Genomic DNA, 144,179 nt, shown 5'->3' on the forward strand with positions numbered 1-144,179 from the left:
GAAAAAAGTTAATGGTGATTGAGGGATATGGCTACTCATAGTATGCTAAGATTTTTTACTGTAGTGTAAATGATGTAGTTTCTGATTTTTAGAGTTTTTAAAACTAAGGATCAAATACTTGTAGCTGATCAGTATAAAAGTGAGAAATAGCAGGATTATTACAGTATTGATTGTTTCCTTTGTTTATTTAAATATACACAAAAGCTGTGTAGATAATTTGAAAGCATTCTCATTATAATTGTGCAACAACAAGTGGACCCTTTGAATAGTTTTTGCAGTAATTCCCTGTTGAATGGATTTAATTTATTGAATTCTATAACATAAAGTATGTAATGAGTTTACAGTAAAATCTGAATCTCTGATATTGTTATCAGTTAGTACTCAGTAAATTTAAAGTACAATCCTTGAAACATAATAAAACCATTTAACTAAATCTAATGAGTTCCTACAGTTTTAGATTTCATAATTTCCTGTTTTACTAATTCTTTTGATGTTCAGTAACCATTAATATCTTCCATTGTTGCCATAAATTTAAACTTTGCAAGTGTATAATTCTTTTCTTTTTACACCTTGTTAGCCAACATGGTATTTTATTTGCAGTCACTGTTTTCTTTTGTGTATAAAGAAAATGCCTATTTTGTATATTTAATAATTTAGTTAAAACATTTTCCACATGGTAGAAGTATCTCAAATTAATTTTGTTGCCCAGTTCATAGTAGATAATTCTTGGTTCATCCTTTCAGAATCTAATTATTTGAAATTTGGAACCCAAATCTTATTCCTCATCTCCTTATGCAGCAAAACATCATTCTAATTGAGCAATTATCACTTTGCACTCAAATGTTCCCCAGTCTATCCTGTCAACCATTCATTTATTAAAAGTTAACAGTAAATTTAAAATAGCATTATTCCTGGTAGGTTTCCTAACCAATTGTTGATGAAAAGTATGTTGAACAGTTTCATAAAATTGTCTAATAATGAGTTAATGTTAACATTACCCAGTCTATAATTATGATGTTAAGAGTAAAATACAAAAATTAATGTTTTCTGGCAGAACAAAAGGTAAAATCTTTACTATTAGTTAATGCTGGCTGGTGTGGTTCACATCATTAAAAGTTAATGAAATGTGCCTGAAAAGTAATTACTTTTACTATAAATTTATTACCATTTGTATTCATTTTCTCTGTGTTAAAGTTAAACTGTTAATGAAATTTTAAAATTCTCACTGATATTTCTTTGGTCACAGAAACTAACCCTAAGTGGTAGAATTGGATGTCAAAAGTTCATTTCAGAAAATAGTAGTTGTGGAAAACCAAAAAATGTCATTATTTATATGTACCACCAGGTGAATGCATTAACAGGGAATAAAGAACTACTACTTTGTAACAGCCAATGATAATATGTAGCCACAATGTAGCACATACTGATTCTCAGAATGACCATTTTTGATATGTACACCATTGTGCAACAGTGTTAGAACAAGATAATATTTTGTCACTCTTTTCATTTTGTGGGGCTAATTCTTCCATACCATTAAAGAATGTAAATTTCAACACTATGATTCCTGTTCACAATTGAATTCTTTGGAATTCCCATATGTTTGTACCAAGGTCATGTCATAAGGGTTTGACTTGAATGAACATCCTGATGAAACTTAGGGTTTGAAATAACTGTCATAGCACCCTATGCATTGTCATAACTATATAGAAAGAAGCTGGTATGTAGTACCAGTACATGTTATGAGAGATCAATTTAATAGCACATACTGTTTCTATCAATACAAATTTGTTTAACACTAAATATTAAGTTTTGTTATGCCACTGCCCAAAAGGTTTAGGTAAATGTCAGCAGAGCAGAGAGTTCACATAAAAGCTTTATATGATGCTAGTTGGACTCTGACAAGTTGCTGAAGACTTAAAATATTTCACAAACACTGCACAACCTAAATGGTGAGACCAAGACATTTAAATTTGAATATAGGAAAGGAAGAGGCAGAACGTGTAAACCCGTTGATTCTGATGTTGAGTATTTTCATTTATGTAGTGTTCAGGACAGAAGTTTCTGTTGTACTGAATGTGAAGACTAATAAATTTTGATGTTTCACCTATGGATTACATTCTAATGTTCTTTTAAAGTAGCCTGGAATCTAATTTTTGACATTGTCTTAACACTTGCACAATACTGTAAATGGTCAGACTTGAACCAAGACAGAGAACTATGGAAATACAATATGGATTTATGAGACGAAATTCATTAGAAAAACATTTCAAAGAAGTTTTGAAATGAAATTTCATGCTGTGTTATTCAATAGTAGGAGCTAATAAAAATATCTTTTAACCCAAGAAAGGTACCTGGTTCATACTTAATTCACTACACATTTTTCCTCTATTCTTGTATGCAAACCCTGAAGCACTGGAGAACTTTAGTACTGATGTGCATTTTAGAGTGTAGGAATACTAAAAATATGTATTATAATGAGAAAAGGTATCAAAGGAAGAAAGATCAATACAATGCAGAAGATATCAGATTTTATCTGTTCAAAGCCTTCATGCAAAATGAAGTTGAACTAGAAATGCAAAGCCAAACCAATTTTGAGATCTGTTTTAACAAGAATAAAAGTTAAATTACATTAAAACAAACAAAAAAATTGTTACAAAAGCTTTCATAATATGACCTTCATAAAAGACAAAAGAATTTGGACAATAATACTGGAAGAGGATATGCAAATATTACTTAGGTAAATAAGCTTATTAATTTTTTGTACATATCCACATATTCTATTTGGGTGATATATAATGCTTATTAATTAATAAATGTTACATGTGAATAAGTGGTATTCTCAAATCTTCTAAGTGCACACTTCTTAATAAACAGTAATTTGGGTTATGCTACTTATATATTCATCTCTCAATCTATATCAGTAAAATAGTTTTCAATGATGGAAGAAGTTGCTTATTTCCATCTCTATAACGTTTGATAATTTAGTTATTTTGTCCAAATTTATTTCAACTTTCCTTGAAACTGGAGCTTATAAATATAATATTAAAATTAGAAATAGAAATACAAATGCGTGGTTGGGTTATACATACAATATATCACTGAACTACACGACAACTGAACAAGGCCTTATTCCTTGTCAAGTGCTTGAAAGTTAATGGATTTGAATGAACCCAATGTAAACAGTGTAATTACCTGAATTGTTTATACTTGGTTGCATTTGCTACTCTATTCATTTGAAGTTTTAAATTACTTTAAAATATACTTAAAACTATTACTGAAGACAATCTATGTTTCCCTTAAAATTTCAGTTATAAAAACAATATTACTCATTAGTAACAGTGAAAAACTAATAATTCGGGTTTTTTTTTCATCATTTTCTTATGAATTCAGCCTAGAATAGAAGAATGATTATTTCAGAGGTACAAGATGCTGCAATACTAATTCAGTCATCCTTGAAAAGTCAAAATTACCAAGGAAATTAGCAATGGATAATAAATTATCAATCATTTGTTGTGGCCATAAATAATTAAAACGAATATTGGTTTTCTTAAAAAGAATAGAAATTAAAATTTTCTGTGCATTACTGCAGATAATTGATATTGGCTGTTACATGAGTTTGGCATAAAATGATGTCAATCCATTTTCTTTTTCTGCAATTAAATTCTATTCACAAAAAGTTAAGAAAGCCCACTTAATATATGTTAAACTAGCTCCAAGAATTCATTACCTTTTCAGAAGCTTTGATAACACACAGATAAATATATGTACAAGAATATATACATTCAAATCATCTAATTCTCACTGGTATGCTCATGTGAACTGATCTTAGGCTCACATCTGTGTTGTTTTAAACAAAATATTTTGATTTTCATGGTGCTACAAGTTATTTAGTGTAATTTCGTTACTTCAGAGTTCAGGACTTATTTTTACAAAAACAAAATGCTGTGTTTTAGTTTTGCTAACAATAACAGTTTTGATTTTGGTCATTATCCATTTTGAATCAAACTGGCTTATAGAAGTTACTAAGACGGTTCTTTAAGTGTTTATCAAAAAATTAGTTTGACTGCTTCACAATAATAGAAAAGTGAGTAAGGAAATATTTGTATAGTCGAAAAATGTATAATAAAGTAGAGAATATTGAATAAAGACATGTTTTGAATAATTTTCTGATATATGTTTTTCAACTATCAAATACTAGATTAGTTTTTAGTACCCAAAATGTGATGTAAATTATTTTATTTGTTGTGATGCATTAAAGCGCATCTGTGGAAATTTTGGGCTAGACAAAAATTATTAAAAAGAGGAAGTCATTCTTTTATAAATAAAAACAAGCATTGTTTTATATTAAACAGTTGAGTGTTTGTGTGTTTTTCTTATAGCAAAGCGGCATCAGGCTATCTGCTGAGTCCATTGAGGAAAATCGAACCCCTGATTTTAACATTGTAAATCCGAAGACTTTCAGCTGCCCCAGCGGAGGACATTAAGTGTTTTTTTTTTTATATAATAGTAAAACATACACCGTTCTAATGAAGTGTTTTGGCAGCTCGTGTTAGATGAAACTGTTGTCATGTTAAATCACATCTTATTCTGCAATTAATAAAGAAAAAGTTGACTTAAGTTTGTTTTATTTTCAGTTTAGGACAATGCTAAAAGATAAAATATGTAAAAAAACTACATGTTCAACAGGAACAATTACCCATATTTCAAGTGAACCAGGGTAACTTAAAGTTTTTAAAGTGTCTAAATACTAGAGAAACATTAATTTCAACTGATATTCATAATAAAATGTAAATGTGTCATAACAACTTTCTAAAATGACTATATGGAAATGTATCGTAGAACGGCTGGTGTGAGTATTAACACTTTTATTGATAAGCAGAGAACAACGTTTCGACCTTCCTAGGTCAGCTTCAGCCATTCTGAGATATATTTTTATTTCAAGTGGGTTTTTCTTCATCAAGAATTACCATATGAAAACATCAAACCAGAGAGTTGGCAGCATCGCAAAAATGACTGGTTCAGTACGCAAGAAATATCTAAGTCTTTTCCACAGAGTGCTTCCTGATGTACGATGCAGTGTATGAACAGAGCGCTTGGGAGTTGAAGATCTTCCAACTGTTTACTCCAGCCATGTTTTTTCCTGCACCAACTGTTACATCTCTAAGCTGATTCCACTGAAGGTTATATGGTCTTGTCAAAATTAATTCCACGAATGAACACGAGACGTTGTGACATACTCGAGAGATCAGTAGCCTCATCCAGTGCCAGAGAATACCATAGGAAGTTTCTAGCTTTTTGCGTATCTGTAATGCGATGTTCTCTCCAAGTTCTTCTGCTCTCCGTACAACTGAAGTTGCTGAAAGGCTGATACTTTCAAATAAATTGGCTTTTTCAGGACACAACTCATTTGCTGCTTCCATCATACACTCTTTGATGAGGTTGCCGTCAGTAAAAGGTTTTCCTCATTATGCCATCCTATGCACTATTTTGTAACTTGTACGAGTGACAGATTCATTTTCAACAAGCTTTCTCGTGAAGAAATTCTTTTGAGATTCAAAAACACCTTTCATGGATTCAAATTTCTCAGAACGCAACTTTCCTGAAAATTTCAAATATGTTGATAGATTTTTGTTTCATAGTGACGCCGAAGATTGTACTCTTTCAAAACGGCACACAAGTAGCTTTCTGGTTTTTTTTCCACAAAGAAGTACTTTTCTCCCAATTTTTCATTGAAAGCACGACACTCAGAGTCCACTTTTCTTCTTTTAAAAGCAGCCATAACGATGGGTGAAAAAAAAAAACAGGATATGAAAATGAAAGTCACAGAACGCTGTGAGAAAAGTATTGTACTTGGACAAGATCGCATAAACAAATTCTATTGAAACGTACGATTGCCACGACACTTATCTAAGAACGAGTTGCGAAAAGCGCATAACCCGACTACTAAGAGAAATGAGCTTGCTGAAGCGGTAACCCTAGGCCGCTGAATTTACAAGACGAGTCGACAGGACGAGGGTTAACTCTGCACTTGTTTTCGAAATCCTAATGCTTTCTGTTTGTTTTGAATTTCGCGCAAAGCTACTCGAGGGTTATCTGCTATAGCCGTCCCTAATTTAGCAGTGTAAGACTAGAGGGAAGACAGCTAGTCATCACCACCCACCGCCAACTCTTGGGCTACTCTTTTACCAACGAATAGTGGGATTGACCGTAACATTATAACGCCCCCACGGCTAAAAGGGCGAGGATGTTTAGTGCGACTGGGATTTGAACCCGCGACCCTCGGATTACGAGTCGAACTCCTTAACACGCTTGGCCATGTCAAGCCTCCTAATGCTTTCGTAGATACGTACCTCGATATGAATAAACGGGCAGCAAGGGCGAAAGAAGAATTTTCCTATTGGTTAAAATTTACATTTTAAACATTGGTTAAAATTGGTTAAATTTACATTTGTAAATTATTTAAATTATTTTTTTTCAGTTTACGTAATGACAGATTTTGGTCTTCATTAACTGCATAGGAGACTAACAGTCACCACATTAAATTAAATTCTGTGGAGGAGACTAACAGTCACCACAGAAAACTAAATGCTAAGTTACATAATCTAGTGTGGAGAAAGAACCGTGTTATTATAGTACAAAATCGGCAGTTTTGGATCGTTAATTATCTTCTTAGGACCGAGCTTTTTGAAAGAGATGGTGTCCATTTGTCCTTAAAAGGACATTTTGTTGTTTGTAAAAATATGTTGAGGAATATATATTCCAGTTACAGCTGTTATTTTATTCCCTGTATTTTGTTTGCGTAATTATTTTGATATGAGATTTAAATAACTGCCTTCAGATTGAAGTATAAGAGGTATATTAATTGTTATGATAAATATTTTAAAAAATGCTAGATGAAGTTCGTTTTGTTTTAAATATTCTCTAAGTACATGTTAAACAAATTAAACTTACAATTGTGTATTGTGTAAAAAACTGCCTTACTTCAAAATAAATAACTCACAAAGTTCACTAAATATGATTTAAATCATTTTTTATAAAAAATATTTGTTTCAGTGTTTCTTATTTACATTAGATTCATATATTTAATGAAATCTAGTGCCAGAAAAGAGTAAAGCATCGCTGATCAGTACAAGCAGGCAATTGAACAGGCAAAATTCTTTGACTATACTTTTACTAACGAATAGTGGGATGGAGCGACACATTTTAACGCCCCTGCGTCTAAAAGGAAGAGCATATTTGGTGTGACGGAGATTCAAACCTATGACTCTCAAAAGACTAGTCGAACGCCCTAACCACCCGACCACTGACGAAAGCTATAAAAAGTGGGTTAAAGAAACCTACACTTGCTGATCGCCATTTGATGAACTCACATACATTAAGAATACATCATATTGTTTCAGTAGTTCGAATGCAAACTGATTAATGCGTCGAGCTAAAACTCGTTAAATATCTTTCGAAACACTTGGCGTCAAATGTTTTGGTTTAAGGTTCGTCTTTATTTGTTTAATATGTTATAAAGCTACTGTTTTTAAGGTATTTATAAACATGTGCAACAAGTAATTTAAAAAAAATACAGCTATCGTAAGAGTGAGTGTGTAAACACAAGTACCTGAACAGAATATAACTTCAGCGTATATTTTATCTTGCAGAGGGTGAATGTTCATCAACCGAAGCAGAACTGTCAGTTGTTCGAAGAACTGGAGTTTCTTTGATTCAGTGACTATCAAAGAAGTGTATTTAAAACCAATGGTAAATGTAGTGCCATTCAATCACCGAGACTGAAATGATCACAACGTTAGATTTCAGTATTGTGAATATTATTGCTACAGATTACTTATTCCTTTATACAGGCTTATTGTCGTATATGATTACAAAAGTTATTCTAATTGTCTGAATATTTTGATGCATGTGTATAAACATACAGTCCTTGAACTGTTTCACATTCCCAAGCCATTTTATATGTATAATTAGAAACTCGTATGATTATCCCTTCTTACTACTGTTGCACGGTAGTTCATTCTAAACAAACAATAAGAAGTGAGAGTGGATGAACTACAGATGAAATATTGTGGTGATTGACATGTTGTTGTTTTTGGTGGAATAATTACTAGATATACTTGGTAAGTGTCTTTCAATATCAATTGTATCAAAGGTGTTTGTTTCAAGCAACTGTCTCACAAACGATCCACTGATGTCAATACTTGATATAGTTTAATTTAACTCCTGTGACCATGCAACAAAAATATTACTGATACTTCCAATATACAAATAATTTATATCATAAGCTAAGAACATCTATAAGAGCGTAGTTATGCTTACATACATGTACTGGTATCAAAAGTTGCACCGTAAATATATATAAAAAACAACAAAACGTTCAGATAATCCTTTTTTTTTTTTACACAAAGATATGAGGGGTACAGGCTCGAATCCCTGTCACACAAAACATGCTCGCTCTTTCAGCCACAGAAGCATTATGAAATAAATAAAAAGGAAGACTGTAGCTACGTTCAATATCAATACGATAATGATAGAACGCAGAAAACAACAACTGGTGATACGAGTAATAGATCATGTTATGAAAACAAAAGATGGCCAGTGTTACAGCTTTTCCGTCATGCTAATAAACTATGTGAAGGTAAGAGTAACTTAACATTAGTTCATTATACATGTGATGAACATGTGCAGATGTTTCTCTTACCTGGAAACCAAAGTCTGGGTCACACAATTCTTCGCATAAAAAAACGAATAGTAACTCATGTGACAAAACGATGTTTCTCATATTCCACCCGTTTATTCAAGTGTTGATTAACCTAAGAATTTAAAACAAGTCCAAAATTACCCATTTAACAAAAATCACCCAAAACACGCTTGTCTATGGATGATTTGCATAACTTGTATGAAATACCTTATCAACTAAATACATTTATTTGATATCCAAGAAACAGTTTTCAATCCCTTCGCTTTAATAACAGGAGAACCTCCACGAATCGGTACTTAGTCCCATTCTCTACGTTCTCCAGTGGCACAGTCTGCGGACTTACACACTAAAAACCGGTTTTCGATACCCGTGGTGGGCAGAGCACAGATAGCCCATTGTGTAGCTTTGTGCTTAATTCTAAACAAACTAACAAACAAATCCCATTCTTTACAATATGTTCCTTAACGCTATACTTTCCCCATCCCTAAACTGCATTTTAACACCCCCATATATCGGCAACATATTGCACCTCAAGCAACCCACATCCAGCTATTTCTAGAGTCCAGACAACACTTGACACTGTATCAGAGAGATGCAACAAACTACGTGTTGCCCTAAATCTTATTGAGACTCAAGTGATTGCATTCCGAAGAAAAGTTAACAAACTCAGGAAAAAATCAGTAACCTGAAATTAAAGTTAAAGAACACAAACATCGACTTTACGAACATCATTAAATTTTTAGGCTTAGTATTTATGTCGAATTTATGATGGACGAAACACCTTAATAATACAATTAGAAAGAGCAGTGCAATAATTAATATTCTGAAACATATTAGGAGACTCAAGAAAAGATGTGCAGCTAGAGCTATTCCAACAATCTACAGAGCATACACTAGACGTCTGTTCGAGTATGGCAATGCGGCAACATGTAACATGACAACTAAACAATATTCAGTACTATAGAACAACATGTGACATGACGACTAAACAATATTCAGTACTATAGAACAACATGTAGCATGACAACTAAACAATATTCAGTACTATAGAACATGTAGCATGACGACTAAACAATATTCGGTACCATAGAACAACATGTAGCATAACAACTAAACAGTATTCACTACCATATAACAACATGTAGCTTGACGACTAAACAATATTCAGTACTATAGAACAACATGTGACATGACGACTAAACAATATTCAAGGCTACATGGCCTCCAAAACGAGGTTATCAAAATCGCACTTCGACTACCAAATTACACTTCCTCAAGTTACATTGATTCATTAACTGAAATGCTTCCGTTACAGGATCAGTTTCTCAAACTCGCATCAAGATATTATAAAGGCACCAAAGGCACAAACTCAGGACATCACATACTGACATATATTTGTATAGAACTGATGTGTTTATCAATACTGATTATGTATAAATATCAACAGTTTAGGATAACGCAGCTGTACAGTTACATTTATATGTTAATAGCAGAAGAAACAGACTAATCATGTTACATGAAAAAGCTCTACAGCTAACCCTTTTTAATGAAATTAATGTGCTATAATTTACTTAGAACACAACATTTTTGTCACATTTTCAACCTACACAGACTATTCACACTTTTGGTTTTTCTTTAACCTTTTTTTTTCAGGTTTCATAGATAGAAGTTTTTCGAATATCAAGATAAGCTACGAATGACACTAGATTATCTAATAGCATGTATTGTACCGTGATCAAATTATTTAACTTTTCATTAAATATAAATATATTAATTTCTCTAAAAGCGAATCTCAAAAAAAAGAAGTGAAGTATATGTGGTCATTTTAAATCTCATAAAGAAGAGTGTAAATCGGTGTAATGGATAATTATTATGCACGAAAAATGCATATCTTTTATTTTATAATTTTAACAATGTGTTTCCCAAGTAGGAAGTTATTTAGCAATCCATATAGCTAACTTGTCTAAAAGCTGGAACTCTAATAAAACTGACTTTGTATAATATAAGAAAACTCTTTGGAACTTACATTATTATTACACAAAATGTTTTAATTTATAATGTAACTAAGTTTCCTCAACAAGAAGCTATATTCCAGCCAATATAACTGAACTTTTAATAAAGACGCCCTTCAAAAAACCAAAGGGCAAAGTATAAGGGGTCAATTTGGATTGTACTGAATGTATTGCATTTTAACGAAGCGTTGAATAATGTTAAGTAACAGTTAGAATATTTTGAAAATTGGTGTTTGTCCCTATTATTATTTATATTATTCTGAGAGTGATGTTAATCATTTATTTAATAATTAGTGAAATATTTTAAGGAAAGTAATATAACTGTATTTTTGTTTTCGTTTTAACAGTTATTTGTATGAAACATTATTTTGTGCATGTGTTATAATTTTTCTTAGTTTCCCACTGCCAAAGGCAATATGGCTTTAACATGTGCAGTTGCAACCTCCATTATTGTAGCTGTAAGGATTTTGTCCTTCTCGTACCATGAGGCACCTCATGTTTCCTGTTGCTATACAGTAGCAATTTAGTGATGGGGTCAACCAGTGCACTGCGTTTACATAGTTCCAGTTTAGGTTCTGGCAGGACCTCTTGCTTTCAGTACATCCTGTACTTGTTTGTTATATATCAGGAGCCATGTTAATTTAACACTATAAGGTAGTGGTTCATTGCATGACATTAGTTGTGATAAGTTGACAATGATAAGTTTTGAGCATGTTATTAGTCAAAAGTATTGTCGTTATTTTGGCTTCTAGCCCAGCATGGGCAGGTTGTTAAGGCACTTGACTCTTAATCTGAGTGTCGCGGGTTCGAATTCCCGTCACACCAAACATGCTCGCCCTTTCAGCCGTGGGAACGTAATAATGGTGGTCAATCGCACTATTCGTTGGTAAAAGAGTGGCCCAAGAGTTGGCTGTAAGTGGTGGTGACTAGCTGCCTTCCCTCTAGTCTTACACTGCTAAATTAGGGACGGCTAGCGCAGGTAACCCTCGTGTAGCTTTGCGCGAAATTAGAAAACAAACAAACAAACTTTGGTTACTACCTAATAAAATAGTAGTGTCATTACACTAAACAGAACTGAACTACAAGCATTAAACTAAAAAAAATCCATTATACATTGAGAGGCTTTGTAATAATATTCAAGTAAGATACTTTTATTTTTTTTCATAATATTCAGAGTAAGAGCAACATACATCTTACACAATGAAATAAAAGGGAATACAAGTCACTAAAATAACTAATGAACAGCCTAACAATTAATGTGAAATAATCTAACGGTTACTTCTTGTAATAACTGTAATGTTATAACGATTATTTTGAGAACCCAATATCTCTGTTACATTTCAAGAAAACAGCTCTTTCACAGATTGCATCAACCATTTCTCCACTTTTTGCTCTCATAATTTTCTAACAATGACATTTGAAGGAATAACTATTTAACAAAATGAAGAGTAAGTAAGGCTGCACTTGAAAATGCGTCATTGTGAATAGAATTTATAGATTTATCTAGAAAAGAACCAATTACTTGAGCACTCTTGTCTCTTTCTTTACAGGTGTCTGACATAATCGTTTTCATCTTCTGAACCCGCGTTTCTGTGGTATATCTTGATTTAATGATTCTGTAACATATTCTGCTGTGTTATTTTATTTTTGCAATCATTTTTATCCAAGTCGTTTCTTCCATGTTTGTGGAAGCCTTGAGAGCTTGAATCTGTGATGAAAATACACCAAAAGAATTATATCAAAATAATTGATCATATTGTCAAACCTAGTTTCTATGCTTTAATTTAATACTGCAACTATGAATTTACAAATTTGCAACCATTTGTTGTTCAGATCATTCAATTTGACTAGAAAAACTCTCAAAGTAATAATCAGTAGTCTCATTTTTTTTTTTGGCTCTCACATTTCACGATTTCAAATGCTCTGACAATAAGTTTAATGACTTGAATGTACTTTGACACGGAAAGTATCAGCTGTATTCAGCCCGTAAAATATCCAGTTGATCAAAAACTTGGTCTCGTGCTTTTTAACTTCATTCACTTCCAGATATTAACTTATATACGTGACATTGAGCATTAAAGATTGGATTCCAATGAGTTGGACTAGGAACTTTCAAGTGTCCTCTTATTTCTTTCTCATTTGTGTCGTCAGCTATAGCGCTTCTTTCTTGTTTATTCTATAGGGTTCGCGGCCCGGCATGGCCAAGCGTGTTAAGGCGTGCGACTCGTAATCCCCGTCACACCAGACGTGCTCGTCCTCTCATCCGTGGGGGTGTTATAATGTGAGGTCAATCCCGCTATTCGTTGGTAAAAGAGTAGCGCAAGAGTTGGCGGTGGGTGATGATGACTAGCTGCCTTCTCTCTAGTCTTACACTGCTAAATTAGGGACGGCTAGCACAGATAGCTCTCGAGTAGCTTTGTGCGAAATTCAAAAAAACAAACAAACATCTATAGGGTTCGAGTTTATGATATTGCTGATCGAGATACTTTTTAATAATATTATTATTTAAAATTTTATTATATCATTAGTGGCAACGAGATTCAGTGTATGATAAGCTCATTTTGAGTAGGCCTGTAAACATGCGTATACATCAATTGTAGCAACGATATTCAACGTATGATAAACACATTTTGAGTAGGCCTGTAAACATGCATATACATCAATAGTAGCAACGACACTCAAAGTATAAGCACATTTTTAGTGGGCCTGAAAACCTAATCAACAACCAGAAAAGAAATCTCCACAGCATCTTCATTTGAGTATTCACTATCATATGTTTATCTATGGCTGTATTACCACCGCTACCAGTCGCATCATCATCAGTAAATGGGTTGGATACATAATTGGAGAACAGTCTGTAAAATAACTTATTACTGTTATTCAAGCTCACAACACAAATGCAAAGAAAGACAACAAACAATTTTGACGTTTAACAACGCAGCTGATAATCCAACCGCAAAAAGGAATGCTGCGATCTGAAATTCCATCAAATGAACCAGAACGATCAACCAATAAATGCACTTATATGGATGCACTTGTTGATAATAGATGATCAATTTAATATTTGGCTAATACCTGACAATTTGATTAAGATTAAGGAAATACTTCCAGACATTAAAGGGATGATTATATGAATGTTGGCTGTAATTTATATCTGTTATATAGGTAATATGTCCTCCCTCCTCCCATTATTTCATTTTTCCTTCATTTATTAATTCATCCCCACACCATGTTTGTATGATACAAACCCACACCATGTTTGTATGATACAAATTGTTCTCTTTCTTTTCCTTGGCCCGGTTTGGTCAAGCGTGTTAAGGCGTGCGACTCGTAATCTGAGGGTCGCGGGTTTGCATCCCCATCTCGCCAAACATGCTCGCTCTCTCAGCCGTGGGGCGTTATAAAGTTGCGGTCAATCCCACTATTCGTTGGTAAAATAGTAGCCCAAGAGTTGGCGGTGAGTGGTGATGACTAGCTGCCTTCCCTCTTACACTACTAAATTAGGGACGGCTAGCACAGATAGCCCTCGAGTAGCTTTGTGTGAAATTCAAAAAACAAACAAACAAATTCTTTTCCTCTCTCGTTATACATTCTTAAAGTGATATTTTAAAGCTTCTCTCTAATTGAACAACGCATGCATGACATCACAAAAATGGGAGTAATTTCGTGTGTGGAAAAAACAGTTGCGGCTTACCTGGTGATTGGCTGTTTACTGGAATTGTACGTAGACATTAATTTAAATATATAGGCAAATTCACGTAACTTTAAAATATGTCACTAACATGAGAACCTCAACGAAGTTATTGCCGTTACCTGTTTTAGTTTGACAGTTTTGTTTTGAATGCAGTATTCAGTACGTACTGCTTTCAGTGCCTTTCCAATGGGTTCGTCCCCCGCTGGCATAGCGGTAAGTCTACAAATTTACAACACTAAAATCAGGGGTTCGATTCTCCTCGGTAGACTCAGCAGATAGTTCGATGTGGCTTTGCTATAAGAAAACACACATACACACACTTCAATGTATTCATACGCATGATATCCTTTTACACGACAGCAAGTTATAACTGCATGCATACTTTCGAGCATATCTTCATTTATCCTGTGCAAAGTGACCCCGAAATAGAATAATAGTTTGTCAGTTTCCAAACGTATTTTTAGTAACAAATAATTATAGTAAATATGATGACAATATAATAAAATATCAACGTTCCTAAGTCAGGTGGGAAAAACAAACCTTCAGTGTTGTATAGTTTAAAAAATGCGGGGAGATTAGAAAAAAAAATCTATCTGTTCAGCAACTCCACCAATCAGAATTTGTAGCGACAGTTTTGACTACCGCTCGCTGGGACCTGGAAAGACTAATATTTTACTCACAGGTGTCGCTCATTTTCCTCCTTAATATTCTTCGAGAAATGATTTTTCTTGATTTCTATAATGATGTGATTAAATTTCTGAAGAATGTGTACACGACAAGTGAAGAAAATGACAAAATGTCTAAATGACAACACTTTGAAACATCAAAGTTCAATATTTGCCCAATCACTTTTAGTTTAGACGTCAAAGAGCTTTGACCAAACGTTATAACTTTTGTTCCTTCTATTCTTAGTCAACTGCGAGTTTTTTAGACATTTTATTATCACCTTCATTCAGTTTCACTGTTCGTTATTTTTTCGCCACAACTGGCTTTACTGCAAACTCAAATTCCTTAAAACAAATAAATTTTTCATGGACTTGACGTTTTTATAAGCTGATCGCAGAATTATCGTTCGCACTAAACGTTTTCTCTGAAAGCAAGTATTCAGATGATAAGCTGTCACGACTATCTTTTCTAATAAGCTTAAAGTAACTGTCGAAATATGGCCACAGATTATGTGAAGTTTTGCTCAACTTGCTGTCAGTTTGTTATGACATAGTGTTACACATAACCTCTCACAGCTTACAGACAAAAGACATCCTTGCTTAGTGTAACGGTCATTGCTACAAGACTACAAATTTACAACTGATCTAAAACATGCTTCAACAGCATTAAAAATGTGTTGCAGCAGAAATACATGTGTATTACTTCCTTCTATTGTTGATCCAATATTACTGATGTTTAAAAAGTATGTTATTTACGGCTACTTTTATTAGTTCATTACTTATTGTTTTGACCAGAGAGTTTTAACAACTATTTATTTAGTTATTTTTCACTTTATGTATATTAGCAAACTTTAAAAAAAGGAAAGAATAACCAGCTGTTTTATAAAAAGTTAACGTTACCGATAAAGTTACTTAAGTGAGAAACAGTATCCTCTAAATGTTACTTAGAAAAAGTAACGTTGTTGCTCATAACATGGGCGCCCCAGAAATATTTTCAGTCGTAGGGGTAGGAAAGACATATATGCAATGAATAAATATTTACAGCGTAAGACAACCGAGTTAGAAAACATGTATAATGTGTGCTTAAACGCAAATATGCAGATTAAGAATTGTAATAAAAATTACTAAAATATTTAGTTTAACTACGATTTTAAGTTTGCACCATCATATGTTAATTTTTTTTGTGTAAAATGTAAGGGGGAAGTAATAAACATGAGTGACAACGACATTACTGCCCATCAGTGATAGTGATTGAGTAGTTTTTTTTTTTTTAAAGCTAAAGCCTCCCGCTAGTACAACGGTAACTCTCCGCATTTACAACGCTAAAATCAGGGGTTCGATTCCCCTCCGTGGGCTCAGCAGATATCCCGATGTGGCTTTGCTATAAGAAAAACACACACATCGTAAAGCTAAAGCACTAATAACTTGATGTCGATAGGGGTATCAGAAGCTGTATTCTATTGCGCTTGTATGCGATTCCTGTGGGTGATCGTGGTTTTAGCAGAAGTAAGAATGATATTAAGACTTGCTTGGTTATTTTTGCAAGGTCTTATTGAATGGTACAATATTACGTTTTAATTACTGAAAAGTCAATTATCATAAAGATACTTGAGAAGAGTTGTTGGTTTATTAAAATAAGACACTAGCTTCTAAAAAGTTATTATATTAAAGGAACACATGAAACTATTTATAGTACGACATACGCTGCTTCTACGTTAAGAATGACGACTTTTCAATTATTAGGCTTGTCAAAAGTCTACGTACAGTTATACATGAGATTCATCTTTAGTAGTCAATTTCAGGTTTACACCCACATCATCTTGTGAAAACTTTGAAGTTATGAAAAATTACCAAATATTCCATAATTTATGAATAGGCAAGAACATTTCAAAGATTTGTTTACAACCTTACGAGGTAAGCAATCTATTGATCCAACAACACTCAACTTGGCCTTAACTTTTTTTACATTAGAAGAATTTTATACAGAAACTTCTATCTATCATTGGCGTTGGCCCTAGCTGAACCTTAAACAAGGTAGATGTGATGACCAGCTACAATATCCTAGGGTATGTTCTACTGTACTAGATTTGGTGATAACAGGAACTTGATATTTCTTCTATATGTGTCGCTAGTTTCTTTTTTCGATAGAGCCAACGTAGCCTTGCTGACAGCAGGGAAAATAAAATTATAGTCAAACTAGTTTTGATGTGTTCATGTGTCACTTTCACTTTCATACCGTCTTCTAATGGGAAACTGGTTTTTCGTTAATTATAATTCATTATTATCAAACAAAGACAAAAACAAGTTAACAACACAAAAAAAGCAAAGATGTAGAAAAGAATGGAAAAGTGGAAATGAAGAGAAATGATGATAAAAGACAACAAGATCTGTCTATACACTTCCTTTTGGAAGGCTAAACCTCTGGCAACTAAACGGAGTTACAACAAAAAGTTATAAATTTAATTTTTATGTAAACCATGCTTTTAGAGAGGTCAGCCTTAGATAAGGAAAATTAATAATAAAGAAAGTGATACACAGTAAAAGTTCAATACAGAGCCAGACAACATCTTTTAATGATCTATAGTTGTTACATATTATAATATGTCTCGGAGGAATCTCCGATTTATTATGTTACGTACATTACAATTATAATTTCAAATAATCGGAAATTTTAGTTTTATTTTAAACTTTAATTACATATTAGCATGGCACCTGCTAGTACAGCGGTATGTCTACGGATTTACAACGCTAAAATCAGGAGTCCGATTCCTCTTCGTGGGCTCAGCAGATAGCCCGATGTGGCTTTGCTATAAGAAAACACACACGCATATTAATATGTTCACGACGAGCAAATTAATTTTGAATTGATATTGTTACACCTCGCTTGAACTTTCAAGCCTCACACATTTTATAAAGTGACTTTTTCACAGATGAAGATATTTAATATTCTCGTAGAAATAATAACGTCCGAAATTATTCATTGAAGTTGAACGCTTTGTAATGCTTGAAATCTGACTGTAGCTGACCAAGAATAATACCTGTCTTTCGGCGAGTTGGTTTTATATACCAATCACGCGAGATTCTTGAGCTTTCAATAATATTCCAAAACATACTAGCGTTTTTGTAAAAGAAATATTATTGATTCTTGCTCTCGAGAATATTTTACAAATTTAGAGAACGGGCGGGACTTCCGCAATAAACGTTCAACAAATGCATAAGAAAAACTACCCTGAAACAAACGTAAGTATTAAACTAAACTTATAACGGTAAAATCCATAACAGGATCAAACATATGAATAAGTACAATAAATATAAACAAAGGTTAAGAACAAAACAAAAAAGAAAGGTTTTACCAGATCTGTGAACCCCCAAATTTCAATTGCATATAATGAAAGAATATCCCTAACTGTAGTAGGTGTGGAAAATTAAGACATGAATAATCAGGCAGTTACAATAATGAAAATGATAGTGTTCGATGACAAAAACTGTGTTTTTACGTCAAAATGTTTTTACTTTGGCTTAATGAATGTATACAGAACATTTGAAGTATAAGGCAAATAAAAGAAGCATGTCCAAGGATGAAGGGTCCTACTAATAGATGTAAAGTTACAGAGAATGAATGTTTGTAAATCCTGTCTCACTGTGCCTTTTGTTGTTATTTAGGTTGATATGAAATGTGGTTTTTGCTTTACAATCAAATAACCTTACGTAGTCTCTATTTCTTTTGCTCGAGTTTAAATTATTCATGCCTTGAATTCATATTCTCCAGATATTCTTTAATTGTAGGCTTAACAGTTGATCTGCTGGCTCAGTTTTATTTCTGAATACTAAAATTTTTTAAAAGTTCATTCTGAATATTAGAACAAGTGGAATACTTTAAAACGTGATCACATCAATCAAAATAACTTACTTAAAGCTATATATTCCATTTATTTGTTTTATACGTCGTTTTAGATGAACAAATGTATCAGTATTGAGTAATGACTAATAGACGCCTATTTGTTTTGGTGTTAAATAATTCAAAAATGCCTAAATTCCTTATGGTACTTAACAGTTAACAGGAAGCAGGATTGGTACTAGCTTACAAAATACTAGAAGTTTTTAATAACTCAGAATTATGGTTGATTTATTGGCTATTCATTTTTATCCTAGTTTTTAAAAGAAGGAAATACTTTCTAACATTAATTTTACTTTTATCCATTCTGACTGAATAGCTTACATTACGTTTCACAGTAATTTAAATTGTTGAGCTTGAAAGTTGAATCACACAAACTCCAGTTCTGACCTTTTTTACATCTAGAAATGTAGCAATCCAAATAAATATTCTGGAAGCTACCACACTATTCCTGTAGGCATAGACGTAGCACAGAAATGTCCTAAGATGTTCTCAGGTACTAATCTCTCCTTCCCAGTGGCTCAGCGGTAAGTCGTAGGGATTATAAGGGCAAAAAATCGGGTTTTATCTATTTTCAATGGGCAGAGCAAAGATTTATCACACTATTGGTGTGAACGTGCTTCGTATGCATCATGAGAAAATCTCGTATACTGGAAAGGTGAAGTGAAGAAAAAGTGTCTTTGGCCACTATTATTTCATCATACTATATAGCCGCACAATAGCAAATACAATAACATAAATAAACATAGTATTCCGAAGATTGTTTAATTCCGAATTTTAAGTTCGAGGGATATCCAGTTAAACCTACACTTTGATCAGCGTGTGTTACTGAGTTATACTAGTTTCGGGGACTCTACTCCTTATCATTAACTCTGAACACAAATTAACCAAAGAGAGATAAGCTGGTCTTATATCAAGTGAAAGGTATTAAACATAGTGTTGGTGAACGTGCTTTGTATTCATCATGAGGAAAACTTATACACTGAATAGGTGAAGCGAAAAAAAATTGTCGTTAGCCACTGTTCAATGTATAGCGGCTCAATAGCAGATGTAATTAATAAACTTAATATTCCAAAAATTGTTTAATTTTTGAGACTTTTCACTATGTTGAGCCAATTGGTTGGGGACCCGGCATGGCCAGTTGGTTAAAGCACTCGACTCGTAATCCGAGGGTCACGGTTTCGAATCCCTGTCACACCACACTTGTTTGCCTTTTAAGCCGTGGAGGCGTTATAATATGACAATAAATCCCACTATTCGCTGATAAAATAGTAGCCCAAGAATTGGCGGTGGATGGTGATGGCTAGCTGCCTTTCCTCTAGTTTTTTGACATCTAGGCTCAAGGAGTGGGATTTGTTAGATGTAAATGTGCAAGTCGCTTGTCATATGAAGCGTCACCGACATTTTTCAAGCTTCTTCACCCGTCAAGATGGATTCTGCTTCTGCCACAATGTATCCGGTCTGTGTGAGGCAATTGGAATTGCCTGTAACCAAAACGAGTAGCGCCTTTTCATTGTTAGCTCATCCAGAAGCCTCAAAGCTGTGCTGCTCCATAACGGGAATAAGTATCCGTCTCCTCTTCTGGCTCATTCGGTGCACCTCAAAGAGGAATATAACAGCGTCAAGACCTCGCTAGAAACCTTGAAGTATGATGAGTGCGGCTCAGAGGTTATCGAATACTTCATAATGGTGGCATTTCTGATGGTTCTTCAAGGAGGCTTTACCAAGTTTCTCTATTATCTTTGCCTTTGGGACAGCAGGAACACCGCAGCGCACTACAACAGGAAGCAACGGACCGAGTTCTCTGTGGGGAGGCACATATAAAATATGAGCCACTGGTGGACCTCCAGAAGGTGTTGTTCACACCATTGCACATAAAATTGGTTCTTATGAAACAATTTGTCACAGCTCTTGATAAGGAGTCTGCAGCCTTCAAGCACCTTCGAGACTTCTTCCCTAAGATGTTTGAAGCAAACGTCAAAGCTGGTGTCTTCGTTGGATTACAAATAAAAAATATCTTGGAGTGCACAAGATTCCCCAAGAAGCTCAGTAGGAAGGAAATAAGCTTGTGGCAGTTTTGTCGCAGTGGTTCGGGGCTTCTTGGGCAATCACAAGGCCGAAACTTAAGTGGAACTGGTTGAGGCTCTGGTGAAGAACTACGGCAAAATGAGCTGCAGGATGTCCTTGAAAGTCCATATCCTTGACGCTCGTCTTGATAAATTCAAGGAGAACATGAGAGCATAGTCAGAGGATCAAGGCGAGCGTTTCCATCAAAACATACTGGACTTTGGAAGCCGCTACCAAGAAACGTATAACGAAATTATGATGGGAAACTATATTTGGGGCTGATACGTGAAAATGATTTATATTACAGTCGCAATCTCGGAAAACTAGTAACTTCTAAACATTTTTGTTCATTTTTGTATAACTTTAGTATAAGTACATGTAAATCTTGATTCATTTGCTGTTTTATGCCTAAGTGAACACACAGACATATCTGATTTTATCAGAGATGGCATCAAGAAGCTGCAAGCATTCTTCAGGCGTATTCTGCTATGTATCAAGACAAGAGCGAAAAAGTACTCCGTAAGAGCATCTGCTAAGTGTGTGAAACCTACAAGGCATATTTTGGCATTCCTGTCGGGGTTCAAGACAAACTATAAGCACCTCGTTTTACCTGCGAGAATTGCAAACAAAATTCTAGAAGGTAAGACGGACAATTTTTGCTTGCTTGAATAGCAAAATTTTATATTATACAAATTTTAGACCTTTTAAAATTTAAACATATTTTAATTTCTAAGAGTATAGAAAAATATCACATATAAAATATTTTGGACGAACCTCTTACACATTAGTTGTGGATGAAATAAATATATTTCTTCATAATAATTTTATTTTGCTCTTTTGCAGGATGGTACAGAGGGGAAAAGAGAGCCATGAATTTGGCGTGAACCCACTGAAGCAATTGCTAGTTCTGCATGGTGGACCCTTCCAAACGTCGAGCTGGTAAGAATGCATCTGCTATCATGTATCCGGACCTTCCATCATCCATCGCCCCAGTTCCACACTGCCCTGAGCTTCCTGTACCAACTCCGTCAGAGAGAAAGCAGCCATCCTCAGAAGAGAGTAGCAAATCAGAAGAGGAGGTACACGTTGAAGATCCAGATTACAAATTCAGAGGTGCAGCTGGTGAGAGAAATCCATACTATCCCAACCAATGACTTGATCAGATATCTTGGCCTAACAAAGTTGAATGCCGAGATTATACTTGGGGGCAGATACGTGAAAGATATTTCAATTACAGTCGCAAATCTCGAAAAACTACTCACTTCTAAACATTTTTGTTCATTTTTGTATAACTTTAGTACAAATACGTGTAAATCTTGATTCATATGTTATTTTATTCAGACCTTATATAAATGAAAATGTGCAAATTTGCCCGTTTTTACATAGAAAATAGTTAATTTCTAAATTTCATTATCCAGGTCATAAAAGCAAAGTTTGAAGGGAATAATGACCATTTTCTGTACAACATAAGCAATTAAGAAATAACACCTACTATTCAGGAACAAAATTTATGTTACATAATGTAATTATTTTACGTTGGGTTATGATGAAACATGAGTTTACTATATCAAATAGAGGTTTTTTAGAAACTAATATTCCTGGTGTGTAATTATGTCTGATACTTAAATTTGAGGTTTTACTTATATATACTAAATATACAGGGTGTTCGGAAAGTCACTGTACACTTATATATTTATTAACAGACATGTTTCAATATGGAATACAGGAGGTAAATATGAATGACAAATATAAACAATATTGAAAGTGACCCCCGTTGGCATCAATACAGACTTGGATCCTTCTTATTTCGTTTCTAAACACCGCTATCAGTTGCTGGCTTGAAATAGACTGAATGAATTCTGTTATCGCTGCTTTCAAAACTGCACAGTGACTTTCCGAACACCCTGTAGTATATTAGTCTATGATACAAGAAAGTCACATAACTCTTTATCTGCGTCTGATAATTTTTATACAGTTAATAAAGTGTAAATTAAATATAATTCACGTTACGGTAACAGTTTGAAATTCCACGGGAGAAAGTATAACCTTTGAAACAGTCAAAGAATAATTACTTGATTTATAACTAAATATTCTTTTACGTTTATGATTGCCATCTATTTTTCGGTATTGTACTATTTTGCTCTGTGATAAAATAAGTATATACAACACGTATTTGACACAACCTTACCTTTAACTGTTACGCATCAGCAACCACGTGAGAACACAGCAGTGTCAAAGCTGTCATTAAACAGTTTAAGGTAGTGACAACTTTTCCTTTATAACAGTTTATGATGTGTTGAGACAATTAAGTCATCATCCTTTGTTTATAAGATAAATGTTAGGGTCTTTGACAGAAGTTCGAGATCGTATGGATCTTTGAGTTAGTTTCAGTGTTTCGTGAGATTTTAATGAAATAATGTATGAATAAACAGTAAATCATTCATTTATTATTTTTAGTCGTAGCAAACATGAATTACCAGGCTTGTTACATAATTAAAACTAGTCGTGTGACTCGTATATTTTTAATGTTAACAAACACAGATGTGAAGTTTGTACCATAATACGTGGGATGCCAAAACAGTGATTGATGTTTCCCAAGTTATTTCAGACAGTTAGTATGTTCTGTGGTTGATTGTTATGATATTGATAGTCAATATAATAAATCCCGGTGGAAATGTTTACGCAAACAAAACATTTGTCCTGTTTTTGAAATATGCCAAATTAAATCTCCTGAGAATATACAGCTAATGTTTAGTATCACTATGTAATGAACTTTTACAGATCAAGACATGTTTTATTATTGATAATTATATTTCAAAAATATATATCTAAATTGGCCAGGATTGCCAGGTTGTTAGGGCGCTCGACTCCAAATCTGAAAGTCGTGGGTTCGACTCTCCGTCGCACCAAACATGCTCGCCCTTTCAGGCGTGGGGGTTTTGAATTGTGATGGTCATTCCCGCTATTCGTTGGTAAAAGAGTAGCCCAAGAGTTTACGGTGGGTGGTGATAACTAGCTGCCTTACACTACTAAATTATGGACGGCTAGCACAGATAGCCTTCGTGTAGCTTTGCGCAAAATAAAAAAAAAATACAGTTTAATTCAATATAAATAAATAGATAACGACAGCGTATTATATTTGACTCTTATATATTTTTTCTTAAATATTAAATATATTGTGAATACGTACATAACGACAATGTGTTATAATTAACTTTTCTTTTAATAACAGATTTTTTCCTGTAAATAATAAGTATATTGTGAATGCCACACGTTTATGTAAAATAGAAATTTCAGCTTATTCTAAGCAGACTGAATTACTGATAGTTTTTCAAACACAGTATGTAATAATCACATACTGAGTAATAAAGTAATCATTTAAAGACTATGATAAAAATTATGTTTTCTGACGTTTAAACTTCAATAACACTAATTAAAGTATGATATACATATTTAGAATTTATTATTAAATATATTATGTACAGATAGACAAATATAGCAATTACAGTCTAATTTAATACATTTAGCGATCTGCACAAGTGAATATTAATATTACATAGAGTTTATTATTAATTTTATATAATAACTACAGTAACAGACTACAGAATTGAGAAAATAAATAAATAATTAAAGGGATTATTATGTCAAGAATTCTTAGTTATATTCATGTTGAAAAAGTTCGACATGGATAGATGGTTAGGACGTTCGATTCGTAATCTATCGCGGATTCGAATCCCAGTCACACCAAACACCCTCGCCATTTCAGCTGTGGGAGCGTTGTAATGTGACTGTCAATCCCACTATTCGTTGGTAACCGAGTAGTCCAAGAGTTGGCGTTGAGTGATGATGATTAACTGCCTTTCCTCTTGTCTTAAACTGCTAAATTAGGGAATACTAGCGCAGATAGCTTTCGTGTAGCTTCGTGCAAAACTAAAAAAAAAACAAAAACGTACCTCCCTGGAAAAATATAAACTATGTATATATATAAAGCCATAGGTCACTGGGTCAATCTTAACCAAACTTCGTACGACGATACCTTAGAATCACGAGGTTTTTAATGGGTGGTTCACAATCTATCCACCTCCCGTCATAGCTGCAACTGAAAACTCATTTCCCTTCACGTAATTAACGTTAATTATCTTCATAGATGGCGCCACATCCTAAGTCACACCGAAAAATATCATTTTATATGACAAAACATACGCAGAGAGTAGGGAAGAGCACACGAACGTCTATATCAGAGGAATCTAATGAAAAAGATGACCATTACTATTACAGTAATGCACAAATTCAGCTGAAGTTATTGCTACAATAGCTACCATAAGTATGATATGTAAAAATCGTTTTTTCTGTAATACCCATTTCTAACTTTGATCCGTGACCCTTCAACTTCTGCAGGCAATGACCGTCAGTTAGTTAATCACGTGAAACACTGTGGAAGGACATTAAGAGCTGAACGTTAAAAGAAAGTATCGAACAGAAATCACTCCTACCGCAACTACTTTGACCGTTACTTCATTCTACAAAGTCATACTGACCATCTCACAGTGTATACCATGTTTTAAGTATATACATATCGAATTCTTAAATCTTATATAAACCCATTTGTCAAGTAATAATAAATACTGGAATAATATGTGTAAGATGAGTGTTTTGTATTATTTACCACAGAATTCACCGCCACATTGTTTAAGTTTATATTTTTAAAAGAATGTTACGTTACACGACAAAACTCAACAATATATTTTTTATAGCTCACAATTTAAGGGGTTCGAGCCTCACCTGGGGAATAAACATTTTGGGCCTGGCATGGCCAAGCGCGTAAGGCGTGCGACTCGTAATCCGAGGGTCGCGAGTTCGCGCCCGCGTCGCGCTAAACATGCTTGCCCTCCCAGCCGTGGGGGCGTATAATGTTACGGTCAATCCCACTATTCGTTGGTAAAAGAGTAGCCCAAGAGTTGGCGGTGGGTGGTGATGACTAGCTGCCTTCCCTCTAGTCTTACACTTCTAAATTAGGGACGGCTAGCACAGATAGCCCTCGAGTAGCTTTGTGCGAAATTCCAAAACAAACAAATCACAATTTAAGGGATTTTTACAATTGTTCGTATATATTAATGACTATAGAATGAGATAAGGTCTTAAAACTGAAGATAAAAATAATTCAACTATTGTAGAAGTAATATACATTAAAAACGGTTTTATAATAAATTAGAAAACGTTGACAAACATATATATATATTTCATTTTCGTGGATGTTACTTGATTATAAGTTTAAGATATAACCTTCATAAATATACGTTTAAATGCTGCTCGTACATTAAAATATCCTATTTTAATATTCAAACTACATATTTTTGTGTTATATTAGATTTCGGTCCTCTCCGTAGGTCATGGTAAACTTAAAAGATTTTAGCGCTAAAGTCCGAAATTCTATCACACAATGGTGGACAAAGTTTAAATAGCCCACTGTGTAGAGTTGTCCTGAAAAACCAAAATTTTTTATCAAATTATACGGATTGTCTTATATTATTGGCCCGATATGGCCAAGCATGTTAAGGCATTCGACTCGTAATTCGAAGGTCGCGGATTCGAATCCCCGTCGCATCAAACATGCCCACCCTCCCAGCCGTGGGGGCATTATAATGTTACGGTCATTCCCACTATTCGTTGATAAAAGAGTAGCCCAAGAGTTGGCGGTGGGTGGTGATGACTAACTGCCTTCCTTCTAGTCTTACACTGCTAAATTAGGGACGGCTAGCGCAGATGGCTCTCGAGTAGCTTTGCTCGAAATTCAAAAAAACAAAACAAACTTATATGATTTCCGAAAGTTCCAAATTACAAAATATCTTAACATTTCTACTCATATTGGTAATTGGTCTAATTCTTATAATATACTTTAAAAAGTGCCACTCTAACACTAATAAAATCGATGGGTTATCCACGTATAAATATTTCTTAAGTAACATAGAAATAAAGACGATGTGAATCTGTTCGAGAAAACAAAACGGAAAAACAATGACTATGGAATTATATTGTAAAATGTAACCATGATATTAAGAATTTGAAAAGCTTTTCAGATCAGCATTAATATTGAGATTTTTCAATGTATAATAATGTTTAAACATAATTTGTTAACTTTATGTAGATTATTTTATTTGAAAGATGTCTATCCAAGCCTGGAAAGTGAGCCACTAATATGTATATATATTTATATAAACATAACGTAAAAAACAATAGTTTAAAATCTTTTACTGTAGTTTTGCTTTATATATAAAGTACCAAGACGGAATTCAAATAGATTTAGTTGTTTTGGGAAATTTGGGCATGAAATGTTGAATTCATTAAAAACTATAAAACAATCTTTCTCAGTACTCTATGTGAATGACATCTTAGAAACAACAGCAGCTAGAGTGAAAGAAATGAACATAACGCCATTATTGACGAACATGATGTGAAAACAACATAAATAACAAATTTTGAAAATTTCCATGTTTATACAAATATGTTTGGTTTCCTTGTTTGTAATTAAACAGAAAGCTAGACAATGGGCCACGTGTGTCCTGCTTACCACGGGTATCGAAACCAGGTTTCTAGCGTTATAAGTCAGTAAATGAGCCTCTGTTCTACCGGAGAGAGGAAGGGTAACATAAAAACATTGTATTTTGAATACGACACTTCTTTCTTTACTGGTTTCTCATCTTCTTTTTCTTAAACTATTTTGTAGAGATTAGCCTTTTTATAGTAGATTATGTTATCTAGTTTATTAATATCTATAAACGTAACTTTGTTTTGTAACTTCATTTCGTTTATGAATTCTGATGTTATGTGGTGGTTAATAATTTTCGAGATATGCTATAATCACCTTAACGTAAGATTCCGTTATCTAGTATCCAAAAAGTTAAACAAATAGTAGTCTCTAGTGAAACATACATTTAAGGTAGTGCAAACACCCCTTTCACGATTTGATATTGTTTAACTTTATTATATTTTAATTGTATTTTTAAATATGTAAACTTTTATTAAAATTAATGGATATCCATGTATTAATAATCTCATTCTTGTCTTACGTCATCTTCTGTAGACCTTCTGAACCTTAGACGTATCATTGTCCTGCTAGTTAATTATTTATTAACAGAGATGACTTTTTGGTATTAGATTACCCTACGGATAATTCCAAATATCTGCATCTTCGTCTGTGGCTGCGCATCCATAACGCATGTGTGTGTTTTATAATTCGCCGCGGAAGAGAACAAATAATATTTTGCTATTAGGTTTCTTTACAGGAGTACCATATAACGCAGCTTTTATTCAAAATACACATGCTTATCGTTATAAAAACCATATTAAAGTTAATGTAGATGTTAGAAAAATAGATCTGAATAACTTAGAAAACTACATAAAAACGTTTTGGCTGCTTTAAGAACTTAATGTTAATGAATAATCTTGTATAAAGAGAAAGACGGATTGTAAAGGTTTTAAAATTTTTGAAGTCTCGTAAAAGTGATAAAATACAGTTGGTATTTTATTTTACAGTTACTCTACAATAACACCCAATTTTTTTCACTGAATCTTACATTGAAATATTCTAAATCGTACACATTGATGTACTATGGGTTTAGTTTGTTTAGATTTTCGCACAGAGCTACTTAAAAACTATCTGTGTTAACGTCCCTAATTCAGCAATAAGATCATAGAAAAAGAAACTAGTCAACATTGTTTTTAACGATTATTTGGAATGAAAGAGAAAAACTTTCTATTTCCATTTTTTTAACCAAGTATATTTTGAAAAAAACAAAACACAAGAGTATTTCTATTTTATCTACACGGGTATTTTGTGATTCACAGAGTTTATCTTTACCATAATTTATGTTAATTTTCTTTTCAATCTACTTTACGTTCAACTGAGTGTGATGGAAAGTATTCTTTGTAAGAGAAGACAGCCAATATTGCCAGTATATAACTTGAAATAAGTAATAAGGCATCCTACAACTTAGAGTCCCAGTTTCATCTAATAGATTATTATAGTTCCTTCTAAACGTTTAAGTTCTGGTAGATATTTGCATTAACCTTCAAAATATTATCCCAGTTTATCTTACTTAGAAATCTTTAAAGAATGGCGTTACCTTGTTATCACAATATCTCCTAAGCTTGCCAAAGCAAAATCCTGTTTTAAGCTGTCTGGTGTAAAATTAGGACAATGAAACGTGTGGGTCTCGATAAAATGAAAGAGAAAAGGTTAAAGATAATAATGCGGGTTATTGAGTTTCGTTGTTATTCTATAGCCTGAAAACATTAAAGAAATTGTTTGATAAAGTAAGATAATATTGGGAAGTCGTAATGAGCAGATTCTATGTATTGTCCAACAATCCTCATGATATCAGAGGTCAAAGTGTTAATTATGTTAGAAAATTAGTTTACGTATCTTTCTCTTTGAGATTTTACATACTTGTGCAATTAATAAATATTAAATGTCAGTTGCATAACAAGTCCAATTTTCTGTTTAAAACATATATATATATATATAACAATGGACTTTTGAAACTTCGCTTTCGAACAAAAGTTTCCTATTCTGTTTGACTGTTTAATCTAAAGAAAAAAAACACTTTAAAGAGATCATAAGACTCGTTTCAGTGAAAGGTTTACTCTCATTTGTTTCCTACTAATAAACCGTGCGTACGCTATGCTTGAGGTCAGATTATAAATTAGTTCTTTCTGTAATGTTATTGGATGGGGTTTTATAATCAGCCTTTAACCAAGTTCTGTTTTCGAATAATAAGAAAAAATATAATGGAAAAAGTTCAGAAGAAATTTCCATTTTATTATTATTTTCATTTTTGCAATAAAATGCATTTAGACATTCAGAAAATAATACATGATTGAAATTAAAAGTTTAATATTTATTTCTGATAAAAGCTGATAAATGTTTCGTATTCATAATCTTCATTTATAGTTTTTAGGGAATATGTGTTCCAAATCTCTGACTTAAGTATAATAAACATGGTATATACTACACATATGCCAGTAAGGGTTAAAATATAATTCAACTCTATCACATAAAAAACGAAACTACATAAAAATAGTTTCTGTGAAAGTTATTTGGACATCTTTTATCGAGAGTCGACATTTTGGATTGGGCTCTCTTACATAATCTTAATTCTTTTGCTTAAAGTTCATTTATTGATTCTAGTTGCGAATTTTATACACAATATTTCAAGATAGCTACTAAGTGCCCGGCATCGCCAAATGGTGAGGGCTCTCGATTCGAAATCTGCTTAACGCAGGTTTGAATCCCTGTCGTACCAAACGATCCCCCATTCAGCAATGGGCCATTATTACATTACTGTCAAACCCACTATCCGCTGGTAAAAGAGAAGCCCACGAGTTGGCGGTGGTTGGTGATGACTAGCTGCCTTCCCCTCTAGTGTTACGCAGGTAGCTCTCGTGTAGCTTTGTGTGAAATCATATTAAAGATGCATTAACGGCTGGACCATCAGAAACATTTCACACTTAAATAACAAAAACAGTATGAATTGTGTAAAAACGTACTTTTGATTATACAGAGTACTGTAATAAATACATGCTCGCCCTTTCAGCCGTGAGGGCGTTATAAATGACAGTCAATCCCACTATTCGTTGGTAAAAGAGTAGCCTAAGAGTTGGCAGTAGGTGGTGGTGACTAGCTGCCTTCCCTCTAGTCTTATACTGCTAAATTAGGGACGGCTAACGCAAATATCCCTCGTGTAGCTTTGCGCGAAATTCAAAACAAACCAAACCAGTAATAAATTTCGACATATAATGTTTCGTTGCTGCCATCTATAGTCCTTTTATTGAACCACTGCTTTGAAGCGCTTGAGAGCTATTGCTATAGATGCTTGTGTTATCCATTACATCAACTCTAATATCGTCCAACTAAAATTTTTTACTAGATTTCTTACAATCTTAATTTTAATAGAGAAATAGGGGTTATCTGCATCCAGCTCGATGTTTCAGAGTCATCAAAGAGTGCTAGTAACAAACTGTGTAAAATTTTTCGTCTCCTAAAAATATCTTAGCAGTTTCTTGAAACTTTAGTATTGAAATAAAGCACTTAATCAAAATGCTCGTTTGAAAGGTAAACATCTGGAATTGATATCAAAATACTGGGGTAGAACATCTAATTTATATCCTACAGTCCTATTTTATTTATCGCAATATTTGCAGATTCAGCACATAAAATTATTCACAAACAAATAGCTACAAATAAATGTTATAAAAATTGGTTTTTACATATAAGAGAATCAGAGACAGAGCTATTTTAAACACCGTAGATCTCTGCAAGCAGTATTGATAAGAACTGGACCTGCATAAATAAAACTTAAGATACATGCCATTATGAAACTGTAGAAACCGTTTTGTATAAATTGTAAACTATGTATATATCTCATAAACAAGTAAGAAGTGTTTATTATTATAATTTCACATTGTCTGCTCTTACATTTTCATATATACATGTATGTTATATGCTCTAGTTATCAGTCTAAGAGTTAAACTACGTCAGTAAAGAATCATCTTTCCTTTCGTTTAAGAGGCCCAGCATGGCCAGATGGTTAAGGCACTCGACTCGTAATCTGAGGGTCGTGGTTTCAAATCCCCGTCACACCAAAGATGCTCGCTTTTTCAGCCGTGGGGGCGTTATAATATGACAATCAATAACATTATTCGTTGGTAAAGGAATAGTCCAAGAGTTGGCGGTGGATGGTAATCATTACTTGCCTTTCCTCTAGTCTTACGCTGCTAAATTATGGACAGCTAGCACAGGTAGCCCTAGCGCAAAATTCAAACCAAACCATTCGTTTAGGATCTGTTTTAAATAATATATATCATGAATATATTACATTGAAAGAAATGAAAAAAAAATTCAAAAAGAGTTCACATTTTGACAAGAGCTAAAAAACATTAGCAATAGGTAACGATATACTTTTATTGTCATTATTATTAGTCGTGTAGTTATAACAACGATCAGTGTTTATGGCAAAATGCTAGTGGGATCTTATTTTAAGTTTGGTTCGTAAGATCGAAATGTTACAGAAATGCTCACTTCTTTATAACAGGAAATAGGTCACAGGTACTTGGAATCTGTGTATATATATATATATAAGTATATAAAACATTGAAATTATTTTAAACAATTAGGTACACTACTAAATTTAAAAAAAATGAAAAGTTCACCGAGAAACGTAATACATCTATGCTAGTACTTCAGACAATAATAATAAAAAAATAAACATTCACAACTTAAATTGAAGTTTACTATATGGAACTACGTAAATCAAACTTAAGCGTACGATTACGAAATAATATAAACTGTGTTGTATAAATTGTAAACTATGTAAAATATCTCGTAAACAAATGTATTTATTCATTACGCTACTTTGGTACACTACTAAAGTAGTTAGTAAAAAGGCCACTGAGAAACATAATACAGAGATGCTAATATTCCAGACAAAAATAATAAAGAAATAAGCATTTCAAAACTAAATTGAAGTTAACTAAATTTGATCATTTAAAACTTTCCCATATATTAATTTAATAAAAGGAAATACAAATAATTTAATTAACATGAGTAACTTTACTACTTAATAAGGAGTTAGAAAATATAATCACCTGGCAAATATGATGCTGCTAATGATATATACATGTAGAAATTATATATTGTGATATATGTGTATAAAAACTGACTACTAATGAGGAACAAAATACGAACATCGTTTTTGTTATCTTTACATGTTTACATCTCTTACTCTCTTACAATGAATGCCATTAATTTACCTTTCCCTCTTGTTGATTTACTTTTTTAACTGTTTGTAAGAAAACAGAGTTAAAATCATAAAATCTGTCTGTGTATATTTGATTGTATGACCTAGGGGTATGAACAGTTTAGACTTTTAAGTCTAAATTAAATAAAGTCTGCAACATATATTGTAGAAATTTATAGATTTCGACTAAATAAATCAACTAACTAATCCAATTGGTTTTATTATATGCTCTAGATAAATATTTTAGGTTAAATTTTAAAAATTAGCATTAATACTGTTGGGAACATAAATATACTTTTGTTGAATAGAATTCCTCGCTTCTTTTCGATTCAATACGACTTCGTTACCGACAAACAACAATTTCTCAGTTACTAAAGAATTTTTTCCATCGATTTTAAGAAGCTGAAAGACACTTATTAAGCTTGAAAAATACTTTTAGGGATGTACGTTTTTTTTTTTTACTTAGTACGATGCTTGTTTCTTGAAAATCAAAGGCTTTCAATAAAGACAAACTTCTAAAGACCTTCACTGTTTTCTAAAATTTTTATTTTTTGTATTGGATAGTAATAAGAGGTGATTTATCTGGAGTAAAAGAAGATGGCCGAATATTTTGATGGATTTGTTACAATGTCTTGACATATACGACAAAGAATGGAACAATAAAGATTTTTGATATAAAGGGTTTTGATTTTTCTCGTTGTTCAGACATCAAATGTTGCAGGTACGAAGCTGTTAATAGTTACACACTTTGTGTTATTCCTTTAGTAACATTCTATGGCAGCAAAATATATTTTTGGGCTTATTATAATGAATTAACAAAATTCAATCTTTGAATATTTACGTTCATATCAAATATAATAATGTAAAAGAATTGCATTGAAAATATGAATGCAGAAGTAATCTGAAATTTGTGTGAAAATCGAATAATCTTGAACAGTATCAAGGGTTCAGTCAGGAGTATCTGTACTTGATGTCTTCACAAAAGTGCTTAAGTAAATAAAACAATAACAACAGTTAATCCATTATAACGTTATTACTATAGATGTATAACTTATTTAGGAACAGTTTCTTAAGCCTTGCATAATCAGCCATTTTTTACAGTTCAAAGTATTTCGATAAACGTATTTTTGTTTCAGTCATAGAACTTAAAATTACTAATATATATGTTGTAAAAATAAATTGGTTCGTGAAAGGATGCACGTTGTGTTCACACATTTTGTAATGACCTTCGTTATTTTTAGGGGTAAGGAAGAGAGGATTATTGTAAAATAATCATTGTTCTTGAGATGTAGGATGGTAGATTTAATTGAAAACAACTGTTTCAGTTTGGGGTATTATTCTCTACACAACGTAAAATTGTAAATAGCATAAAACGTTTCTAATTCACTTGTATCAGTGAAACGCTCTTCTTGTTTGTTTGTTTTAATGACGTAACCCCTAACTCAAAGTTTGCGTAAGAAATGTCGCAATGTAAGTTAATTAAATAAACAGATTAGTATTAAGTTAAATTCTCTTGTAACCTGTAAATCTTGTTAAAGTAATGTGTGCTATAACTAATTTGTATTCAGATAATTAAAACAAAATGAGGATGATATTTCTAAAAAAACAAAAAACATTAAAAGCACGAAACATTGTTAGAGAAGTGGGAATATAAACTCACTCTGTTTATATTACACAGACAACTGTAACTTCAATACAAATAAGTTGTTTGCAGTGTTTGCTATTAGACAAATATACTGAGACTGCTCAACTACACAACAAAATTTATAATACAAATTTAAAGTTTTCAGTATATGTATGCTTGTAAATAATGTAATGTATATATAATGTAGCATTTGCAGAATGGAGCTCTTTTTTGTCTCCTTTGCAAACAGAGATGGAATATGTTATATCAAAAGAACTGGGTACCTTATTATGATGTTACAGTCCCTGTTGCCTCCTTCGGTAATGCTGTAACTGAAAGCCACAGGTTTTCACCTGATACAGGAAGCTTTACTTTGCTTACCATGATATACTCGATGAAAACACATGTTAACTATGTGTGTATATGACTTTAGAAAGAGCTGTAAGATATCATTCCAAGATCAACAAGTTTTCAATGGAACCACAGTACATATGAAACGCTGAAGAATATTATAATGGACGTTTGGTAAACGGCTTTCTATCACGATTTTATATTGGCCGTGTTGTTTACGCGACCTGATTATCCGTTTATTTAGGAAGTAACTATTGATCAATTATGTTTTCGAGTTTGTAAGGTTCTAGTAACTTCTTTGGGATATCAAAGTTTGATTTAGTTTTTAGAAAAGAGGAACTCTGTGTCGTTTTTCATACTTTCATAGAAATGCGCCAACAGCCTTGGACGTCTTGATACGAGTGATTGATTGGATACATATATTTTACGTTGTTACTGAGATAAGTTAATATTTTTTTATATAACATGTTATCCATGTGTATGCCGATATTTTTATTATAATTACTGCAACTTTGTAATACTGGTTTGGGCTATCGGTTAAGTTAGAGAAGTTCTGTTTATAGTAATGTTTTTTCTATCTGTTATCAGCATATATACATTTTTAAATAGCATTTTTTTGTCATAACACAATACTCATCCAACATTTCTCCTGTAAGAAAATATTTGTGATTTGTAGAAAATAAATCCACTTGACTAATGTTGGTACTTGTTTGGTTAAAAGTATTTTTGTTATTCATAGCTGTGGTGTAAGTGCTCTAATCTGCAAGCTTATTGAGTTGCTTTTTTTTTTTTAGTATTTGTATCTTAAATTTTTATTTGAAATATTTGTTGTATTTTAACCTGTATTCATCTTTGTATTATTCTCTCTCAAATCGCGAAACTTTAATTATTTATCATTGTTGGGTGAGTTAGCTTGTTTGTAGTTGAACATAAAGCTATGCAATGAGTTATGCGTATTGTGCCCATCCAGGATATCGAAACTGTGTTTAGCTCATAAACCCTCACTCTACTTCTGTTTCACTGGGGATTATTAGGTTAGTATAACTATTTTAAAACATTTAACATAAGGGTTTTGTACTTTTTTCTGCTATTAGAAGTCTATAAAGTTCCTTAAATAGTACTACACGTCTTGAAGAGACTTTCCGTGACCTGGTTCTTGGGGCTCTCAACTCGCAATTAATCACTGTATATGCTCGCTTCTTCAGCCCTGAGAGCGTTGTAATGTGAAAATCAACCATAGTCTTCGCCGGTAAATAATTACCCGAAAGTTGGCAGTGAGTGTTATAGACTTGCTGTATTCCCTCAAGTTTACCACTTTCAAAACCAGGAACGGTTAGTGCGAGTAACTTTTAAGTATCTTTTCTTTACATGAAATTCAACTAAAACAGAAAAAAAATTTATTGTATTATATATATGACATTTTGCTGTGGTTTTACTTGATAAGTTGAAAAGGAACAAGTGTTCATCCATATTATCTGAGAAAAATCACACACACACATATATATAATTCTCTAACAACTGAAAAATTAATATTATACTGAGTTTCATAATCAATAATTCTATACTTTTAAGTTTGTTTTGGATTTGTTTTGGAATTTCGCACAAAGCTACTCGAGGGCTAGCTGTCCCTAATTTAGCAGTGTAAGACTAGAGGGAAAGCAGCTAGTCATCACCACCCACCGCCAACTCTTGGGCTACTTTTTTACCAACGAATAGTGGGATTTACCGTCACATTATAACGCCCTCACGGCTGAAAGGGCGAGCATGCTTGGCGCGAATACTTTTAAGTACAAGTTCATTGAAAAATAATTTAATTTATTTTAATAAAAGCATCATAAACCATCTTTTAGAAACTAGTGGTTAGATACTTTTAAACAATTATAAACTGGTTAAAATAAAGATTAATGTGAGGAATGTATTTTTATTTCCCAACAGAAATCAAATTATAATATATTTCAAAAAGTGATTCGTGTCTTCTGACCTGGAAGAAAACCACTTATTGAAAGATGCTCAAATATTATCTAATTAACTTATTATTACCTCGATGCTTCATAAATGTTATTTATATTTTGCACTATATATAAAGAATGTTTTTTGTATGTTAATACAATGGTACGTTGCCTCAGATACTAATCGTGGCGCCATAGGTGACAATTTGGAATCTATACATTAAGTTTACGGAAAATTCCAATTTCTACTCATTTGATGGTACAACAGTGCAAGAGTAGACTTATGACTAGATATTATTTAACCAGTTCTGTCTAAAGGTGTAGAATAAAAGAAAACCATATTCTCACTGAAACGGAAAAACTCGCACAGCAAAGAGTTTAAGAAAGAAACAGGATCCGAAATCGTTACTCATTACAATTCAGAAAATACCCACACTTGCAAAGTGAATGCTAGAGAACCATCCGATGTTAAAAAGCAATTGCAGTGAAGCTGGGAATACCTCGCGCTACTTTAACAAAATAGCAAATAAGGACTTCAAATTAATGAAAGCTTGTAAAGAAATGGTTATAAATTTCTTGTCACACCAGAAAATCAACGGTCATCTGCATGAGGGTGATGAACAAAGAAATTAGAATTATAAGGAAAAGAGCACATTCATGTCACATCTCCCGATACAGTACTAATGAACTTTTGTGCTCTTGATCTACTAACCGGGGTTTTGAAAGTCGATATTCATGCAAAGTGAATGATCCGTGAAACGCTCTTCAAAACATGTCGTCCAAGAAGGCCCTCGCTATCTTTCGCAGAAGCTTATTATAATACAAGTTGAGATGTCGAAGAATAGTGCCCATGTCTTGATAAAAAAATGAGCATGGTCGAAGATGGAGGAAGTACGTCCAAGGGTACCACAGGGCCTTAAACATTGTTCTTATAAAATGCTCTCTTTTACTGTAGAAATAGGGATCCCCATGAGTGTTTTTGAATAACTTTCGCGAATGTGTTATGTCGACTTGTTTGTGTTTCGTGAAATAATCGAAAACTTGTGTGTATTTGACTTAATGTAAAAAAAGCAAACAAATATTGAGTTTCAGTGATGTATAGAAAACCCACTTGTAGAGAAATATATATGCAAAAACGGCTCGTTTGGGTTGAAAAAATATTTTACATAGAAGAGCGAACAACGTTTCGACCTTCTTCGGTGAACCTGATGGTCGAAACGTTGTTCGCTCTTCTATGTAAAATATTTTCTCAACCCAAACTAGCCGTTTTTGCATAAATATTGAGCTTCATGGCTATTCGGATATTTTAACTATCTCGCTTCTGATTTGCTTTAAGAGTTTTTGAAGTAATAACAATAATTATTTATAGGCTAAACATTTTTGAAAAATCATTTTAATCCTGAACAGTCATTTAATAAATTTACTTTTGTTACTGTAATTTTAAAGGTTAGAAACATTATTGTTAAGTACATTTGTGTTAACTTTTGTTTCTGTAACTTTAAAGATTACAAACATAACTGTTAAATATACTTGCGTCTAAAAAGAGAGAAGACTCTAAATGAAAAAACAACAACAAACTTCAGCATTGTTTTTTAACTTACTTTATTCAAAAAGGCTAATGCAAACATGTTAAACTAGGCTAACGTGGTAGTTGGGAAGTTGAGACTCCAAGCGTTATTACTGAATGTCTGTAAAATAGACTGTTGAATTTTACACAACAAAGAAAAAGAAAAATATATATATCCTTGGAAGTAGGCTGTCTTCGGTCAATGAATAAAATTTGTCTTCTGCATTTCATGAAACCCTGGAAAAAATAAATACATTTGTCTTTAACTTTTATATATATACATATAAATAAACTTGTAAAGACAAACTTTTCTTGCTATATGTGTAATTGTCTCTCTGAAGTAATCGTAACAATCATACTTAAATATTAAAATAATTTCTTAATTAAGGCCAATTTTTGATAAATAAATAAACGTAAAAACAACTGAAGGGGTAAAATTAATTGGCACAAAACTGAGAATCAGCATGCTCAAAGTTAGATCCACATTTTATTTGAAAAAGTGCGTTATATGTGAATCATATCTTCGACATACAGGATAAATAAGATTGTTATATGATCTAGAGCAAAATGCGCTCATCATTTAGACAGTAAATAAAAATCGTACATTTCTATTTTTTTACTTAACAAATATTTCATTCATTAACTAACACCTACGTTAAGTTTTGTATAGAATCCAAATTGTGCAAATGGGACTTTAAATTACCTGAAAACTGATCCTATAAATTAGAAGTTGCATTTTGTGAGAAATTGACCTACCCATGTTTCAAAACTTAAGATTTGACAAAATATATTTGATTTGAAAACAAAACTCAGTTGCTCATAGGCCCAGCATGGCCACGTGGTTAAGACGTTCGACTCATAAGTAGAGGGTCACGAGTTTGAATCCTTGTCTAACCAAACATGCTTGCCCTTACAGCGTGGGGGCGTTCTAATTTACGATCAATCCCATTATTCGTTGGTAAAAGAGTAGCCCAAGAGTTGGCGGTTGGTGATGATGACTAGCCGCCTTCCCTATAATCTTACACTGCTAAATTAGGGACGACTAGCGCAAATAGCTCTCGTGTAGCTTTGGGCTAAATATAAAAACAAACAAAACAATTACTCTTTGAATTTCTTGACCATACATAATATTTTGCTTTGTTTATACACCAGAAAAGTAAACGTTACTAAATGTAGGGTATGTGTGTATATACTAAACATTTCTCGAATGACACATGATGTGCAATGGTTTCTAGTGATCCATTTCATTTGGTTTTGTGAATTGCGTTTCATCTGAAATCATATTTGCATCCTCATGGCGTTCGTTTATAAATCAACTCTGAAAACTTTGTGTCATACTTTAACTTGATACGTACTGTTATAACAAAGATCTTCCAGTGAAGTATGGTATGTTAGGACTTCAATGTGAGCACAGTAAAACATAGAACGTACATCCAGGAGAAAGTCCTCGATGGTGCTGAAATTAACAATGTAATATATGTAAAGTAAGAGAAAGCCGAGGGAGAAATCTAACGATTCGTGATCCAAACGTTGATACAATATTTAAAACAATACAGTTCTTGTCAGTAAAATTAGCATAATAATAATAAAGTATAAAAAACTTACAATAAAGTACTCAGAAGAAGAAAGAGAGAGAGAAGGAATTAAAAAATTAGAAGTCATTGTTCTGTCTCTATCAGGAAATTACAGTTCCTTAAGTGGATTCACTAATTTTAATTTTGAACATACACTTAATCTGTTGCTGGCTACCACGAACTTGGATTTCTGTAAGGGTTTCTCGTCTAGAGCCTCAAACGTAAAAACTAAGTTGATATTTGGAAGGTAGGAACTAGAAGAAACGTTTTAAAGTAGATTTTGTATAATTTAGGTGAATAACTTGATTATAATGAGCAACACTTTTATTAAAATTAAATCGCCTTCACTTTTTAAAGTTATCGTGCTTCAAAAACCTAATACTCACGTGCTGAATGTGAAAAACAACATGAAATAGCAACGTTTTTATCCAAAACAAGAATCAAGGAAGTCGATTATATTCAACTAAAACTGTTTCAAGCATTCAACTTTACAGATAAGAGAAGAGCTGTCAGTATAATTGCGTCTACCTATAATTACTAACAATCTTGGTTAAATGAGACATTTTAATTGGGCTTCTTTTGACACCATTCATCTATACAGCGAATATTTAGCAGACGATTGTTAAATATCTAGATTCACAACTGTCTTGATTTCTGTGGCAACAAGAAGTTCCTGGAATGTCTTCCCTAAGTCGAATTGTGAAATTTCAACTAAAGAACGCGAATGATATGTTATTTAGCTATATTAAGTAATGTTATGGAATAAAGATAATATATTGGACCCTAAATTCTAAAATCAAGTATATCTTTGTATATGTTGTAATAAACTGAAAACTGAAAAAAAAACATTACTCTTTGAACTATTTTTACAAGAAACTTAATATTGTGCTCAGCGGTTGAATCACTCGAATGCTACAGAGAATAAAAATGAAATTATGCACATAATTAATATGTAAATACTTGCTCATCACTTAACATTACCAACATAATAATTATTTGCTTTTAAGAAGTAGTAATCGTGAAAGTTTGCAAGAAATTGTGATAATACATAGAAAACACTGTACTTAATAGAAAATATTTTATCAGAGAAATACGTATTGGGAGAATGAAATGTGATAAACTACATGAAAACCTTAGTATATATATTTATATATACACACACATATGTGTGTATAGCTGTTCGTATATGAAATTGTTTACGAATCTAAAAACACTTCACGCCATTCCGTCACCAAACTAGGATTTAAAAAAAAATGCTGAAATTTAACAGGCATGCGATAAAGCGGCTTAAAATAACATTTTCAAACTAGATAATATAAGCACAGATAAAGGCTTGAATAGTAAAGTATTCACATGAACGATAAACCGTTTAAAAGAGTCTTATGGTTATCGTTTTCTTAGGAGAGGGACATTTCGATTAACGAAAATCTTGGGAAAGAAATCCTTTTCAGGCATAATATATTAAGAGCACACAACAAAACAAAGCTTTTGGTACAATAAAAGATTAATTTCTTTATTAATTGTTTTATTCGGCTAGTTCCAGAAAGTTAAGCACTTTTACACATGTACCATTAATGTATGTTTTGATGCTTTATATATTAACAAAGAAAATGCGTAAAAATAGTAGCAGTAGACACAGGTCGTCACCATGTAATTGTTGTCACTGTTTTCTGTAATACGAGCGACAGACGTCTACAAATGAGGTGCTTTAAATTAACTCTATTAAACATATTTCCAAAATAAGTTCATTAGTACAATTTTTTAAAAATTAAAAATATATAAAATAGATTTAATCCTTAAAACAAACTATTAACCATTAACAAGCTGAACAATGATTTGAAACAATTTTAGTTGTAGTAAAATGTGCAAAGGACAAAGAAGAAATAAATTTAAAAAATAATGAATGAACGTCAACACGCATAACATGCAGTAACCTAAATGATGTGCTCAACTGTAGTTGAATATTTATAGAATTGTGATGGTAATTATGATTGGGAAAATATGAACATGTAAAGAAATCTACAAACAAACACAGAAAGGAACTTAATATAAAGTACTTCCTTTAGTAAAAGTGGATATGTGTGCATAAAACGAGACATGAGCTATTGAACGAGTCTTTTTAGAATAAATATTTATCCTAAGTCTTTCCTTACTTACATTTCACCTGCTCTCCTTACCATGTTTTTATAAAGAAACTTAAACATTACCGGTGGAGTTTAATATAGGCTAAGCTAATATTGTAGTAACAAGCCCTGATGATGATAAATGTCGGCTGTAACAACTAATAACGTCGGTTTTCTTGTTCATTCGGTAAACCTACTGTAACTTGTAATCTTATTTAGTAGATAGAATCTTCAGTGTACTATTTCATTCAAGTCAGACTTCGAGAAGGCTGATGGAATGTAAATATCGCTTGAAACTTTTAAAGATTAACCAGACAGAATTGTTGTTAGTCTTACATACTAATAATATGTCACGGTCGAATTTCTACACTACTTAGAATGAGATAAACACGGAATACTTTAAACTCGCGTTTACGTATCCAAAGTTAACTGAAATTTGTTAGGAAAGAGAGGAATTGAAAAGTAGTTACATTCTGTAATTTTTCTAACTATTGTCCTATAAGGGTGATGGATATTTTGTATTTGGTGAGTTAATGTGAGCTTAGAAAAATATAAACTGAGTAAGAGGCTCTACATCTGTGAGTTACATACACATTAAATGTCACAGTGTGTCACACAAGGTAGACGTATTTTTAAGCTAAAATAAATAATTGACATAAATAATCGTGCACAAAAAATTTCTCATTGCACAAAACAAATTTAGAAATCTAATTTTTAAAACACTCTTTGCGAATCGATTCTTTAATTTTCTCTTTGGTTGGTCTCCTGAAATCATGTATCTTGGTTCATGACAGATTATATTAAGTACTACAATAAAAGCCTCTAAATATCTAATATTATCTTTAATATTTTCATTAATCTATTTTTTTCATTTTTATCAATAGTACTTTTTTAAAACGTAATGTTTATTGGTGTAATTTGAGGTTTTACAAGTAAGGATTTAGTTTTATTGTCTTTATCAAAAATATTTAAGAAGAACAGCTGAAAGGCTTTGCCCTAAATGCTTGTCTGTGTTTATAAATACAGATCATAAGCGACTTTAAAAGAGACATGGATAAAGAACGGCTGAAATAAGTTGTATGTTCTCACCTTTGTTAACAACAGAAAGGCCTAAAGAGAAACAAAACATCCAGAAAAAATAGACTATTAGACAACAATATAATATAATTAACTTTATTAAACATTTATAGTTTCTTTAAGAATGAAAAACGGCATTAGTTATGCTTTGTAAAATACAATGTTGTTGATGTCAAATTTATGCAATTCAACTTAATCTAGTCTTTAACTTTAAGCATAAATAATATTAAATAACATTAAATAATATAGGTCACAAAAACAAGTATTTCAATGACAAAACGTATAACATTTATGATCAGAAGAATATGGATTTTATTGAAATGACTTGTGTATATATATATGAGAAAGTAGGATTCTCTGGACATAACAAAATCGCACCAGATGAGTGACTGTGTTAATAAGTAAGTATCCTTAATTATACCACGAAGCGATAACTGAAGTTTATATGTGTTTCACTCAACGTTTCGTTTCTACAATTTCTCCAGGAGAGACTTTCTATTTACAGTGCTAGACTCATGTTGTCTTAAAGACTATACAATTAATTGTAAACTTTTTTATACTAAAAGGTAACTTCAGTAAAGAAAAAGTAATCGAAGAATGACACAGAGGTCTAATTCCGCTACGGTAGACTAGTTTCACCACTTTGGCTCAACAATACTGCTTGGGTGATCAAACCAAAGAAATCCACTTGGTCTCTTAAAGCAACTTCTAGAATATGCAATGAACTTTACATTAAAAAAACATCTCATTTATTAAAGACAGATTTGTTTAACATATAAGAGCCTTAAATTGACTCAAAAAAGGATTCAGTGCCATAGGAAACCGCTACGTAGAAAAACACAGTAAACTGACATTTAATTGCCTGTTACACATATACATTCTCGGTACAACTAATAGTTTTCTCGACATTAAATACCAAAAAGCCTTACTGATTTTAAAAGTTAAGCCTATAAAATAATCGCAACAAAGGATGGGCAATAAAATCATAGACATATATATTATATGGTCATTAAAATTATAGACATATACATTATATTTATTTCCTTCTATTTAACTTTTCATTTTTGAATCTTGATTTCCGTGTATTTTTTTTTTCACGTTAGTATTGAAATTAATTTCATTATAATTTAACGCTTTACATTTCCATTAAAGTAGTTTACATTAACGTGATTTTCCAGAATTGTTAGTCGCGGAACTTGAATTAAAATTAATATTACTGCCATTAGGAAATAAAATATCAGCATTTGAAATTATTTACAACAAAAGTTGAAATGATTTTATTAAAATAACTAATAATTTAATGTCTTTCCAAAATATTTTTATAACATAATACTTTTATAACCCTCACTTTAAGGGTTTGTCTCATCAGTTCTTACCACTTTTAATGTACAACTGAAAAAGGTAAAACTTTCATATATGGTATTTTGCCTTAGTGTATTTATTACAACGTGTTAGTTTTGTACTGATATTTTTCTGGGGTTGTTTGTTTTAGGACAAAGTCACAATTTGTTACTTGCTGTGGCCACAGCGAGGAATCTAAACCCAGATTTTTGGATGGTGCAGAAAATGAGGAATTGAGTGCATATGCCTTAAAATTTATTTCGAAATATATTGTCTTAGAACAGTAATCATAAGTCTACGTACAGTAATTTTATACACAACGTTATCTAAATATTTAAAAAATAATAAAGGCCTAGAATACTTAAAAACTTAATTTGATAGGCATATAAATAAAATAATTCCTGACTTATTTTATATCGTTCATTACCGGTGGAATCTATATATGTTCGGCGCGGCATGGCCAAGTGGTTAAGGCACTCGACTCGTAACATAAGGGTCACATGAGAATCTCCGTCACACCAAACATGTTCGCCCTTTCAGCTGTGAAGCGTTATAAAGTTAACGTCAATCCCACTATTCGTTGGTATAAGAGTAGCCCAAGAGCTGGTGGTAGGTGGTGATGACTAGCTGTCGTCCCTGTGGTCTTACACTGCTAACTTAAGGAGAGCTAGCGCAGATAACCCTCATGTAGCATTATGTGAAATTCCAAAAAACGAAACAAACAAAAAAAACTTTAGCAAGAGTATAAAATTTAAGTGGTACATCAACCAAGTTAAGTACTTAAAGAGCTAGAAATGCTCCCACTTGATAATTTGTACATGTTAATAATGTGTAAGCTAGTAACGTAATCATCTGCTAGTCTTTTATATAAGACTGCCACGTTAAGTGTTTCTATCAATTGACCTATAAAACAATCCCTTTTCAAAATGTTGCAATAAAAGTTGATTTAAGAATAAGAAATTCATGTTTTGTATGTATATTTTATTAGCTTCTTCCCAATAACATGGTAATCTCGAATCATAATTTCACAGCTGAGTAGAGACCAAACGGAATTTTTTCCACTGTCAGTTTTTGTTGAGATCGTTATTTTCTACTGTGTCGTACAAGATGCTGGAAAGACCTTTCTACTTTGACAGCTTGTCTTAAAAGACGCATGGCTAACTCTAATATAAAATGATATAGTACAAAGGATAGTGAGGAAGCGACATGCGAGAAAATTAAATTTCTAAAGCGGATTCAGAACTTATGAATTTATATAAGTAAGATATAGCTGAGACCTGACAGGAAAGCTCGTAATTTTATACAAATTATTGATTTCTTTTGTTAATCTAGTAAATTGTGAACAAAGTAGTCCTTTAGGTATTTTAATAGTGAACTGTTTTCTATGAACATGTTGTTTTGAAAATAATTTCAGAAACTGAAAAAGTCTGACCGAAAACTATTAACATGGTTAAGCCAAAGATAAAGATTCTTTTCTAGTCATTTTATTTCAGTTTTCTATTTTAACATTCTCTAGATCTAGTTCGTTTGGTTTTTAATTTCGCGCAAAGCTACACGAGGGCTATCTGCGCTAGACGTAACTAATTTAGCAGTGTCAAACTAGAGGGAAGGCAGCTAGTCATCATCACCCACAACCAACTCTTGGGCTACTCTTTTACCAACGAATAGTGGAATTGAACGTAACATTATAATGCCCCCACGGCTGGGAGGGTGAGCATGTTTGATGCGACGGAGATTCGAATCCGCGCCCTTCGAATTACGAGTCGAATGCCTTAACACGCTTGGCCATGTCGGACCCCCTGGACCTACTACACGTTCTTTACTATATTGAAAATTTTAACTTCAGAGTAGATAAAATGCAGCACATTATAACCAAGAGCTCTTATATGTTCGCACATATTTCTCTGCAATAGTTATGATTCGTCTCGAGTGGCCATTCTTTAATATGGTTTACATAAAATTATTATAGCAACTAAAAGAAAGGAAATGTTCATTATAAAAATAAATGAAATCTAAGCGTTAAAAATATAATGAAACCTAAAAACAAATGAGAGATATACTAATTAAAAGATGCTTTAACTTTTAGTACACAATTATTATGAAAATTTTGAAATGGTAGTTTATCACAAAATGACACGAATTTTATAGGCGCTAGTGATTTGATTTTGTTTTAATATAAAGCTGTAGAAGTGACTATCTTCTCTGTATCTGTCTCGAAGTTCGAACTCCAAATTCTAGTAAAATATATTCACATGTAAACAAATTTGAAACTACATTACGTTTTTAACTTTGGAATGAGCGAGTTCAGTAAATTTCACGTTCTTTGTCGCAATGTTATTTCTCAATTTAATAGGCTCTTAAAAAGTAAAATTAGTAGAAATTACATTACGATTTGTTTATTGATAAGCTTGGTTTTTTTTAAAAACAAAACATTATGAAAATTATTCACTGATAAAACAGATAAATATACTAAAAGAACACCAGTACCTGTGTAAAAGGAAATTTCTTTCGATACTTTGTAATTTGTTTCTGGAATATAAACCTCACACTCCAGGAGTATCATTTTTGCCTTGGGTAAATCTTCTTCACCAAACCTTCTAGCCAGCAATACTGAGTAACTTCCATTTGTGAGCTTTACCTGCTTACTAATCTCCTGTAACACAGTATGTTTCTGAAGACCGGGTAGAATTATGCTGAGAGAGATCTCTGGGCGAGGGTATAAACCAGTTGCTTCACAAAATATATCTGACCTTGTACTTGCTACTTTGTTGTGTGATATGGAGAAATTCTTTGCTGGAGCTAGATAAGAATGAACCCTTGTTTATTCATCTGTTCTTATAAATCCTGAGCAAAGCAAAATACTGTGTGCTTATCCATTGCCTCACCTTTTAGAAAGAAATACAGTTTCAAGATGTATTGTTGTAAACAAGTCCCATGATTTGTTATATTATTACCTTCGTCTATAGGTAGAATGACAGTATTAAGATTGTTGTAATTTTTAATATGGTTAGAAACTGTGATATTGACGTTATGCTTCCTATTTCTCGAGACCTAGTTTTTCGTTCAAATTCCTTTTTCTAACTCTTTTTCAATTCAAACGTTCCTAGTAAATTTCACAAAAACTGGTATAGGACTTGATTATTAACATTTAATGAAATTTAGTAGAAACCAAAGACTGCTTTTCTCATAGCGTATTACCTCTTTTGTGTTTTCTGTGCCATAAACTACATACACACAAATACGCACACGCACGCATACATACATACATACATACATATATAAACATATGTAGGTTTAACAAACTGCGCAAAAGAAATGCATATATATATATATGTTCCGAAATACATATATTAACTTTATTAACACTCTCTATTGAGAGAATAAAGTGATTACAGACAACAGAATCACTTATGTTTCAACTTTGATAATAGTTCGAAGTGTAAATTCCGAGGTTATTTCTTAGGCAGTTAGACGATTGATGGATTAAGTTTCGCCACATTTTACTAAGTAAATAACAATTAAAACAAAAAATTATAACAATTAGCAAATAATTTAGCAACGGTTAAAAACATTTCAGATTGGCTTAGGAACATAAAATCTTTCTACAATTTTTCATTTTGTACAAATAAAATGTGTTTCTAATTTGGAATCACCGTTTTCTCTTGCTTTGGATCGTATACATTTACATGTTTATCCCCGACCTACAACCCTAGGTCACTTTAAATGACCTAATAGGAAAGTTCAACACTGGATAGTTAAAACAGGATCATTATTAATCTAAAAACGTATTCATGTTTTCACTCAAATGTTATTGATAATAGAACACTAACAGGAAGAAAATTATGAGATAGGATAATATTTATAGTCTTTAGAAATGGAAAAAATTCTGGTCACAAAATACAAAAATAAAGTAAAATTAATTTTCCCTTTTCTGGCACTTTAGATATAAATACTATCGTATTCTTATTACTAGAACTTACCGTAAACCAGCATTTCTTTATGACGTAGGTCCTGGCTAGCAAGTGACGTCACCACGCATGTATATTTCCCACTTATTTCTAAAGTAGGTCTGATAATATAGAGAGCACGATACCGGGAATAGCGATCACTTGGCTCAACAGTATATTCCATGTTAAGTCTACCATATAGAATTCCGGAAACATGACGTTTATCCAATCCAGGAATCCACTGATAGACTGGCTCTAACTGATCTTTGAAGAACCATTTCACGACCAGGCGAACATCGCTGACAGTATAGCTGTACTCGCAGTCAAGAATCACGTGATCTGTCCCATTTCGAACCCAACGCGGTACTAAAAGCCGCTCTATCTTTACAGAAATGGTAACTGAAAAAAAGTAGAAATGCTCTATGATTACAGCATATGGAAATGGATAGAAATTATGTTCCAAATCTACAGAGAGTTATCACTAACTTACCAAGAAAAATATTTTTAAGCCTGATAAAAATAAAACTGCTAAGCATATATCCCACAAATTGCATAATATTGTAAAACTATTTATAACTGTATTTTTTCTAATTTTGCTTCAGTAATGTTTTCTACATTTTGACAATAATTTGTCGATTGATGAACATGATCTGCAGAAACTTAGCATACGCTTACCAGTGACACAGCGGAATGTTTGTGGACTCAACCGCTAGGAACAGGATTTCGATATCTGTGTTGGGCAGAGCACAGACAGCCTATTGTATAGCTTTGTGCTTAATTACAAACAATAAGTCAATCAACTTAACATATGTTTTTAGATATAAATTAGAGCAAAATATAACCATGATCTATCCAGAAAATGCTTTCACACTATAGGTTAGAGTAATGTTTAACGATATATTCAGCGCATGCTTTCAAATTGTAATCTGGGTATAAGTATACTAACCATTTCAGCACATACTTTTAAGTTGTAACCTAGGAAGAAGTAAAACTGCTTATTCGAAATATGTTATCAGATTACTGCATTTTACAGTCATCTAATATTCGTCTATAATTCTTGTAAGATTCCTGCAAGAAAACATTTATACTAGAATTATGATTTTTTTTTACACTTTGCATAGAATAATAATAAAATAGGTCGTCAAGACTGTTTTACTCTATCAGATGATAATAAAATTATAGTTGCTGGTAGACCTAGGGTTTCCCGCTTGTATAGCAGTAAGTCTACGGATTTACAACGATAAAATCTGCGCTTCGTTTCCTCTCGATGGACTTATCAGATAGTCCGATGTGGCTCTGTTATAAGAAAATCCAAACGCTAAAACTAGGTTGTCCACTAGGCCTTATGAAGAAAGATAATGACGAACAAAAATAAGAAATCTCAGTTTTGGCTATTCGCTCGTTTTCAGCTTTGGGACAATTTGGATTACTGAAGATCTACACATACATCAGACATAAAACAACTATGTGAGTTAGCTCTTTATATCTAGCTTCTGATGACCTGTAGAGTAACAAAATTCCGGATGACTTTTACATCACACTAATGCGGGTCTATGTCATCCCACATAGAGTGTGTTCGTACACTCTCCGATAAACTAAGGTGAAGTATAAATAATATATTAGTTTTTCCAATATTAAATGTAGTTTTTGAACTGCGAAGTTTGGAAAAGTATAAACCAGTGTTGTAAAACATGCTTTAATCAAAGTAAGCACTATTTGCCTCAACACACTTTTGTCAACGTGTAACGATGTTGTTTATGCCCCTGCTGTAGAAATCAGAGTTTCTATGGTCAACGAACTCCCTGCAAGCTTATTCTGCAGCTGCCTGGTTTTAAAAGCATTTATTGTTCAAATATTTGTCAAAGTACGTGAGAAAATGAAAATCTGTAGGAGAAAGATCTGGGAATTAAGGTGGATGAGGCAGAACCTTGGTTCCCAATTCGTTTAATTTTTGGAGCGTCATCCTAGACAGGTCTCATAATGCCGATTTTGTTGATTTTCAGTCAGCTTATGCAGAACCCACTTATCCAACATTTTAATCTTTCCAATCGTATTCAGGTAGCTGTTAATTCTTAATATGCTTGTGCTTAGCTATTATGCAAGCTCACGCACTGTTGTGTGAGGGTCTGTCTCAACTACTTCCCTTAATGTGTTTTCATCTAAGGATGGCTTCCTTCCACGACCTTCGCGGTATTCAAGACTTTCATCTCCATGTCGAAATCTTTGTAACTAACGCTGAACTATACGTTCTGTAACAGATCCATGGCCGAATATCTGGTTGATGTTCAGTGTAGGTTGGGTAACTTTTCATTCAAGTTTGAAATTGTAGATGAGATTAAGACGAAATTCCTTCTTGTTCATGCTGCCTTTGGGGTTGCGAAACTTACTCTGCGTAGTGTTGAAACAGCAGACAATTAAGACACCTTGAGCGCGACAAACATTGGATTAAACCAACCAACGATAAGTTACTTAATATGCAGCTTCCAAATATCATCTTTCAGACTATAAACTACGGTGAATTATAATAATTTATTGAGAACATGCTTTGAGATTATAAGCTACGGTAAAGTATAATGCACTCTTCAGCCTGTTTTTTTAACTTATAAACTAGGTTGATGTATATTGACCTGTTTAGCACACGTTTTCAGATTATAAGCTTGAGTGAGATATAACGACTTATTCAACGCGTGCTTTCAGATTATAAACTAAAGTGAAACATAAAGACCTATCCAGAATATACTTCCAGATTATAAACTAGGTTGAAGAATAACTATTTATTCAGTACGAAGTAAACTTTCAGGTCATAAACTAGAGTGAGACATAATTATCTTTTAAGAACATTTTTTACGAATACAAGTTATCAGCAGATTTTTTCAAATAATAAACATGCTTTGAGATTAAACGCCAAGGTGTATCATAGCGACACATTCGGCACAGGTCACAATTTGTTTTTAATTTTGCGCAAAGCGACACGACGACTACCTGCGCTAGCCGTCTCTAATTAGCAGTGTACGCTAGCCGTCTCTAATTAGCAGTGTAAGACTAGATGGAAGGCAACTAGTCATCACCACCCACCGCCAACTCTTGGGGTACTTTTTACCAACGAATAGTGGGATTGACCGTTACGTTGTAACGCACCCATGGCTGAAAGGGCGGGCATATTTGATGCGACGGAAATTCGCACCCGCTACCCTCAGATTACGATTCGAGTGTCTTAACCACCTGGTCATGCAAGGCTCGTCAAAAATAACATCATAACTTTTCAGTGGACTTTTAGTCATTGTTAACTTGCTGATATCTTTGGTATCATTTAAAGAGATTACTCTAAGTGAATGTGGAACCATCTGAAACCTTGTGATCGTCAAGCTGTGTATTAATAATTAACATCCTATTTTTATTAGTTGATTTTAATCGTTATAATATTTTTCTAGAACATAAGTTTAAATGAGTGACAAGAACAGTTTTTATATTACTTGTGTACTTTAACTTATCGTGTATATTCTTACAGTTAAGTTCGGGCTAACATCACATGTATGTATGTATAACACCTAAGCGCATACAACCTGAGCACTCACGGCTCTAATCACACAAGGTTTTTCATTGCACTGCTAATGTTACATAGTATTAGACACTGAGACAATTAAATATCATGAAATGCATTGCAGTATGCAACTTGTGAAATTGTTGTTTATCAAAAGTGTGTTTGCGTGTGGATCGTTTCTATGTCAAATGTTTGACTACTACTAAAGAAAAATATTCGTATTTATAAGATACATAAAAGCGCGCAGTGTATGTCAGCATTAAATATATATTTTCACAAATCTATTAGTAGGTAATGGATAGTAAATTGTGAAGAACTGTTCTATTAGAGCTATGTCTAGAACATAAAGTCACAGAACAATAAATAAGAAATAATTTTAATATAATCTGATATTATATAGAAATAGGTATTGCACGTGCCAAAACTCAGTTTAAAAATACTTAACTTATATTGATACTATTAGTTCTTAACGAAGGTTACAAAGATCAAAAAGTACTACCAGCTCTTAAGTAAATGTAATAACATGGGTAGTTAAGAGGTTTGTACTCTATACAAATCATGGTGCCTCAGTAGGGGAGGAGGTCGCCTGAAGGATACTTCCAGAGGTTTCATACACTTGAGTGTTACGGAAATTTGGTGTAATATGTATCTGTATATACACCTGATTGTTACATAACTATTACATAATATCCCGTCACCTGAGTGCTACGGAACTATTACATAATATACGAGAGATCCGTAATTTGAGTACTGTTCACAAGAGAGGGATATCATAGTTCGATACCAGAGAGTTTGTTACTAGAGAGGGATGGTGTTGCCAAGAGTGTTCTATGTTGCTCCACAAAATGAAACCAGAAAACACGTTGCTAAGCCACCCTGACAGGTAAAATGATGTCAGAGGCAATGAGTTTCACAAAGTGTATCAACTTGTCTCAACATGGCTGGATTTAATATAATCGGTTTAAATCACTAATTCATTAGTTCTATATTTCATTACATTTCCTAACTAGTTATGTGTAAACCGTTCATAAAAATATACTTATTTAAATATCCTTTAATGATTTATAATTTACTGTTTCGCTAGTTTGACTTTATGTTCTTTAAAAAACTTGAAAAAAATATTTTGTTCCAACTTGTTATTTTATAGCTTTATCTTATACGTGTTTTACAAGGTTGACCGTTAACGTGTTACTATACTTCCACATTTAATTGCGTCATGAATGTCTAGATTTAGTACATTAAACTCATTACGTTAACGACAATTTTATTGTATACATGATATTAGGAAACCTGCTGTTTCATTTTTACAGTTCAATGAAACAAGTACTATAAGATACGCATTATCCATTATTTGAATTACAGCAATTCATCTTGCAATAACTGAAAAATATTAAATGAATAGCATATCATTTATCCTTCCATTTCCTATTACCATTTCATAAACCATTGAAAATGCCAAATGTAAAGACTTTATTAAGCAATATCACACGCATACATTCTTTGCCCCGATGTCAAGCTAGCTAATCTTTGTCTGGTAGGAAATACAAAGGGTGTCATACAGTCACATTCGTAAGTTCGACAGAGAAAAAGAAATTATAGAAAGGAGAGAAAGGTCGTTGACAAAGGTCAGTTCTGACTGGATCAAGTATATTTCATATAAAATAAAAGTCAATCATAATATTTTTTCCGCTGTCTATGTCTGTATATTTACTATTGAAAACAAATGGTCCAGACTCTATGTATTCATATATATTACTTAAATAAATTTAATGTTCACCATACTTTGACTAAAATTTTTGTATGTTACTGAAACTAAAAGTTAGTAAACATAGTTTTTTGCTTTACATAGTGATACCAATCCCAAATTTTGTGTATTCACGATGTTCTGTTTCTTAATATTTGATGGGACATTTGAGTTAGTGTACAATTATTGCATATTTTCAGAAGGTCAAACAGTTTCAGTTGACTTAAAATAGTTTTCAAAATAAAGGATCTGTTTAATTCTCATTCATAATAATTACATAAACATATTGTCATGTAAAGAGTATGAATAGATAATTTTGTCTTGCTGATTGTTAAGTTCGGTGACACTACAAGGTCCGTTTTTCACTGTTAATGTTTGGGGGTATAAATTTGTTTTGCTTACAAAAATTAGTTCATAATGATAGACAGAGAAAATGATGGATTTATAAAATGTGAATTAAAGATATGTAATTACTTGTCTCTTATCATAAGAAACTTGAAAGGTAAGGAAATAGAATTTCTGGTTTGTCCGTTATTTTTGTAGAAATAAATACAGTAGTGACATGCGACCAATGAATAAAAGCTAAAACGATAGTCATTTAGAACAAAGATATATGGCAGGCATAATTACATTAGGCTGTTAATCAGTGTAAACATATTAATTTATAAGAAACAACAACTTAAATAATTTGTCAAGAATTTTTTATTGTTATCATAGTTATTTTACAGATTTTGTTTGTTCTTTAAATTTTTAAAAGTAGCATATAAGCACATTATATCTGATAGATCTTGGATAAAGTCGTCTTTCTCTTCGGCAAACCACAAATACCCCATTGCGCAGGTTTGTACTATGCTACAAACAAATGCATTCTTTACAGTATCCCAGAAAGTGTCATTGATAGAACCTTACAAGTTTAATTGTATTACTTTTTGATTAAACATAGTTTGAGAAAAAATATCAGCTCTTGTCAATGGTGATATAGAATATAATTATACGCGTTTATCGTGATCTAACATGTTACAAAACTCATGAGTTTGACTAAGATAGTAGATTTCACAGTGTTTTCTTCAGTACTTGTAAAATATTTGTTTAACGTATATATTAATAAGATTTCATTTAATCAAATTCAATTCAGTTACTTACTATTCATTCAGTTATTTATCATTATGAATTACAGAATATAAGTAAGTTCAAAAATTAGAAATCTGTCTATATAAATTCAACCATTCTAAATTTGATAAAATAAAGAGAATCTTATCAAATATCACATCAATACCGACATAATCAAATTGATTTACCAACAAAATAAAGGGATTAATATTAACACATGCAACACAAACTACACGATTCTGTCCTACGAGAAAAAAATATTGTTCAGTTTTTCTCTGTATAGCTGCACCAAAGTTTGAGATCCACTGTTTAAATTTCTCCCATTCTGTTGATTAGATATAGTCTTCATTTTTCAACGTCCTTGAACTGTTGAATATGAATATTCAAGGTATTTTTGTAAGTTGATAGAATAATAATGTAACTGTCGTTCCCAAAATATTAAGCGTAAAATGGTTCAGGTATCTCCTTCACGTTTTATAGAAGAACCTACTTGTGTTATTTTTGTTTTATTTCTTCTTCTTCACTGTTAAATCTCATTTTGTTCACCATTTCATTAATTTTAGCAACATTTCCTTCTTGTACAAGACACTAAGATATAAAATAATATGCAGTAATGTGTGAAAGTGCTAGGACAACAGAAGATTTTATTATTTTATATCTAAAAACGGTGATATGGGTAGAGAAAGTACTAATAGATGAGCAAACAACGTTTCGACCTTCTTCGGTCATCGTTGTGAACCTGAAAATGACCGAAGAAGGTCGAAACGTTGTTCGCTCCTCTATTAGTGCCTTTTCTATCCACATCAGCCGTTTATAAATACATAATTTTCTCTACAAGTGGGTTTTCTCGTCATCACGGATTTTTTTTTTCCATTTTATGGAGCTAATTCTTCAATACCATTATATAATGTAAATTTTAACATTATAGTAATGCTTCAATGATCCATTTTGACAACTGAATGAGCCAGGATGAAAGTACTTATCATTCTTTAGACATTCCATATACTTGTAACAAAGGCATGACATAAGAGTTTTGTTTTAATGAACATACTGATCAAACTTTGGGTATGAAGTAACTGTCGTAGTACCCATGCAACGTCTTAGCTATATACGAAGAAGCTAGCAAGGAGCCAGCATATGGTACCATCAGATACTGATTCATCAAGGAATAATAGTTGTTTGCATATTTTTGGTAAAGCATTTTACTATCAAGTAGGTAATGACCCCAAACATTCATCCAACCTATACAGAAATTACTTAGCTAAGATGGAAAGCTTCTGGAGTCATTAAGATTATGCAATGGGTCCAAGAGAGCCCCTATTTCAACCCAACTGAGTAGATCAGGAAGTTAATAGATATATGACAAAATCAAAGTTACTTCAAAAGAAACTTTATGCGAACATATTAGAGAAATTTGGAGTGAAATCCTAAAGGACATTTTGATTAAATATGGTGCAACCATGCCTGAAAGATTGTCTTTGGTTATTAAAGCAAAATAGGGACACAGAAACTATTAACTGTTTGCTGAACACAAGAACTTCCACTGAGTTTATGTTTTACTAAATATGAAGATTAATAAAATTTTGATTTGTGATTTACCTTCCACTGTTCTTTGAAAGTAGTTTGATATCTAATTTTTTACTTTATTCAAACACTGTTGCAGAGTACTGTATGATTGTTAAAGGGCAGTAGCATTATTTATTAGTATGATGAATATGACTCAAAATTAACATTACTATGTCAAAGAAACATAGAAATTATATTTATAAGGAAAGAAATATATGTAGCGACATATCATATACTTACGTCTGAAGGCTGGTTGTTATTTCTTCCTTCCATGTTGTAGAACTGCATCAGTCTAATTGTTAGTGGTGAAAGGAAGAAGGTATTTGTATTTGAAAATATTACCCAGATTATTTGTGAGTGAACTGTAGACTGTAAAATATTACCCAGATTGCACGTGACTGGACTGTAGACTGTAAAATATTACACAAATTGTATGTGGCTGAACTGTAGCCTGCAAAATATTACCCAGACTGTATGTGACTGAACTGTAGATTGTAAAATATCACCCAGATTGCATGCGACGGAACTGCAGATTGTTTGATGTAAACAGATATTAACAGCTAGGATATGTCTTAACTTGTAATTGAACTTATCAACACTGATCAAAAACAGTTAACTCTATCACCACTTGAGTACATGTAAATATAATTCAATGTATCATGTTACGAAATCGTAAATCTCATACATTTCACGCGATTATCTATTAACTTTTAAATTCGTTGTTGCTCAAGTTAAAGTGTGGTGAATATTAAATGTATGTAAGAAAGATATGGTTATATATAGTCTGAATCATTCATATTCAATACTAAGTATAATTAAATACATAATTTACCGATAGTGTATTATAATTGTCTTGTTCATCTTTTGTTTTCATAAAATTTTTCTATCATATTAACCACTCTCTTCGTTTTAGTAAAAGAGTGACATGTTGTGAATTGTGAGCCAATAAGGACGAAGTGTCCTGTGGTAATTATTTACTTTCAAAGTTGATGATGTCAATTAGAAAGAACATGCATTTAGCTTTATATTTCCTACTTGACACAATGGTTTTGAACACGTATGTCATGCAAGTCACATCCCTAATGTAGAAGAAAGTGGCATAATAAAACTCTAGTTAATGTATGATTGCCTAGAGTTCGAACCCGTTATTTTCAATATTAGGTATAACGTAAGTATATAGATATTGACAATCTATTATAACTGACTTTTATTTTATGTGGGATATGCTTGGGTAAATGAGAACTGGCTTTTGTTATGTATGCCAACTACCTTTCTCTTTTTTTTTTTTCTCTATCTATCTTTTCCATGTAATCACGTGAATCCCTCTGTATTTCTTAACAGACAAAGGCTAGCTTGCTTGACGTTAGGTTCCAGAATGCATGCATGTGATGTTTCCTAATAATGTCTTAATATTTGGCAGTTTCAATGCTTTATGAAATTTTAATGTAAAATGGATGGAAAAACAGTACTTCATTCAGTTAATACTTTTAGTTGCAGTAAAATGAATTATTCAAATTTAACTAATGAATAATATGTATGTTATATTAGTTGTTTCGTTGACTTGTGAAAGTGAAAGAGGAGACTTATTAAAATCCTTTTGACACTAAGAGTGTTGTCAAAATAATTGGTTTAACATAACTAAATCTAGACATTGTAGAAGAAACTGTATGTGGAACTATTGTACCACGTTGTCATTCACTCTTGTAAAACTTGTGTAAAATAAAACTTTAAATAGCATGAACTAGAATAAAATATTTCATCAAGTTATATTGATAGCACAAAGCCAAACTAGTGAAACAATAAATTTTAAATAATTACATGATAATTAAATAAATGTTTTTTTTCTAAAAGATTTACGTATAACTGATCAGGAAATATAACTAAATATAAAACTAATGAATTAGTAGTTTAAACTTATTATATTAAATCTAGTCATGTTAAGACTTGTTGATATACTTTGTGGAAGTCATCGTCTCTGGTCATATTCGCCTGTCTTGGCGACCTCGCAACGCGCTCTGTGGTTCCACTCCATGTAGAAACACAGTTTTACCTTAACAACATCATCCGTCTATAGTAACAAGCCCTCTGGCATCTAAGTATGATATCATCCTCGTCTGAGTAGCACTCAAACCAGAGGTTTCTCGTATACTACATAACAGTTGCGTAACACTCAGATGTATATATAACGTAGTAGTTATGTTACATTCAGGCGGCATCCTTTGATCTCCTCTTTCTTAGCGACTCCTCACTGATGCAGAATCCTTTGGATGTAATACAAACAGCTTATCTACTCACTTGTCTTGATTTAAGCTTTTATAAATAATAACTTCTGATGAAAGCAAGCTCTCATTCTATAGTACATAATGTTTTACTTTATATATATATATACTGAATTAAAAATAGTATATGCCTTCTCACTTGTATCTTATGAAATTTATAACATATTAAGTAATCTTCAAGTTCATCACTTATACTAATGAAATTATATATGTCTCAAAGTAAACAATATTCTTAATTCAATAAAGTTGGATTTTCTGAGAGGTAATTTTCAAAATGTGGTTGTTATCTCTTTTTTTGAAATTACATTTATTAGAAAGTAATTTCAAATTGTAGTGACCTGTACCAGTAAAATATTTAAAGGCTTTTTATCAAAGCGGATTTAATATATGTATTTATGGTACTACAACTCTTATTTCAAGTAATAATAATTGCATTACTAAATGGTTTATTGACAAGTTTCATAATTAAATTGTGCAATCAAAATTAGAGAAAAATATAAAGAAAAACAGGAAAAAAAATTAAGTTTTTTAGACTTATTGAAATACTTAACTAGACGTTTTCTGTTTGATACCTAATATACGTTATATATATATACATGGTCAGTTTGAATTTTCCCAAAATTTAGTTTTATTTACGACAAAGTTTTATTTACATATTCAAATAAATGCAGATTATATATAAATTATTCAACTAACTTTGCACAACTTCAGTCAGACATTAGAATGTTACACTTGTAAGTAATTAAAAAGTAACAAGTCATTATATATTTTTAAAATCTCTATTACAGGCATTGAAAGCATCACTTTATATAGAAAACACATTTTTATTTAAATTTTTACGGCTTATTCTGATTTGTAGTTTGAATTACCATAGGTTATCGCTTATATAAGTATATATATTTCTCAAAAAGCGCAAATTCATGTGATATACGTACTCTCCATTTCAAATGTAGTGATATAATTATTTTTAATAAAGTTCGTTATAATATTGCTACTGAAGGTTAAATGTTATTAAATACAGTGATTTACGTAAAATACAAAGCTCATATTTAAAGATCTCAATAGTAAATAACATTTACTGATCAAAGTATCGTTATACTGGTTGAAAAAGTATAGGTAATTATATTAATAAACTTAGTTGTCTTTCTTGGCTATCCTTTTAAATTTTACTTAGAATGAATATTTTTCTTAATAACATTAGACTTAAACTATATCGTTTTAATGAACGAAAGATTAGCCTGTTTTACAGTTTAATCCGCTTAAAACTGGTTTTTGTATTTCACCTTTTAACTACTGTATAAGTTGTGAGACAAGCGAATACAAGTTAAATCTGACAGAAGATGTATCCCCACCACTATGCTGGTTTTACTTCCGCAAACATTTTTAAAATACAAGATACGTTTTAAAATATTTCACGTTGTATTGTCTACCTCTGTATTATTTGTTTTATCGTTGTTGTTACGGGTGTTTTTTCTTATTCATCATAAGTCTTATTTTGGCACACTTCTCTTTATTAATAATGAAATGTTTACGTATATCTTCAAAGTAAATTTCTCAAAAAAAAAAATACTAAAAAGGTTAAAGAGCGTGTTAACATTTATTTGTTATTCATGAGACACTGGCAGGTGCTTGTTAAATAGCACACGTATTTATTTGCATTTATTTTAAATACTGTTTCTAAAACTTATTACTGCAGATTTCTAATGTAACCAAACGAAAGTAAATTAACATTTTTTTAAAGTTTGAGCATAATGAACAATCTTAGATATTTAAGGAAATTCAGGTAAGTTTATCCTTTAAATCTCCATTAATTGTTGAAATTGAAGACCTTGGTCTGTTACGTGGGATCTTTTTTTTATTTACCAACTGTTTAATTTAGTTAAATATATTCAAATATACTACGCTATACTATTATGCAGGGTAAAGTGGAAATAGCAAGTAGAAAAGTAACATACGGCGTCATTTATCTTTATACTTAATGAAGTGACAGAGAATTATACTACAATGTTTAATATGCTACCAATCATATTATTTGTAGTTTTTGTTTAGTTCTATCTATTGGAAACTTTAAACGATACGAGCGATATCATGGTCTTCACAAATACGTATTTAGTTATGCAGGTACACTTTGCCTCGTTGCTGAAATGAAGATACATTGGTGTCTTATAAAGAAAATTGTGTATTTGTTTTTCGAAATTTGCGAAAAGCTACACGAAGGCTATCTGCGCTAGCCGTCCCTAATTTAGCAGTGTAAGACCAGAGGGAAGACAGTTAGTCATCACCACCCACCACTAACTTTTGGGCCACTCTTTAACCAACGAATAGTGGGATTACCCGTAACATTATAACGCCCCCATGGCTGAAAGAGCAAGCATGTTTGGTGGAACGGGGATTCGAACCCGCGCCTCTCGGATTACGAGTCGAATGCTTTACCCACCTGGCCATGGCGGGTCCCATAAAGAAGATAAAACACTTATTACTTTTCTTGGTTGCTGGTTTTATTAATACAATAAACTCATTTTGTAATGAAAGAAACAATAACTTGTTAACCAAAAACCATTAAATATTTGGCGAATCCTTGACTATTTTTCTAAGTTCCCGTCATTCAGTACGGGCTCAATTAAGTTTTCGTGTATATCACATTTTCGTGGTATATATACATAACTAATGGTATAAACGGAACACTTTGTTTGTTTTGTATATTCACGGGAAGCTCTGCAAGGGTTTTTTCACTAACTGGCCCTCATTGTAAAACAGCAGATGCAACCAACTTCAGGGTAACTTTTGTTGCATAACTGAATTTGACTGTCACTTCTATAATGCATCACAGCCCCGACATATGTATAGCGACCTTGTGGCTACGGAACGCAAACGAGATCTTCAATACGGCATGTTAATTACTAAGCCACGCCCAACCCTTGCCAGAACAGACACTGCTTAGGTATATGATTTAATTGGTGGTGTATGGAACATTGATATTTCTTAAAATTGGTTCTCGAGATTTTCAAAGTCGAACAACAGTGTGTTTTACTCTTATTTTAACGATCAACACATACACAAAAAATAGACGAAAAATTTCATGGCAAAACACTAAATTTAATTTAACGTTTTAGACTGTTAATGTTGCTTTGAGAAAACATCATGAATTGCATACCGCTAAAATAACATTTCCACGCGAAAATTAGTCTCTTTGTGATATATAATAGACAAACGGGATATGGCTAACAACACTTATCACAATACAACTGTTTTTTGAAGTAACAACTATCATAAATTAATTATTCTATGACAGAGAGTGTGTGTGTTTTTCGTATAGCAAAGCCACAAAGGGCTATCTACTCAGCCCACCGAGGGGAATCGACCCCTGATTTTAGCGTTGTAAATCCGGAGACATACCGCTGTACTAGCGGGGAGCATGACAGAGAGAAAAATCATGTTATGTACCACAGATCAAACATCGCAAATGTTAGCCTTTGATATTTTCAATTATATAAATTACGAGCCCATATATTTGCTTGGCATGGAATATGGAAAATGTTAAGTTTCACAATGGAAAATTTATGTCCGATTCCTCACTGAAAACCAAGTAGAAACAAAATTTTCAGTGGTAAAATGTTACTCTATTGTAAAAAAGAAAATCATAAAATTAGTATTACAAAGTTAACTAAAGGAAAGGTATAATGATGAAAGCTTATAATCTATTCAAACTTTAAAGTTTCGATAGACAAAGTGTGGAAGCCAGTAATGTGGGAATTTTATTTTCCATGTAAAGTCGAGAAGGCTGAGTCTGCTACGTGATCACTAGCCGGATCAAGTAATATGTCTGTTTTCATCCATATCTTGTTTAGTTCCTTTTTTGAAGTTCAGTAGTCAGCCCTATTTAATTTTCTTACTTAACCATAAATTGTTTTTCTAATACTTGTTATAAGTAGCATGCGTTCTAAATTATTTCGTGTCGCACAAAGCACATACTGTAAACCATCGATTTTATTTTACATAAGACACTTTTTATACTTAATTTTTTCTTGCTTAAGAAACATTATAAATTATAACCCGAGTATCCATGATGATAATTTATTGTGTCAAGCATAATAAAACTCGTAGTTTATTGAGTTATTTTTAACATAATGATAACTTTATGATGCATATTGCCAGTTAAAATAACATTCCCATAAATCTTTATAAGTATTAAAGTTAGAATATTATATCAGAATATTATATAGAGCTTTTTGTGTGGTGTGTAAGAAACTTCACCGTGAAATCATGCACAGAATTGAAAAGTGTTCTTAATGCTTTACTCAGCACAGATGCATTATCTTTGTTCTTAGCGTAGGATTTCTGTAGTGTGAAAAATTAGAAGTAAGGTAAGCCGAAAACACAAACAACTAACACAAGAACAGTTAAAAATCCTATACCCTTGCTTAGGGTTATGTATGTTTCGAAATGTTGTCTCATTTAGTTGAGTTTCAATGTCTAATCTTAGTAAGTTCTCGTTTATTTTTGTACACACTTTTCTTGAGTTCCTGCATAAGGAAACGCCTCTATGTCATGCAGTTTCGTTTGCTCAAATTTTTCTCCTTATTTGGATCATGACTGCTTTCTTGCAGTCTGCTAATGTTTCCTGATCTTTCATGTTAAATTGAAGATTCTGTGTAGCCATGCAATCTTAACTCATTATAGGCTGTTGTCATTTCTCACAGCTATATTTCAAGAGTTTGTTTTCACTGCCTCTCTCACTTCTTCAAGTGCCCCCAGTGGCACACAGCGATATGTCTACGGACTTTCAATGCAAGAAACCGGATTTCGATACACGTGGTGGGCAGACCAGAGACAGCTCCTTGCGTAGCTTTTTCCTTAATAAAAAACAACAACATATTCTTGAAGCAGAATTTCAGGTTTTTTGTCACAATCATTCTTGGTGTTACAACTTTACATTTCTTATGCCACTTCTTCGAGGGAGGCCAAAAGTTTTCTGAAGTACCTTCCTAATATTTTCTCTGAGGCAGTGACTTGACTTCCATTATTCATTACAAATCTCATCTCTTCCTCCCATTACTTTAACTTATTTTCAAAATATTCTTATTGTTATTTAAATGATCGTCCTTAATCATTTTCTCATAATTTCCATAAAATTGTACTTCGCTTCCTTTTATAATTCTTTTATGGGTCTTCTGATTTTCATATACTAAATATAGTCTTCATTTATATTACTTTCAATCCAATTGTCATACTACTTCTCTTTGAGTGCCTCTTTTATTTTATCATTCTATCAGAGTTTTATTTTCTTCCCATTGCCTCTACCTTCTTTATGGCATATGTTTCTTTTGCATATCTTTGAACTGTTGTTTACAAGTGGTCCCATTCATTTTCCATCGCTTTTTTTTTGTCAGTAAGATCGCCGCATTTTTCTTTTATTCTGGTTTTCAACTGTTGTGGATTTTATTTTATCTTTCAGTCAGTTTAATTTTATGACACTTTTTCTGTTTGGTTCTCACTTGATTTTTATTATTGGTGTTTTGCTAGTTATTCAGAATAGCACCATTTTATGGTGTGTATTTGGAATTGTGTCTGGTACTACCCTTGAGTATGTTATAATTCTTATACAGACTCTTCTCGCCAATATTAAAAAAAATTGGCTTTTGCAGCTCATATCATTCTATTTATAGCAAGGGTACACTTGTGAGTCTCTCTGTTTGAAAAATATATAATTGTAACTAATGAGCTATGCAAGTTAAATAGTTCGATCAATCTGCTTCCATTCTCATTTTTTCTGCCTTATTGATCTCCAAAAAAAGAATAAAGTAGTCTTTGATTCTACCTATTTAATTTTCAGTTTTATGTTAAAATCACTCATTCTTTACGTATAGACTGTCTTCTGCTTTTTTTCTTTCGAAATTCCACCTTGCAGGCTATAGAATAATTTAACACTTTCTTCTTTAGTATTGTTGTTACATGGTGCTTAGGTATACTGACAACTTGTTATTCTATTAATTTCTTTTATTTTCATCTTGGATATTTTCTCAGAGATGTATTCATTTTATGGGTTGTTTTGGCCATTTCCGGGTCAGTTACGAACGTAACTCCATGTCTGGTTTCTTCTTCTACATTTAATTCAGAATAATTGAACATGTAGTTTAAGTGTGGTTTCCTAGTGCTGTTGTCTTTTAACCTTGTGTCTGCTGGCGTAAGTATTTTTATTTTTGGTACCTTCATCATCATTTCAACTATACTTTTGCCCGAAAAGGTTGTTATATGTTCATTAAATGTGATTTTTGGTCATTGTTATCATTTTAAAACTAAATTTACTTAGTCTATTGCCCTTAAACTTTCAATTTTCATTTCTCTGCTACTCTACATTACCTGAGTTTATTTTGAGTCGGAATAATCCCTTGAACATAAGAGTGTTCTGAGACTTGTCCCAAACGCAGTGCCTGGGATGAGGTATGAAGGCCAGAGATTTTGATGTTACTTTTGTACCCTACCCGTTGGCGACGCGTTTTCAACTCTGTAAATATTTTAGACATTATGCCAGGTCCTACTAACGTAAGTTTAGGAAATCATGTGGTTGCCAACTACAACGCTGGGTTGAAATAAGGCAATATTGCAAGACGACTTGGTGTATCCAGGCAGACTGTCAACAGAGTTCTAAGAAGAAGAGCTGCAACCTGAAATGTAAGTCCCAGCAGACCTACAGGCCGTTCACGTACCCTTACAACACGCGATGATCGCCGGATCCTCACCATTGCTCGCAAAACCGTACGATATCCTTCAGGTCGATTGCTTCTGAGTTACGTGCGCAAAAACTGATCCGGATTTCACGCCAGACGGTTAATCGACGGTTGGTGCAAGTTGGATACAAAGAAAGACGGATGGTCAAGAAATCTAAACTGACAGCTATAAATCGCAACAACAGGCTGCAGTGGACTCAGCGATACAGTAATCAGACGATCGCACAGTGGAATGTAGTTTTTGCTGACGAATCCAGGTTTCTACTCTACCCTACTGACTGACTGATACGAGTGCGCAAGCTTCCTAGAGAACAGTTGAATGATGAAAATGTTCAACCCAACGTCGCAGGAGACGGAGGTTCAGTGCACGTCTGAGGTGTATTCTGTTTTGCAGCTGTCAGTCAGTTGGTCATTCTGGATCAAAACGTCACTGGTGCTGTGTACCAGGATATCCTGGATCGCCACTTATTGCTATTTGCCCAGGGTATTTTCCAGGATAATTTCCAGCTGCAGCAGGACAATACACCAGCCCATAATGCTCGCAGTGTGCAAGATTTCTTGCAACAACGTGGTGTGTTGGTCCTTGAGCAACCACCTGTAAGCCCAGACACTATTCCGATAGAGCATATCTGGGATGAACTTGGCCGTGCAGTCAGGAATAAGAACGGTTTTCCTACAATCCTATAGCAGTTACGCCAAGCACTGACTGAAGAGTGGAACTGAATTCCAAATCAAAGACTCGTAACGTTAGTTGAGAGTATGCCGCGCCACCTAGTGGACATTATAGCAGCACCTAGGGGCCACACACGTTATTGAGTTAAATATTCTAATGTGAATGTAATTGTTGCACGTTTACTGAAAATTTTAGATTGCCACTTGACACTAAATATTTTCACAGACTGACGGTCTCATTTGTTTTGACTCAGAAGTGGAGAAAAAGTCAATTTTTGGCGGTACAGATCTTATGCTCCACAGAAATTTTAATAAAAAGACATAATCATGAAATATTACACGAATTTTCATGTTATAAACATACTTGCCAATAGTTACCAAAGGAAATACATTGCAAACAATAAAAATAACAAATACGGGACAAACAAACTGAAAATATCACATGTAACAATCTTTTTGAGCAAGAGTGTATATCCAAAGGTTTGTTTCCCATGCCATATATATTGACTGTTGCAATGCTTGGTTTTATTTTCCTGTACCTTAGTTCTTCGTATTCACCTGGTCATTTTCCATTTAAATTTATTTTGTTGTGTACTCTTTTGCTTTCTTTGAGCAAGATTTAATTCACCACTAGTTTGCTAGGCTTCACTAAAGTCATATTAGCTAGGCATTTTTTGTGGTGACCCGGGTCGTTTTTCAAAGATACTGTAGCAGATTTGGGGGTTAAACCCACAACATACTCCACTCGAATCCAGCAATCCCCTATTTTGACCTTCTACCATCTCTCATAACTTCACTAAAATAAATGTACTTGCTTCATAGTGAAAAACTACCACTCTTAACACACGTTCAAAGCAGAACACACATCCCTGTTTGGTTTCCATAATGCATCTGATGTGTAGGCAAACTAATGTTTTCTAACAAGTATTTCAACAATCTCATTACACAAATATTAACGTGTATATATAACCAGTAAGCTGGCCAGTATGCCTTTGCCTTGGGTAGTACTAATACGCTTGTCATTCTTCAGGTTCTTCAGGTACGCAATATTAGAATAAGAGGTATTGCTGAAAGCGTTATCTTGGTGAATTTATTGCCTGTTGGCATCATTTTGCTTTTCATTATATTGCACACTGTTGTTTTAAACACCTATACAACTTACGTTAACGTTTATAATTGTAAGCTATAGACGTTTCACTATCTTATGACTTGTTTTTGATACACTAACATGAAAACAATACTTTTAAGGAATATTTAAATATGATATCAAGATACAGAGTTTTTCTTTATGATTTAAAGATGTAACTTTATTTGTATAGATTATATATCGGACTTATGTTCTACATATATATTAAAAACATAATTTGCATTTCGGTCAAGGTGCCGTCATTAACAAACAAGTCATTCTACATCACAACTAACCAAACTCCTGTTGAAGTTTAGATATAAAAATAAATTGAAAAATAATTATTTAATGATATTTATATGAAAAAAGCATAAATTGTTTCCCATATAATTTCAATGAGGCCAGCATTGCCAGGTGGTTAGGGCGCTCGACTCGTAATCTGAAGACCGCGGGTTCGATTCCCCACCGCACCAAAAATGCTCGCCCTCTCAGCTGTGGAGGCGTTATAATGTGACAATCAATCCCACTATTCGTTGGTAAAAGAGTAGCCCAAGAGTTGGCGGAGGGTAGTGATGATTCGCTTCCTTCTACTCTGAAAATGCTAAATTAGGGACGGCTAGCGCGGGTAGCCCTCATATAGCTTTGCGCGAAATTTAAAAACAAGCCTACTTACAATAATGTGTACAAAACGACACTTTAAATTCAGTAATTTTTCTCATTTAGATGATTTTACGGCTAGATCAAAGAATTGTGCCTAAGGAAAATGCTTACGTATCATTTATTTTTAAACCTGCAAATATTGAATGCGGTCATTAAAGAAGACATAAAATGCAAAAAAAATATTAAGGATACCTAAATTTCTTTTTCTTTGTATTTTTACGTATAGGCAACACGATTATCCTGTATTTGTACAATTTCAAACTTTGAGTGACAAAGTATATCTTTTCAGTAGTCGGAAAGGACTTACACTGTCCATCGTGGCCATTTTTATATAATGAGTTAATAAATTTGTTTATGCCTAGTTAAATATCAAGCTGAACAATGGACCGACCTCTAGCGTTTTAATTCCTCTTACTTAACATTGAGCCTTTTAGGGTAGGTTAATTAAAAAATTTTTTGCAGGCTCACGTTGTTAAAGTTTACCATGATTCTTAGAATATAGTCTCTTATTCACTGCTTAGGTAAATAATAAAAAAACAGTATTATTACTCTGTTATCACATAGCTATACACCCTTGAAAAAATGTAAGCGATATATGTTCGACCTACTTTCGATACCTGTGGTACAAAATTATTTAGAAAAATGGTCTATAACATCTTTATCGGAACAAAGCAACTGAGATATGTATGGTATGTGTGAATATATATATTGAGATATGTATGGTATGTGTGAATATATATATTGAGATATGTGAATATATATATATATTGAGATATGTATGGTATGTGTGAATATATATATTGAGATATGTATGGTATGTGTGAATATATATATTGAGATATGTATGGTATGTGTGAATATATATATTGAGATATGTATGGTATGTGTGAATATATATATTGAGATATGTATGGTATGTGTGAATATATATATTGAGATATGTATGGTATGTGTGAATATATATATTCATTACTTTCCTGAGAAACTGTATACTCATTATTCACACCATCCCTCACGAAAAGTGAATTACACAACTTCGAGCTGTACATAAACCAAGAGATTACATGGTATTTTCCCGAACATTTTGTCGCAAAAGAACCCGAGGCTGATAAATTAGAGGGTGGTATTGGATGTCACTTTTCATCTCTATACAGGCTTAATTGACTAAAGCTTCCCTCAAGTTAGTCATTATAAGAACAATACGTCCAGGCTGACAAATGGACAATACTTATTATCTTCCTTTTCCTGTGCTTGTATGTGTGTTTGTGCTGATATAATCTCATGTACTTCAAACGAGGTGCCGTATGCGATAAAATATTTATCATTTCTTAAAATTACTAGAAAATCAAGTTTTGGAAGGTAACTAAATAACCCTCTAGTTGCTATCGGTATATAATAAATTAGCACCATTGGCTACCGTTACAATGCAGAAAGAGATGGTGTATTATAATATTTTTAAAACTTATATTCTTTTTTGTAACATGCAGTATCAGAGAATACGTTTCCATAGTTACAGGTTTATAAGAAAATATTTTAAACACTTTAAATTCACTTTGTTTGGAATTTCGCGCAAAGCTACACGAGGGTTATCTGCGCTAGCTGTTCCTAAATTAGGAGTGTAAGATTAGACGGAAGACAGCTAGTCATCACCACCTACTGCCAACTCTTGGGCAAATCTTTTACCAACGAATAATGGGATTTACCCTCACATTCTAACGCTCCCACGGCTGATAGGGCAAGCATGTTTGGTGTGACAGAGATTCGAACCCGTGACCCTCACATTACGAGTCGAGTGTCTTAATCACCTGGCCATCCCGAGTCTTTTTTTGCTAAAGAACGTTTCTATTGTTCTATAAAATTTTCCTTAACCTTTTTTAACTTTCTTTTCTTTCAATGTTTTACATTCCACTGCTTTTACTCTAAAGGTTTTCATTTCTCTTCATGTTATTTTCCTACCGCCGAAATCGTGTTCAATCGGTTAGTACGAAGCTAGTTCACCAATGCGTCCCATCGTCAACAACATACTTTCATATACACTTCACAAGATTGAAGCAAAGTTTTTTTTATCAGCTTTAATAAAACTTAGAAAATTATGAATTGTTATTTGTGATTCTGTTTACCTTTCATAAACAATTCATCTCCCAATAGATCAGTAATAGGTTTGCGAACTTACAGCGCTAAAACTCGCGGTTCTATGCCAAGAGGAGACAGATTATAAGTAGCCCATTGTGTAGCTTTGCATTGAGACAACAAGAGTACAAAACATTTATAAACATTTCAACGTTTCGTTATAGCTTTTACAGTTTCCAATGCCAGTCTTAGTACGAGTTTAATATTCTTCTACATCATTTTCAATTTTCCAGACTTATCGTGGTTTGTATTCTCTTCTGTTTTTAAAAAAGAAGAATTTTACATGCTTCGCGCCCTCAATTGCTGAGCGTAACGTGCCCAACTGGCTAATATACCGTAATGTGATTCTGTAATTTAGAAGTCCGCTTCCTTGGGTGCGTTATAAGAGTAGCAATCATATTCAGTATTATGTTTGACAAGAGTAGCCTAACTGTTGGCGATATGTTTTGTTGACTAGCTGTCTTTCCTTCAGTCTATCACTTCAAAATTAAAGACGTTTAGCACATTCAGGTTTATTGTAGCTTTGTGCGAAATTGAAGAATGTTCTTTTTTTATTAATGATAGCATACTTTCATTACGGAATGTTTAATTATATCTCTATAGGGATTTTTAATTCTCAAAACTAACCCCATTTTTATCAAAAAGTAGTTTTGTCCTTTTGTTTCTCAGTTACCTGTAAAATAGTATTAACAAGCAGTAAGGTTTTTCTCTAAATTTCATCTCCACCAGAAAACAAGTTATAAGATTTTCCCGTGATATACCAGCAATCACTTGCTTATTGCCATGTGGTTAGGGCACTCGACTCGTAATCTGAAGGTAGCGGGTTCGAATCTCCGTCACACCAAACATGCTCGCCCTTTCAGCCATGAGGGCGTTATAATGTGACGGTCAATCCAACTATTCACTGGTAGAAGAGTAGCACAAGAGCTGACGGTGGATGGTGATGATTAGCTGCTTTCCCTCTAGTCTAAAGTATAGATGGCTAGCACAGATAACTCTCGTGTATCCTTGCGCGAAATTCAGAACTAACAAACAAACTGCTTGTTATATATATCTATAACAACTGAACCAGTAATGGTTTTAACAACTTTACTCACGTTGTAACGTTTCATCATTATTATCTTTCTGTTAATATAATAGAAATTTTGAATTAAAATACATTAACAATTCTTTAACTTCAGGATATGATAACGGTAACTTTTGTGACCAATTTGTTTTTAATTAAATAATAAATAAATCTAAAACGACAAAAATCAGTTATATGATATTTATTTAAGTTTTTATAAAAGGAAGTCATGAAAAATTGTTTGCAATCAAACTTAGTAATAACAATAATAGTTTTAATTTAAAAAGTTGGCAATAATAGATTCACATTTCCATCTTTTACGTGACTCTCCAAGAGAAAATTACAGGCCCAGCATAGCCAGGTGGTTAAGGCATTCGGCTCGTAATGTGAGGTTCGTGGGTTCGCAAACCAAAAATTCTCGCCCTTTTAATCGTGAGGATATTGTAATGTGAGGGTCAATCCTACTATTCGCTGGCAAAAGTTAGCGGTGGGTGGTGATGACTAACTGCCTTGTCTTTAGTCATACACTGCTAACTTAGGGACGACTAGCCCAGATAATACTCGTGTAGATTGGCGCGAAATTCAAACAAAACTCCATTCTAATTATAGGGGGATCAGAAAGCTGTCTTAGATGTGTAATATTAGGATCATTTACACAGAGCGTGTAATCCTTTAAGTGACATTAAACAACTTTAGTACTTTTAGACCCTAACACATTAAAATAATTTGTTTGTGTCTTATTGTAATCTTATATTAGTTATATAAAATTTGTATGAGAAAATTCAGTTGTTGTTAAATTACTTGAGTTCATTAAATCATACATATTTTACATAGCCATTATAAAGTTACATCTCGTGATAATTTAAGTCGAAATCAATCTGGTAAATATACGTTTGAAGGTTTAAGGGAATTAAGTAAGGTTATTTGTATTGTACTATGTCGCCTCTTTTAAAAATGTAGCAATTACTCTAGCTTGAGTAATTATCTCGTCGTCCAATGTGCATTGGCATATTCATTTAGAAGGTTAATTATGCTATATAAGAATAAATTTTATGTGGTATTACAGTGGCGCTCGCTACAAATGCGAGCTCTGCACCGTAGGCAATATGTTTAACAGCTGTTTACTTTGTTCACATTGGTTTCCTACCATTTAATAGTGCATTATCATCATAGATAAACTTAGGGTTGTACAGGCGTTTCAAAGTAAGAGTAATTGTTTAGCGAAATAAGAAAGAGTGATAAAGCACTGATTCTACCAATTTCTAAAACAACTATTAACAACATAGTGAATACCATCTACTGGGAAGAGTCAACACTTGTTGCATAAACCAATTAAACCGCATCCCCCCACACGCATGGTTGTTGTTACCATATTTAAAAATCCCAGACTAGTTATTGTGCAACTTCTTTCTAGAAAATGATTTATAACATATTGTACCACACATCACAATCAGTTATGCGTAAAATAATTCAGAAAGGTCTCGTCCTAGTATAAAAACATACACCATGAGCTCCTCAGTTGTTATTTAGAAACATTTGTGAGAAAAAAACAAATATGAGAGATTTAAGATTTTTGCAATGCATGATTGACCGTCACATACATTACGAAATAACTACACTAAATCCTCAACAGTGTTTTTACAAATCTTTAAATTTGAAAATGGTGCCGTGTTATTCCATTTCCACATATGCTATGAAACCATTTGTCTGTATATCCTTCCACATCTAGGAATTTGGTTTACTAAACGTGGTCAGGCAGGTCGATGTCCGCGTACGATGTACAACGTTCGTTAAAATATGTGGCCTGAGATGAACATGATGTTCTTGGCAAGAGCTTGTTGCTGTAGAAATTACGTGACCACAGTCATCTGTCTGTGGAGAACAGAGGAAACAGTTCCAAGGGAAGGTCAGAAATTAGGATATCATTGTGTCACTAACCCTCTCTGTTAGTAGTTTTATTGCGTATAAAGCTACTAAACCGGGTAACCGGTATCTTTCAAGTGAATATGAGTTAATGTTTGCCTGACTTTTATTTGAATGTTACAATAACAATCCAAAATTTAAAAAAAAACAATAAATATTTAAAAAAAACTGAAAATCAAAACAAAAAATAAAGAAGTTACCATAGCAAACATTAATAAAACATTGCAGTTCATTTGACGATTCTATTCCATTACTTGAGATCTAAGGACAATAAATGATTTTATCCAGTTCACTAAGAGCGCTCTTCATTGGTGTACAAACCTGCAGCTCACTTTCCTTATTGACAACTTAACACACACACACACAGGTGTATATTTTTAAAGCAAATGCTATCTTATTTATACTAGCTTGAAACAAATTAAGATGCATAAATTAATATATTAAAGGTCTACTATAATGATTCTACCATCTCAAGTGAACCTCATAAACGCCACGGCTTTTTTCCACAGTAGGAATAATATGTATCAACACATATTTGGAAGTAAAAGGCTTGTAAATATTTAACACAAGATCAGTTTCCATCAAAAATAACTTAGTTGTTTTATAACATGCACTTATACATATCAAATAAACTTTGTTAAAAATAAATCTAATATTGTTTGAAATTTATAATCATAATTAAATGTAAAATGTATTACATCAGGATAAAAATATCAAAAGATTACTCTGGAAAAAGAGATATTTCAGTGCTTTGCATCATTCTAACGCACTATGAAGAAATTAGACATAGTGCTGATTATTTCTATGATTCCAAACGCCACACTTAACAGCTTAAAACCCAAGTTTTTCTTCAATAAACATCTTCGTAACATTGAATTTACAAATTTGTGCATACTATCTACCTACTCATAGAATGTTTTATTTTTACATGATACTTGGTCGTCTAACATGCTGGATTGCACATCAGAAGATTTATTATTCGAGTATGTGATATGCTGCTAGACATGTTCCCTACCTTCATCTGTGGGACCGTTACAAAAGAGAGTCCAACCTGTAGTTAAGAGTAAACCTGTGGTCACCTCGTGCTGCTAACTAGGTTTTCTCTTTCTTGTCAGCAACACCAGATTAAGTACATCTTTACAAGAGACTTAAATTTCTCAATGTCTTCATTTATCATTTAACTTGTTTGTTTTGTCAATTTCGCGCAAAGCTACTCGAGGGCTATCTACGCTAGCCGTCCCTAATTTAGCACTGTAAGACTAGAGGAAAGGCAGCTAGTCATCATCACCCACCGCCAACTCTTGGATTACTCTTTCACCAAAGAATAGTAGGATTGACCGTCACATTATAATGCCCTTAAGGCTGAAAGGGCGAGCATGTTTGGTGTGACGGGGATTCGAACCTGTGATTCTCAGATTACGAGTCGAACGTCTTAACCCATGTGGCCATGCCAGCCCGTCCATTTAACTTCATGAGGATCATCCATATAGAAAAATAATAATTTGAGAAAAATAATAATAAAGGGCGTCCGCTCGTAATCTAAAAGTCGCGGGTTCGAATCCCCGTCGTACCAAACATGCTCGCCCTTTCAGCTGTGGGACGTTATAATATGACGGTCAGTCCCAATATTCGTTGTTAGAAGAGTAGCCCAAGAGATGGTGGTGAGTGGTGATGACTGGCTTCATTCTCTCTAGCCTTACACTGCTAAACTAGGATTGGCTAGCGCAGATAATTCTCGTGTAGCTTTGCGTAAACCTCAAAAATAAACAAGCAAAATTAAACATTTTTTCGATGGGCTAAACGAGTATGATGTAAAGTTTGCTAACCATATGAAATAAAAGGGCCTTTCAAAAATCCTTTGTGATTTTAAATTGATTACAACAACTTGAAAAGAATATACTTTGGGATTGTCTGCAACATTTTATACATTACAGCCGGACCAAACTCCTTGTCAAAGAATACAAGGATAACATCCCAGAAGAAATTTAAATATAGCATTTCTACTACCTATGTTTCTCTATTTGAATTTAATGTTTCATTAGATTTTTCTTTTACATTAGAAAATTGTGAGATAGGACCTCATTTTTCCTTGATACTCTATTGGTAAAAGTGATTATCTTGATTATCATACGCAGATAAAAGAGTGAAAATTACCAAACAGAGTAGTTTAGCTTGAAAAGATTATATATATATACACTGTAATCAACAAAGAGCAGCTTTAAGCTAGAAGTAGGTAGTGATTAGGCTTAGAATCACGAAAAAAAAATGTAGAGAAGAGTATAATGCTGGAACAAAGTGTAAAAGCAGTTTTAGTGGTAAGCTAAGCTGTGTTTATTGTAGTGCTAGAAGAATAACAATTAAAGTAGATGATCTTAAAGTTCAAATCAAAAGAGAGGATTTTGGTGTGAAGGGAATAGCTGACTGAAACCTTGTTGAATGCGTACAATTTAATGATGTGAATTTATTTGAAAAAATAAGGTTACAGGTTAATTATTAGGTAATGAAGTACCAAAAAGAAGGGAGTATATGGCTTTATATAAAAAATGGGAGTTACATCCTGTTCAGCTTGAAGATATCAAACCAAATAGCAACGATATTCAATCTATTTTACTTTCTTTTAATGGGAGAAATTAATTAGAAACCCTTTAGTGAGATAAATATTGCATCTGCTAATTAGGTCATAATATTAGGCATATAGATTAGGAAATGTTACATTCAAATCATGAGGTAGTTAAGTTTTAAAATTTGCACAAGTGTCTTTTCTCTCCCGTCACCAATGTGTAAAGGAATCTGCTATGAATAATACTATTTTAGATTCAATGTTAACTTTTAATGTGCATAGAATGAAGATTGATGCAAATGAATATTGCTTAGTAAGGGTTTGATGTTTTACTTTGTGTGGAAATAAGGAATAATGAGATTTTGATTCCAAATTTAAAAAGAAAAACGTAAATTGTGAAAGGGATGTTACAATAAATATTTATAGTGAATTGGGCAAATGAATTAGTTTGGGATGTTGATCAAATGTGGAAAACGCATAAGATAATATTTCAAACATGCAAGATGTGCAGGTTCCTTACAGAAAAAATGATGACCACAAATAAAATACTAGGTTCGTGATAATCCGTGATGACAAGAAAACCTACTTGTAGAGAAAATTATATATATAAAAACGGCTGGTATGGGTTGAGAAAATATTTTATGTAGAGGAGCGAACAACGTTTCGACCCCCTTCGGTCATCGTCAGGTTCACAAAGAAAGAAAGAGGTTACTGACCGATAGCCGACCGGTTGTGTAATTGAGTGTAGGAATGTAGATGGCGAGCTTAAATGTTTGATTATATTTATTAATATAGGTATAAAGGTGTTCCTTTGTTTTGGCTTATTTTGGGCTTGAGTTGATGTATAAGCAAGGTTTCTTTAATTTTGTGTTTATTTATGTTTGTTTCTTTATTTAGCATTTGAGTGTTTTCTATGGTTATGTTGTGTTTATTTGATTTGCAGTGTTCGAAAACGTGTGAAGGTGACATTTTATGTTCTTCGAATCTGGTTTACATTTTTCTACTTGTTTCTTCAATATAGAAGTCGTGGCATTTATCACATTGTATTTTATAAACATTGTTTGTGTTATGTTTGTTAGTGTAGTTTTTATAGAGTATAGACCTTAGTTTTTCGTCTGGTTTTTGAATAAAAACACTAGGTTAACTCATAAAGGGTATGAAGGATAAATTTAAAGAAAAACATTGTAAAAGTAAGAAGTTGAAGTTGACTGTTATGTTGAGAGTAGAGCCTATGAGGATGAATAATACACGAAAGCTAATTTTAGATGATTATGAGATGGATAGACTATTAAACTCTACTTTTTCTCCAATATATAAAAACGAAAATTTAAAAAATGTTTCTCATCCTGAACAGTTACTAGGTGGAAACAAAACTGAACAATATGATCATATTAATTCTAAGTTTGTTAAGAAAAAAAAAGAAGAGGTTAAAATAATGATAAAGTTCATGCGTCACATGATATTTCCTCAGATAATTTGAAGGAGGCTAAGGATTGAATATATAAGTCAGCTACTATCATCTTTTGCAAGTTCTTGAGTGGTGTATGAGTACCATAAGATTGTGATTTGGTTAATATTACTCCTCTTTTCAAGTAAGCAATAAAACTTTCCTAGTAATTATATGCCTGTTAGTTTTACATCAGTGGTGGGAAAGCTTTTTGAAAGTTAGATAAAATATGATTTGTAAAGTCATTTAACAAATGAAATTTTTTTTTGGATAATAAGCATGGTGTCACTTGATAAAAAAATATGTCTTATTAATTTTTTCCCATTCTTTGAGAAGGTTAATGCTAACGTTGATGAGGGTACAGGCCTGAATTTGGCATATCTGGATTTTCCGACAGCATTCGACAATATCCCAATAAAAGATTTGTTAAAAATATTCCTATAGATGTGTGTGTGTGATAGGTTAGCTGGTTAGTTGAAAAACTGGTTGGATGGAAGAAAGCAAATGGTTATTATAAATATAGTTTAAACAAACTGAATTAATGTCTCAGTTTTATAATCTTTATTCTTTTTGATTTGCATCAATGACATTGATGAAGAAATGTTCTCTAGGTTATTTAAATTTCCGGATGATATTAAGGTTTTTGGTGCTGATGGCTGTGAGGAGAATACTGGTGATTTACAAAAGGATTTGTTTTATTTGGAGAATGGTGAATAAATGTGAGATAATTTTAATGGGATATCATAATTTGAATTACGAATATATATTTGATTGGAATATCCTTAAGAGTATTATGAATAAAAAGGATACTGTACTATTTGATCAGTCTCTTAGGTCATCCAAACAGTGTGCTGGTACTAGTGGCAGGGCAAATAGGATTTTAGATTGTATCTACATAAATGTTGAAGTCAAACCTAAACAGGTTATAATTTCATTGTATAGGTCATTGTTTAAACCACATTCGGTGTATTGGGTTTAGGTCAGAGCTCCTTATCTTAGGAAGGACACTGAATTGTTAGACAGGGTTCGGAGGTAGGTTATTAGGATGATATGTTGAATGGAAAGGTTTTCATACGAGAACAAGTTAAGATTTCTTCGACTGTTTTCTACTAACAAATCAATAGTTAGAGGGTATTTGATTGAAACATTTAGAATTGTTAAAAGAATGGATAGTAATCCATCATTTTCTATCTTATTTAATGGTGAGGATGATCGGATTAGGAGATAAATATAAAATTTAGAGAAGAGCTCATCTTCAGCTAAGATGGTTTATTTATTTTTAAGGGGAGATAGCCTTTAAAATGCTCTACCTTGAGATGTGGTTAGTGCAGTTAATTGAAGGGAGTGTTTGATAAATAGTTTTATTTTTTTTTTAAGTTTATTTCAGTGGATGGGACGGCCAAGATATGCCAACAAGTCCTTTGCTCTTTTACTTATATGTATGTGTAAAAGTCGTACTTTCATGTCGCTTCTAGCAATCGGTAGCTTTATGGCTGACGACTCACGTGAAGCAACTAACGTTGGTATGATGCTCATTTCTATATCATGACAGACAGTAATGGGAACATTGTTCTCTTAAAGCCATGCAGTATTGAAACTTATACATATTGTGTCATTTAGACCCTCGACTCAAGATTCATACTCTTGAAAGATATACAAGATAAAACAAATTCGGTCATAATGTTTTCGTTTTCTAGGGAGGAAGTTATTGACAGCGTATTCAGAAATAATAATTTACTGTTAAGATTCAGTGATGTCTATTTTGAGTATGTTAGGCTTAATGTAAACTTTTTCGTGTAAATATGTAAGTATACATATTCGCTAACTTACACACACACACACATACAAATCTGTATAAAATTATTTGTTTATCTGATCGGTCGGTTGACTGATTATCTATTTAATCTATTGGCCTGCTTCATACTGCCACAGTCACATAACCAGGCTATTTTATGAACGTATAATATACCAATAAAAATAATTTTAAAAAGTACAGAATGTTTCAGAAGGGAGATATTTAAAAATGCAATATGAGCTACAAATTCAACATTGAAATATGGTTTGTTCTTGATTACCACTGTAACGAACTACAAGTTACACGCGCACAAACACTGCTGTATATAGCCATTTCGCGTGACTCAAAAACGTGGAAATGGCTTTCATAACACGGCGGTAATTCTTCACAGCATGCTAGAAGAAGACAATATTCGTGATGGAAAGCCGTAAATCTCAAAACTAAACATTCCCGGGCTTCCGTTAGAAAAAAATCCGGTACAACAAGAAGTTCAGGTGTACATCTTTTGAGGCTTAAACGTTTTAAAAAAAAATTCATGAATTTTATTACTGATATCGGGTTAATGGAAGTTTTTTTTTATTTTAACAATATTGTCATCTGCTTCTCCAAACCCATAAATACTAATATAAACTCTGTCAGTTTAAATATCATATTTGACACATTTAACTTTTAAAAAACTAATTCTATAATTATAATAAGTGAAGACTCGAGGTTGAATATTTTCAAAACCAGTTAACGCCAATTGTCTACTCATCTTTTACTCCCTAAAGGATTGCCGAGTTTTATCTGGAGTCCATTGCAAACTGTTGTGTTTGGAAGACCTTGGGTGTTTGTTAGTAATGCTTTATTTTGTACATTTGTACTTAGAAAAATAAGTTAATAAACGTTTTCAGCGAAACTGTTTTCAGGTTCCATAATAATCGCTGTTAAAATGCCGTACAAAAAATTTGAAGTATATCAAACAGTTTAATTTGTCTGTACACTAGAATGTGAGAAGGACACTTCTATAGGTGTTTAAAATTTGAACTAATTTTACTAATGTGACACACATAATGTTACATAAAACGGACCGATGTAAAATGTTACATGAAATTATTGTAAGAAACACTAAGGCTTTTTTTCTCATATTTTTAAAACTTTACAAGATTGTACATACGCATTGTTTATAGTGCTCAGACAAATTTTCGGAACGTATACGCACAAAAGAGAATTTGGTTTAGTTTGTTTTGAATTTCGCGCAAAGCTACTCGAGGGCTATTTAATTTAGCAATGTAAGACCAGAGGAAAGGCAGCTAGTCATCACCACCCACCGCCAACTCTTGGGCTACTCTTTTACCAACGAATAGTGGGATTGACTGTCACGTTATAACGCCCCCACGGCTTAAAGTGCAAGCATGTTTGGTAAGACGGGGACTCGAACCCGCGACCCTCACACAGAGAAATGGGAAGAATCTTTAATGAATTTTCACAGCTCTCTTAACATTATCATTTGATTAATATCAAAGCGGTTTTAACGTTTCTTCAAAACAAGTTTATACAAACAAAACGGTTCTTAATAATTTGTAAATTTAACTAATTTATTTATTCTATATTTTAAAACATGATAATTTCTCATAATGTATGAGGAACACATTTTGAACATTATTAATAAAAAGTTTTATACTTAATTGTAGCTTTTCTCGTCCATCTTTATGTCTTACATTGAACGATCAGAAACTATGAACAAAAACGTATTTTAAAATATTAGTTACGTTTAGAAATTACAATGTATTTTAAATTGACATTAAACGTTATTTTTGTGGTTAAAGTTTCTTTTGAAACTTTTTTCAATCCTTTTTCCAATGTTTGATGTGACTTTAGAAATGTAGTCGGTTCACGTATAGAAACATTTCATGAGTACTTTGTTATTTCCGAACACAATAGACTACAGCCAAACTTGAGTTGTATCGTTGTTTAGACAAAACACACCTTCAAAGACAACCTGTAAGCTTTTCTGAAAAATAATTTATGGAAAATGTCACTTTAAGTTTTCGTTTTTTTTTTCTAATCTGAGCCGTGTTACAAAATTAATATCTACAATGTGAAATATAAATATGTAATACTGCTACTATAAGAAAACAGGAATTAACTTAGGGTATTTCCATTCCCGAGTTTCTGCTGGTTAATTATCAAAGCACTATTCACTTTGATTGTAACGTATTCTTACAAACAACTTTTATATAGATGAAGTTTTGACTATAGTCGATCAAGCTTTGACAGGCAAATTATGGACGTGAGTTTCTATTCTTTAACAACTCTGTTTTAAATGTTTTAATACATTAACTAAGTATCGAAATAAGATAATACCATAGACAGATGAATATAATGGTTTACTAAGCTTATTAGACCTAATACATGTTTTGCTTGCATTCGCATCTTGTTGAAGCTGTGAGACAAAAGTATAATTTAGAAACAGAGAGAGAGCAAAGGCTTAGTAATTCTCCTGGGTTGATATATCTTTGATAATTTGAAAAAACAACAACGCATTTTTGAAAATGAAATTGACTTAGAGACTTAGTGACCTCAACAATAAACCATATTAAGATATAGTGAATTCATATCATATTAACACAGCTGTGTGTGTGTGTGTTGTTTTTTTTATAGCAAAGCCACATCGGGCTTTCTGGTGAGCCCACCGACAGGAATCGAACACCTGGTTTTTAGCGTCGTAAATCCGTAGACTTCCCTCTGTACTAGCTGGGGGTTAACACAGCTGAGCTTGTAATGAAATGCACGAAATCAAAGGTCATTTGTTATATTTAAAAGCACAGTGCTTTGCCACTATCACTTCATCCTGCAACATCTGCACGTACTCGTGAGTTTTGCATTTTATGTTCATTTTGTGAATTAAATAAATGGTCTGGTTAGAGCTTCGAGAAACGTTTTGCGACACATCAAAAGTTTTTTAACAGAAAATGTCTGAAAGGACTTAGATCATATACCGAAAGCTGTTTGGTACATCACTTCACGGAGATATGTCACGAATTTCCTGAAGTTGGAAACAATCAGATAAAATTTGTTTTGTGAACCACCAGAGCTTAAAATGCATTTTATGCTATTATTCTATGCATGAGCTTTCTTGGAAAAACAAGAAACTCACATACTTAGATACACAAAATCATCTTGTTAATTACATGCTAGATTTGATATGCTTGCTCTATGATACAATATAATAATTATATGTACAATTTTCAGAAGAATAAGCTGGTTTTGGCTAATTATTCGAACAATGTTGCAAAAAAAATATCTGAAGTTGAAAAAGGAATTACATACTCCGTCCGCCATTTATCTTTACAAATTCAATGATTTATTAAGCTGTTTGACTTTTTTATTCAAATTTGACATAATATTCAATTGTCGTTTTTAGAGACCTCATTTATTTGAGTATACTACTGATTTCTCGTTCAACGGACAGAGAAGAATGGAGACTCCATTAAGTAACACAGGAGGGACATAAGAACTACGAGCCGTCTATTTCACTTGTTGGAGGTGCTAAAGGTATATACTAGGTTTGGTGACAACTAGTTTAGCAGTTCGCTATTTATAAGTGGATCAAGCACATGGAAAGACATAGGAACAAAAGTTAACGCACCCCCAAAGCGTCCCTCGGGAACTTTAAAGATACATATTAGGTTTGGTGTTGTTGTCTTGAATTAAGCACAAGGCTACAGAACGGGTTATCTTTGCTCTACCCAACACAGGTATCGAAACCCGGTCTTTAGCGTTGTAAATCCGCAAACATACCTTGGTGTCACTGGGGAAAAGAGGGCAGGTTTGGTGACAGTCGATTTAGCGTTCGCCAGCTATAAGCGAAATAATACAGAAACACCCATACATAAGTTTTTCAAATAATGATTGAATTTTATAACCTTTAATAAATTAAAAAGAAATGTGATATACGATTCCTGGCAGTGGTATTCCAAGTATAAAGTTGTACACTAGCATATTTTTTTTTATATTTTACCTTATAATGTAAACATACAGCATAACTCAGTATTGACGTTAACTCAGTGTACAATTTGCTTTAGAGATGATCCGTTATGTGTATGTCTTAAAATAAATCACTGAGATTTTGCTGGCTCAGTTACCATAATATCTGTTATGTTAACTGGGAACTGTGCGATGATATATGTGGGCTATTTTATTTTAGGATTTTTTCTACACGAGAGGGATAAAATGCCTTTCAAATTGCACCCATTTCTACTTTTTTATAGACTTTAAATTTATAGACACAAATGCTTAATCAGTTAAGTGAGTCAATTATTATTTTCTAGAAAGCAGAGTATGCAATTATCATTAAATGACGTCATTAACGATTAAATAACAAGAGAAGTAAAGAAGGGAAATATTGTCCATCATTGCCCTTTTTTCGATGTTTACTTCCTTATCGGGTACCCTTAGCTGCTATAAATAAATAATATGAGGTGAACTATATACAGTCTGGCATGACTAGGTGGTTAGGACGTTCGAGTTCCCGTTCCACCAAACACGCTCGACCTTTCAAATGCGGGGCCTTTTTACGTGACAACACTATTCATTGGTACAAAAAAAGTTCAAGAGCTGGCGATGTGATAGCCTCCGTGTAGCTTTGTGCGAAATGCAAACAATTAATTAATTTTCCATTCTAAACAATAAATTATTTAACTTAAATGGTGAAGGAAAATAAACTACGACGGAAATATATGTATTTTTACTCAAGGATTGAGGGGGTCAAAGTGTTACGACCATGAGGATCACTGCTTGGAAATGTTCACATATTTCCACACAAAAACTCGGAAAACGTGTTTATCCTCTTTTCCTCGCTAACATAACAAGTGACTTTGTTTTCTGTACTAACGAGGCGGAAAGACCCAGATTATATCTGTATTTGTTCAGTTCAACTGATTTTTAACGCATGATACTACTTGTACTAAAATAATAGTTATTTTTTTATTTTATTTAATAATTTAGTTTGCGTTATCCGATCAAACCAATTACATTTAAGCAATAAATCCCAAATACTGAATAAACAGGTTGTATTTATAACGCCTCAACAAACAAGCTTCACAAATTTCTTTTTCTAAGGTTTTGGGAGCATTCATATAGAATAACAATGTAAACATACAACTTGTAATTTGAGACGAACAGCAAAGAGATAAACAAAAACAAAGTATGTTAGCAGGAGTGAAGAATATACAAAAATTTAATAATCTAGGTTCATTTCACCATTCGTTAGGGAGAAATAAATGAAAACACTTTTGAGTCATATGCGTAATTTTACGTTTTTACATTTTCACTAATGGTTTAATTTTAATGTTTTATTTTTATTTTATATTTTTTAACTTTGTTTATTTATGTCGAGACATCAACAGGTGACTTGGGACAATATAACATTCATTTCGGCACAGACGGTTTAGGCTCTCTCTCGCAAGATAGAGTTTGCGGTTGACTTGCTGCTAAAGCTTTTTTCATTTTTTCAAATATCAGTCATCAAAACACAATAATATGTAATTCATTTAGGCATAAAAGTAAACTCTAAATGCAATTTAACTATCTATCAAACTAATTTATATAAGTCCAAAAGCTAGGGAATGTATCTCAACAACGGACTAAGTGGTAGTTTGACACCCCTTCTAAAACATATATGCTACTGAATTGGTCTGAAATCATTACAACAGACAGCGTAAACTCTTCTATTACCTTTTCATTCAACATAAAGCTGTCTTAATAAAAACTTCTACTTTGTAACTGGAATAAAACTTAGATAATATGATACTTTGCATTATTTAGAGAATATAAGACTTTGCATTATAACTTGCTTGATAATAATAACATCATTAAAATACATTAATAATAGAGATATTTAATTAGATTTTTAATCTAACCCAGTACCATGCGCAGTAAGGAATTTAAAAATGACACCAGAGGATACAGAGTTAACTCGTAAAGTAAGTCAATTTTATCGTATTGAATAAAACCATTGTACACAGATGTTAGATATAACTTCATACATACTTTATATTACTGGCAACAAGCTAAAATGAACATGAACAAGTTTGTGTTTAGATTTAAAAAAGATATGTTGTAATATTGCTCTATGCTATAACTAATGAAAATATTTGTTAGAAGAAATAATTTGTTTATAGCAGTCCGATTGACTGAAATCATCATATGATTTGAAGGGTATGCCTTTGTAGTGAATATTCATTTCATATTCCAGCTGACTTAGGACTGCAACGGTCGAATGGATAGATTACGGAAACAAGTTGTTTATACATGTGACGGTTCTTTGTAAATGGAAATCCATATTGATTATATTGCGTATAAGTAACCTGATATAAACAAACAGCCTTTGTCACTGATCTTCGTGGTCGTAGATTCTCAGTTGTTAGAAACACTACACTTTGTTTACCACAGGTTATGACTTGTTGCAGGCCTCGTTCTGAATGGTTCTAGTACCTCAGGTTGCTTCGTATGCTTTTGTTTTTAAAAGCAATTAAACAAAAATGGATACCTCCGTCTTGGAAATTTTAAATTGCTATTATGAACACATCTTTATGTTCTAAGCACATGATTAGTTTGCATCTGAAAAGGGTGTTTCAAATTACTTCCCCAAAGCGATGTATTTTCTGTGGCATAAAACTAACTACGTTATGATACACAATATCAAAATGAGTCGTGATATGTTTTGTTTTACCGTGACATTATTTTAGGCATGACTGTCATATCACTTACTGATTTACGTTTGCAAATTTGTTTTGATATAACCTATTAATCATTCTCGCTACATATATATGTGTACATAAATCTTGACTGCATGTGTGCTGTGATATATATGTGTTTTATGTGTGTAAAAAGGTGTGTTGTGAGTGTGTGTGTTCCTGAAAGAACTGATATAGAAGAAATTTAATAACAATTTTTTTTCGGACTTAGAATCGCGATGAGTTATAGCGTTTTCAAACATGGCACTCATCTAAACTTTACGTTTAACACACTACAATAGTATATTTATGATAATCGGCATTACTAATATGTTCTGACTGCTTTATAAACGTGCTTAATGATTCGTAGGCACTCATGTTATAAAATGATTTGAAAAACTCAAAATAATTCTTTGTCCCAAGTATATACACTCAACTGATAATATGAGTTTAAGTATAGAAAAATACTCTGTAATTATTGAGGAATGTAATTTAGAAAAACCACAAGGGAAAGTTTGTTTGTTTTGAATTTTGCGCAAAGCTACACGATGGTTATCTGCCATAATTGTCCTAAATTTAGCAGTGTACAACTAGAGGGAAGGCAGATAGTCATCACCACCCAGCAGTAACTCTTGGGTTACTCTGTTACCAACGAACAGTAGGACTGACTGTCACATAATAACGCCCCTACGCTGAAAGGGCGAGCATATTTGGTGGTACGGGGATTCGAACCCGCGACCCTTATATTACGAGTCGAGTGCCTTAACCACCTGATTTTGACGGGCTTACTAGAAAAGAAGCCCTAACTGGTCCTGATATGTTCTGTTCTACCGTGACATTATATTAGCTGTGACTGTCATATCACTTACTGATCTACGTTTGCAGATTCGTTTTGATATAATGTGCATAAATCTTGACTGCATGTGTGCTGTGATATATATGTATTTTTGTATGTGTGAAAAGATGTGGTGTGAGCGTGTATGTTCCCCAAAGAGCTGATATCGATGTCATATACAGGGTGTTCGAAAAGTCAGTGTGCACTTATATATTTATTAACAGACATGTTTCAATATAGAATACAGGAGGTAAATATGAATGACAATTATGAACAATGTTGAAAGTGAACCCTCGGAATACGTGTTCGACGAGCCATACATGTTCTTTAGTTGTTAAAACTATATTGGGATCAAAATCTGAAATATAATAACATATGATTACAAAACTGCACAGTGACTTTCCGAACACCCTGTACTTTAAAGTATAATGACAGAAATGATTTGTGAGTTAAACATGTTTCAGTAAAATACAGTATGTTTATACGTTTATGTATTGTGTTCAATGACATATCAGCGAGAAGGTCTTTTTCAATTTAAGTACTGATGTAAGAGAGTAAACTCGTATATGTAAGTACAAAACTTAAGGTTCTTCAGTGTTCAATCACAATAACTACCAGTGTTTGATGTATTACTTATATTGTTTTACTTTATTTCAAAAACTGAAACTTTTTCCACATTTGAGGGTATTGGTTAAAGATTTTTAAGTAAGTAGTTTCAAACTTATTTTAATATCAAAACCTAGTCCTAGGACATGCAGAGTAAGTACAGTTGGTAGATGTGACGAAAACAAAATTGTTACAAGCGTTATGAAAAATATAAGGAGCCAATATGAAAGAATTTTAGAGGATTGCATTTCCTATTCATTATTATAATTGCGTTTTAAACGCCTCATTTCAACATTTCTTGTGTTTTATTACACATATGAATTTCCCTACGGTGGTTCAGCGCTAAGCGTTCAAAATTAAAACGTTCAAATCCAGGGTACCATTTCTATTAGCAGACAGTCTAGTATATTGTCTTGCGGTAAAACAAACAACTTTACACGTCTTTCTTTCTTCAAACGCCCAGCAGTGGTGCATACGGAAAACTAGAATCGTTGTATGTGTTAAATTAAATATATTATTATCATATATAATTTTCATTAAAAAATACAACGATACTTTTATTTCCAATGTTGTGAATAAATTGATTGGTACAATCCTTCCCACATATATCCAAATACTGGGATAAAAAGTAAAAACATAAAACAAAAATTCTAACTTCAGTTGATAGGTTTTCTACTAGAAAGTTGAGTGAATTATTTATATAATCGCTATATTGAATTCTTCCATTGCACTTCTTTGCTAAGTTACTATAAAGTTTTATAAATCAGTCAAGGGGTATTGGTATCCCTTACGCCACAATAAAATATAGCTATTGACCTCTGGTGGCGGTTACAAAGTAAAAACTACGTGAGAAAACTTCAAACCGTGAGATCAATAAACTCTCTCGAATATCTTCTTAAAATTTCTGCCTTCAGTTCACTTTGTTGTCGGCAATAGCAATAATAAATTTAGCAAGTAGCTAATCCTACGATCTCAGATTTAAGAAGAATACATTTGTCGAATTTAAAGGAAGCAAACTCCTTAAGCATAGGTTATTATAGCTTTAAGTTTCACATGCTTTCCGACGGTAATATCACATATAAGCGTCCGAAATCCGATTAAAAGCTTCGTCCACAACACCACAAGGCCATTCCAAAAGCAATCATTTCACAGATGCAGCAGCTTTTAGTAAGGAACTAATGACTACATTATTCCCTTATGGTACAGTAGCCAATTTTATTAAAAACATCTGTAAATGAAAAACTAACATTTTATTTTGTTAAACAATTAATGAGTAAAGAGACCTACTCATATAAATAATAAGTAAAGCATGAACCCGATAATAAGAATAGCTAATTAAAAATACTTTACTTGGGTTTTTATATTTAAAGATTACAATGCTTTATTTTGTTAGTTAATTATTTTGCTTTAAGTTCTTTTCTAAACCAAATAACCGTATAAAGTGATATACTAATTTGTATTAAACATTTATTCTGACTTCAACGGGGCCTGACATGGCCTAGCGCGTTAAGGCGTGCGCTTCGTAATCTGAGGGTCGCGGGTTCGCGCCCCAGTCGCGCCAAACATGCTCGCCCTCCCAGCCGTGGGGGCGTTATAATGTGACGGTCAATCCCACTATTCGTTGGTAAAAGAGTAGCCCAAGAGTTGGCGGTTGGTGGTGATGACTAGCTGCCTTCCCTCTAGTCTTACACTGCTAAATTAGGGACGGATAGCCCTCGAGTAGCTTTGTGGGAAATTCCAAAACAAACAAACTGACTTCAACATCTCTCTCGACAAAACCTGCCCACTTCCCCACAATTTTACACATTTCATACAAGAGATGGACAAAATCAAGATATTTTTTATGTAGCTTTGTACTAAAACAAACAATAATATTACTCTGAGGAGACTTCAAACTGTGAGATGAATAAACTATCTCAAATATCTTGTTAAAAATTCTGTCTTCAGCCTATAGTAACTACAGTTATTGATTTTTCAATTAAAAAACACTACGTCGAAACAGGCGGGTTTGTTTTGTTTTTCCCGTCAAAGACGTTTAACTCCGAAAAGTAACACGGAAAAAATTGAGGTCAGAGTAATACCAAATGCCGATTAAATTCGTGTATTTTTTTCGTTTTGTATAAAAAAGTGTTTATTAGTGTAGTTTTGCGTATCATTTGTGTAAAGAAAACTTAACAAGGATATACATAAGAAGATGGCCCGGCATGGCAACGCCTGTTAAGGGTTGTGACTCGTAATCTGAGGGTCGCGGATTTGCATCCCCGTCTCGCCAAACATGCTCGCCCTCTCAGCCGTGGGGGCGTTATAAATTTGCAGTCAATCCCACTATTCGTTGGTAAAATAGTAGCCCAAGAGTTGACGGTGGATGGTGATGACTAGCTGCCTTCCCTCTAGTCTTACACTGCTAAATTAGGGACGGCTAGCACAGATAGCCCTCGAGTAGCTTTGTGCGAAATTCAAAAACAAACAAACAAGACATATCAGCGAGATATGTGCTAGCCGTCTCTAATTTTGCAGTGTAAGACTAGAGGGAAGGCAGCTAGTCATCACCACCCACCGCCAAATCTTGGGCTACTCTTTTACCAACGAAAAGTGGGATTGACCGTCACATTATAACGCCCCCACGGCTGGGAGGGCGAGCATGTTTAGCGCGACTCGGATGCTAACCCGCGACCCTCAGATTACGAGCGCATGCCTTAACGCGCTTGGCCATGCCGGGCCCCAGCGAGAAGGTCTTTTTCAATTTAAGTACTGATGTAGGAGAGTGAACTGATATATGTAAGTACAAAATTTAAGGTTCTTCAGTGTTCAATCACAATAACTACCGGTGTTTGATGTATTACTTATACTGTTCTATTTTGTTTCAGAAACTGAAACTTTTCGGCTCTCGAGAATATTGGTTAAAGACTTTTAAATAAGTAGTTTTAAACTTTTTTAATATAAATATCTAGTCCTAGAACATGCAGCGTGAGTGTGCAGTTGTAATCATATTTCTTTAAAAGATTTTAAGCAGTGTTAGTAAATTTTAGTGTACTGAGGGTTAATTGCATTCTGTAAGAACGATATTCCAGATCTACTTCCCTTGGAACCAGTTGCTCCATCAATCCATCGTACTCAGCTATTCTTTTACCAAAGAATAATGTAATTCATCCTAACATTATAACGCCCACACAGGTGAAAAGAAGATCATATTTGGTGGGATGGGAAATCGAACCCGCAACCCTCAGATTGCGAGTCAAACGACCTAACCACCTGACCACACCGAGCACTTAGTGTAGAGTCTTGACTTTTCATGTGCCAGAAGTTATAGGGCGTCGAATTGTTCGACTGCTCAGAAACGGTACAAAGCAAACGAACATTGCCAGAACAGCAGGGTATCCCTAGTGTTCTGTATCCACAATCCTGAAACATCATTGGACTACAAGATATGTTTCAAGAAAGTCTACTGGTACACGCCTATAAACTGCTACCTGAGATGATTACTTTTTGATCAAGCTAAGGTAACACGTCAAGGTTGAAAGAATTATTTCAACACCTTACGACAGAAATGGGATTAACACATTCATTCTAGGATATCCAGAAAAGCAGAGGAAAGGAGACGTTTCAAACAAGATTATTTTTCAAAAAGGGTTTTATGTAAACCAGTATATTAAATATTAACCAAAATTCAATGTCACTACCGTATTACTTGGGCAAAATGGCATGCCAACTTATAGAGAAAACACTGGCGACATGTCATCTATTCAGATGAGTCCTGTTTTTTGCTTGTTAAAGATTATGGTAGGTTTCGTGTTCGTATTTTGTTTGGAGAACAGATGAAGGAAGACTGTCTTTCTCATAAGGAACACAACAGAGGTGGTGTAATATATGTTTGGGCAGTCATTCTTCATGGTGAAAAACTGTTCTTCCTATCCTCCAGGAAAACGTCAAGGACGCCTTCTCCTTGCATAATATTGAAACGATATTTCTGCCATATGCTAGGACAAGGTTTTGCAATAATGTTACATTCTAGGATCACAGTGCCACTACCTAAAGTTCAAGTATTGTACAGGATTATCTCGACCAGGATTTTATCCCACTAAAAATTTTGGAAAGAACTGATTCGGAAAATTGCTAACTTCGGCCATAAACCATCTACTGTAACAGAATTGTTGCGCCCTCTAGTGTGAGGTTGGGATAAAATCACAGTGGATTACATTAATAACGTCATCGACACCATGCCACGCCACCTTACAGAAGTTATTTAAGCAAGAAAACCAACCAAGTGCTGAATGTTTACCATGAATTGTTGTGAAAAGATATAAACGCAATTTGTAAAAATTAATGTTATTTTTGTCATTATATTTGTTTTGGTAATATTTTGTTGTGATCGGTGAAATGCTGAATTAGACATCTCTCTAAAGGTGTCTGATAAAATTGTTTGCTGTTGTAGTAAATCGTTTATTACGTCCCTAGAATCTGTCTCTTTATACGAACTACATGTGTAGGTGTTTGACATAACATCAATTTCTCAGTTTGACGACACTAAGTGTATTTATATTCAATCTTAGTAACAATGATCTCAGTTGTTACAAAAGATGCAAACATTTTAACCAAGACCATACTGAAAAAAACAGTTAAAGGGTAATTGGAATCTATGATATTCTACTTATAACCAAACACATCCATCGTTGGAGAAATAATAATTACCTCCTCAGCTCATTTCTGTGCAAATTAAGGATGTAACAACTTGTCATTTAATTTGAAACTCAAATGACTGAATAGGTATTCTCGACTACGTATTCATGAAAGTATATTTGGTGTTTACAGCCACAAAATTGAATACGGCACATCTCTCAAATATCAGTTCCAAACATGTTCAATGAAACAGGTGTCTAATGCATTTGGAAAATACCCTTCTTTCCAAGGAAATTATTTACTAATTCAGTTCTGTCAGTACGATCCATTAGGCTGAAATTAGGGCTAATAAAATCAACATATGACAAGATAATGGATCTGTACAATGAGTAACATTAATGATGCCATTACTAAGGATAGAGGTTGTTACGTCGACCTCTATCTATTCCTGTTCACATCGTACTCCCATTACAACTCGTTATTTTGTGAGTGTAAACCTGTTTTCTAGTTAAACAGTGAAACGTAACAAGTTCACGAAAGATATAGTATACCACATTTCGTTACACCATTGTAGACAATATGCTTTATGTGTTTCTGTGAGTAAAATGCATCTAACTAGGTGTCTCCCCTACGTGCTAGTTTTATGGAACCTATCTCGAACTATATCTGCGGTGTTTTTAGGTGTTTTAATGTACCATCGTGAATCTATATTTATATAGAATTTTAAAAATGATATTACTTATTTAACCTGACCTAAATTTTAATTTGTGAGGACAAACCTTAACAAGGCTTATGGTTTTCTTTTACAGCATTATAGAGAAAAACAAATTCCATAAATGTTCTTATTAAATATTACTTATTTTTTTCTTTTCTTTTAAAGCAAATACTTCAGTGTTCAATTATTCATAAACTATTGACCCAAGTTGTCTGCCACAAGGCACTAACACTGCCATTCGTTGTCGCCAAGGGTATGTTATTAATTTCAACCATAACAGTTACAAAGGACAAAGCTACGAGTTTAACATGTTACCTTCTACCAATAATAATAAGTAAACGTTATGGATAGCGTCACTAAACAATTCTGTAGCATATAAAGACGCTAATTTGGGATTTCTACATAGAACGTAGTAATACCAACGTCGCACATGAAGTAATTGTATGTGTAGTAACTTTTCAAGCCGAAAACTTTTTAAACTTTCCTTTATTTATTGTTTATTAATTACAATTTCTATACAGTATCGAAGTTTAATCGATAAAGTTTACTCTAAAAGAATAACAACATCATAAGTCTACAGACAGTAATTTAATACAAAGCTATCCAAATATTTAAACAATAATAAAGGTCTAGAACACTTATAAACTTAATTTGATATACACATTAAAAATAATTCCCAACTTGTTTTATTTCTTTCATTACCGGTTGAGTCTATATATATTCGGCTCGACATGGCTAGGTGGTTAAGGCACTCGACTTGTAATTTGAGGGTTACGGGTTTGAATCCCCGTCACACCAAAATGCTTGCCCTTTCAGCCATGGGGGTGTTATAATGTGACGGTCAATCACACTATTCGTTAGTGAAAGAGTAGCCCTTCCTTCTAGTCTTACACTGCTAAGTTAAGGACGACTAGCGCGGATAACCCTCCTGTAGTTTTGCGCGAAATTAAAAAATAAATAACAATAAACCATATATGTTCTATTATCTTAAACACTTTTTCTTTTTTACAATTCTCATTGTAAAAAAATATATCAAATATTTAAGGAAAATCACCCGTTTTCTGTGTAAGATACATATAAAGCAAATGATGCCACTCATTGAGATTAATTGCAATATTAATAGCATTCTTTATTTTATGCACATGTGAATTATACACTTGGGTTTGATTTGAATTTCGCCAAAGCTACAATACCTCCCCGTTATAACATTAAAACTATTTATTTACCTTTAAACATAACGTTTAAAAAGAGGTTAAAATTTTTCATTCAATACTACATCGAGTCATTAGCAAAACGTTATCGATTTTTTTTTTTACTAATCAAAATCCTTTATCTATGATGAGCTAAATGAACTTACAAAGTTGCTTAAACTCGTCGAATCAACCACTAATCCTAGACTAATTAGTCTTTTGAAACTCAGGATTATTCAACTATGTAGTTGCGTGCGACAACACTCGCGTCAATTAACTGAAATCGATAATACATCTCAGGGTTTTATACTCTAGAAAAGGGCGTCACTGAGAACTGACTAAATGTAAAAAAGAATAAAATTATTTAAAATGGTATAGATGTCTTCCTAGTTTCAGTTGGAAACTTCTTGTAGTTGAATGTAAATTTTATTAATCTTAAAATGTAGTATATCTATATATATATATATATATTACACACATATACGCACACGTTCATACACAGTTAGGTATTTAAATTGACTCTAAATTATTTCATTTCATAAAAATGAATACTTCTGTAACAGTCTTTTTTGATAAATTATTTTTGACATATAAAGGAATAATGAGATTACAAATGTGGGAAGTTAATTCATTTTATAGACTAATAAAATTAATAAATGTACTGTTAAAATATTTTCAGTGACTTGTATATTTAAACGTGTAATTTTATGTACAAGGAACCAGTACGGTTTAGTAGTCTGTTTCTGGTTAGGCACCAAAATTGAATAATATTGACATAATATATGAAGGCTTTGCATTCTCCACCACAGCGAAAAAAATTTTGTTTTCTTACTTGAAGTGTTTGTGACAGAATACTTTGAAATTGACTTACAACATTTAAGTTCTAAACACAGAATAAATAACCTTACAAAGTTGAAATCCCATCTAAGTTTTCACGACACAGTTGCTTACGCATGAAATTTTCTCCACCAGAGGGAATTTATCATGCTATCGAGTGTTGTTGTTTTTTTATTATTTCTATGGCGTTAACGGAGAAGTGTCAAACGTGTATGAGTGATTATACAAATAACAACATCAGTATAGGTTTAAAACAAGTCATGCATTTCAACCTACACCGCGGAAACTCCAAGCTATTAGGAATATTAACTGCAATCTGTTGTTATCAAAACAATAACATTTTTATTAAGGCTGATCTTGTGGCCTTATTAGTTTACGAATATGTAAAATTGTATAATTTGCTAGAACTATACATTTTGCTTTCAGCCTTTTAGCATGTTTTAAGTGAAATAAAAAATAATACTGAAACAAAATGTTGGTGAAATAAAACAAGAAAATTGTTTTATATAAAATTTTAAATTATAATACAGTCCAGCACAAAAAATACTAATAATATTTAAAAGAGATATTTTAATTTTAATAAATTAATGGAAAATATTCCACCTATCTAATAATCTGTTTTAATTTAATAAACTGATAATAAATAATCCTTCAAGGTTTAGAGAAAAGGTGTAAGACAATTATTACGATACATATTTTCCTGTTTCGATTATGTTTGTTTGTTTGTTTTGAATTTCGCGCAAAGCTACTCAAGGGCTATTTGCGCTAGCCATTCCTAATTTAGCACTGTAAGACTAGAAGGAAGGCAGCTAGACATCACCACCCACCGCTAACTCTTAGACTACTCTTTTAACAATGAATAGTGGGATTGACCGTCACACTATAACGCCTCCACGGCTGAAAGGGCGAGTATGTTTGGTGCGACTGGGATTCGAGAACCCGCGACCGTCGGATTAGGAGTCCAGCACCTTAACCCCTTCGCTATTCAACCACTAGGAGCTGTGGTGACTGAAAATTCTTTATCGAAACTCCCACAAAGAAAATGAATATAGAGCACTCCATACCAATAAAAAGAAACTGATTTCATTAATTTTATTTCAATAGTTAGACTGTAAAATTATACAATAAAATTCCTTAGATATGGGAAAACATTATATTATACATTGAAAATAAATAATAGCAATAACAGTAACTAAAAGTCGTGTTTGCAAATGATATGCATTAAAACATTAAAAACGTCAGACCTAACTGAAAAGTAAATAAATTTAACCTTTGAAAGAAATATACAGGTTGTTGAAATAACTTAGATTTATATATGTTCTAACATTTTAAAGATTTAAAATGCTATGCCGCCCCTTTACTTTTTATAACTACAAAAAGTAATGAGTTAAGCACAATATACAATACGATAACAGAAACAAAGAAAATTCAAAAACTGTCTTACTGAAAATTAGTTAAAGCTATAATGATTGTTATTAAAGTTACCCAAAATATGTTAAGTAGCTTTACCTTTATGTTAGTATTATTAAGTTGTTTTATGAGAGACTACAAGTGAGAGGTATCGTCACGAGATGTTGTGAATAATGTATTGTAACATTCCCATTTCTGAGGCAGAAACATACTAATTATTTGAATTCATTCTGGAAATTTAAATCATATTAGAGTACTAAACATGCTTTATTGTGTGTACTTTAGCCCAACACATTAATGAGTACTAGAGTTACTTTAATTTTTCGTGAATATTTCTCTAAAAGCTCAACAAGACAGAGTTAAAGTTCGACATGAGAGCTTTAGTTTAGCATTTCAAAAATGAGTTTATAATACTAGAGAAGATTTTTCTACGTGTATCGTGATATTATGCTAATGTTTGTTGTGTAAGAATTATCACGTTTAGGTCTCTCTAAAACTATTAGGTCCGGCATGGCCAGGTAGGTTATGGCGTTCGACTCGTAATCCGAGGTTCGCGGGTTCTCGAATCCAGTCGCACCAAACATGCTCGCCCTTTCAGTCATGGGGGCGTTATAATGTGACGATCAATCCCACTATTCGTTGGTAAAAGAGTAGCCCAAGAGTTGGTGGTGGTTGGTGATGACTAGCTGCCTTCCCTCTTGTTTGACACTGCTAAATTAGGGACGGCTAGCGCAAATAGCCCTTAAGTAGCTTTGTGCGAAATTCAAAACAAACAAACTAAAACTGTTTTAAAAAGAGAGAGAAGAAATGCAATAAGGATATATTGACAAAAATAGGATAACTTGAAACACTTAATATAAAGAAACAGTTTCTGTTAAAATAAAGTGAGTTCTAAGTTTATTTATAAATGGCTATTTTAACTGAATATAATTTATACAGTTTAAGAAGAACAAATAAGCAACTTCAGAAAAAATTCACAACTTTTTTTAGATTAAGCTAGAAAAATATATACGTAAACTAGAACCAAATGAATGAACAGCTGCTATTCGCATTTTGAAACCTTTTATTCGTTATTATCTGTACGTTGAAATTTTTATTTATTATAAGAAGTTTTAGAAAGTGTAGATTTGAAGTGTATTTCTCCACTATTTTCAATAGAAGTTTAGCTAATAGTTAAAAAGTTGCATACCTAAAATTACAAACAAAAAATAGGGCACTAGATGACTGCTCTGTCAGCAGTGCCTTGATTAACGCCTCTATTGCTCGAGTGATCCGCCTAGATGTAGTTATATAGACCATAATGATGGACTTGGAGGGAAAAATACAGGAATAGAACAGCAGGCTTTTCGATTTTTCATTTCTAATGGCTTAAAAAATAAGCACAATATAGAAATATAAACACCAACGTAAAGCAACTCTGCGTCGAGCGAAATGGTTTGAGATATTTTACCTTTTACTGTGGTTACGGAATATGAAAACAAGTTAGATGTTGAAAAAAAATGTTAGTTTTGTAAATTAGTTTACATGTAACTCACCATAAATATAAGTCCTTCACTATACACCACAAATTTATTCAAAAAAGTTAGAAAATATGTTTGTTTATTGCATATATGCATAGACTATTTTAGATTTTATTGATAAACAAATTTAAATTTATCGTTTTTTGTAGAATTTGTTTAATTTCACATCAAGTGAATGGCTGTCACTAAAACGTGTTGTCAGTTCTCATTTGAAATTATTATTTCTTTAGAATGTGTCATAATTTTTTCTCCTTTTCATGAAAGAAATCATTACTTGGAAAAAAAATCTGAATAAAAGATGGCAAGTTATTTGCTATTTTTGAATTAAGCACAAAGCTACGCAATGGGCTATCTGTACTCTGCCCACCACAGGCATCGAAACCCGGATTTTAGCGTTGTAAGTCCGCAGACATACCGCTGAGCCACTGGGGGGCTGATGGCAAGTTAAAACGGTATGAGTTATTGTGAGAGAAAGAAGTAGGCATACTTAGATAAAATGCTACCTCGTGCTAAAATAGGTAGATGACAATAAAAATAGGATGTGAGAATAAAACAGTATAAAAATCGCTGCATACAGAAGGGTAGAAGTTGCATGGTACCTAAAGATAATTGTTAATTGGATCGCTGGTAAACATTTCGTACAGCCAAAGTTCAAACAAAGAAATAAGTAATTATATAGACGTCCCTAACAGAGACAGCAGTAAATCTTCGGAATCATGAGTTCGATTTCCCTCAGTGAACACAGCAGATAGCCTCATGTGGCTTTACTATAAGAAAACATACATACAAATGTGTAGAAATATTGTGAAAACACAGATCGTAAATTTAGATGAAATACCGAGGTTAAATCCATTTTAAAAGAGATTCTTTAGTTGCTTTTGTTAAAATAAAATATCTTGGTTAAACTAAACTGACAAATTTATTGATAAAAACTCGGGGTTATAAAACATTTTAGGTCGACGTGAATGTTTTAATTCACGCAGTATGACGATGTCCTCCTTTTATTTTCTTATACCAATTCTAGCATAAAGAAGCTGTTTGTGTATGTACACTAGCCAATAGCAGGCCGTTATGGAACGTTTGAAAACTTTAGTATGGAATTTTTTTTATTTGTTTACTGTTGTTTTTGTAAGTGAATAACTTATAGTGTTTTTAGTTTTCATAATGGATGTGACTTCGTCTTTTACCGGTAAACGTATTTTGTAAACTTAGAAAAAAGTTTAGGATATCAGTTTTAGGTTTGATATTTTTCAATCGTTGTAAAAGGATCGCATTGATTCCTAACTTTATTCATTTAGGTTGTAGTTGCAAAAAAAAAAACACAACAAAATCAATCATTTTAGAGTACACTCAAAAATACTTTTATAAGTGCTGCTAGAAAAACTGCGTAGGAAAATTACGTGAATAGAAACAAAACTGCGTCATTTATGCTTTGAATTTGCTTATACTTTTTCCAACCAACCTCTCATTGGAAATGTGTAGAAAGACTAATTTGGGATCAGGTGTTTGTAAGATGTATAAACAATATTTTGCGTTGTATAAGCTCAATAAATTGATTAAACGAAAATTAGAAGACAAAGATAACTCCAATGGAAAATTAGATTTACCTAGTCCTGTGAGTAATTTATCTGGAATCGAAATATCGGAAAGTGAGAAAATAATTTTACTGCTTGGTTTAAATTTTTGTTTGTGCTTAAAATCATAATCCCGATAAGAAACTGACAGAGAAATTGAACCTGCAATACAAAAAATGAAAACAGTAGAAAAAGATTAAATTTATAAAATGTTGCGTATATCTAATGTAACAAAGAACAACGTTTAACTTTTAATTCTATAAAACAAATTTTGAGTTTGTTATTATAAAGCTGGCAAAGGTAATGACAGTGTAAATTACAACAAATAAAAACAGAATAAGGGACTATTGGTAGAATTATATACGGACGTCTCTACATTAAAATCTTATTTGCGAGCATCCGGCCCTCTACCGGAGCCTTCATATAAGTACAGATAAACAAATTTGTGTTGTTCAGACAATGTTGCCTGATGGAGAAAAATAATTTAACGAAAAGTCCATGTATAATTCTACATATTAATCTACTTACGTTATGAGTCTTAGAAACAGAAAGAGGTAATTATTTACGTAATGACATCATATTAAAATTAAAAGTAAACGTTTAATGAAATTTTAAATCAGGTAAAATTCCTAAGGTTTCTTCATCAGCCTATGGTACATGTGTATTCTAAAACCCGCTGGTACGGGTATTAAACGTTTAGTTAGGCTAAAGTACATACGAAATTTTCAACCTTCTTAGATCATCTTTAGGTTAACAAAGAGAGTTAATAACTGACAGTTGCTGGGCGCATGTCTAAGGGACCAAAATGTGAAAGGGTACGATATTGTAAGGGGCATTGCAGTTAGATGTTAGGTTATTAATTAATATAGGTGTAAAGGTGTTCCTTTATTTTGGTTTAAATTTGGTTTGAGTTCTTATATAAACAGGGCTTTTTTGAATTTGCGTTTCCCAGTATTTGTTTCCTTATTTAGTATGTTAGTGTTTTATTTATGGTTATGTTATACATATTGATTTGCAGTGTTAAAAACAGTGCGAAGGTGTTTGTGTGTGAGTGTTATTTGAATCTGGTTTCAATTTTTCTGCTTGTTTCTCCGATATAGAGCACATGTGTTATTTAAATTGCATAAGGCACGTTTACCATTTCAACTGATTATTACTAGCGTTCGTAGGCTTATGTATAATTAATATCATTAAATATTTAGTTAAGCGACTGTAATCTCTGGAATACTTAAATTCTTCTACTCGTAAAAATCTACTGACTTTGTCGTTAATGTGAAAAGGCTACCAGTGGCGCAGTGATATGTCTAGAGGCTTACTTCGTCAAAAAATCGGTTTCGATACTTGTGGTGGGCAAAGGACAGGCAGCCCATCGAGTAGCTTTATGCTTAACGACAAACATTACATTTAATTCATCATTTGCAAATGTATCCGTAGAAAATTTAGTTTTGAAACATGAATAAATAAATAGAAACTTCTGTTGTATTTTATATTTATATGTATTGTTTATGAAGATATTTTCATTTTCCCCTTTTAAAGTAATTTTATATTAGTTGTTTTTTTATTTTCGCGCAAAGCTACACGATGGCTATCTGCGCTAGTCATCCCTAATTTAGCAGTATAAATTTAGAGGGAAGGCAACTAGTCATCACCACTCATCGCCAACTCTTTTACCAACGAATAGTGGGATTGACCGTCACATTATAATGCCTCCACGGCTGAAAGGGCAAGCATGTTTGATCTAAGGAGATTCGAACCCGTGACCCTCGGATTACGAGTCGAGCTCCTTAACTACCTGTCCGTGCCGGGCTGCTTATTTTATTTATCCTTACTTCGAGTGATAATTTTTTGCCTAGTAGAGTATCTGATAAATTCCCTGTTTCTTAAATATTTTTACTTTATCTTTCCCTCTATAAAACTGCTTGTTTTTAATAATATTTATCTCTTTTTTTTTTTTTTAGTAAATAACAGATTTTAATTATTTGGGGATAATATATGTTAAGCACTCATATTTTACGTTTCTTTCTGTTGTTGTTTTGAATTAAGCACAAAGCTACACAATGGGATATCTGTGCTCTGCCCACCACGAGTATGAAACCCGGTTTTTAACGTTGTAAGTCCACAGACATACAACTGAGTCAGTCGGGGGCACGTTTCTTTTTTCATTTTTATTTACTTTATTTTTAGTGCAATGCGTATCGTATTAATTTCATTCCCAAATTACTACAACAATGAAAAATTAAATATTTTTAACAATACTTCTCATTTCTTTTTAATTCTCTATGTTATTACTATATGATATTATCATATGTCATGGCCAGGTGGTTATGGCGCTTGACTCTCAATTTGTGGGTAGGGGGTTTGAATCCCTGTCCCACCAAATATTATCGCACTTTAAGCTGTGGAGTCGTTATAATGTGATATTGAATCCTACTCTTTGTTGGTAAAAGAATAGTCTAAAGTTGACGATAGGTGGAGATAACTAGCTATCTTCCTTCTAGTCTTTCACCGCAAATTAGGACGGCTAGATATCTCTCGTGTAGTTTTGCGCGAAATTCAACCCAAACTGTAAACACTAATATTATTGAGGAAAACATGCTACACTGTTTGATGTTTGCTGTAAATTTCAGTGTTAGGATTACTTATTTAGGAACACGAAATCATTATTGTTTTTCATCTCAAAACAAGACAAGAGTTATTTGTGCTATCCATCTTTTATTTTAAATTCATAGGCTACAAGCAAGAGAGTTAGGTACATGTATCATTGTAATATACCTTTTAATATTTAAAACATTTCACTAACTTTTCTCGATGTAAGGAGGAAATTGGTAGATTTTACAGACTTTGAATTTATTTTTGCCATTACGTAAATATGTAGCTGAACATATAGTAAAATAAAGTAGCGTTCATCTTGTATGCATTACCGAATATGATATTTAAAGAAACGTCTTTGGTGTGTTTGTTTGGAACAAAGCACAAAGTTACACAAGGGGCTATCTGTACTCTATACACAAGTGGTATCAAAACCCGATTTTTAGCGATGTGAGTCCAGAGATATACCAGAGAGTGAACAGTGGTAAACAAAAAAATCAATGACGAATTACCATACTGATGTTTAAAATTACAATTAGATGGAATTCTTGTATAATTTAATTTCTTCTATTCAGATAAGAAGTAGATTATTGGATCTTTTTGCTAAAATCATAAATAACCAATAAAAAAAAAAAAAAACGAACAAAAGGCATCTGTGGCTGTTATGAAAAAGAAAACAAATGAGTGTGTAAAGTAGTTTACACATGCAAATAGAAATCTTTGTACATAAATAAAATTCTAACCTGACTGTCATACAGTAATCGATTACTTCAGTTACACGGAGCTTTACTCTAGCATTGTCAGGACCAGTAATGTTCTAGTTTGTGTTTGAGACATAAGTAACATTTTATGAAATCTGTAACACTAGGCGAGATATAGGTAGGATTGCTTTCATGGTGGCTAAAAGAAAAAAAACAACTTAAATAAGAAATTATAATAATTCCTTCCATATTAAATATCAACAAATAATTTTGATTCATCGCAGTAATGCTGGAGTAAGGTCCAATATAAATAAACGAATTGTTTATTGTGCTCTAAGAAGGATATTGAAGAGCTGGTTAGTTGGTTGTTGCTACAAAGCAATGTGTATTTTGCTACTTTTCTCGAGTTTACCTCTTCTGAGTCGTTCTTCTAGTCTTATGGCTATAAATCCTATAAATTTTGTTTACAACTCGAGTAATCGTGCTAGTAAACAACCGCGAAGCTGTATAGCTAGTGTACTTGATCTTTGAACGGAAATAAGTTTTAAAGTATATTAGTATTTAAATACACAGTTTAAACTACGTCAAATGTCATGTACAGTATTATACAACTAAGTTAACGTTATGACAGTTTTTTTTATCCAACAAACAGATCTATTGCTGATGTCACAGTTGACCGTTATTCTCCCATTATTAACTTGAAATTGGTACGCTGCAATTTATGGAAAATTAATAACGCGGGATAACAAAAATTGTTAACATCGATATCAGCAAGGGATCTCTTTAGGTAATATAGATACTCAGATGAATTTAGGGTAAAAAGAACTGTCATAAACACGACTTGGTTATATAATGTGTGACACTAGATGCAGTTCAAATTAAATAGTATTATTTTAGAAAGTGTTTTTCATTATGATAGACAAGAAACTGGTGAATAGAAACTATCCGCAAATCAAACTCAACTGTGTGTTTTAGATACCAATACACACTAGAAAGCTTTTTCTGGTTAAAGATCAAATACACTGACTACATAAGCGACATGGTTGTGTACCAGCACAATCGCTTGAGTCGGAAATAATTGTACATGAGATCGACAGCCAGGATACGAGAAGAAGAGTCGACAACAATCTGAAATTCAGATTGACCTGTAACAATAGCCGATGAACAAATACTTCAAGACTATTCAGAGATCAAGAGCGAGAGAGATATATGTACTCTTGAAAGAATCACGATAAAGTTAAGTAAACCAGTGATCAACAATTGTGAACCACTGCTTACTCTTCACTTTTTCTTTTCGTTTGCCGAATTTTGCGTAAAGCTATATAAGGGCTAACTGCGCTACACATCCTTAATCTTGAACAGTAAAACGTTAGGGCGGGCAGCCTGATCATGCTACCAAATGACAACTCTAATCTATCCGAATATTATTATTTGACCGTCACTCTTATAACACATTTAACTCTTCAAGGTGCAGAACGTGATTTGTCTTATCGCTTTAATGAAATGCGAAAAAACAACAACTGAATTGCAGTTCCACATTTCGGCACTTGAAACATAGAGCTTCACTCGGCCCCCACGTTTGCTAGCTATGTTTGTTTGTTTTTGAATTTCGAGCAGAGCTACTCGAGGGCTATCTGCGCTAGCCGTCCCCAATTTAGAAGTGTAAGACTAGAGAGAAAGCAACTTGTCATCACCACCCTTCGCCAACTCTTGGGCTATGTTTTTACCAACGAATAGAGAGGATTGATCGTCACATTATAACGCTACACGGCTGAAAGGGCGAGCATGTTTAGTATGATGGGGACTTGAACCAGCGACCCTAGGATTATTAGTCGAGTGCCTTAACCATCTGGCCATACCGGACCTCCACTAGTTTCACGTTCCACGGTTTCCATTTGCGTATTTGCACCACTTTACTAGTTTTGTTTGTTTTACTTCACAGCCTTGTTGACAAATCCTTTGGAGCTTTGTATTTATAAAACATCTTGGTTTATGTCAAATTAACTTCCTGATGATGGTGTTTCTAAAGTATGTCAAGTAAATTTTAATGTTTTAATTCATGTATTTGACTTCATCCAATTTTCTGTTTTTGTTTTGTTTAAAGAAAGTAGAGGTTTTGGAGAAAAAATTGGGTAAAATGTAATAGTTTATAATTATCTATAAGAGGAATAAAAGTTGGAGCAAAACTTGTGGATCCATTTAAGATAAAGTCAAATGACAAAAGGGAAATAATAAATTTTATTGGAAAAATGAGAGAACCAATGACTGGTTGGTTAGTTGTTTGGCGTTTTATAGCGCAAAGCAACTGGGCTATCTGCGTCAAACAACCGGTAAAAAAATTAAAAATAAAGTGAAATTATTAAAATTAATAAAAATGGATCATATTAAAATAAAACAAAGTCCGTTTTTTTAGTTAAAACCTTAAAAAGCATTAAAAAGGCTAATGGCCCTTATAAAACTAAAAACATTTGAAAGGTGGACAGTTTAACCATCGCCAATGACAAACCTGTGGAAAAAAGATGTCTAAAATGGTGCCGTCGTTGGGAGTCGTAACGACCGAATGACAGTAAAATGTGGGCTATTATGACCTGTGTGTCACATAGACCACACATTAGTGCATCAGTCCCAGGTAAAAGAAATCGATGAGTTAAAAAACTATAACCAGTGCGTAATCTAATTAGGACAACATCTTCTCTCCAATCCTTACGGAAACAAGACGGCCAAAGTCCAATAGAAGGTTTTATTTGGTAAAGCTTGTTTTCACGTTGCTCAGTCAAAGTCGACTGCCAGCTGTATGGAACAGGTACAGTAGTTATGCCGCGATAGTAAACAGACTTAGCTGCGGTGGCAGCGAGCTCGTTCCAGCGAATACCAACGTGGCCTGGTATCCACAAGAACAGAATAGAAGTAAATGTTAAATAGAAATGGGCCAGTCAGTGTTGAGTATCGATGAGAACAGGTTGAGAACTAACGTGAAGAGATTCCAGGACAAGTAGAGAGCTAAGCGAGTCAGTATAAATAGTACAACTCGAGTACTGCTTAGCTTCTATGTGATCCAGGGCAAGAGAAATGGCTTAAAGATCAGAAGTGAAAATAGAAGTTGTAGAGGGGATTCTGTGCACAAATATTGAATCACAACAAACTACGGCAGAACTCACAGAGTCATCTGATTTCGGACCATCCATGTAAATGAGAATGGAAAGATGGTTCGAAAGACATTCATCTCTCTGGACTGGAGAGGTCGGGATAAGCCCTGATGATGAAGATCCAGCATCTTCAAAGCCGAGATCCTGGCAGAGCCATATACCAGAGACCCATAGTCCAGTTTCGATCAAATGAGAACATGATATATCTTCAGACAGAACATTGATCCGCTCCCAAAGAGGTGGAAGAGAGGACGCAGAGGATGTTCAGCGCTCTTGACACTTGACTCGTAGCTGCTTTATGTGTGGTATAAATGTCAGCTTACGGTCAAAGAAAAGCCCCAAGAACTTCGCCTCAGTGACCACGGGAAGCACAACTTCACCGACACGGAGTTCAGGATAAGGGTAATATGGTTAATACCTCATTGGAGGCAAAAGTGCATGCAAACGGTTTTAGAGAGAGAAAAGTTAAAACCGTTTTCTGTGGTCTACTTCAGTAAACGATTGACAGCAGTCTGTAGCTGCCTCTCAGTATACCTCATGTTTGACGACAGACACGAGATGTGGAAGTCGTTGACATAGAGCCCGTTTCCAGCAATAAAAGGGAGTTGTCCAGTGAAAGCATTAATCTTTGTACTGAAAAGTGTGACACTCAAGATACAACTCTGTAGAAAATCCACCAATGACTGAAAAGCACTTCACAACATCACTGGACAATAAATTAATTTTCAGTAATTTAGAAAATTGCCAACTTATTGAAGAAGACTATTAATACTTTCTCTTTTTCTCCTTTTAACAAATGAAAATTGGCAGTAATTTGTTTATTTATAGTAATTTATAAATGAGTTAAGACAATTGAATCAGCATGAAACAATTATTAATATATTATTCCAGTTTTTAAGCATTATTCTTGTAACTCTCGTAAAGTCAGATCTACTTTTTTCTCCATTTTATAACGTGTTACAAACATTAATGTAACTTCTAAAAATCCATTCTTTTAGAATCACGTCTTATCTTATTTTGCCCAGTGAAGAGGTTTATCAATGGGTGGCTATGAAAATATGGGTGGAATTGTTTGATCCCAACATATATGGAGGCTTGCAATTTCCCAGTCAAAGGACTACATTTCACGCATCGAAAACTGCTATAATTGAGCAAAAGTAAAATTTATTTTGAATAAAAGTACTTATATAAAATAATTAGTGCAACAGTTGTCTTTATTATTCTTATCCATATTCTTTCACCAAATGCCTCACAAACATTTCAGCCTACCCGAGCTGTAAGTAGGACAACACAATTATCTCACAGGCAATGATCTAAATAAATAACACCAACTTTAACAGTATTTCGATACGCATTATGTATTCTAAAGAAGGCTGGTTTGCAAACTCTCTTTGTTAACTTGAAGATGATCTGAGAAGGTCGAAACGTTCTTCTCTACCTCAGTTTAATAAAATATTTAATACCCATACCAGACGTACTTCAAGTGGGTTTCTCGTCATCACGAAGGTAAAAACATGTCACTGCCACATAACTGACATATTTTATGCATCAGAATGAAGTTCAAAGCATCATAAACAATAGAACAATTCGATTCGAGATTAGTTTTTAAAACTTAGAATTTATGATTTTGTGCTATATTAAATGTAGAATTCTGTTATTTAGCCATCGTTTTTCGTGTTTAACACTAAGATTGATTAGTTTTCGTGTGTCATTTATCAAGTGATTCATTAGTAATCCGTATCTTTCTTGACAATACTTATCCTTTACGCATAAATCTTCAAAGTACTATTTGTAAACAGTATAAGACAGGTAAACACTTTTATTAGTTTTTCTCGACAGAATTTAATTTGTTTATGTAAAGAGAGTGAAAATAAAACGAGAAAGAAAATGTTTAGCATTAATATATATATAAAATGTCGAATACTTTCAGATTTAAAAGTAGCTTTAAACAGTACATGAAAACTGAAAATACAAGACAATATGATTTAAAAAACAAGAGATATGTAGAGAAATTCACACTATTTGGTCATTATACAAAATAAATACGGGCATAATATAGTAAACACTAATACTATGTGATATGCTTACGTGTAAGATAACTTGTACGTAGCAACACGAGTACCCTTTATTAACTTGATTTATAAATAGGTATATTTTAAAATATGTAAACTTGTAGCTTCTAACTAAGACGTAACTCTAAAACCTACATTTGAATTAGGAAATTGTAATTTGAAGAATACCGATCTTACCAAAAGTTGAAAAGAGCCAAACTTATTGGAAACTAAGAAAGTGAAATATTCTCTATTATTCTGTATTTGTTCATTTAACAGGACAAGCTGGGGCACCCGTACCCTGGACGAAAGTTTTGTAAATTTATGATTAATGAAAGGTTATTTTAGGACATGAACAATTATTTCCTTTACATATAATTAAAAAAACACAACCCAAAACGCTAATAAAAAGCAAAACATAAAACGTGAAACCGTAAATTTGCTTGTATCTCCTCAATAACCAACAAACCTTCATGCCAAATTTGGTGATGATCCATCAATAGGGGCGAAGTGTTATTAAAGAAAACCCCGCAAAAACACTCATAAAAGTCCCCCATTGAAGCAACGGTAAGTCTTTGTAGTTACAACGCTAAAATCAGAGGGTCGATTCCCCTTGGTGGATAAAGTAGATAGCTTGATGTGACTTTGCTATAAGAAAAACACACTAATAAAAATCGCTAAATTGAATATTTGTGTGCATTTCTCTCTGAACCTAATGAATCTCTGTACCAATTTTGGTGAAGACCTATCCACACCCTGCAAAGTATTTATATGGACATACAATAGACAGTATCATTATATTTATATAGATGGCGCCAGTTCATTAGATGCGCGTTTATGAAGTCATATCTGAATCCTGAGAATGGAGAAAAATAAAGTTCTCCATAACGAGAAACGGAGGCAAAATGAGAAAATCGTAACCCTATTGCAAATCTACATGGATACAGAATGAAAATTTTGCGAAGTTGAAGAATGCACATCGTGTAATAAAACGTTTTACCAGTATCATATAAGCAAGAGTTCCATTATAGAACGATGTTTCGATGAAAAAGAAAGTTAACACTGCCAATTTATTAATTTCGAAATTATGCTTATAAAGTCCTTTTTAACTACTATGGTGTAATTGTTGTACACAAGTGCGTGTCTGTTTCACTTTTAAAAGGAATATTTTGTAGCTTCTGTAGAAAATAGAGTGAAAATGAATTGATTGGTAAAATGCATATAAGATGATACCTTCATTTCTGTCTATTGTTGTTAAAGTGTTCAGTTGAAGACAATACCATGGCCTCTAATTAAATGTTAGGTAATATCTATGAGTATTCAAGTCAAAAACAGAAAGACTCGAAAGCTCAAGTACTTTCGAAGAATTGTTTTAATCTTCATCAGAAAAAATAAAAAAAACGTACTTTGTCTAGCATCTGTGCAAAGTTAAGGGATTGAGGTCTTCATTATTTGTTCAAAATCGTTAAAATTTCATTACGTATACGGTTTGGTTATACATTAGCTTATTCATATATCTTCTAAAGAGGTAGGTTCTTTAAAGATTGAGTATGATACTCGACAGACAAATTTATTTGTTCAAGACAGATATTGCGGAGGAAGAGTACTAAACTGTATGCCTGAAGTAACGCCAGCATAAATAAATTTTGTAACTATTATAGAGTTAACTGTTTTAGGCAGAACACAATACAAATGAAAACTATAAAAAGTTTCTATTTCTGTTAGCTAATGAGCTAGTAGTTGAACATTCTTTTGGATACAATTTTAGTTGGAGATAATAAAAATATTTGTAATTTATTTACTTTTTGAACGTGGATACATAGCTACGTTAATTTTAAAGCACATGTCAATAGGTAACGAACAAAACAAAAATTTTAGTTGTAAGCAAATTCGCTTCAATTCGAGGAAGTTTGAAGTAGGAAAAAAGCTAATAATTTAAAGATAATCGATAAGATCCTGTCTAGAAAAAAACCACTATACAACGAGAAATTTGGGCAACTTTCCTTTGTGCACGTTGTATTCGAAACTATTTTATTTAACTTTACATATCCCATTTCCAGTTCTAATTTTCAAGACCTACATTAAATATCGATCAGAATATGACTTGCACCCTTTGGTTTCTTGCTTTTATTTTTCCACTTTGAATTACAGAAAGCTAACAAAGATGTGATGCTAAAGAAAAAGAATGCAAATCAGATCAGCTTGGATCTAAAATAACTCCATATCATATGTAACCTTGTATAACTCTTCTAGTTATAACATACATAGATTTAGTTATACATTGTAGTGAGTGGTAGCCCGCTTCGTAAAGCTACAAAAAAGCGTCGGAATGTTAGTCTTAGAAATTTAAAAGTTAACGTCATATGATGCATGCATCTTACGTTATAAAACATGCGTATCATTATGAGTGTAACGTGAAAAAGTGATACTTATATTGCATGCTTAATTCTTTAATATATTCGCAAACATTAAATAAAAATCAATGTTTTCTATATATGGCATAGTCTGATAACTGTAAAAAAATGTCCACAAATTTTATTTTGTACCAGTATTTTGTATGATATTAAGTTAGTTTAGCTAGAAGGATAACTATTATATGTTTTGTATATAGGCTAATTTCGTGCTAATATTTAGTTAGAAGTGACAACAATGCATAATATAACTACAATTATTTGCATATTTAAATACTACCTGCACAATGTGCACCTTTTTGCAACAAAAAATAATCTATCGTAAATATTTTATATTATAAATACGATTATTCATAATATTATATTTTGTGAACTTGTGAAAGATTTATTGAGGTTGAAAAGTTGAATGACAGGGTATTTATTAGAAACGGCATATTTAATACTTACCATGTAAGAATAAGCAAACAAGAAGAAATACAGGAGATGAGGGGTGCCCCCAAGTTGACGTTTTCTTTTGCCAAGCCATTATAGATCTAAGAATAGGTGTTGTTTTAGTATACTTTGGCAGAACTGAGGACGACAGTGTTGAGAACCCAGATGAATGTGACCATCCCTGTTCTACCACTTTAGAGATTTTCCAACACCGTATTCGTACTTCTGTGACACGTTGCTGATCTGAACTTGCTCGTACAGTTCAGATCTATATATCACTGTAGTTCAAGCAATTCGCCTATAGGTGGCAAGTCACGCCCAATGTCCGTCGTGTGTGATACAACTTTTAATACGCTTTTTTTCCCATTTAAGGATTGTTCGAGTTACTTACTTTTTTAATAAAGAATAAATAGATAACTGCCAGTATAAAGTTGTGGAATTGCTTATTATTGTATAAATACAGTTAAAATCATATGAAACTATTATATAATGCAAACATTATGAACTTAATAAAGGTGTACTTGGTTTGGTTGTTGTTAAGGGCAAAGCTACACAACAAGTTTTGTGCTTTGTCCATCACGGGTATCGAAATCATATTTTTAGCGTTGTTAGCCTGCATACCTATTGCTGAGCCACTAGGGTTTGAACGTGCACTTCAATAATAATAATAATTCACGATATATTCCAACGATTTCAGCAAGGGGAAACAAAAATTCAAAATGCAGATGTACACAACTTCTACATTCTAGAGTTTGTAGTATATATTTTAAGCACCTTAATACCAGATAAAATATTTGTAGGAAATACGAAAAAAATATTTAAATAAAAATCCATTTCTAGAACATGCAGGAGTACAAGTACAGGAAATTGTCCCAATTAATATTTTATCAGGAAATGTAACCACAAGCGAAATAACATATCAGCTATTTTTAATATTAGAGACCATAAGGGGAGCGAGCCCTAGTATTTCCGACCTCGACCTATGTATTCAAGAGTTGATATTTCACGTCCCATTACAACAACAACAAAAAACTTCTCCTGAGTTGGGAGGCGTGGATAAATACAATAGTATTGTTTGTTTGTTTTTGTAACTTTTCCGTCCCTAATTTAGCGTTGTAAGGCAAGAGGGAAGGCAGCTAACCATCACTACATATGGCCAACTTTTGGGCTACTCTTTTATCAACTAATAGTGGGATTGATCATAATATTATAACGCTCACACGGCTGAAAGGGCAAACATATTTGGTGTGACGGGAATTCGAACCCGTGACTCTCAGATCACAGGTCGAACATTCAACAACCTAGGTATGCCAGACAATGAATACAATACTAACGGTGAAGTTCCATGATTCGGTCAAACAAGAGTTTTCCAAACGCTGGCAGTGGGAGGTTTTGAGTAAACATTCTCCTTATAGTCTATCAGTTAAAAGTTTGTGAAACATATTCGCAGATACCTCTTGTATAGTTTTACACAGAAAAACCTAAAAACTACGTCATTGAAGATTCACAAACTAAACAGGTAGTACGACGTGTTTCAAGAACATTTATTTCATTTTTCAAATTTGAATTTCAGGTAGAATTTCAAGGTTTAAATGAAATTTTTTAACTTCTTTGCATATTATTATGTGGCTTATTTACTTCAAAGGAATGTTTATATTTGCTTTTTATTGTTAATTTTCATGAGAGTTACTTTGTTATTTACATAATTGCAATAGGAAATGAGGGTTCAGGCCCGGCATGGCAAGCTGGTTAAGGCACTTGACTTCTATTTCAAGAGTCGCGGATTCAAATCCCTGTCGCACCCAAGATGCTCATCCTTTTAGCCGTGATGGCGTTATAATGCGACGGTCAATTCCGCTATTCGTTGGTAAAAGAATAGGCGAAAAGTTGGTGGTAGGTGGTGATGACTAGCGAAGATAGCCTTTGGGTAGCTTTGGACGAAATTCAAAACAAACCACAGTGAGTGTGCCAGCTACAGTTTAATATGACTATAACATACATTCTTTGTAATAACATTTAATTTTATGACTGATTTAAAAATATCAAGGATCAGAGTTATTAAGAAGTCTGTCTTTGTTCAGGTGCATGCAGACCAAAAAGGAATATCACTGACTTTTGGAAATAAAAAAGTGACACCATCTATCACTCGGGAAGTCACATGCCAACTTTATTTTACGAAAACAAATTGTTTGAAATTGATTTCTTATTTGTTTTTTGTATGCAGATTTCATACGCCGTTTTATCTTCCTTTTTCTTAGGAATATTTGATCTCATGTGCGTTTAGCCATTTTCATCTCTACTTTTGTTTTCGCTTTTATTTGTGATATTTTCATATCAACATAAATTTACTTCTTTACGTTCCTCAATGTTTTTATAAACCTGTTACTTACATTTACATAAAAAATATCGAAACAATCATTTAATCAAATTATTAGCAAATCCTCTGACACAGAAACTTGAAAAACCACTCACACATTGAACATTCTACGGCCCATGACGAATTTCTGTTATAATTTCTTATTGTCATCAAAGTTAACCTACTTTTTGGAGCTTTAAACGCTTTTAAATAAATAAATTTCTTTATTCGGAAAAAGGCTTCGTTTTAATTTTTTTCTTATATTTATGTTCATTTTATTTTAGAATCTAAACACCTAAAAGGAAATATATTTTCAGTCTTGTAGAAAGGTCGTCTAGCAAATACAACAGTCTTGTTATAAAATCTAAAAAAAAAATATAATTTAAAGAAGTGCTCGTTCAATTAAAATGTATTTTCATTTTCATGAAACAACTTGAATAAATGCATGCTTTGAATAAAAGTGGCGATATGAGTCATAAACAATTTTAGTGCAAAGGCAAGTTACATTTAGTTTTTAATAAATTATGGAAATATAACACGTAAGATATATAGATTAAATTTCATGAAAGAGAATTATAGTTTGAGAAATAAGGGTTTTCTATGATCTACAGAATTTTCTCTTCCCTAACAGAGACAGCATGACAAGGTAGTTAGGGCGTTCGATTTGCAGTCTGAGGGTCACGGGTTAGAATTCTCGTCACTCCAAACATGGTCGTCTTTTCTGCTGTGAGAGCGTTCTAATGTCACGATAATTCCCGCTATTTGTTGGTAAAAGATTAGCTCAAAAGTTGGCGGTAGGTGGTGATGACTAGCTGTCTTTCCTCTACTCTTATACAGTCAAATTAGGGATGGTTAGCGCAAATAGCTCTAGTGCAGCTATGCGCAAAATTAAAGCTAAACTCTTCCCTAACCGATGTGATGACCACTTAAGTTATTGCAGATGCAGATAAGACAAAAATTGTTCATACACCTTCATCAGAACGAAAGCAGCCTGGGATAATCCTATATAAGTGAAGATAAGTCATTTATGATGACGTGAAAGATAGATTTCTATGATTACTTTTCCCAAGGTATTACTTAATGTTGATCATAAATCAACGTAAGAAAAAGTCATTTGATTAAATCGAATATTCTGTATCTATCAGCGGTATTATGATTGTTGCTGTTTTTTTTATGTACAGCATCGAACCATTTCCTTTCAACTGGAATATTATCTCTGTGTTCAACCACCTGCACTTATCAAATCTTGCATTTTGATTACATGAAGAAAAGCTGTAGAAAGAAAGAAATGTTCAGTAAACCCTGTAGATTTTTGTACAATTTAAAATCTTGAAACACTGTATAATAACACGAATTTGAGAACGCAAAGTTACGAGAACAGTTGACGTAGTTGCTTTAACTAATGGGCCTCTCACTGACATACTGAGATGTATCATTTTAACTTACATTAAATAATATCCAATAAAATACAACACGTTTTTAAATTATAATATTTTGGGCTTATTTCAATAATGTTGTATGTGAATTAAAGTTTTGAGTTACAATCTAATCTAAATTCCTTACGATTCACTTTAAGCAAGTCCTTTTCTCATGAAAGATTGGAATTTAACAGTTTAGCCATTTAACGTTTTGTATGTAAGCATATACCTACATGAAGGAAAAGTAACGCAATATCTTGGGTGATCACTGCAGGGATTGATAAAAAAGTGAAATGTGAGTACGACTTTCCACCTCGTGATGATGCAATATTATTTTATCTTTTTTCCCCACTGTATATAATCATTTCACGCTTATAGCGATATTTCACGTTAAAACTTTTCTAAAAAGCGGCGTAATTCCTCCCAAATCCAATGGAAAATAGTTTGAAATAACCAATACACTTTTTATCACATCAGTAGCCATTTACTGTTTCTCTAGATAACATTAACTGTTCCAGCTCTAGACATTTTTTCGTTCTATTAAAGTAAAGCTGCAACTGTTATCGCGCTTTTCTTCCTCGAAAAGGATGTCACGTTGACGATGTGATGAAGAACATTTAATTTGATCTTCCCACTAATGCTGTAGATTGGATCAAAACTAAAGACACGTGATGAAGAATTCCATTGATCATTATTCAACGAAACGTATGGTGTATATAGTCAAAGATTTACATGGAATTCATTTCAGGAATAAAGACACAAAAGGTTTCATGTAAAAAAAAGAAGTAAGAATACTTTTTTATACCAATGTTTTTACATGAATATTGCATTTGAATAGCCTTTGAATTCCTGCATTAAACTAACTATAAACTTTCACTACAGAGCACTTTATTTTTGTGTACGTTTTCATTTTAGTAGTCTAGACTTTTACTCACCTGCAGTGTACATCTAGTATATTAATGTTCATTAGGGTATATAATTGACACGAGCCGAAAGATTGTGACAGAAAGTATTCGGAGTGACTAGTTTGTTTAAGTAACAAATTACATAAAAATTCCTGTATATTAATTTCAAAACAAGACACAAAGGTTCTTCATTCGAAGCTAAAAAAATGTAAAGATGTGTTTCCTAATAGGAATATGACATTCATTATGAATATGACGCACCTTGTTATAAGGGAGAACGTGGTGTAATTAGATAATTCTTTTACATAAGCGTAAGGTGGTAGAACAGTTATAAATTCTTGAATACAAAAGTATTTCCTTTGTTTCTTTTTTAACAATCGTAGTTCGTGTTTTGTTCTCTCTTTTTTCTAACCTTTTCAAAAATGAAGATGCAGTAGCAATATGTTCATATTTTCTTTAAAAGCTTACTTTGTTATTTTAATAACAACGCATTCTAGTATTCTAAGTTTGAATTGTTCCTAAGAATTGAGGTTGACGCAGAAAATTGCAGCTAGACACAACATCACGTTCATTTTATACGGTACTTGGTGATACTACTGGTTGATCCAATAAATCCCAGGTTGTACCTCTGGCACGTAAACTCATATACTTCTAGCGATACAGTTTGTTTTTAAATTTGTCTTTAGAACTTAACTAAACACATTTTGTAAATCATCTTTTATTTTAAGGGAGTTATTTGTGCAAATTCTAAGAAAAGCTTTCTCAAAGACTATTTGTTTAAAATTAAGCACAAAGTTACACAAGGGGTTAACTGTATTCTGCCCACCACGGCTATTGAAACCCGGTCTTTAGCGATGCGTCTTCGCAGACTTGCCTCTGTGCCACTGGGGGAACATTCAGAATTATTTTCAAAGTTCTTTTAGGTTTTGTTATAATTTTTCTTTTAAAGTTACATACTTCTTAAAAACTATTTGTTTACTTTTGTTAGACAATATTGTCAACGTGCATTAGAACCAGATATTTAGTGTCATAAGCCATAGACATGCCGCTGAGCCACTTGAAAGGTTTGTTTTTGTAACTGGAATATACCAAAATAATTATGACTGAAACTTAAGACCCATATTTTAAAAGACAACAACATCAACAACTATGAAATGAAAGATTTTAATATAATTTCTCTGCTCTCTCCATCCCTAAATTATATTTTTGCACAGCCACAATATAAATAATTTATCAGACATTGCACTAGTCAGCCATAAAAGTGTTTTATATCTTTTTATAAGCCTCCCAGTAGCTCAGCGGTATGACTGCGGACTTACAACTCTAAAATCTGGGTTTTGATACCTCTGGTGGGCAGAGCATGGATAGCCCATTGTGTAGCTTGTGCTAAAAACTTTGAAATAATCTAATAAGTTTATTGCTTTTATGGATTTATTTATTCTGTGTTTTGATAGTTCTATGAAATATACTTCAAATGTCTGTTCTAACATGGAAATATTTTATAAGATCATTTGGAAAAAAATATAAGAGCCTTAGAAAGCAATAGAAATGTAATAACTGTTTGTATCCAAACGATTTTTAAGGATTTTTTGTTTCTATGCTTAGATGTAGATAATTTGCTTTACAAATGTTAAGTAGTTATTTAATTTCAAAGATGAACAGTTTTAATGTCAATTCCAAATGTTTTGTAAAAACATAATGACAAGCGTAATTTCTTTTGTACAACTACGGAGTTTGGAACAGATACAGATTAAAGTAAAACATATACTGTATTATTGTTAAAAGATAAAAAGACGGAATGAATCATAAGTTCCAGTTTCTGTCACGCATGTCTTAATTTTAATTACAAATTGAATATTTTATAATATTGTTTAAACTACCCAGTTCGACTTCTATTCGCTCTGCTTGTCTTTACCCGTGCCTCTGCTGGACTGGGTACTAGTAATTGGGTTATACTCAATATTTTAACTGAATGTACAAAGTGCATCACATGCATATTCACATGGCGGTTATTCGTTATTCGTGCAATTTCCGGTGGGATAGTGGATTGTCTACGGACTCACAACACAAAAACCCAGGGTTAGATTCCTCGCGATGGACACAACCAATAGTTCAGTGTGACTTTGCTTTAAAATAAGGAAACAAGAAACAAACAATCTAGAGAGTGTAAAGTGTAAAATCTCTATAACGATAGAAGAGCGAGAATTAGGTTCGGTTTACACTATATAGAAATTATAAAGAATATTACATAAGAATTTCAGTTGTTTTTGTACTTATGTAAACACTTAAAATGCCGAAATAATGGATTTCAAAATTAAAAAAACAAACAATTTACTATTGATGTTCAATCTTCCTTTTGTATATAAAATAGTTTACAGACATCTCCAGAAATGTGGCTAATATTTTTATAAAGGAATTTCTATACTTAATTAATGAAAGGTATTTAGCATATCTTATTATCTTCAACAGCAAGCACCATAATGTAACACTTCGTATTCTCGCCTGCTGTGCATAATGTGAGTTTGAAAATTTTGGAATCTATACATTAATTAACAGGTTATTTTGTAAGCTGTTTAAGTGATTTTATGGAGTGCTACCGTATAATTGTTATATCCAGTAATAAATAAATCCGATAATATAAACTGGCATTGCTATTTTCAATCTAAACAGCACCGTATGCACAAATAGATTTTAAGCAGCAGGTATATCCTCACATAATTTTGTGCTTCTAACCAAAGGATAGTCAGCCAGTGAATAGCGTCCGCTTTTGCAGTGATTTTACACCAGTTATCTTAAACTGAATAATGAGACTCTCTGTCATGTTATAATGTACCTAGAAGAAAGTGTGAAGTCTGTCCAGCAACATCGCAGTGCGAACCTTGGACCTATCGCTCAGTAGATCTTGCTAACCGTTCGGCCTCGTCCGGACCATAGATCATTAATTAATTCAAATTGAGTATGGAGAAAATGAAAAAAAAACAAAAACAGGGAACACTTCTGGTAATATACAGGTGGTGAACAAAAACGTGTCCACTCTTGACAATGTTGTTAATTTATTATATATTTTATTAGATAACAGGAAAAGGTGTAAAACTGTATGTTTTAGAACGCACTTGACGAGATCTGTTTAAATATGAACTCAAATCCTAATTTTTACACTGGATTCTGTAAATGCCTGAAATTTTCATAATTTTAGTTACATTTTATCATAAAATGTATTGTGCACTTGCTGTAGTTTCTTAGATCTTATTCCAATCGGCCTACAACGTGAAAAATAAGTTTCTCTGCAATTGTGGATGGTTAAAAATATCTTAGAAATAAAAAAAAAATATGTTATGGAATGACCAGGTTAAAAACCTAAAATCACTCCAATTGAAAAGTTGTAGGCTGAGTTAAACCTATTACCAAAAGATCTCAAGCCGTACACGGAAGAATGTTTTAATTACTCAAAGAAGAATGGCAGTTTATTACTCATGAATATCTACATAATCTTATTGAAAACATGCCACGTTCATGTGAAGCGTTACTGAAATCCAAATGAATGTTGACTAAATATTAACTTGTGAAATTGGTTTGTATTATTTTGAGTTTCATTTTTACGTTCGAATATTGCAGAGAAACTTGTGAAAACATAGGTTGAAGATGGGAGATTATTGAATTATTTAGAAGGCGTTGTATTTACATTATACTACTGCAATATACATATTTTGTATATAATGATATTTTACCTGATTTAGATCATAAGGATGAGCATAACTTATAAAACTATGTTGTATTTTATGATTTCTAAACATTGTAATTGGTAATGTAAGACTACTAGCATGCCACAACAAACGATGAAAGATACGTTGTGAGTTTAAGCACTTAGGTCTTAACTCTTTATTCCTATTATTAAGATTCTCACAAAGTAAATTATTAGTTTTGATTTGAAAGTTAATGATAGAAGTGGGTTATCCCTGATGCGTTTTGGGTGTTATTTCTATAGTTGTATCTCAACAAATTTATCATACTTTTCGAAGTTGTTCTGCAATTGTTATAGATGTTTCGTCTTATCCGTGTCACGAACAATTCAAATATTTATTATTGCTTTTATTGGAGAATTTTTATCTCGGGTTTGCTCTGCCGGTATTTCTCTTGTTTACAGTTGATACTGATATGCTTATAGTGTGTTTATTTCTATACATATATATCTATGTGTGTGTACTTAAAACGTATTGAAAACTACTGAAAAGTTTTTGTCATAATCCATCATGAAATGGACGGATCTTTGCAGAATAAATTTAAGTTTGCATTTAGAATTATTTGAGTCTGAATGTTTTAGGGATGATTACAAAATTTTGTTTTAGTTGGCATGTAAGTAGATGGTTAAAGTGGACTAAATCTGTGTTTTCCATTAGTTTTGGTATGTTTTAAGATCAAAATTAGTTAAAACAGTTGTTTCTAGCGGCTATCAATGCTTTAATATTAACTTTTGTCAAAACATATAAACTTTGTTTGTTTGTTTTGGAATTTCGCACAAAGCTACTCGAGGGCTATCTGTACTAGCCGTCCCTAATTTAGCAGTGTAAGACTAGAGGGAAGGCAGCTAGTCATCACCACTAATCGCCAACTCTTGGGCTACTCTTTTACCAACGAATAGTGGGATTGACCGTCACATTATACGCCCCCACGGCTGGGAGGGCGAGCATGTTTAACGCGACGCGGGCGCGAACCCGCGACCCTCGGATTACGAGTCGCACGCCTTACGCGCTTGGCCATGCCAGGCCCAACATATAAACCACGTTAAAAATCGTCCAGCGTTTTCTATTATATAGTTAACATTCGTCTAAGTAGGGTAGGACAGAGAGCTGAAATAATTCTTTTTTCCTTCATTGATTCTGCTAAGATTGTGTGTGTGTCTTTTTAAGTATTCTAGCGATTCGTGGTCAGTCTGTGTAACAATTCCTGAGATTGCGGTCAATCACAGTATTCTGTGCAGTGGTCATTCACAAAGTGCTTTTCGTCTACTGTTCGATCAATTAAAGTCCGATGTCAAGTGTAGATGTGAAAGCTTCTTTACGCTGAAACTTTTGATTCTCTAATGACGTAAAAAATGGCATTCTGTTGTTTAACATTCAACTATTCTTTATTCTGACATTTTATTCTTAAGAAGTGTTTTGTAGTTTTGTGAGAAATACCATTTTAACATGTTTCCTTTTCGCTTTTCCATATATCTTCTATCATTGCAGAAAATACTCCTGAGCTGTTTAACTTTATACTTTAGAATTTTATAAAATTCACACATTTTACGTCAAAATAATGTTCCTTGACCTATCTCGGTAAAACCAAAGTTTTACTGGATTGCATAAAACTGTACTATGTTTATTTATAATGAAGAAATGAGCGAAGTAATATATTAAAAGTTTTTAATTTTACCTAATGCAGACTTTACAAAATTTAGTGATATATTTGTTTGTTTGCTTTTTAAAGACAAAGCTACACAACGCGCTATTTGTGCTCTGCCAACCACGGGTATCGAAACCTGGATTCTATCTCGTTAAGTCCTCAGACTTACCGTTTTGCCACTGGGGTGATGTGATATAATCATAACATGGCCAAGATTTATTTTCTACTAAACAACCGTGAAGTTATATGAAATAATAATTCATAAGCAAATAAGCTCTTGTCTAAATGAATATATGTCTTAACAAAAAAATACTGCTTGTTTGTTTTTTAATAATCCCTGTAATATGCAAGTTAGTATATTACACTCATCTATAAGAAACTGAATAAACAACACCGACATAAAATCAGCACTGCTTATAACATAAGTTGATTCATAAAATAAACATTCTTGTGCTTTATCACTTACGGCTTATCAATGCAACCGAACCCTTAGTTATCTAACTTTCAGTGTTCCACTTCTTCCGAATAGTAACAAACACTTGACTGTCTTTTTTAAGGCCATAACAATAAATAACAGATAAATACAAATGTTTAGAGCTGATTTAAAACGAAAAACCTAATGGAGGACAATAGGCTTAAACCAATACTATAAAACTGCTTTGAATTATAGACCACAAAATGACTGAATGAATATTGTAGTTATTTAAGTATTTTGCAACTCACTTCTTTATCATAGCGAGGGCTCTGAACGAGAGAAAAATACTTTACTGCAAGAAATCTACTGCTAATGACCCAAAAATGTTGCATCATTTAAACTCGAATTCAGAAGAAGCATATCTCTAACTCGTGTTGGAGAGGCTCTTACAGACGAATTAAGTTTCTGAATTTAAGTTTGTAGTTACCAAAAGTATTTAGTCCTCATAAGAAACTCCCAGTAGAAGAACGATTTAACGATAAGCTAGTTAATATTAAAAGAATTATAAGACTTTATAGCATAAGGATATGGAAAATCTTGGTAGCAAATAAGGAAAGTATGAAACTTTAGTAAATATTGGAACTTTATTGATGTTTCATATACAGAATCGTGAAAACCGTAATTTGATTATGGTGCTAATGTTCGAACGTCTAACAGTAATTATATGGGTGATAAAAATATATCAAACATCCATATAGTGAAAAACTAATAATAGAAGCTCTGAGATTATATAATATAAAATAAAAGTAACTTATAATAGGTTATTACTGTAATTCTACGACTTTTCATCTGGTACTCACTAATTAACTCTTTCTGTACACATCCAAACACATTAACTTTAATAATATCAGCACCTTTATGTTTTCATAAAATACGCCCAGCTATATAGTCAAAACAAAATATTTAATGATGAATTTTCTCTTTTTGGTGTAATAGAAGACAAGAGCACGTTATGTGTCAATTCTGAATCTATTTATGAAAAAAAAAAATTCTTTAAACAAATAGCAATTTTACAATGAACAAAATACATCAAAAGAAACTATGACAATATTTTAAAATTGTTTTGTTGGATTTCGTGTAAAGATACCTGAGGGCTAGTTTTCCATAAGTTACAAGTTACTGGAGAAGTTTTGTTTTCTTTATAGTTAAGCACAAAGCTGGACAATGAGTTATCTGTGCTCTGCCCACTATAGTATCGAAAACTAGTTTCTAACAATATAAGTCTGCAGACATTCCGCTCTACCTGTACCACTGGGGTAGAGCAAAGTCTAGAGAAAAGGCAACTAGTAAACACCGCTCACCGCCAACTGTTAGGCTACTTTAATAGAATAGTGAGATTAACTCACATATTATCGCACTCTTACAGCTAAAAGGCGAGCATGATAAGTATTGTGATTCGAACCTTCATATTATAAATCGGGTGTCGTAAGCACCAGACCAATGAAACTATATGTAAATGGCAGCTAGAATTACAAAATTAGATTCTAAAATGTGCTTTTAATATTTGATACAAAATACCTCAGAACAAGTACATGAAATGTTCGGGACAGTAGATATTGTTCACATGTTTGAAAATACGTGTAACTTTAGGTACCTTGGATAGGCTAAAGAAATGCACTCACTTTACGAAAAAGGCCAGACGTTTATAGGCTGCTCAAAACCAGTAATATAGTCGAACTGAAGAAAATGTTGACTGGTGACAACAAAGATGGGAATGTTATCTTTCAAACGAGAGTTTATTTGCTACTCTAACTCTTTTGTTACCTTTGTTAGCAATTATTAACTCAAAACTCAGACTTCTGACTCAACAAATGGACCTTTTGACTTCAAGAAATCAAGTCAATAAAACAACTTTCGTTGTCCAATGCACATAAAGCTGATGCTTGTGATACATTGTGAAGAAATCATATACAATAAACAGATGACACCAAGCTGAAGCAGTGGTAAGTGCCTATAAATAAAAATTTATATAAACTAAGCAAATTATGTTAAGAGTAGTGTGTTGGGCACTAAAAGTCTTTCACACACTTGAATTGTTCAATGTGAGTTGCTAGGTTCAGCTCATTGTTTGCAACCAACACAGAAAATAATTTATTATGTATAAATTTCCAGTCAAGTCAAAATATATATAATAAAAGTCACACATTACGTACATATGGATATGTTCATAATAGGCTGTAAAAATGATTCGGTAGAAAAACGAGGGAATATCGTGTATTCCGCGCATTAATGTAAACTAAAACTAACGGTCTGTTACTACATGGCGTGACTGGATTTCATTAAGTTACAGATTATATGAATTACCACCTGCTACTGTGTTGAAGGAAATAGCTAGAAATACATATATCTACATATGGTTCTAAGGCTTAGGCGATAAATTATAAGTTTGACTACAGTTATTTATCATGGTGTTTAAGGTTTAAAGGTGGGATACAGTATTTCTCATCAGAAAATAAACAAAACATGGTCCGAAATGAAATTCTGTATGTATAAAGTACATGGGATTAAACTTGTTTAAAAGTATTTCATAATTCTAGTGAAGTAGTGCGAAAGTGAAGCTTTAATTTTGAAAACTGTAATATAAATTTCATTACGTCACAAAATATTTCAAGCTTGCTTCAAATAACAGAACCCACAACATGAACAACTGTATTCTACAAGTGTGACTTCCATTAGCTAGGTTTGTTCGATGGTAGAGAATATAACTTAAGCTATCTTAATACTTTTTTAAGTTCAAAGTGATTAAAACAACGAAAAAAATCAGAAATAAAATGATGTCATAGGTAATATTTAGTCCCATGGAAACAAGAGGTAGGTCAAAGTTCATTAGCTCCAAGATTTTAGATATTGAAGTTATATTTAGTATTTAGTTTAACAACATTTGAAGGTATGAGTGTTTCATTTCAAGAAGGTTGATATTGTAATGAGTGTCATGTTTTAAAGATCCGGATATAACAGTGAACTTGTTATTTCAGTTATACTGATCTTGTAGCGAGTGGTTCAGTTGAAAGGTTTTAGTGTAGCGAAAACTCGAATTAATAAATGATTATATTATACCATAAATGAAACTTCAAAGATATTGCAGTTGTACTTGACGTTCTAAATTGTTGTTGTTGTTATAGTAGTGAAATCATTGTTACTGAAATAGTTATGTTGTGCGTATTTTTGTTCCAGAATACCAATGGTATTTCAAAAATGCTTTGTAGTGATATAAATATTTTTGTATTAGGATATTGATGTCGCAATTTCAAGTTTTGAATGCATGTTGTTTTAGTTGAAGGATAATGATATCATTAACAATATTTACTTTATGTGGTATTTTATTTTAAGAATATAAAAACGATAATGTATGCCCTAATTGAAGTTTATTTTATTAAAATATATTAATTTCATAGCTAGTTCAAAACTAATTTATGGCATTTTAATAGGCAAATGTTTAATTCATATCCAAGTGAGTGTCATTTAGTTTATATTCTGAGAAATGAAGTTTTACTTAATTTTTATTACTTTTTAAACAAAGCTTCATCTAACATAAAATCATAAATATTTTTTGCATTAAATCTAACCAATATTAAAGCCACTGTATGCCACGTCACGTCACGCTTGATATCTTGAAATAAAAGGAGTCTTAAAAGCCAAAATACATTTATCAGAATATGATAGTTTGATTGCTCTCTTTCCATTGCAATTTTAGTGACAGGGTTTCAACGGGACCTGGAGGAGGAGGAGTGTCATGAAACCTTATAAGAATAGTGAGTGTTGATATAATAAGCTTAAAGTAAAGACACAGTGTGAGATTACCTAGTCTAAAGCCAAGTACATGAAATACATCTTTAAAGTAAAAACATCAATTCATTTTTAAATCTAAAACGTTTTCGAATCAAGTTGTTAAGCAGAAAAATGCACTAGAGGCAGTCAAATGTCAGTAAATTCTTTTTTGAGCCAATCAAAATTAAAATTATTCATGAGATTATTTCGTTGTGCATTCATAGAACATAAAAAAATATATATAAAAGCCAGTGCGTTTCAACAGTGGCTATTATGTTATATCGCTTAGCAACAAAAGTATAACCTAATATTGTTATTAGTCTATGTACTGAAAGTATAAAATGAAATCTATAAATAACAAAACTGGAAAACTATTTGTTGGCTTCTTAATTTAGAGTCTCTGTTGATTAAAGAGGTTCATTCTTTATTGAAAATGTTGGTAGTATAAAAGAAAATAGGTTAATTTACAATCGCTTTACATTTTAAATTTACTTGATATTTTTACTTTAATGTTAAATTTTATGCAATTCACTCTAGACTACATGATCTCACACAACGTTTTACATTAGGCGTATGTATGTGTGTGTGTGTTTTTGTATAGCAAAGCCACATCGGGTTATCTGCTGAGCCAACAGAGGGAAATAGAACCCCTAATTTTCGCGTTGTAAATCCGTAGACTTACCGTTGTTCTAGCGGGGGACACATTAGGCGTATTAAACCATCACTCACTACACTTATAAGGTTTCACGGCATCACTCCCCCTCACAGTCCCCTTGCACTCTCTAAGGAAAATCATAATGGGAAGAAAGTAATCAAACTATTCTGTCATTGGTTTTTATGACTCTCTTATTTCGAGAGATGAAGTGTGACGTGACACACATTGGCTTTTATATATGTTAGATTGTTATATAAAGATTTCTCTTATTTCAAGATACGGAGCAGGTTTCATAGTAGTTATGACACTCATATTAATGTGCTCCGCTTTTTGAGGTTGTGGATGCACTATAAGCGTCAGAGTCAAATCCCACTATTCGACAAGACATATTAGTCTTAGAGGGGATGCTCTTGGTTTCCCTTTTGTGTATTAATTCAACTTTAGGAATGGTTATACAGAGATAGCTCACGTTTAGCTTTCCAGAAAAATTATAAAACAACTATGCACTTAATTAGGAAATGTATTTCATACTATCTGGAGTACCCGTCCCCTGGACGGGAATTATGTAAATAAATTTATGATTAATAAATGGTTATCTCAGGACGTGAAAAGTTGTTCCTCGTATACGTAATTGTAAACAACGCAAAATCACCCATAAAAACTGCAAAACCTAAAATGCGAACCTGCAAAATTTGCATGTATCTCCGCATGCCAGCCTCAGTGAAGATCCATCAAGAGAGGGCGAATAGTAAAATACGTAAAATGTAAAGCAAATAACTTGTTTGTGTATCCATGTGGACCTAGTGATCCTTCATAACAAATATCGTGAAAATCTATATACAGGAGGCGATGTAATGGTATAAAAACGCACAAACGCTCATAAAAACCGTAACAAGCAAAATGCAAAATTGAAACTTTGAATATACCGTTGCATGGATCTAATAAACTTCCATACCAATTTTGGTAAATATCCATTTACACACTGTGAAGTAGCTATATGGGCATACAACATATACTACTGTTATATTTATATAAACAGTTTGTCGTGGGGTTTGAAAAATATTTTCTGACTTTTAAAATACATTAAGACATTTCTTATGATAAGAATCCGATAAGTTAAGAGAAGAATCAACTTAAAGGCAACATGTAACCCAAACTTTCCTTTGAAATACAGCTTAAAAGAAATGTTTAACCCAAAGCCTCCTTTAGAATACAGCTTAAAGGAAGTGTTTTAACCCAAAACTCTCCTTTAGAATACAGTTTAAAGGAAATAAACTCTCCTTTAGAATACAGCTTAAAGAAAATATTTAACTCAAACTGTCCTTTAGAATACAGCTTAAAGGAAATATTTAGCACAAACTCTCCTTTAGAATACAGCTTAAAGGAAATATTTAATCCAAACTGACCTTGAGAATAAAGCTTAAAGGAAATATTTAACCAAATCTCTCCTTTAGAATTCAGCTTAAAGGAGATGTTTCAACCCAAAACCCTTCTTTAGAAAACAGCCTAAAGGAAATGTTTTAACCCAAAACTCTCCTTTAGAATACAGCTTAAAGGAAATGTTTTACCCCAAACTCTCCTTCAGAATACAAATTAAAGAAAATATTTAACCCTAACTGCCCTTTTAAATCCAGAGAAACAGCTTCTTTTCATCTTACTCAGCACAATGTAAGCTACACTCTCCAGAAATCTCTTCAGTCAGTATTGTCGTTAGGAGCTTGTCTTTTCTAGTTACGTTCCCTGACTCTTTAACATGTTCGATTACCACAAGTTCATTACAAATGTTCCCAACCGACTCTAACAAATCTGATCAATTACAACAGTGTACAGGTTTTGCTATAACTAACTTGAATGTTTTATACTTGATTCACTTCCACCAAATATACAAAACGAATTATTCTCGTCCAAATGGCAACACTAATTTCGTATTATCAAGAATAATTATTACTTTTTACAGCAATACACGTTTAAAAACTACCAACGTTATAATGAGTACAACGTATCAAAATCTTATAAAAATAAACATTTGAACGTTCACCTTAGAAACCAGTAATAATAGTTTGCTTTAAGTTATAGTTGTGAATAAAGTTCAGAGTTTATTTGTCATTATTTTTCTTGTGTGAAACTTGAACTCATTTCAGATGTATTCACAACCTTATAATTAGTATTTGTAATAAGACGGTATACAAATATTGTCGATTATTTTGTTTTAAAGCACAAAACTTTTCATCATTAACCTTTTCTGTGAAGCGTAGAACTAATTTTTTAGACATATATTTGTATAAAATATACAACATCAATTTCAATTTCAATATACTAGCATTACTGGAGGTCAAAACTGTTTAAACTACATCATATAATAATTTTTTTCTGTAAAAACAAATCATGAATTCGTGATGACGAGAAGCCTACTTGAAGTAAAATTATATATCAAGACGTCTGGTATGGGTATTAAAACATTTATTACAATTGGGTAGAGAGTAAGGTTTTGACCTGATGCGTTCTTCCAGCTGTCTTGAGATACAATTCAACATAACGTATTCTGGATAGACTAAAATTCAACGATTTTTATTATCTTTTCCATTCTATTAGCCCTGTGAATTTTATACATATTAATATGTACATTCAGTTCTTGTTTGTTTCTTAATTAATTAGTATTTAGCATCTGTTTAAATAAATATAACACACTTCGCATACGATAAAGTAAAAAACAAAATGTTTAAATGTATACTATTTTCAAAACGTTTTTGTTACGTTTCTTATTGTTAGGGCCTGTTCTAACTGTATGTAAGGACTATTAGAAGTACCTACGAGTATTCAAAAACTATATATTGCAGTCTTCTAATTACGGAGCAAATAAAACTTAATATATATATATACTTGAATTCTTTATACTTTCTGCAATTAAGTAAAGCATGTATAATCATTGTATAATAATTAGGTAAAGCATGTATAATCATTGTATAATAGTTAAGTAAAGCATTATAATCATTGCGGGGACAAAATATCTTGTATGTTATTATGATTATTGAAATATTTTACTGAAGAAAAACAACAACCGATGTACTTATTTCTTTTATTTGACTCGGGAATTAATGCTACTGAACATATTGTGAAATTTGATAACATTAATTTTTTAAAATAATTATATCAAATTGAGTATTATATTACAGAACTAGATAAAGCGCCAGTCCCCTGGACGGATTTTATGTAAATTTATCTTTAATAAAGTTACCTTACAACATGAAAAATTGTTTTCCTTATTTTAACTGTAAAAAAACAACACCAAAACGTCTATAAAAACTGCAACAACAAAACATGAAATCGTACATTTACATGTATCTTCATGTAGACCAAACGAACCTTCATCCCAAATTTAGTGAAGATTAATCCACCAACAGAGGACAAAGTAGTGGTAATAAGTGCAAGCACCGTTCATCAAAATCAATTTTGATTTCATGTACTATTAGCTGAAAACGCTTTTACATTGGCTTTCTTTGAGTTACTACTAAAAGGAAATTTGTTTAAAAACAAAACTTACTAGAATTCGGCGATTTTTCTCTCTTTATTTTACTTGGATATGAGTTACAAAGATAACGTAATAAAAATATCTGTAAATTAAGGTAATTTGAAATCGCTTCACTTGCTCAGCTGAGTTTTACAAAACTCAGAGTGTTATTTTAACGCATAAACATAAATTAATAAATACTATATTTGCACAAACTACCTCCAGAGTGACTAAAATGTAATTTATTTAAGCTAGTAAAACCTTTTACCTCTGTAGTAGAGCATACAAACACCAAAATATGTTAACACACAATAAATAAATTTAGTAATTCACTATCTCATAATAGTTTTTTTTTGTAGAAAAAAAACACTCAACAGTTTTGTAATATTTATGGCGACTTTCTCATGCAGTAAGAGGTGTGTCCTATTGACCAACACTAGTAATCTTACAAAACATTATTTTAAACTATGTCTAACAGAAGCTTTTGGTGGCTTTGATCATATGATTGATCCTATAAACAATTGGGTAAAACATGCATACTCAGTAATGGGACAAAAGTTCTAAAAATATTGTACTAGAATATCTGATGCTTTGTAGTATAGAACAAAGCTAAACAATGTGCTATCTACGCTCTTCCCACGACGAGTATTGAAACCCGTTATTGGCAGTATAATTAAACAGACTATTGGGGGGTTAATAAAAGAAAAAAAAACATCAATGAACGTGTACTTTTTTGCTTTAATTAGCTCATGAATTAATACTGCTGAATATAATATTAAATATGGTAACATTATCTTTTCTTAAAAATTATATAAATAAAAATTTGAACTTTCACTTTGAAAAACAGTCACTATATTCAAAAAATATGTTGACTCGTAATTAATTATTTTCTCAATTTGCTTAAAATTATTATTATTTTTAACAAACCATTTAATGGTCTTATAAATTTTGAGCAATACCAACAACATTTAGTTCTCATGTGCACACAAGAAAATGCAAAAGTATGATGGATATTTCGATTTCTAATTGTTAATTCAAGAACTTCAACTCTTACTGATTATGAACTCAGCATCAACAGAACATGACTGTCTATCGTCAAACACTAACCTACATTACTGTTTATTTTTCGTTATATTTTCTTCTTCCATTTTCATCAACGAAATGCGATATATTACAGAAAAGCTTACCAACCGTTTTTTGATTAATTGTCATTCTACCATCTCTGTAAAATAAAATAATAAAAGGAGTTCCGTTTGTTTGAAAAAAAGGATCCATATATACTATTTAAATACACCAATTTGAATTTATTCTTCGTGTATAAACCTTTCCTTCACATGTCTGTAGTAATTTTGTATGTTCGACTGATGAGTTTCCTTTGTTATTAGTTAAATGTATTGTGGTGATGAATGAAAGCAACCTGAGATTCTAGAAGTGCACATAAAACACGGGTAAATGTTTTGATTAGTTTAATAATATGATATTATTTTTACACCATAATATATAAGTTACTGGATCGCATTACACCTCAATTTGTAGTTTAAAGCTAAGCGCATTATTTTACAAAATATTATAAGTAGGTAAGCCAGTGATTCTTCATATCCAACATCGTTGTTGAAATTCAATTCAAAATACTTCTTTGATATTTTTTAAAACTGGAAATATAATCTGTTCTAAAATTACATGAAAATTCCTCTGTATTCAAATTTTGCCATATTTATCTGTTTCATATCAAATTTAAGCTTTCTATGCTAATTTTACAAATCGTTACACTAAAATGTTCGGCTCGGCATGGCCAGGTGGTTAAGGCACTCGACTCGTAATCCGAGGATCGAGGGCTCGAATCCCCCTCATACCATGTTCGCCCTTTCGGTCGTGGGGGCATTATAATATAAGGTCAATCCCACTATTCGTTGGTAAAAGAGTAGCCCAAGAGTTGTTGAGAGGTGGTGATGACTAGCTGCTTTATCTCTAATCTTACACTGCAAAATTAGAGACGGCTAGCACAGTTAGCTCTCGTGTAGCTTTGCGCGAAATCAAAATAAACCAAACCACCCAAACGTTAAATAATTTTTTAAATGTATAACCGGTCTTTTTCTAAACTGTTTCTAATGTTTACTCTCCTTATCCACAGGAGGGCATTTTTCTCATTATTGTCTATTTGAATAAATACCAATTGAAAATGCACATTTCGAACTAATACTAAGCATTTACAATTTTGTCTACGAATAAGTAATCTGATACCGCAATTATGTATTTGATTACATAAATATATTTAGTATAACATGAGCATCTGCAATGATTTAAAAGAAGAAATATGAGTCGATAACATTAATCTTTAGTCATTTGCTTGAAGAATTACAAACCGACCATGTGTTTCAACAGGTGTAATGTACACGTTAATGACATGCATCTAAAACATTTGATGAGAATACATATAAGTTTAGTTTATTACCATTAGTTCAAAGGTCAGTGAACTTTATACATCAAACTATGAAGCAAATTAATTAAGCCAACTGTATATAACAATTGATTGGAAGTGCATAATTTCATTTGAAACCCGTAGTTATAGAACAGAAACTTAAAATCACATAGTGCTTAAAATCACAAGTCGGGTAGTGTCACTATTTACGAGCCCTTCAGCCATATTATATGTTGGTCATCTAAAATAATTTGAGTCAATAAATGAATCGAATAGTGTGCATATATATAGTCACTTGTAATATAAATCCAAAACTAATAATACGCAATTACAGTCATTTACATAATAAATAACAAATTGACTAAACACATTTAAACTAAATTTAGTTACCACTTTGCTAGTAGAAACAAACGACCAAATAACACTAATTGTTTTCTTTAATATAACTTAGACACTTAATGTTTCGCTTTGAAGATTCGTTTGTAGTGGTTTGGTTTCAATTTCTCGAAAAGCTACACGAGGGCTATCTGCGCTAGTCGTCCCTAATTTAGAAGTTCAAAGCTAGAGAGAAGGCAGCTAGTCAGCTTTTTTACCAACAAATAGTGGTATTGACCATCACATTATTACACCCCCATGGCTGAAAGGGCGAACATGTTTGATGTGACGGATATTCCAACCCGTAACCCTCAGATTACGAGTCGAGCGCCATAACCACCTGGTCATGCCGGGTCCATCGTCTGTACTGTTCCACTAAAACGCAAACGGTAATGACAGTACATATGTTTCTTATATCAATTATGGTTTGTGTTTTAGTGGAACACTATTGAATAAGCTGCAAGGCGTAACGTTGAATGTTTAATTAAAGACAAAAACAAGTTAGTGTTATAAGGTCGTTTATTTCTAGTATTAAAATGTCTTCTATATACCGATATGCACTACATACATACATTCAATAATATCATTTTCATTGCTTATGGAATTTTCCTGACACATCTAGAGTGAACAATTTATCCAATTTTTCATTGCGTTGTCTCAGTGGAACACAAACTCTAGAACAGGAGTCTCTTTTCGTTATTATTATCATGACGTGTGTCAAACCAATTTTTGAGATCATTTTTTCTTGTCTATCTAGTAAACTAAAATTGTCAGATGAATTTTCCCCGACTTAAAATTTTGATTCATGTTATGCAGTTCATAATGAATTATTTCTGATTTTATTCAACAGAATATTTATATATTTTATTCAGAGCAAGCAGAACTCGCAGCAATGTTTACAATTGATATATAAAAATAAAACTAAGAAAGCGCTCCAAAGTGGAAGTTTGGTTTCTTTCAGAAATGTAATAAATATCTTTTTAGTATTAATCTTCTTACAATCTATACGTACTTTGTGTAAAATTTTGCTTATGGAAAAGCGAGCCTTAAGAATTATTTTAAAGTTATCTTATTTACCAAGAGTTATATGGAAAAGCTCTTGATTCTTTCTTTCTAAAATGCATTAAATCAATACCAGCACTCTAATAAATAAATTACATGATACTCGTGTGAGCGTTCGTGGTGGTTTATGAATGTTTCGTTACTCACCCAGGTTTGATACCAAACAGGGAAGAACCAATCCTTAATAATTCATATGTTTCATATCTAACTTCTATCCCTCTTACAGCCGATCGAAAATAATGTTAACATTTTAGTTTCGAAAATAGCACAAAAATAATTGATTGTTAAGTGTGGTTTCACGTAAAAAGGACCTTAATTAAGAGGACAGCAAATGTATTTCGGTTTTGTTGTAGCATCACTGTCATTAGATATGGTGTCCTTGGGAAACTTGAAGCTACAAACCTGCTTCTTATGTTTCAGAAAATTATTCAGCGATGTGGTAAACTTCAAAGAATGTATTTCGAGACTTGTTGCGTCAGAGTGGTTGTTTTTCGACTGAGATATACGATTTACTTTACAAATAAAATAAAAGCAGTAAAAGCAATCTGTATTTAAACGGACCATAAAATGTTAATGAGAAGCCATACCTGCAAAATGTATACGGTTTGGTAACTAAATGACGTGTGTGACTAAAACTAAGATTATATATATTAATGAGAGAGTGCATATACAGTGTTTAGCACACACACATATACATATATGGACAATATACAATTATATACTTACACACACACATATATATATATAGTACATAATTATAAATGCACTTATACATAAACCAAAACATAACAAAGGATTGTTTGTTTTTTGTTTGTTTTTAATTTCGCGCAAAGCTACACGAAGGCTATCTTCGCTAGCCGACCCTAATTTAACAGTGTAGGACAAGAGGGAAGGCAGCTAGTCATCACTATCCATCGCCAACTCTTGGGCTACTCTTTTACTAATGAATTGTGCAATTTACCGTAACATTATAACTCTCCCATGGGTGAAAGTGCGAGCATGTTTGGTGTAACGGGGATTAGAATCCACGACCCTTAGGTTACGCGTCGAACGTCTTAACCCGCCTGGCGATGCCGGGCTCATAATAAAGGAACAGCATTAATTGCAAGTGGGAAATCAAATCAGTACCATAAATTATCGATGTACACGTAGCTACAATAAATAACGCGCGCAAGGAATACGATAATAATATTCATAATTCCAGGAATTGCAAAACGCTGCAAACGCTACGTAACAGTAAATTCAGTAACAGGGTAGAACCTAGGTGTTAAACCCTCAACGTTTTATATCAAATCATCATCATTTGTCCCCGGCCACTTCTAAACGGGACATTAACTGTCGCTACAACCAATCTATTGTAAATATAACAATGCGTAAAGATAAAATTCATCTAATTAGCAATATATAAAAACCACACTGGATAGTACCACGTATGAACACTTAATAAATCACACTTAAGCTATTGAAAATAATTACTGTTCTGTAGAATGAAAGTCAAATTAAATACACAAGTCTTGCTCAGTTGCTAAAAGAGAATAATCCATTTTAAAAATACATGTATTTATATTATAATCATATATTATAATTCACAGGCTCTTTCAATGACGACATCATATCTATGTTTGAAGTATATGATGTGAAATGTATAAGTGGGTTGAAGAACATACTCTTATTGTTTCGAGCAATAAAATGAAATTCATTGATAGAAACGACTTCATTCGAAATGTAATCTCTTTCTGTGATTTAGTACCAAAGTTTAACAAAAGAACGCCCCAGCTGGAGTATGAGTTCATGTTTACTCATGTTATGACAAGCTGTATCTGATTAATTATCTCCGATTTAAGACCAAAGTGTAAGTTAGATATATTGTAATATAACTTTACTTGGTCGAAGAATCAATAATGAATGCACATGTTACGTGTGATGAAAGCGGCCCTTTAGTCGATTTACAGAAATAAGATAAATCAATAGGGTGGAAAACCAGTCTGTACATCTCTCTTGCATTGCGAAATGTTGTAAAGGGAACTGCACGGCTTGATTTTACACTAGAATAATCTCAGTTCGCCAAAGTATTCAATTTTACTCAATGTTTGGTGACACACGCCTTTATCTCTACCATTAAAAAATCACAGCTCCGTTGCTTAAATTTATATAAAAAGTAACTTAATAATTGCCGAATATTTTTTAGCATTTTTAAAATGATATGCTAATTTAAATACTTTAATATATTTATATATTGTTACCCATCACATGATAGGGTAATAATACTTTGCATGCTACGAAATGTTCTCATAACCTTGTAGTAAACCTGCCACAACGCCATTTACACCACACAAACTGTATTATCTGTTTGGTACTGTAAAATGTTCTGTGTTAATTATTGCATTTTTCAAGGTTTTATCGCACTAGTGGCACACTATTTGCTGCTTTTATTGCTGTTTTACTTTACCATGGAGTTTACTGTATTCTCTCATATTAGCTTGGTTGTTACATTGTATTTTGTGCCACTGCACCATCATTTACACGGTGTACTATGACAGTATTCTAGTGAATGCACTGACCTCCCTAATACCAAATTATATGTTGCATTATCTACTGCTTTACTGTACAATCAGATATATTGTGTACTTTAATACTAGACTAGATGTTGTACTGTACATTCTGTCACTGTACCATCAAATATTTTATGTATACTTACAATAATCTAGATGTTTCACTATTTATTGTGCCACTCCATCAACTGATAGACTTTTTACTCTAATGCTATACCGTTTGTTTCATTGGCTACTGAGTCACTGCACCAATAGATACATTGTTTACTCTAGCATAAGGCTATTTTATCATTGCATTACCTATTTTGTCAGAACACCAACACCCTTTATATAAATCACTATATATGGTGTTAGACTTTCTTTTATAATACTAGACTAGGTGTTGCATCAAATAAAATATGTGATATAATAGTAAATTAGATGTTGCACCTTCTACTATGTGTCCTTACACCTGAAACGCTGTATACTATAACACAAGACAATTTGTTTTATTAGCTATTGTATCATTACGTTATCAAATACATTGAGTACTCTAACGCAAGATTATTTTTATCGTTGTTTTACCTATTTGTGCCAGAAAACCATGATTTTTATTTGCGGCACTACATTATAGGGTTACACAAGTTACGAGTGACGAACAAATACATTATTATGTCAGAAACTATTAACCAAATAGTTGGTGATCGGTGGTGTTAACTCGTTTCTTTTTTTCTAGTATATCATTTTAAAATTAGAAGCAAATAGTGCAAATAACTCTTGAGCAAAGTTTTCACGAAATTCGAAGCGACAAAGTCACAGATGTGTGTTCTAATGGTTTACTTTTTGGGTACACAGTTACTCAACATCACCCATTGCTAACTCTTCAGCTAAATTTTATCAATGACCGTACATTATAACGCCTCATGGCTGAAAGGGCAAACACACTCTATGATAAAATTGGTACTCCTGACCCGCAAGTTGCGAGTTGAGCGCCCTGACCACTTATCCGTGACATCAAGGACTATGTTGCAAGCTTGGTCTTTCTGACTTGTTAGTGAGGGGTATAAACACAGTTGCAAAGCATATAACCCCCAAAAAGAAGAAGCCAGGAACATAAACCTCGATCCCAGATTACAGTTCAACAACCTTGAAAATTTCATCCGAGATCGTAGTTTTAACTGGGTGACATTCCTGGAACATTTTAACCTCTCTTTGATTCTACAAAGAAATAAGGGAGGAGGCTATGTCATATAGATAAGGACTGCCACTTCAGTCACTCCAATTCTATCCTCCAAGTTTGGTTATAGTAGCTCCAAAATCGTGGGAGGGATTCGCGGATAAACAAATTTACAACCAACAACGTGAATTCAACTAGGATAATTTTGAGTATTAATGTTTCTGTAACGTAATATAAACATTTGATAACCATCCCTACTGTAAACAAAAATACAAATTTTATTTTCTATGTAGTTCGTGACGTTTTTAAAAAATCCTTAATGCTTTATCCAGCAATGCCATTTCATAACTATCTAACATATAAATATAATTTTGTGTGTGTTTATTTACTCCTTTCAGCCCCTATAATGGTAGGCCTATAAAAATATGGAATCAACAAACTCGGGTTTAGTTTTTATAACGTCACGTTTTGTCTGTCAATGAAAGTTTGTAACGAAATTTTCATCACAGATGATGGACCAATATTTTTGTCTGATTTAAGTAGAAATAATGTCAGAAAAACCGTCATATGCTGTCGTGTTCACTGACAAACAAGACTTTGTAGGTTTTTTTTTGCAATTAATGGACAAGTCGAACCTACGAAATTCCGCAAAAATAAATTGATTTTTTTCCCAAAGTAAAGTTAATAAAAATCAATTTATTTTTCTGACATTTAACTCTAAGGCCCACAATTAGCGTGAAAAAAAAAAAAGCAGTCACAACTAGTAAAACGTGAGACTCCACAAGAAAGGGAAACACGCCTTGACAACCGACGAAACAGATAATTTGCTCATCGTTAGGCCGAAACTGGGCAGTAGCGGTGATGTCACAACCACAGTGACCGCGGACGCCATGGAGAGCGCAGTCCGCAAAAAAAACATTAGTGACACGAGAACTTTGTTTGATCCTTTCTCTTACGATGGGTAAGAGCGACTAGAATGATATATTTGAAATAAATTACCATGAAAAATGAGATTGATGACCTGAAATAAAAAAATAATTAAACCTTAATTTCAAGCAAGTAAATTTCTACAAGGTTTTTTCTTTCTAAATGCTGTAAGCTTGTTTGTTTGTTTTTGTTGTTTTAATTTCGCGCAAAACTACATGAAGGCTATTTAGCAGTGTAAGACTAGAGGGAAGGCAGCTAGTCACCACCTCTCGCCGCCTGTTCATGGTCTATTTTTTAACGAAAGAATAGTGTGAATGAAAGTTACTTTATAACGCCCCCAGAGTTGAAAGGGCAAGCATGTTTGGTGTGACGAAGATCAGAACCACCAACCCTCAGATTACGAGTCGAGCAGCCTAACCACCTGGCCATGCCGGGCATAGTACTTTAAAAGTTACTTAGTTGTGGTCATACTGGCAGTATGTAGAAAGCAACAGACCCAAAGAATTTAAACTAATTTCTTACTTTGGTAATTAATAAGATACACGTTTTTACATAATCAGCTGCTTTATGATAAATATAAAGATACTTCACAATATGTAACATATAACATCTATCAACAACTAAGTCACAACTGGTATTAATGGTAATTAGGTTAATAATCTAATCTATACTTATCGTTTAAATTATGTGAAAGATTTCTTCATTTAGTTGTCTATAATAACTAATTAAGCAATTACTGCCATTGCTCTAATAAATATTGAAACCCAACAAGTATACATATGTATATTGAGATAGAAACTAAACAGATAATGAACTAAAACTAAAAAAAAGAAAATGCATGCTTTAATAATACTAAAAAAAATGTTTAAGAGTACAACTACCTATTTTCTCTCATGAGAACTACAGGTTTTATCACGAGGCAGAGGAATTCTACTTAAATGGCTCTCGTATTGTTATCGACTACAGCTAATCTTCAGAGATAACGTTCGCTTCCATCAGATTGTTTTTCGGATAAAACAGCGATCCAATGCATACGATTGAAAGAGGCCCGCAGTAACAATTGATGAAATGTGTCCAGAGAACGTACTATACACATAATTTTCACACAAGGTTCTTTAGATGGTGAAATGCTCTTAGCCAGGGTTTGAAAGAAAAACGAACAGGTAATCTACTGTTATAAAGTGTAAAAATAACCATTTTTATTGTGATTTTTGAATCATGTAAGACTGAAGTAAAGATTAACTTACCGATGAAACTTATTCATTACAGCTTGCTAGACTGTCTGTACTTATGCATTTTCTCTTTGATTAAAATATTTGCAGATGTTAATTCGACACATCCAACTACTTAGCAAACACATTAATGCTTTTTAAGATAATTTAGCATGTTTATAGTAAAATGTGTGATATATGCATTTCTTGGACACTTATCACAGTACACCACGCAGCATTTTATTTTTACCAATGTTCTTCTCTAGTATTGTCAGTTAAAACTGGAATCGACAAGTAAGTGTTAAGTCTAGGACAGTGATGACTTAACAAGAATTCTTTAAGAAATAACAAAAATCGAACATGGACAGCGAAGAAAGAGCTTAACCACAGACGTAACGCAAAGAACAAAATCTGTTCATTTAAAAGAATAAAAACGTGTTAAATCTTTACAATGTATCAGCTAACTTCTATGGCACCGGCCCCTACTAGAACAGAGATACCTATGCTCACTTATAACGCTATAAACCGGGTTTCGATACTTGTCGTGAGAAAAGCACAGATAGCCCATTATGTAGCTTTGTGCTTAACAAAGCAAACAAAAACCTATAAAATCATTAGAAGACTCTTGCCAGAAGTGATGAAGTACACGCCTTTACAAGCCACGGAATAGCAGGATTGTCTTAACTTGATAAAATAAAACAAACACATTGTTTCTACACTACATGTTTCAAGTCGGACCAGAGTCTAAATGCAGTATAGAATAATTCTAGATTGCAAATGACTGTAAAAATTATCATTATACATATTCAAGAAAAGATTGACTCGCCACTTATACTAACCTCAGCAAACTTCGATACTTGGCTAGGGAATTATCAAATAGATTCAAATTGAGTGTACACCCTTTGGTATAACCATTGTGATATGTAACCTGTTAGCCTGTTCACAAGAATGTTAAATAAAATACGAACACGAGATAATTTGATTGTTTGTTTTTGAATTTCGCGCAAAGCTACTCGAGGGCTATCCGCGCTAGCCGTTCCTAATTTAGCAGTGTAAGACTAGAGAGAAGGCAGATGGTCATCATCATCAACCGCCAACTCTTAGGCTACTCTTTTACCAACGAATAGTAGAGTTGACCGTCACATTATAACGCCCCCACGGCTGAAAGAGCGAGCATGTTTGGGGCGACGAGGATTCGAACCCATGACCCTCAGATTACGAGTCGAACGCCTTAACCCACCTGACCATGCCGGGCCGAGAGTGTTTAAACGTTATTCCTGCACTTACCTCAGGGGAGATTTTCAAATATAGAATATGGAAGAAAACAAAATAAACTTAAAATTTCCCAAAATCAATTACAAAACTGAAATTGATTACAAAACTCGCAAACTAACTGACTAACTAAAATAAATTGAAAACTAAATAGAACAGGTAAGAATCACGACAACAGAAATTATTTGTTAGCAACTCATATCCAGTGTTACAGGATAAGACGAAACTAAAACTGAGCAATAAATAAAAAACTAAGTACAAATCTTGAAATATTCATTATTAAACAAATAAAACACATTCAAACAAGACAAGAATAACAACTTGAGATGACACAATGAAAACCTAGAATGTGAAATCTGAAATAAACCCAAATTTAAAGTTTAAAATATGATATAAAAGAAAATATAACTTCTAATGTCAAAAGAAATTCAAAAGGTAATCGAGGTTAGTATTTAAAATAAGTTGCATAGAACAAACTTAATAAAACTAGAATACAATCTCATAATTTGAAATTATTATGATTAAAACGAGAAAAAGAAAATTAAATTGAAACAATCAATAACATGACTGTTATGTTAAATGTATGAGTATAAAAAGAATGATAAAATATAATATTAGATAACGAGGTTGCAAAACTATCTATAGAAAGATAATTCAATATAAATTGAATATAATTCAGTATACAACCCATAATAGGATATAATTAAATACAACTTAAGGTAACAGTCTGTTATCATTGAGTACAGTCTAGTTGGCACGAGACAGATTTTCTACTAATCTAGAGTTCTTCTTTTCCATATGTGAAATTGGCTGATAACTTCTATAGTTGGCCTATTACTAACGTACCAAACGAAGATGGAGGATAACTACCCGCATTTATTAAGTAGTAGTGCCTTGATAACATCAGAGGTGTCTTTCTTCTAACATCCAGTTTGTTACTGGTGGCAAACATTAAGTTCAAATTAAATTATCAGAGTGCTAATTTAGTGCCTAATACGTTTCATGTTTAAGTATGAGCCTCACTGCTACAGTGTCCACTAGAAATTCAACCACGGGGCACAGTATCGAGACATTGGTTGTTTGAAATAACAATTAAAACTCCGCACTAATTGTATTTAAAAAAGTTGTTTTCTATTGAACAAGCTTTTTATTATATTCGGTGGAACCATTTCAATGAAAATAGAGGAATAATTAAAACCCAACAGAATGTCACAAGCTAAACCTGTACTAAACATAACTAACGTTGAAATTAATAACACTATTGAAACATTAATCTTATTTCTGAAATTTGTTCAACTATAGGCTCAACAAATCATGCAACTTACAAATGTTTTAGTAAACACCCTTTTATTATCAACAAGTGACAATCTCCCCACAATAAATAGCATATGTAAATGAAAATCGCGGATGAGAGGAAAAAGATTAGAACCGTTTCACACAGACACGAGGATCATCAAAACAAGCCCAATTTAAGTCCCCAAGAACAGTTAGCCCTTAAAAAGCTTTAAAAAGATATTAAAATCATCAACAAATAATCGAACAGATGTAAATTTTTGTTATTATGAGCAAAAAATATTTTATTGCCTTAAAAACGGGAATAAATTTCAAATAATTAACAATAGCCCCACCAAAACATTTGTGACTAAAAAAACGATTATTTATAACTTTACATAAAAAACTTCATCACAAGATCACAATGTTTACAGAAAGAAAATAAACGGATTTACCACTATAACCTAAAACTTAGCAATTGGCATTGTTACTGAAAGTCTGCCTTGGCTTTGCATACACTTCTGGTGCTGTTATTGAATTATGTTCCATTAAACCTAAATAATACCCAGGGCTTAATATCGCGAATATATATTTACGAACTCAACAACATTCTTTACACTGGATGTGGTAGATATCAACCCATCTGTAGAGACAGAAGATGGTGTTAATGAAATGTGTTAATTCATGTCGAATCTTATACACATTTTAAATATATATGGATTAACAATAGACACTGTTAGGAAAACTTTACACTTCATCCATCACAACGGATGTTTTAGTTTCAATAACTAACTATATTTCTAATTAAGTGGTGTCTCAATGGGCAATACAGTTGCTGTTATTTTCACTTTCATATTTTTGCACGTTTTTATCAATGGCTTAGATACATCGATGATGTGTTTAAAGTATATACCACGGGCTTTTTTTGTTAATCCTTTTTTTAGACTTTTTATATTCCATAAACCCCAAAATCCAATTCAACAAAGTATGGGCAATCCCATGTACAATATAACCTGAAAGATACAGTTGAAACAAAAATTTCATTTCTCTGGTTTACTAATGAAGATTTAAGCAGTATGCCACATCCTGAACAGTTGACACATGGAAACAAGATAGGATTAGATTAGATTATATCTGAGCTGTTTAAGAAAAAAATGGATGTTTAAAGAAGAATAAGCTTCTGGGCTAAATAATATTTCCCGAGGGGTTTTGAAAGAGATTAAAGATATCATATATTTACCCACCTGCTACTATTTTATGTCACTCTTTCAGTATTGTGAAGGTACCAGAAAAATAAAAGCTAGCTATTGTCACTCCTCTCTTTATCCCAGAAATTATAGACCTATTAGTTGTGGGTAACTTTTTAAAAGTCTGATAAAAGATACTTTGTAAAGTGATTTAACAAAGTTTATAATCTTATTAGATAGCTAACATAATTTCACTAAGGGAAAAGCTTGCCTTAGAAATCCTTTGACATTCTTTGAAAAGGTTACTGCTTATGTAGATGAGGGTAAAGTTGTAGATTTGGTGTATCTGGGACTTAAGAAATAATTTAACAAGATGCTCCAGCCCTGTAAAATATGTTCTATTAGGTGTGGTGGATAAATTAACTAATTATATAGAAAATTGGCCGGAAGATAGAAAAGGAAGGTTTTTACAAATGGATTTCAATCAAACTGAATTAATATCACGAATGGGGTATCTCGGGGCTCAGTCTTATGACATTGCTCTTTTTGATTTACATCAATGGCATAGATGAAAACAAATTTAATTACTTAATAAAATTTGCAGATGATATTATAAAAGTCTTAGCTGGCTGTTGCTAGCTGTGAAGAGAATTTTGCTGATTTACAAAAGGATTTAGGTCATTTAGTGACTGGGCTAACAAATGGCAAATGAGTTTTAATTATAACAAATGCATGTGGTTTATCATAATTTGAATAGAAATAACTGTAAGTGTGTCACGAATGAAAGGCATCTTAACATAATAGTTTATCATTCTTTAAAGCTATTCATGTAGTATGTTCTTGTTGCTAGTGAAGGATAAATAGTATTTTAGGTTGTATCTATAGAAATGTTAAATACAAGTCTAAAGAAGTTATAAATTCATTGTATAAGTCAGTGATTAGGCCACATTTGGAATATTGTGTTAATTAAACAGAATGATGCCTGCAATTAAATATTGAGTTTTATTGTTGAGGTACAAATAATACCTCTAGGAAAACATGGTATTATTGGGAAGGATTCAGAGAAGGGTTAATGGAATGGTTCCTGGGATGAAGGGGTTGACTTATGAGAAGAGGGATCTGATTGAGGGGTTTAATATTACAAAATAAATTGATAATGTTTGTGCATCATATTTTTCTCATATTTGACAGTGAGAATAATAGAACTGGGAAACACAACTATAACTTTTGGCAGTGTAGGAGTCATCTTCGGCTAAAACAGTTTTATGTTTCTAACAGGGTGGTTGGTCTTTGGAATGGGTTGATTTTGGATGTTTTGAAGGCAGTAAATTTAAGTGAGTTTACAGGAAAGCTTGATAGGTATATGAATGGCTTTAGCTTTTTTATTTATTAATCAATATTTCTCGTTTAGTTTAGAGGACGGAACAGCTGAGATAGACCAATAGGTCCTGTGTTGTCCCAAAACGTTATGTTTATTGAGTGAATCTCCTGCTGTAATGGTGTCTCACAATCTTAGATTTACCTACATCAATGATCATTCCCAATAGACATGCTCAAGGGAACGTGAACTCACAACTCTTAATAACAATTTGTATGACTCTCTGTACCACTTATTCACTTTGGAATGACTCAAAAGTTTAGATTATACGAAAGAAGAATCAAACAAGCATATGCTATTTAGAATGACAAGATTGAACTTTATTTTAAGTGATGAGTAAAGTTTGTGTATGACTTCTTAAATCCTGTAAGATCTCTAATTAATAATAGAAAACCTCGTACGAGAAAACTAGAACAATTCTTCAACCTAACTAGAAAAAAAAAGAAGACTTTTTTTGCTTTTGTTATAGAAGGTTAAAATATGCCGAACTTATTTAAAAGTCTTTGGATGTAGAAGCAGCTGGTAGTTATTTTTTTCTTGTTCATGACATTGTCTTGTTATTGTATCCAGTGCATTTATCCATATTATTGTAAAAGTAAGAATACATTTATTCTAAATGCAAACTGAGAGATATGCAGAAATAAAACATTATTAACATACATTTAGATACACTGATAAATGAATGTTTGACACATAGAAATTACAGATCCAATTTTTAATTATTTTGTAAAGGTGTTTCTATACAATTCTTTATTGCGAATTATGGAAATTGGAATAAGAATACTCGATAGAAAAGGCACCTTTTGCGCCTTTGAG

At 32.7% G+C, this 144,179-nt stretch overlaps 1 protein-coding gene across 3 annotated transcripts; it reads right to left on the bottom strand.

Moving 5' to 3' along the window:
- Positions 1-38,345: 38,345 nt before the first annotated feature.
- LOC143232166 (uncharacterized) lies at positions 38,346-110,322 on the bottom strand. Of its 3 annotated transcripts, XM_076467268.1 has the most exons (6): positions 110,098-110,322; positions 48,416-48,781; positions 46,923-47,234; positions 43,107-43,127; positions 39,676-39,776; positions 38,347-38,557 (listed from the first exon to the last, which is right to left on the bottom strand). In XM_076467268.1, the coding sequence occupies exons 1-5, from the start codon at positions 110,174-110,176 to the stop codon at positions 39,712-39,714; spliced, it is 843 nt and encodes a 280-aa protein (XP_076323383.1). In that variant the 5' UTR covers positions 110,177-110,322; the 3' UTR covers positions 38,347-38,557; positions 39,676-39,711. The 3 variants fall into 3 exon arrangements, with proteins under 3 accessions (XP_076323384.1, XP_076323383.1, XP_076323385.1); XM_076467269.1 differs by lacking the exon at positions 43,107-43,127 and having other exon boundaries at positions 38,346-38,557; XM_076467270.1 differs by lacking the exons at positions 39,676-39,776; positions 43,107-43,127.
- Positions 110,323-144,179: the final 33,857 nt, after the last annotated feature.

This window comes from Tachypleus tridentatus, chromosome 11, assembly GCF_004210375.1.
Source record: "Tachypleus tridentatus isolate NWPU-2018 chromosome 11, ASM421037v1, whole genome shotgun sequence".
NCBI lineage: Eukaryota > Metazoa > Arthropoda > Merostomata > Xiphosura > Limulidae > Tachypleus > Tachypleus tridentatus.

What these genes read in the sequence shown, in the direction of transcription:
- LOC143232166 (XM_076467268.1), bottom strand. Translation starts at nt 110,176, where the DNA reads ATGGCTTGGCAAAAGAAAACGTCAACTTGGGGGCACCCCTCATCTCCT. An exon ending in TGTTTGCTTATTCTTACATG is followed by an intron (nt 48,782 to 110,097) that starts GTAAGTATTAAA and finishes ACTTTTTTTCAG; the next exon opens with TTACCATTTCTGTAAAGATA. An exon ending in TAAAGAAATGCTGGTTTACG is followed by an intron (nt 47,235 to 48,415) that starts GTAAGTTCTAGT and finishes ATTCTTATCTAG; the next exon opens with CTCCAGCAAAGAATTTCTCC.